This window comes from Aptenodytes patagonicus, chromosome 3 (assembly GCF_965638725.1).
Source record: "Aptenodytes patagonicus chromosome 3, bAptPat1.pri.cur, whole genome shotgun sequence".
Lineage (NCBI taxonomy): Eukaryota > Metazoa > Chordata > Aves > Sphenisciformes > Spheniscidae > Aptenodytes > Aptenodytes patagonicus.
The window spans coordinates 118,173,742-118,313,267 of NC_134951.1; the positions used below are offsets into that span (position 1 = coordinate 118,173,742).

At 45.4% G+C, this 139,526-nt stretch overlaps 8 protein-coding genes across 17 annotated transcripts in view; 3 read left to right on the plus strand and 5 right to left on the minus strand.

Moving 5' to 3' along the window:
* Nucleotides 1-6,573: 6,573 nt before the first annotated feature.
* Nucleotides 6,574-32,371, minus strand: ARHGEF33 (Rho guanine nucleotide exchange factor 33). The gene is made up of 16 exons (XM_076335585.1): nt 32,350-32,371; nt 28,925-28,974; nt 27,857-27,904; nt 22,696-22,860; nt 20,952-21,073; nt 19,894-20,036; nt 18,482-18,541; nt 17,043-17,258; nt 16,280-16,409; nt 14,815-14,947; nt 13,905-13,988; nt 12,953-13,036; nt 11,996-12,144; nt 10,934-11,119; nt 8,464-9,217; nt 6,574-6,711 (listed from the first exon to the last, which is right to left on the minus strand). Exons 1-16 carry the CDS (start codon nt 32,369-32,371, stop codon nt 6,574-6,576), a joined length of 2,484 nt encoding a protein of 827 aa, XP_076191700.1.
* An 8,873-nt stretch (nt 32,372-41,244) lies between these two features.
* On the minus strand, nt 41,245-46,686 carry MORN2 (MORN repeat containing 2). The gene is given in 7 exon segments (XM_076335339.1): nt 41,245-41,305; nt 41,307-41,341; nt 43,601-43,742; nt 44,876-44,942; nt 44,945-44,980; nt 46,408-46,521; nt 46,680-46,686. Coding segments are annotated over 7 exon segments (462 nt in total).
* Nucleotides 46,687-46,761: 75 nt separating this feature from the next.
* DHX57 (DExH-box helicase 57) lies at nt 46,762-67,099 on the plus strand. 2 transcript variants are annotated; one of them, XM_076334889.1, is made up of 24 exons: nt 46,762-46,797; nt 48,289-48,496; nt 49,186-49,338; nt 49,621-49,791; nt 50,541-51,352; nt 52,740-52,933; nt 53,073-53,194; nt 53,490-53,685; nt 54,432-54,556; nt 55,721-55,854; nt 56,540-56,594; nt 57,364-57,566; nt 58,600-58,716; nt 59,060-59,156; nt 60,477-60,650; nt 60,922-61,122; nt 61,952-62,228; nt 63,390-63,485; nt 63,585-63,668; nt 63,802-63,939; nt 64,765-64,839; nt 65,295-65,429; nt 66,458-66,658; nt 66,778-67,099. In XM_076334889.1, exons 2-24 carry the CDS (start codon nt 48,294-48,296, stop codon nt 66,919-66,921), a joined length of 4,107 nt encoding a protein of 1,368 aa, XP_076191004.1. In that variant the 5' UTR covers nt 46,762-46,797; nt 48,289-48,293; the 3' UTR covers nt 66,922-67,099. The 2 variants fall into 2 exon arrangements, with proteins under 2 accessions (XP_076191004.1, XP_076191005.1); XM_076334890.1 differs by having other exon boundaries at nt 46,790-46,811.
* Nucleotides 67,100-70,652: 3,553 nt separating this feature from the next.
* On the minus strand, nt 70,653-78,226 carry LOC143158671 (serine/arginine-rich splicing factor 7-like). 2 transcript variants are annotated; one of them, XM_076334897.1, is made up of 9 exons: nt 78,128-78,226; nt 77,514-77,694; nt 77,189-77,365; nt 76,194-76,268; nt 75,967-76,068; nt 75,428-75,481; nt 73,023-73,067; nt 72,318-72,353; nt 70,653-71,463 (listed from the first exon to the last, which is right to left on the minus strand). In XM_076334897.1, exons 1-9 carry the CDS (start codon nt 78,147-78,149, stop codon nt 71,439-71,441), a joined length of 717 nt encoding a protein of 238 aa, XP_076191012.1. In that variant the 5' UTR covers nt 78,150-78,226; the 3' UTR covers nt 70,653-71,438. The 2 variants fall into 2 exon arrangements, with proteins under 2 accessions (XP_076191012.1, XP_076191013.1); XM_076334898.1 differs by lacking the exon at nt 73,023-73,067.
* Nucleotides 78,227-79,015: 789 nt separating this feature from the next.
* On the minus strand, nt 79,016-85,059 carry GEMIN6 (gem nuclear organelle associated protein 6). 5 transcript variants are annotated; one of them, XM_076334901.1, is made up of 4 exons: nt 82,400-82,688; nt 81,940-82,085; nt 80,060-80,292; nt 79,016-79,485 (listed from the first exon to the last, which is right to left on the minus strand). In XM_076334901.1, exons 1-4 carry the CDS (start codon nt 82,493-82,495, stop codon nt 79,472-79,474), a joined length of 489 nt encoding a protein of 162 aa, XP_076191016.1. In that variant the 5' UTR covers nt 82,496-82,688; the 3' UTR covers nt 79,016-79,471. The 5 variants fall into 5 exon arrangements, with proteins under 5 accessions (XP_076191016.1, XP_076191017.1, XP_076191015.1 ...); XM_076334902.1 differs by lacking the exon at nt 82,400-82,688 and adding an exon at nt 84,933-85,059 and having other exon boundaries at nt 79,016-80,292; XM_076334900.1 differs by lacking the exon at nt 82,400-82,688 and adding an exon at nt 84,481-84,528 and having other exon boundaries at nt 79,016-80,292.
* Nucleotides 84,763-93,775, plus strand: SRSF7 (serine and arginine rich splicing factor 7). Of its 2 annotated transcripts, none has more exons than XM_076334894.1 (9): nt 84,763-84,853; nt 85,186-85,369; nt 85,517-85,693; nt 86,577-86,651; nt 86,741-86,842; nt 87,213-87,266; nt 90,016-90,060; nt 90,660-90,695; nt 91,842-93,775. In XM_076334894.1, exons 1-9 carry the CDS (start codon nt 84,826-84,828, stop codon nt 91,894-91,896), a joined length of 756 nt encoding a protein of 251 aa, XP_076191009.1. In that variant the 5' UTR covers nt 84,763-84,825; the 3' UTR covers nt 91,897-93,775. The 2 variants fall into 2 exon arrangements, with proteins under 2 accessions (XP_076191009.1, XP_076191011.1); XM_076334896.1 differs by having other exon boundaries at nt 85,189-85,369.
* GALM (galactose mutarotase) lies at nt 91,697-106,286 on the minus strand. Of its 3 annotated transcripts, XM_076334891.1 has the most exons (8): nt 105,996-106,286; nt 105,362-105,516; nt 102,288-102,494; nt 100,789-100,870; nt 97,232-97,373; nt 96,964-97,138; nt 96,385-96,496; nt 91,697-91,879 (listed from the first exon to the last, which is right to left on the minus strand). In XM_076334891.1, the coding sequence occupies exons 1-7, from the start codon at nt 106,189-106,191 to the stop codon at nt 96,419-96,421; spliced, it is 1,035 nt and encodes a 344-aa protein (XP_076191006.1). In that variant the 5' UTR covers nt 106,192-106,286; the 3' UTR covers nt 91,697-91,879; nt 96,385-96,418. The 3 variants fall into 3 exon arrangements, with proteins under 3 accessions (XP_076191006.1, XP_076191007.1, XP_076191008.1); XM_076334892.1 differs by lacking the exon at nt 96,385-96,496; XM_076334893.1 differs by lacking the exons at nt 91,697-91,879; nt 96,385-96,496 and having other exon boundaries at nt 96,970-97,138; nt 100,789-100,830.
* A 16,368-nt stretch (nt 106,287-122,654) lies between these two features.
* HNRNPLL (heterogeneous nuclear ribonucleoprotein L like) overlaps nt 122,655-139,526 on the plus strand; it is a 22,570-nt gene continuing 5,698 nt past the window's right edge. Inside the window, exons 1-4 of the mRNA XM_076334906.1 lie at nt 122,655-122,938; nt 131,512-131,630; nt 132,906-133,143; nt 137,525-137,610. Of these exons, the coding sequence (XP_076191021.1) occupies nt 122,738-122,938; nt 131,512-131,630; nt 132,906-133,143; nt 137,525-137,610 (644 nt within the window). The 5' untranslated portion in view covers nt 122,655-122,737. The remainder of the gene's footprint in view (nt 122,939-131,511; nt 131,631-132,905; nt 133,144-137,524; nt 137,611-139,526) is intronic.

A 139,526-nucleotide genomic window follows, 5' to 3' on the forward strand; every position in this document is an offset into this window, starting at 1 on the left:
ATAGGAGAAGGGGTAATGGTTCTAAACGGAAAGAGGGTAGATTTAGACTAGATATAAGGAAGAAATTTTTTACGCTGAGGGTGGTGAAACACTGGCACAGGTTGCCCAGAGAGGTGGTGGATGCCCCATCCCTGGAAACATTCAAGGTCAGGCTGGACGGGGCTCTGAGCAACCTGATCTAGTTGAAGATGTCCCTGCCCACGTCAGGGGGGTTGGACTAGATGACCTTTAGAGGTCCCTTCCAACCCAAACTATTCTATGATTATGACTTTGCAAGTGCTGTGCATTTGCTTCTGTTCAGCATGCTGTATGGAAAGTCGCTATCGTGCTGCCTGGTGACCCCAAGGTACATGCTGTTATCATGGCATTTAGCAGCCCAGGCAAAGTTTTTCTATAATGGTCTGCTAACAGAGAACATTAGTCTGCTTCAGGATCGATACCGTGGAAGCATTTGAGTGCTCCATCCTCAAGAAGCCATCTCCCGTGTGGGCTAAACTGTTTCTCTAATATGCCTCTCTCTTAAATCAGGGAGGGAGAGGTCTGTCTCAGTAAGAGTATGTTTATGCTAATGCACTGGATTTAGACCCTTCAAGATTTAGATTGACATCATGGGATGCTCAGTTATTTTTCTTTTGTGTGTATCTTAAATTAGACTTTCTGTTGAATCGGGTCTGATTCAAGCTTGGTGATGTCACTGGAGGTACCACTATTGAAGGCAGTAGATTATATATTTGCTGGAGCAAATTTGCATTGCAGCAGGCTGTGTGGCGATGCCAGTGCATTATAATAAGCATCAGTTCCCTTCTTTGTGGCTGTTGTCTCAACCTAGTGTGGCATTTTACAGAGGCAGCCTCTACTACTGGTATTTCTAGCATTGCTGCAATTTAAGCTCAACTAGAAAGAGCCCCTGATTCATGAATGTTTGTCTTACAAATTATATGAAAGTTAAACAAAATGTTTCTTAATGCTTCGCTGCTGTGAGCAGTGCAGTTAGCTGCAGTATGTAAAAGTCCCTCCTTGACTTTCTCCTTGCTGCCTTTTCCAGCCAGCAAGGAGGGACTTGTTCAAAAAGACTGTTTTAAGATGATATTAAAAAGGTTGTAAACTTTTATGGGTTGTCCCCCCCACCTCAAAATACCCTTTTTTATTTGTTGAATTGTCATTTCAAAACCTAGGTGATGCATGGGCTGAAGCCTTTTTAGCTCTTATTTGTTAAGGAGAGAAACCTGTGGCCCAATATAGTTGTAAAAACAAAAGTGCTTTTAACTTACTTCGTAAATTCCATGCCTTATTTTCCATTACAATAAACACCCTTAAGTGCATTTTTCTGTCAACTGTGAGCAAATTTCCCTTTTGCCTTCAGTGGAAAATAGTGCATTAAGTAGCCAACTGCTGCAGCATTATAAGGCAAACAAAGTAAAGAGTAAGTCACTTATTTTTTTACTTTCTAGCCAGCAAATGTGAAATCCTGTACTGGGTGGCTGAAAAGTTGAAAGGGGAAAATAAAATGAAAAAACGTATGCCAGATGCATGACAATTTTAGTAGCTGCCAAATGTGCCTTTTATCAAAGAACATCTGTAATATTTTTAAAAAGAAGGGTAGATGAAGGTAGACGATCAGGGATGCATGTTGCTGGAATTGCTTTGGACAAATTTGTTTGAATCTACTTCGGAATAAGCCTTTTTTGTTTGTGAAAAGAACAAATTTTAGGTTCCAGTAAGTTTATTCCAGTACGTGTGTACATTTGCCTTTGATGGCACGGTTACTTGCCAAAATGAGTAAATGTTAAAAGCTATGTCAGTCCAGTTGTAAAAAGAAAAAAAAAAAAAAAAAACAGAGAAAGAGAAGTGGTAAACTTTAGCTGGCACATCTGATGACCTGTGTACGTAACTGTCTGTAGGTGATCTTTGTATGCTGTGTCTGCAGTGGTGTTCAGATTGCATTTAAATGAAAATTTAATAGTGGCTGTTACCTTTTGGCATTAAAAGATATGTTCTAAAAATAAATTTTAAAAAAGCCTTACGTATCCCAGAAGTGTACACTTTTGAATATGTAAGATACACTGAAAGTCCTTGTAGTCTGAGACTGGCTTCCTTAAACTTAAATACTGTGTGCTTTACATTAAGGACAATCATGAGTCTGCTACACATGTAGATTTTGCTCAGGATAGTAAAATACTAAAAGATGCAGTAGCTTGTGAGCAGAGGAACCATATGGAGTAGAAGACAAGTAAGCAAGGTGTACATACAGTAGGGGACACAAAATAGCATCTTTTAACTGTGTTGTTCTCTGCCACAGGATTATTCATTGTAGGTGTTACTGCAGCTCTGCAGCTTTCTGCTATAACTTACTTGCAGTCTATAGGTAAAATTCCTTGTCTCTTGAATTTTACTGTATGAATTTTTTAGGTAGGTAACTTCATATAAGAGCCTACATCTCCTCTCCTTGTTGAATCAGATCACAGTAAATAAAGGGACATTATGTTTAATATCTTGTATCTGGCAGTACGCAAAACACCTGCTTTCAAAGAACAGAGTGAATAAATGAAAACCACTTGCAAATAGAAACTGCTTAATATCCATGGTAGCCTCCTCCGTCTAATCCACCCCACAAAATCCAACAGTGGCCAAAGACAGTACTACGCATGCCCCAGCTCCTCTCTTGTTTAGGCGTGAGCAAGGGGCCTTAACAACTTTGTGTGGAGTTTGGAAAAAGCAACTGGATTCCTTGGAACCTGTTGAATTGTTTTTTGCCCTTACCGAGGAATATTTGTACTTGTACGTGTACATGACTTGTACTGAGGTGAAAATACTCTTAAGATTGTAGAGGAAGCCAGGATACATTGCAACTCTGGGGAAAAAAAAGTAGGAGAAAGTGCCTAAGTTATATAAACTTAGAAATAGCCTCAGTTATGCTGGCTTAGAGGAATGAGGTGGTGAGAGGATACATTTGACCAGCCCTGAAAGTCAAAGTTACCCATAATCTGAGGAGAGTCTAGGGTGGCTGACTTAAGCAGGGAGTGTAGCCATGGAGAGGTGATCTAGAAGAGTCACAGCCACGATGAGAGCATGTCCTGTTCGGGGGTGTCTCAGTCGCTGGCAGTTCCCCAGCAGCTAGCTGATAGGCATGTTCTGCATCCATATGATTGAAAAGGATTTGAGGAGGAAACACCCCAGTACATTTGCACCGGAGTAAAACTGCATTTGGGCTGTTGATTCATAACTCTGCTGGCATACTCTAATCTCTGAGACCACTGTCCTCAAGTGACACAACACTGCACGGAGCTACAGAGCAGTAGGAAGAATGCGACACACTTGCAGGTGCCACGTGGCATGGGGAGGTGTGAGCACCGCGGGCTGGGTTGTCCCTGTTTGTGGTGTCATTGTTTTGGACCTGCTGAGAATGTGGCAAAGGTAAGATAGTGTTGATAGTCAGAACTGGAATTAAATTTTTTAAAAAACCTGGTATGTGACATACATTTGTGATATACAGGAAGATATTAAGATCTCTTACAGAGTTGGATAGTTGAAATTAGTGGTGTGTGTGTCAGTGGAGGAGGCTTATGGGATTTTTTTGTGAAAGTTCATGTGTCTAACAGAAGCAGCAGAAGGAGTAAATGAGGTGGAGGAAGGAGCTGAAGAAATGTCACAGTGAGCTGCACCAACAGCAGGATCTTGACCAGAAGCCTATAGAGTGAGTCGGCTGAGTGCTGGGTAAGAGTCTTGGAACGAGGTGTATGGAAACAGTCTTCTCGCGTGACTGTGTGTGCAGGGGAACAGGTTTTTGTAAGTAATGTTGCCTCAGAAAGGGACCTGAGAAACATATGTTTCTTCTTTTAATGGATGCAACGTTATGGCTGATTCAGTGCAAAAGACAACAGCGTTATTTAAAAGCAACATTTATTTGGCACAGGAAGAAAAATAATCCAGAGCACACACGTACACTGAAGGTGAAGTTGGATCGGATCCTGCAAGAGGTTTTGTGTTTCTGTGTGGTGCTGAGCATCATTCATTCATTTAATTTACATTTGCAGATTCTGAGCAGGTACAAGGACATCTCAAATGGTAAGTATAGGCCTGGGAGTAAGAACTCATACAGGATCAGAAAGAAATAACCATCAATTCTGACCATGCCTTAAATCACTAAAACAGAAGCTAAAATCCACATGCATTTTACAAGCAAGGGTCTGCCATTTTGGAAGGATTTCCTCACCCAGGAGATGTTAGCAGGTAGGTTTTCCCCTTTGTCCTGTTTCTGTCCTGGCATCTGCCTGGCAAGTGTGAGGAGCAAGTTTGTTCTATGAAGGATAGAAGTGTCGCTATATATGAGACCAAAGACACAAGCATCAGAGCCCTTGACAGCATCAGTGCATTACAGTGGAAACTTGTCCATATTGATATAACTCTGGTTCCATGGACAAACAAATAGGTCTGTCTATGGCTGATTCATTTGCAGAACAAACAGGCTTTGCTGATGCTTCAGTTACAAGTATCTGGCTCTTCTTACATATTTCTGTTCTGGCCCTGCACTGTCTGACTGAAAGCTGCGAAGTCCTAGGGAAGTGTCTTTGTGATGCAGTGGCTGGTCAGCATGGAGTGGTCCTGACTGGGAAGGGCCAGGGAATTTGTAATTTAATGAGGATGTGAGGGAGAGGGAAAGGGATGGAAGGTTTTTTTGACATTGAAAACCTTAAATTAAAAAAAAAACTTCCCAGAATAGTTTCTAAAAGCTGGGGGGTGGGGGGGTGGAAGGATGATACTTTTTTCCTCTTTGTAAGGAGGAGAAGTAGATTTTTGGGAACTATTTTGGGTCCAGTAAGATCTGTGGGGCAGGCGTCAGCTAAAACATTTTAATCTCTGGGGTTTTGCTTGGTCACTTTCTTGAAATATTGGGAAAACTTTGAGATAAAGGATGGATTTTGTCTGTCTTAGGTGGATAACCCTTTTCACACACATCTCTTTGCCTCCACCAGAGGAGGAAAAGCAGATTGTAGATGCAGGTCAGTCGACACTATGGGAGAGCTATAGGCCCTGTGTCTGCAGTGGGTGTTAGCCACTGCAGCCAAGGACACTTGCTCTGGGCCCTCCCTGTACCGTTGCCGCTGCCAGGAGAGCCATGCAGCATGGTGGGTGCTCTTCTCTTGGCACCAGGTTCAGTCACCCTTGCGCTGGTGTTGGAGTCCCAAGCCCCTAATCTTACAGCCTTGCATATTTCCCCTGAGATGTTGCTGTTGGCCCCATGGAGACAGTTCACAACCTCTTCAGGTGAAGCTGTTCTTTATGACAGACCAGTATCCCAACCCTGCCAAAATAAGGTGATAAAACCACATTTCCTCTTGAAACTGCCCTCAGCATGCCCCAACTTCAGCTAACACCACAGCCCTATACCAACGGTGCTCTTGCTGCTGGGGTGTGACATGGATATCGCACCAGAGGGCTGTGTTTCTTTCCATACTTTATTTTTAACAAAAGCTATGGTCTTCTGCAGAGAGCAGCGTTACTGAGGGTTTGTCATGTCGAGATGCGAGGAGGGTGGCATGTGTGGGGCCTTGTTGTGGGAGGAAGAGTATCTTTGCACAAGAAGGAGGGCTTGTGACTTTGAACATGGGGCACCATTGACTTTCCTGCCCTAGTGCCTCAATTTTAGCAGGGTGCTGCACATGGTGGGGCTCGTAAGGTGGTGTCAGGCCAAAGAGAGAGTTAGCAAAGAGTATTTCAGGTGTATTACAGACCAGGAGCCAGGACACTGGTTGACTGTGTCAGTGTCTGCATTGATCCACGGTGGGGATAAGGTGGAGAAGAGTCTTTGTCTCTTGTGGCAGGCCCTGGGCTCAGCCTGCATCACCTGCCTGGAGAGACAGGCAATTCCAACAGCAGGAGCAGAGATTCATACAGTAGGAGGCAATTCAAGAAACAGCAGGCCGCATAAAAGGTAAAGGAGGGTTTTGGGGAGTGATGGAAATCCAAAAGAAAGGATGCTGCTGGTTAAGCAGTACAAAGCCCAGGTGCTTCAGCTGATACTTATTAGACCTTCTCAAACCAGCAGGGTAATGTGAGCTGGCCTCCTGGAAGACATCTTTGATGGTGGTTTTTCTTCGGAAAGTAGAGGAAAGAGGGGAATTTCAGACTTCTGGCCAGGATGCCAAAGCTGCAAAGGTAACCCCTCTGTTGTGGGTGAGCCCAAATTAGACCTGGCTTGAATTTGGAAGAGCAAAGATGTATGGCAAATCAAGCAGCGTTGGGGGATGAGGAGGAGGAGAAGATAGTGGGATTCAGTCAAAGCTTTCCAAAACTCCGAGGAAAGTTAAGTCAGGCAGGGGTGAAAGCTAGCAAGTTCATGTGCTTATTGGACCTGCTGGCTGAGCTCCACTTCAACCCATAGCCTGGCCCTGCCCTGTGCTAGGAAGAGCAGGATGCGTTTGTAAGGCAGTTGTGACAGTCTCCTCTCCCCCACCCCTCCACCTACTGTGTTAGTCAGGGGGGGATCTTGGGGCCTTGCTGTCTGTCTCCACCCTCAGGGACCTGGGGAAGCACTGTCGCGCTTAGGCTGTGGCCTGCCTTTCTTGGGGCTGCTTATTTCTTTTTGAAGAGCTTGCGGAAGGAGCTCCGGAAACCCCCCTTGGGCTCGTGCCGTGGGTTGTGGTCGCTGAAGGATGTTTGCTCATTGTCATCCTTCTGGCAGAACCTGGTGTTGTCTTCTGCATGGAGCTCCTAAAAGGGAAAAGACAATTTAACCAGCATTTGCAACCTCACATCCTTGTCACCTTCTTTCTCTGTCTCTGTGCTAGGAGGGACCTGGTGGGTGAGGAGGTGCTGGCAAGGCTGGGAGACAACAGGTCACTTGGGCCTTGGCAGCACTGGTACCTCTGCAGAGAGCTTGTTGCTGGCTCTGAGGCTGAGGCAGTGGCAGAGGAGTGGAAGGATAAGCATTGTTAAGAGGGAACTGGAGCCTTCCTTGCTAAGCTTTTTCTTTAGGGGGAGCTTACTAGCCCCTTTTGCCAACGAGGGAGCAAGCCAGCATGGGGAGTTGAAGGAACTTCCCACCCTCTCCTGGCTCATGAGCTCTGTTTACCCTAGGGCAGGGAGGCTTCAGGTTTCTTGAGCTGATACGGTGTGAAAGACTCTTCTGTTGGCTCTGCTGCTGCCTGGTTTTATATCTGTGGGGCAGAAGGCTTCATTAGCACACACACCTTCTGGTAAATGTGCCACTAAATGATCTCTCCCCCTTTCAAGAGAGTGTCCAGAGCCTTGCTGAGAGGAACTCTGCAAGTCCCTTTTCTCCAGTTCTGCTCACCACTGCCATGGTGATCTCCTTTGTTCTGTGGGGAGAACATGTCCTGCAGTTCTGGACTAACTCCACATCTGCACCCTGCTGTGGACCATAGCTCTGTGCAGGTGAGTGCCAAAGAGCTCACAGGCTCCTGTTTTTGGGGGGACTGTGTCCCCATGGCTCTTCTCCCTCTGCCTCATCTCCCCTGCTTAGCTTAGTCCACCACCTCCTTCACTCACTAGGCTTTTTTCTCTTTTCTTTCGAGGTTTCCTTGCTGCCTTTTCAGTCAGGCTGTTGGAACCTTCCTCCCATCATCATCTGCATCTACAGCCTCATCTGCATCTTGCCTCATTTTAACAGGAGGTTGTTTCTCCAGGCAGCACTGAGAGAACTAGCTAAGCACCTCACAGCACCCTCGGTCTCTTCCCCAGGAAGTGTGAAGGGCATCTTCCCCTCTGACTGTGACAGCTCAAAGCTGACTCTGAACAGGCACTGCAGACTACAGAAACATTGTTCCTGCAAGACCTCATGTCCCTGAAGGGCTAGAGTGCTGCCTGCCATGCCAGTGGTTGTCTGAGGGGCACAGTTGCTGGGCTCTGTCTGTTTTCACACAGACTTTAGCATGGGTCTGTGATCTGTGAAACAAACACAGGTGAAACAAAACCCATGGACCAGATCCTTGCTGGTGTAAATGGGCTGAGTTTGGCCGAGTCATGCTGGTTTACACCAGCTGAGGATCTGAAACTAAACCCATTGGTTTTCTTAACCCAGCACTCCTCACAGCAGGTGGAAAAGCACCTTTTTAACTGGGTGCCACCCTATAGCACTAATTTAAAACAGCTTTGCACATACTTAGTGACCCTGATCAGATAAAACATTTACTTGTGGGGGAAGCTCAGTGACAGCTAGAGACATGGGAGAGAGGCTAGCTTGTCTCAAGGGTGTTCTAGCTGTTACTCAGCCAGCTGTGTGCCTCAAGCCCATGCTTGTCCCTGGGGAAGATGTGTGTGAAAAGGAACTGTCTTGTTCCTCCCTTGGGCATGTACATGCAGAAAAGGACTTTGAATGTGTGGACTTGGAAGCTATTTTGGCATGTTCTGCCCTAACTGTATCTTGATCTTTCTCCTGCTGCTGCCGCTGCTTCTGCACCACCATGTGCCTTTTTTTTTCTCCTCCTATTTAAGCCTCCTTACTTCCAAAAAGCTCTGTTTTTCACCCGCTCCTCTCTGTGGGGGGAAGTAGCTCCTTTGGGAGCTTCGAGATGAGGCCGAGATCATGTGAGGCTGGACATTCCTCTCCTGCTTCTGCTGCAGCCGGCTCCCACTGCTGCTCCGTGTGCTGTAGAGTCTGGTGCTTACGCCCTCAGCGCTCCTCGGCAGCTCCTTCAGAGACCTGCTCAGCTGCTTGCCTTTGCTGTGGAACATCTCACGCTTGTAAGTACTGCTGCTTACAGGAGTGCAGCTCTTAGGCAATGGCTGTAAGGCATGATCTGTCCTCTCTGGTTCTGATGTGAAGTTAACAGGCCTAAGGAAGCAAATGTCTAAGCTGGACTCGGAAGAGGCCGGGGAGCAATTCTCAAAGAGAGCAAGGTTTTGGAAGGCATCATCTTCATAGGGGCCTGGCAGGGTGAAAACCTCCCCAGGGTAGTCAAACTCTTCGTAGCTTGGTGCAAAGTTCCTCGCATCCTGCAGCAGCTCCACAGAGGTCCTGATGGCTCTCTCAGTGTTTCCCACCGCATCAGCTGGTGGTGCTTCATACTCCATTTCAGGGATGGATTGTAAGGGGGCTGTCAGAGCCTTGAGTTCCTGCTCTGTGAGCTGAGAGGATGCAAGGATGTTCTCTGGCCTCTCATGTTTTCTACTTTCCATTTCCCAGTCAGGGGGCTTTACAGCCTGGATGTTCTCCATCACAGTTGGCTGGGGTTTCTTCATCTGGGGCATCAAATGCCTTAAAAATAAGAAACAAAACAAAAAAAAACAGAAGGAAGTGGAATACTAAAGGATGACAGAGAGACAGCATGACAAGCCCCCCTCCCCCCTCACTCCCCCAGCCCCATTCTCTTGCTTTTAAGGCCAAAAAGTATTTTCATATCTTGGAGAACAGTAACAGAGCTGCCACTAATAGAAATTGGCTGGCTGGGTTAGCAGGAGCAAACTTGCAGGGGTAGAACTGCTTATCCAGTAGCTTTGGCTGACTTTTGTACTCTACATCATGAAATGAATAAACACTGAGATGAGAAGCCATCTGCTCCATCTCTCTCCTGTTCATCTGCATTTTGGATTTTTATTTCCTTTCTCTTTCTGTAATGTAGGGGCTGTGTCTTACTTTCCTGTGGTCTGATTGTCTTCTCAGGTGGACAAGGTTCCTCTCTTGGGTAGGGTGACTCTGTCCCCAGAAGTGTGTCAGGAGTACTTGGAGGGCTCCTACCCTCCATATGTTCCAGGTAAGTCAGCAGAGAGTACTGCATTGGATGAGGTATTAGGTGCAGGGTGTGCACCTCCACGGCCCTTAACAAACGCTACTTAGGATAAGTCCCACTGCCATCTTCTGGGGACATAACAAATGGAGTGGGGAGCAGAAACCTTGTGATATGCAGAGCTCTGCATTAGGGTAAGATAACCCCATGCATCAGACCAGGATGGGAGATTTCAGTTGAGCAGCAGCCCTGGTATGAACTTGGGGTTATAGCCAATGCCAGGGTAAAGATGAGTTGACAGCATGCTCTCACGGCAGACAAGGCAAACCCTGACCTGAGCTGTATTAGGAGCTGCTTGGCCAGACGAGCCTGGGGAGTTATTTTTCACCCCTTCTGTTCAGTGCTGATGAGGCCCCACCTGGACCCATGTTGGGTCCTCAGTTCAGGATGAATGTGAGGAAACTGGGGAGGTGCCAGCTGAGGCTACAAAGATGGGGGCCTGGAGCATCGTGTCTGTGAGGGGAGGGAGATTGGCTTGGGTAGTCTGGTGAGAAGGAGGCGAGGGATTGATCTAATGACATTACCACTTGAGGGGGACTCAGAATGATGAAGCCAAACTCTTCTTGTTAGTGTCAAATGATGTAAGGAAGCACAACAGCCACAAATTGCTGACATAAGAAAAAAAGCAAGTCTAGCATGCTTCTCTGATCATCATCTCAGTTGGCACCTATCAGTAGGCTAGAAATGGCCAAAGATTGCCAGGTGCTACCAGTAGCCCTGTCTGTCTTGAATTAGTCTTGTGTCTTTTTGAACCCATTTGTACTTGCATCTTGTGATAGTGAGTCCCATCATTCAATGATGTGCTATGTGGAAAAGTACTTTTTTTTGCTAGTCTGAGACCTTGATCGTGTTTCCTAGCTCTTGTAACATTGACAGTGAATAATGCAGAGTGTTACTATGCACACCGCTGCCAGGCCTACACAAATACATGTCCTCCCTGGTACACTGTTAAGACAGCTAGCAAGGGCATTGACAGCCTTGGGTAGAGCTCTGAAATGACTCCTGCTTGTAAGCCACGTGGTAATGGATAGCAGGAAGGAGCCAGCCCTTCATGTCTCTATGCATACACAGGGAGTAGTCTTGGAAATAACAGTCTGTAACTGCCTAGTGTCACTGGCATAGTTTGGGTGAGGAGAAAGTTTTCAGCCTACTTTCAGCCTAGCCTTCTACTAGGACAATAGGCTTACGGGGTTGTCGTGCCAGAGGAAGGTGCTGGTGGGAATGACTGTATTGTCTCTTCAGAGTGGATCCCGCTGTCCCGGACAGATGTCGCACTGGGTGTTGGAGAAACCTCTTGGCTCGTACACTGGGAGGTGAGACCTTTGTACAGCTTCACCAGGGATGACCTGAGGGAGGAGAAATCCATCGTCGTGCTAAGAAATAAGGCAGGGAATGAGCACGAGCATGTAGAATCACAGAAAACGGGGCTGGGAGGGACCTTAATATTCCCGTTCACCTCTTCCCACCCCAAGGAAGGACCTGTTCCACCTAGTGTGTCCCAGTCAGCAGGGCACCCTGCTTTCTGTCCTGTTCTTAATGCCTTTCCTGATAGCAGTCCCTCCTCAGCAATCTGCTCCAGCCCTTTACCACCCTCCATATTTGGAAGCTTCCCTTGAAGTTTGATCTTGTCCTACTTCCCCAGTGAATCATCACAAGGAGCAAAGGCAACCACATTTTGATTTTAGTAAAAAGTCTTGATTTCAAGGAACTCTTCTGAACCACAACTTGAGAATCTACGTTCAGGGTCATTTCTATCACAGTTCATCTCAAACAGTTATGGGAGGCTTTTGTTTCTTCCACTCCACTCCCCCAGTAAAATAAGATAACACTATTCTTTCTCAGTCTTAGTCTATGAGGGCTTCAGGCAACAGTCTTGGTGTTCACCAGGGCCCCGAGCTGCCAAAGCAGCTAAGTCCCCATGTATTCTTCCACTGGGGAGTGACTTTGCCATCAGCTTAAGGAATCAAATGTTCCCATGAAACACGTGGCTGCTATGTTTAGAAGGATTAAACTGATTTTCCTTTCAGTCTCAGAGTTAGACAGAAGGGCCCACTCCAAATCTGACCTCAGTTTGGAGGATGGGTGCCAATAGTGGGCCTTCTCCAGCATTCATATGCAAAGGGCTTGGTTTTATTTCAACAGAGCAATGTGCCTGTTGATCCTGCCTGGACCTAAACCCCCTGTTTCCAGGCTTCCCCCACACCTCCCTTTCCCTGGTGATAGAGAGAATGAGCTGATGTTGTGCTTACTTCTTCAGCTTTTTCCTCTTCTGTATAAGCAGGTCTTCATTGCATTGGAAGAGGAGGCTATAGTGTGAGATGAAAACCCGGAGGCGCTGCACACACACCAGCAGCAGGTAATAGTCAGGATGCTCTTGCTCCGTGAACTTCAGGACATTCTGGGGCACAGAGGAGAGCAGGCTGTTTGGAAGGTGTCCTAACCCTTTCTGGGGAGAAGTTGCTATTGGGACCATGGATTAGTGCTCTGGAGTGCCCATGGCACTGCCCAGTGGGAGCACGGTGGGAGCTCTTCTAGGCAGCACCAGTTTCTGAGGGACTTGGATGGGGCCTGCCTCTTATTACTCCAGTGCAAATACACAAGTAACCACTGTAAATGTAATCGTGGGATGTGTGGGTGAGGCACTGGTTGAGTTTAGCATTGGATAAATAAACCGATCTCTTGTTTTTATAGGGCTTGCTTTCTATGTCATTTGCCTTGTCTGAAATGTTTTAGTACAATTCAGATAACCCTCCTGTGAACCAGAACACATCAGCAAGCTCTGTGTAGGAAATGTTGTTGGGCCCTCGGAGCCTCTAGCCATCTCAGTCTCTTAGCTAACAGGCATGTGGACCACTCAGCAAAGAGGCCAGCTCTGTTACAGAAGTTAGGTTGGAGCTCACAGTAGATGTACCCCATCTCTGGCCTTCTGTTTTCCCAGAGCAGCAGGCAGCAGAGCTTTCAGCTTCCCAGGGGACAAAAGTTGGTTCTGTCAGGCCAAATGGAGAAACTGGCAAATAGAAGCAAGCTTCAGGTGAAAATGAGAATTAAGCCATTCTCAGCTGGCTTTCCCTTTCAAAGGTTTTTTTTCAGAGAGCCCACTGGGTTAGCCAAAAGTCCTGTACCTGTACAGGCCTGAATACCAGCTCTGAATTAGAAGTCACATGTTGTGATAAGAGTTCAAGACAGTTTCCATCCTGGAGCCCTACCTGTAGATGAATAAGGTATTCGGGGATTCGCTGGACTATATGGAAGAACAGAATGTAGAGATCAGACTTGATTTCTTCTTCTACCTGAAATAGAGAAAGCAGCTTCAGAGTCTCTCCCACCCATAAAACATGTCTGCTTCCAAATGGTTCTGGGGTTTAATGAGTAGTTGTGCTGTAAGTAGTTATAACAGTTCACAGGAGCACGCCAGTCAAGTGGCAGTTGTGCGTGACAATACACCGGTCTTCATGTTGCTTCTGGAAAGGGATATTTGCAACTCCTTCCACCAGCAAGACTAGTTCTAAGGATGAAATTCCTTAGGTTGGGGATTATCTATGAGGGACACTCAGCCTAATTAAGTAGGGGTGTATGTTTTAAAGTGCACTAGTTAAGTTTCATTGAAACCCCAGGTAGATGCTGTTGTTCAGAATGAATTGAACAAAATGAGATTGACTTCTAAATTAAGATGTCTTGGAAACGAGCTAGTGTGGTTTAGTTATTGCACTTTAAAACTACCTTTATATTTAACTTTCCTAGTTTAAACCAAAAATCAAGGCTGTGAGACCAAATACCTGAAGCTGAACAGTAGAGACTGTTTTGTCTCTAAAGCTCTTATAGCCTCATTCTTGGTCTCCCTGTTTGGATGAGTCCTCCATTTTCCGTTTGCCTGGGACAGGTCTGGATAGCATTTGCATAGGCAAGCTTTCTGGGACGTTTGATCTGAGACATTATTTCATGTCACAGCAGAAATATAGCTTTGGTTACACACAGTGATGAACACGTTAAAGCTGCCTTTTGTAGGTGCATGTCAGCCATGGCAACGTTCAGGAAACTGGCATTTGGTAACAGAACAAGTCGACTGGCAGAAGAGTCCTGTTGTGGGCAGGCATAACAGGAAGACATCCAGGCTTGCATGTTGCCATTATGTGTCTATGAAGCAGGCAGGAAGTTTACCTCCTTTAGGATCACCACATGGATCAGAGAGATGCATTCTGGCAGGTCCCTCAGGTAAGCAACGTAGTAGTCCAGAAAATTATTCTTACAAAAGGAAAAAAGAAAAGAACAAAGAAACTTAAGAGAGATTTTTGGTCATAGAGCCAGCCAGAACGAGAAACTGTTGATTCCCCACCATCACTTGTGGGAGCTCATCAGTGCAGCAGAGCTGCTGACTGCGTGAAGCTTTCAGAGCTTGGGACTTCTCAGGAAAGGCTGTTCAATAAAATGTGTTCAGCTGATGAGCACAGTGTATAAAGCTTTATAGCAGATGGGGAGGGGTAGAGAGGCTGGGGAGGAAGCAGCTTTTCTTATTTAAGACTCTTAAAATTCATAAAGCATCAGATGAGTTTTTACACATCCTTCCAGGAGAGGTCCCACGGCTCACCAGGGGTTGGGCAGACCTTCACCCTGAGAAGGAGGTGCTGTTTTACCTGGGGCTACAAACCATATAGGATAAGGGGCCTGCCCACCCACTTGTCCTAACTCTGAGCAAAGTGTATTGGGGAAGGGGAGCATAAGAAACACACCCTTTTCACACCCTCACTGTGGATACAGACATCCAAGCTGTCGAGGCTCGTGTGGCTCCTGCAACCAAGTCTAGGTCTCGTGCATTTATTATAGGGCTATGCTATGTGGCTGCATGTCCCCAGGTGGGTCTGGCATGTGGGCTCCCTGACCAGCCAAGTACTACAACAAAGGGGCTACCATGCACTGGGACTCTGCTCAAAGGAGGCTGGCTGAAAGGCCTTACCCTAGCCACAGCTTCACAGCACAGCTCCTCTACTGCAAGGTATCTTGGCCCACCTGTGGGCCATCAGCACAACATCATGAATCATAGCAGAAGAGTCCAGAGAGGCCTGTAACATACCTCATCGTTTGTTAACTTCAGGAAGATGTCTCCTAGGATCCCTTGTCGTGGCCAGCTCAGGACTCGCTCCTGTAGAGCGTGAAGTAAATCGACGTGCTGCTGGACCAGGTACCGCAAAGAGTTGGGGAAGAAACTGAAGGGAGATGATACCAGACTGGTTACACAGAGCAGAAGCTCAGCCCTAAGCATGTACTGCTGAAATGTGCATTCATGGGTTGTCAGCACAGGCTTGCTTTAAACATAGGTGGTATTAACTGCTTTTATTGGAGTTCTAGCTGCATCAGGAGGCCCTGTTTTGGCTGCTATGTACGTGCAGGTACCCTCTCCAGTAGGCTGCTATTACAGTGTTTTGAAGGTTTCTTAGGCTGACTCTCCAGTGCATTGTGTAGCTGACCAGAATTTGCAGAACTAAAAAGCCCAAGGCGATGCTGCTGTGGCTAATGAAGCAGGACCATGGTCCTGAGCCATCCCATAGAGTGCTTGGAGGAGAGGTCCCCAGCTTTGTATGTTGTCTCATTTGTCAGGCCCTTTAACAAGCCTTTGATGCAGAGCTGGTCAAAATGTGCTACTGCTTTTCTGTCATTTCATGCTGATTTAATCTAGAATCAGAATGAAGATGTGAAATATCAAAACATTTTGCCAGATGGAAAGGTCCCAGGGAAAAAGGGTAAAAAAAAAAAGAAAGACTCACTTTGGACTATCATGCTTCAGTTTGAACTGTGTGTGTCATGTAACTACTTAAGCGAGTCCACCTCAACCCATGTACCACATGTCCCACAGTGGACTTCTGTCAAATGAATCCTTGGATGTGCGACTTGTAGGGACAGTGGAAAGAGCCAAAAAAGAGAGAGCTAGCAAGGACTGGGCTCCCCAAATGTGTTTAGGGGCTGGGAACTCCCAGGCCAAAGCTGAGTGAATAGGGAGAGCTGTAGGATCTATCCCATCCTGGGAACTAAGACAGCTGCCACAGGGGATGGCCTTTGCAAAGAGCTGGGTTTAACTGTTAGGCTGGGTCAGTCCCACTGGTCTTGTATCTGTGTAAATATGTGTATGTATATATTGATACCTGATGGATGGCAGCCACTAGCCAGGGGCTTATGCCCACAGCAGCTTCTAGAGCTGGAGCTGTTGACTGGGAGAAGCAGGCAGTGAATGCACAAAGCTTTGTTCCCAGCCAGGCAGGAGGCATGCGAAACAAGAATAGGAGTCTGGTGGGACTCAGAAGGAGACTGAAATGAAGTAGTAGTGAAATGGTTTGGGATGCAAGGTGGACAAGATGCAAGGACAGGCAGGGAAGTCTATAATCACTGCAAAAACCTTCCGGTGCCTCCAATTTTCAACTAGAAATAAGCCCTAAATGTTCAAAGATCTCTGTGTGGATGAAAGAAAAATGGGAGAAGATGATGCAGAAAGAATATTGACTGAAGAAAACTCCCCAAAAGAGAGAGCACACTAAATCAAATACCTTCTCTCTTTGGTGCTCCTTTTCACATCTGGCCCTTGCAACGTGGCCTTGATCTTCAGGATTAGGGAAAGGTTGATGACATATTTCCTTTCTGACTCCAGCAGCTCCAAAGCGATGTTCTGCCTTTTGGCTTCCAGAAGATAATGGTTAAGTTTAAAAATAAGGAAATGCTGACCTCAAGGACAGTCTCATGTTAGACTGGTGATCTGACATTAAATCATGAAAGGAGAAACTGTTGAAAAGTGACACCAATGTCTTGTCTTTGTGTGTCTACTTTCCCCAAAATATAAAATTCTAGCCTGATGCTACAGCATGGCCCAGACATGACTGGAGCCACAGTTTGCTAAGAAAGCTCCAAAGCAAATGTGCTTTCCCCTAGGAATACCATTTTTTTCTAAGAATAACAAAACAAGTAATCAAAGGCAAAACAACTCATACCAGGGATTCACATCCAGTTTCCTGCAGAATGAGAAGTTGTATTTTTCACTCGCTTAAGCAACTACACTGTCACAATCCCATCAGTACTCTGAACCTGCCAGGTCTTGGAAAGGACAATGGGTGTCCTGGGTGCAGAGTGATTCTGTCAGTGGCACAGACCAGCAAATACAAAGGCCAGAAGTCTGAGGCCCTGAGACATTCCCCCCTAGCAGGAGAAAACTGACTTGTGTGTCTCCCTCTGTAGAGGCTGATTACCTACCAGCTCACACCAGATGTGAGTGCGGCTTTGAGCCTCTCTAGCCAGAGTTTTCCACTCTGTCCTTACCAGCCAAAGAGGGTTCGCATATAATGTTGTCTGCTGAGCTGTATCTGCTTTGGCCCATGTCTTTCCCTCTCTCCGGCTGCTCTTTGGAAATGTATTCATCTCCCCAGTCCTTGGTGTCCTTGGGTGGCTTCCACACTGTTGACGGCAGATGCACTTTCGACTGCCCCTCTGTTGTCAAGGAAGGCTTGAGGCTGTCGTCTGTCTCTATGGTTGCTCCTGCAATGACAAACAGCTATATGGATCTTAACATTTCAGTTGACAGGTTATGCTACAGCAGGCAGTTAACCTGCATTATCATCCATTTAAAGTACTGGAAGGAGAGTTTGAAGCATTTTTTGTGCTTCACAAGTTCTGTAGCCTTGTAGCATTAATTTACAAACACAAGTGCAGAACAGTAAAGTTTGGCAGAACAAGGTTTGCACTCTTCCAGCATTTATTTTTGGGCCAAATAAGGTCCAAAATTAGACACATGTTAGAAAAGAAAAAACATTCCAAGTGTGGTTGCACTTCAGGGTTTTGGGACACTTCAGGACTTGATAATATGACACTTACTGGCAGGTATTGTAGAAACAGAAAGTAGTATTATAATTTGGATTTAAATGCCATGCTCAATGGATGTAAACTGTCATGGCTCTTAAAATTTTTGTTAGTGTGATGTGATTATACAGCAGCAGCAGGACTGATAGTCTGAGGCTATTAAATCACAGAGAAGGTAGGGAAGGGTGCAGGTGCATTAGAGCCATTGGCTGGAATTGCTTTAATGCAGATACTTTGAATTTGGGTTGCAATGGACCATTTTTTTGTAGCTTTTGTTCTCTCTTTTTTTTCATGTGCATTCAAGCAAAAAAGCCATCCAGAACAGTGAGTGCTTCTATAGAGTGAACAGTGCAAACACTTACTGGTTGTTCTCGTGTCCTTTTGCTGGCCGGGATCCCTGGTGTCCCCTTACTATACCCTTCTCTTACTTCTGACCAATTTTTATTTTTGCCAGAAAAACTCCTCTGTTACTATTCAGACATGTCTACAAGGAATCTGGAAGCTGGTGGGCGAATAAACAGCTCACCAGTTCTACTGGTGTGTAGTCACTGCAAAGACCATCTCTTCCCAAGTGGCAAAATGGCACTCTCATTATTCTTTGCCATATCAGTAAGCCTCAATTCTTGCTTTCTGCAAAGGCACTTAGAACCTGCAAAAGCAGCAGCAGAAAGGCTTTCCTCACCAAATATCAATCCTTTGCATTGTCTGTCAAGTATTTGGCACTTCAGGGATGCAGGTTTGTCCTCATATCTCAACTGCGAGTATGAAAATGGAGGTACACAGCAAAGTGAAAGTCATTCATGTGAAATGCATTCCCTGAAAGCATTTCTTCAGTGCAGTAAAGCAAGCACTCTAATTGAATCATTGTCCTACTGTTTTTTGACAGTTCAGTATTTTCCTACCTGGACCTGCTATGACTTTCACACTTCCTTCTCCCATTGGCATGATCCTGGTGTCAGACACTGTTGAAGAACAAAGGGAAACTTTACAAGAGAAGAAAGCTGTAGAGCAGGCTTCCTCCTGCCAAGCCCAGTCAGTATGGTTAGATTCTCCAGTCTTTCACATTTTTGCTATGTAAACACCCCTGTTAGATCCTCCACTAAGGAGGATCTTTACTGTTGTGGCCCTTGTTGTGGTCTTTGTTTCAGTAGCACCTGCTGGCAGGATAATGTGGGGGTCCCTGTTGTGCTTGGTGCTGTATGACTGCAGAGGAACCTGAGCAGCCTTGCCTTGCCCTGGCTCAGTAGGTGCATGTTGGGTAGAGGGCACCCAGCAGGCAGAGCAAGGAGGATGGAGGCCTAACAGAGAGACACGGCTGCCATTTTGGGTGGAAAGGAGCTTATTAAAGAGTGGAGAGGTGAGACGACTGGAAAGAAAGGGGCAGTGGGAGAAGTGGGTGAGAGAGGTGGATGTGCAAGAGGGATGTGAGGGAGAGGGCTAACGTACCACCTCAGAGTAGGGCAGACAGGGCCCATGACTGGCCAGATTCTGTGCAGAACAGAGTAGAAAACAGCACGTGGTTTTCATCCAATCTCTGCCTTTGTTGACGTTTTAAATGTATGTTTTTAGTGTCTTCCTATCTGAACAGCAAGAGAGTGATAGACCAGTTTAGACCCCAAAGTTAATTGTAGAAAAAAAGGCTTTCGTCCATCACCTTTTCTTTGACTCCAACCTTCACAAGTGTTTGGCAGTCAACAGTGTTTTCCTGGTCAAGGTGTAACCCTAACACCATGGATTAGCAGCTTCTGCAGCTAACAAGGGGCAGTGATTCTCCTAGCAGTGTGTATATGCAAGGAGCAGTGACATCAGTAGCCTAGCGTGTATATGTACCAGCTCCCATGTCCCCTTGTCAAATCAACCACTGGTATGGCCCCTTAATGACACCAGGTGTTCTCTGTCAGCCCAGTCCCTGTGATCCTCCTTTCTGTGCCCTGCTCCCTTACACAGAAACAAATCCACAGCTTGTAGTATTTTTATCAGGGGCTCCTACTTGGCTCTGTGTCTGTGCCACTAGCATTACAGGGAAGAAGATCCAGCCTGCTTCCCTTTCTTTGGAGGAGGCAAGCAATGGCTTTTAGGACAATGTTCACAGAGCAGCATCTCCTGAATCCAGGCCAGCACCAAGGTTGCTATCCTGAGACACTGTGCCGAGGTGCGTGCATAGACCCAGAAGCAGTGCTGCCAAGAGGAGCACTCCTGTTCTCTTTTTGTGGTGCTGGCACCTGAGGAAAACTTGGTGTCTTCTTACCCTAGTGACCTTTTTCTGGATTTTTTTCCTGAGGAAGGCACTGCATTTACCTACTCTATTTCCTACCTTTTTCATAAGTCACGTTGTGTAAAAGGCTTGTAAAATCTTCATTGATCAGCACAGGTTCTGGGAGGTTAATGGATCGAAATGGGCTGCCCTGGAGAGGTGTAGGCACTGTCTGTGACCCATGATCATCCTTCTGTGCTCTTCTGTACAAATACAAAGAATGAGACAGTTGGAAAGTATGAATGCTACAGGTGAAGCTCCTACACTACAGTTGTGGCAGACACCAGTGTAAGTACAAGCACAGAGTCAGAAGTAGGACAACTCCAGCAGAGACCAGGAAAGGAGTTGGCTTTGATGGAGTTGGCTTTGATGCAGTTCATGAACAGTGTTCTGGAAGTAACTTCCACTGGCTATAGGAGAAGGTTATTTCAGATCTGTTCTTTTGTAGAGCATATTTCATCTAATTAAATGGCTTAATTAGCTAAGGGGCTAACCTAGGTTTGCAAAGTGTTTGCATCAAGGCAGCTGTACACCCATCATCAAAACTCTGTTTCAGAAGGAGGCTAATCAGGGCCAAGGTGGGTGAGCTGTCTACTTCATCACAGCAATAGTATGGCCCAGCAGTGTGCAAACATGCTTCTGCATGACCCTGCTGAGAGAAGAAAAGGTTGGTGACAGGAAAGCAGAGCATGACTGCACCATCAGGAGCCTGCTGAGTCCTGCACACTTGGAAGGGGAAACTGCAGTGCTATTGTCTGGATGGGGGTGGCTTAGCAATAGCTTGTAATGGTGAAGGCTCCTGACTTTCAACAGTATTCCTGCCCCAACGTGTCTCTAGCAGGTCTGTGTGTTTCACCAGGCCCTGGTTTCCCTGCAAGCTGCTGGGGCTATTTTGCTGTTGGAATCCCAGTGAGGTGTTGGTGTTTTTCTGCTGTGTTTGCTCTGTGGAGTATATGTCTGAAAGCCTGGGGTGAACTGAAGGCTAGAGCTTCCAGTAATAATCAGAGTTGATACAAGTCCAGCCAGGAAAAGATTAAGAAATTAAGCTATAAGAAAATGAACAAAATGGGCACCACTGCTAATTAGCACTTCCCGAGCCCTGGAGTTCGGGCCCTTACTTAGCTTTCACTTTCCGTGATTCCCGCCGCTTCTCTTGCTGCAGCTGCTCAATTTTCTGTTGCATTTCCTCCTGCTTGGCACTGATTTCTTCAATCATTGACTTTGCATCGCTGAGCTCCTCCTGAGAAACAGGCAAAAGCAGAGCATTCCCAGGGTGCCCATCAGCCTTACATAGCACAGCTTTGAATGCTGGCTGGTGTGCACTAGAGATGCACAGGGTGCTGCAGAGAGTGGCTCTGTGATTAGACACTCTTTCTTTGCAAGTCTAGTGTTTGTAATACATGCCATGCATAGCATGGCAATCCTTAATTCAACTACAGGCAACTCACCCAAGCCAGTGTGATGTCACATGGTTAAGGCACTGGTGGGAGATGGAGACATAGGGCTTCATCCACCACCAGTTGAAAGCACTGGGAGGACTCCTGCCTTTAATGGCATTTGAAGGTGGGTCTGAGGAAGCATGTTTCCCTCTGCAGTTCTCCAGCATGTATATTCACATGTTGCACTTGGTTCAAATCCCAGTGTGGTCACTCACATGTAGAAGCTTTTGCCAGTCAGGCCTTGGAGCTGCCTTTTTAGCTTGGTTACCTAAGGAAATGAGGCGCTCTATAACCTCCCTGTCAGCACGTCCTCCCTCAGGCAGTTTCAACCAAGTCTTGCTTGGATGTAGAGCTCTCTGATGCATGAAGTTCCTGCAGGTTTCATCAATGTGAGCAGCAGGATGGAGGAGAGAGACTCAAGAGTTTCTTGTAAATTGAAGGAGAGGGATTTTCCCCAAGCAAGGAGGTGGTTTCACTGGGAGCTCAATGTTTGGACAGTCAACACAGGCATGAGGCAGAGGGAGAGCAGCCTTTGCCCCTCCTGTTGCTTGCATAATTCCTTGTATCTGGATTTTAAAACCCCTTTTTCCCCACAACAATGTCCTAGATAATCCTGCCTCTGGTTGCTCTGAGACCTCTGCCATGTGCCCTTACACTTCTTGTTGTCTCCCTTACTCCACAGGGCTCCTTTTGCCCGGTGCCATCCATCTCTCCCTGCCAGGGTCAGTAACGGGCTTTTCCAGTAAGCAGCCCTCTTTAACTTCACAAGGTATTATTGACTCAGCAAAACCCCATGGGGAAAATTTACCATAAAAACAATAAAACAGTTCCTCTGCCTGCCTCCTCACAGGCAGTCATCCAGTTTCTGCATGGAGACGCTGGCTGGTTTAAAGTGTACATCAAGCCTTCTTGCTAGGCTCTCTCTCCAGTCCTTTGTCTTTATCCTCTTGGGCCAGATCAAACCAGGCAGCACTTCCTCCCAGCCGTGTGGGAATGCAACTTCAAAAGGCTTTAGGGTTTTGTGTTAATTCCCTGCTCCCCAGTGGCTTTGGTTCCTGCAGGAAATGCAGGAGACCTGACCCAGGGAGAGGTATGGCACAGTGGCCCAGCGGCAGCCTGTGAACAGGCCATATGCCTGTTGCATGTGCAGCCCAGCGCAAGGTTTGCTTGTGCCCAGGGTAGCTCGCAGTGCTGCCTCGTGGCCCATTGAGAAGGCTAAACAGGCCAGGGCATGGGTTACGTTTGGGTTGGAGTAGTCGGGGGAGACACGACGCCAAAGGAAGTGCACCAGATACATCTGAAACAATTGCCAGCTCATTTTCTTTGCAAGCAGGAAGGATTGATGGAGGCAGGGGAATGCTGCCCCATGCCACCTGAGCTAATGTGGCAGGTATGCGGCCCCCCCCACAGGTCACACTCCTACCTTGAACGTGTTGAGGGAATTCTTCATCTCAGCCACTTTCTCTTCCATGGCACAGCGGCAGCTCTTGACCTTCTCCTCCAGAGCGTACTCGCCATGCTGGATTCGCGACAGTTCCTGCATCGCTTCTGTGAAACCCGCCTTCAACTCAGAGGCTAATGCCTGCAACTAGAGGAACCACAAACACGGTGGGTTCAGTCCCTCCTCCCAGATGCAGGTGGCTGTGTCCCCGAGGGTCACCCATGGTTCAGAATGGCATGAAGGCTGGGTGTAACCCATCCTGTAAGGTGCTGTCCTCTTTCTCCTCCTCCTGTCATGGCTGGGAGACAGGAGAGATTTGGCACCTGCTGCAGCCTCAGTACAGGGTAGGAGGTGTTTGTCTTGGGCAGTCAATGTGCCCCTTTTTAGACTTAAGAGTTTTTCAGGCTCCTTGGCAGTTTGCAGCCTGTCAGTCTGTAGACGGAGAGAACAGCCTGAAACATGCCAAGAAGGTTTGCAATAACAGCAGCCAGATTATCAATCCCCAGAGCAGCTGAGCAATCAATAACATGTCTGTTTTTGAGCAAGTCGTCCTCCTCCCCTACATGCTCATGGGGCTGGTGCTCTCCCCAGACAGGTCTAACACCTCCTCACTTTCCAAGGGCTGTGGAGAAGCTCTGTCCTTGGTCAGCGGGCCCTTTCCAGGGAAGGAGGCAGCTCTTTAACTTGTGATGGGGAGGGAGCGGGAGGTTTTCCGCTGGCATACAGCGACACTATGCCCACTCTCCCTGTTTTCTCTCCCTAGAGGCCCTAGTGCTGCTGGAAGAGCTCACAACCTAAGCTGGAGGCAGCCGGTTGATAGCCGGGTGAAGCAGGAGACAGACTGGGGCGAGCCAGGCTGGCATAGCAAGCAGACAAGGCAGGTGTGGAGGTGGGCAGTGAGGGGGGAGGTAGGTGGCTTGCAGAGGGCTAAGCGGGGACACCCTCTTCGGGGGCAGCTCAGGTAGGCGACCCTGAACTCTGCCCCCACTGCTGTGAGCAAGGCGCTCGTTCTGCCTGCACAAAGCCCACAGCGAGGTCGCGGCCCAAGGCGCTTCGGTACCAGTGGTTTTTACCTTTACAACAGAAATTCGGCCTAACATCTGGTTATAAACTGAGTCCAAAACTGGAGCACTGATGGTAAGAGGACAGCCACCCCGGGGAACTCAGGCGCTTGAGTCCTGTAAATGGAGCAGAGATGGCTTCCGATACCTTGGGGCAATGGCATGCACCATCCTCCTCTGATCAAGACTGGCAGTGTCTTTACAGAGGACGTCTGCCTGACATCCCCACTCCTACCCCGGTGCTTATCCCACAGTCCCCAGTCTGGTCTGGCTGGACACATGTTCCCAGAGATGCCTGGGTAGGAGGAGCAGGACTGACAGGAGCTGGGACAGGGCAGAGGGGAGCAGGAGGCTGAGGACATCTTCCCTCCTCAGGCAGTCAACCCTGACTCCCCAAGCCAGCTGGAGCTCCAGACCCCTTGGTTCAACCCCTTCACCCACCCTTCCTGGCCACAGTGGACACCTTCCTGTGACACTCCTGTGTCACAGTAATTGTAACCCAGTGACCTGTGAGTGTAGCCTGAAGGGTTAGAGGGGCTGCTTCGGGCCATGGCTGCTCAGGGAGGCAATGACCATACTGCTTCTGATATCTCAGCCTAGGGGGGCATGAGCCAGATGGTTTTGGCATCATCAGACATCCTAATATACATGCCTGGAGAAGTAGGGGGATATAAAGTACTGCAACTGTGCAAAATGTTAATATTCCTATCCCTGCTCACAGGTGCTTGCCACACTTCCACACTGAGCTGACATTGCCAAGGCAGAGTCTCCCTGCTAGCCTGCATCAGGGCTAGGCATCGCACGCTTTCCTCCAAGTTAAAAGGGGTGATTCATCAGATCCGTCCCTTCCAACTGAAATATGCTGTTCTATTCTATCCTATGCTAGCCTATGCTATCTATTTTTGAGATCTGCTCCAGGATGGAGATATCACAGCCTCAAGTCTTGCTAGCAGTGGAGCAGTCTGGAAGCTGGCCCTGGAGACAACAATGTCTGGGGAGAATAAGCCCAAAATGAAATGTTTCTGCCCACAAGCCTGGCCATATTCTCCTCAGATGCTTCCAGAATGGGGGTAAACTAGACAGATCCTTTGTGAAGGGTACAGGGATGGGAGCCATTGCTGATCTGGCAGTTTCAGAATCAAAAACTGCTAGGCGTCAGCAAAAAGGGACCACTGCAGAGACTTTGGTGTCCACGTGCACCAAAATGCTCTGTGAAAGCAGAGTTCAGGCAGCCAAAAGAAAGATTTGGACTAGAGGCTGGACTAAAATATCCTCTACATCTGAGAGCAGACAGTCACTTGTTATTTTGGGGTTCACTGTTGGCCAGTCTCTGCTTTTGCAGCCACAGTGCTAGCTTGGTTTCTTTGTGTATCCTTCCCAGTGCTTCAGACCCCAGCCAGGGTCTGTCCTTCCCGGTTCATCCTTCCTCGGCCCCATGCAGCTTGCAGTGGCTATTTCAGACACTGAAATGCATCTACACTCGCCATTTCCCTTTGTTGCCGCTTGATGGATGAAGGCAGCCAGCAACATCAATCAGCCACATCTGCAAGGGCTTATATGGCTGGATATGAAGTGCTGAAACCCTGAGAACTCCCTCCTCTGCTGCCCTCAGTGCTCAGAGCATAGAAAGGAAACATAAACAGCCTTGTGGCATATTGGATGCATGTTTGATCCAAAATTGAGTGCAGTGGTACAGGAGCAATACATTATCTTTGAACTCCTGCCGAGCGCAGTGTAGTGCTTGAGCTGTGGATTTTAGTTTGAGCTCAATTCTAATGACAAGCTGTAGAAACCATCCTTTAAATCCCATGGCTGTTACAACAAATGGAAGCCATTGAAGCATCAGCTCATGCTTATGTCTTGCCCAAGTGATTATGCCTACAGGACCGGAGAAACATTTCACAGGTTTGTGAACCCCTGGAAAGTCAAGCCAATTCAGTGTTCCTAAAGTTTCTAAAGTGCAACACATACCAAAAAAGACAGATTTTTATGCTACCATGGAAACTTGGCAACAGTTTAACTGTATTGTGTTGCCCTGGCTCACCTATTCATGGGAATAAATACACACCTTAACACTTAAGTTGTGGAAGTTAACAACTTAAGTTGAACTACCTAATGCCTAGAGGATAAATTAATCTGAATGGTCACAGGGAGTCCTTAGAACCTGTCCAAGAACTGTTTAAAAAAAGCATTTAGGCATCTAAATAATTTAGTACAAGATACACATTTCAGCCCCAACCTGCTTTTGGAGTGTGACCCTCAAACCTGACAAAGCAATGCAGTGAGGGATCCAGCACCATGCATCTGTAGCAGATTATGTCTTTCTTGGGGGCCATGACTCCCATTTTACCTGGTGCCCTGATGATTTTCAGCTCTTTGTGAAAAAACCATGCAAGTAAAATCTCTAGCAAGACCAAGTAACTGCACTGTGCTCTGTGGGTAGCTGCCTTTGGGGAAATGAAGGATTCTCCTCTCCTCTTTGCATGACTCTGATTAATGGGACACTGAGAAGCAGTCACTTGTGACTCTCACTTGTCTTCCAGCCCAACGAGAATATGAACTCTCTGGCAAAGTCCACCTGGAGAGGGGAGCAAGCGTTTCCTAACATGGAAGGGGGGAACTGTGACCACATGGAGGAAGTAATGGTGGCTAGAGGGGAGGAGAAGGGTGAGATCGGAAGACATACAAGGAGCATTTCTCAGCCTGGTTTTGACTTTACTTTGCAAGAGTGGAGCTATTTTATTTATATATATATATATATATATTTATATATATATAAAAAAAACAGCTGTGAAATCTCCTTTGCTGAGCCTCTACTCTTGTCTCACCTGCTGTACTGTCTCCAAAGGGTGGACAGGACTGATGCTGCTTCCAGGACCAGAGGCAGCAAAACTGCAGAGCCTTCCCATCCTCCCTTGGTGGGTGCCAGCAATTTGAGCCATTTGCAAAAGATAGTGACCATCCCTGCAGCCTAAAGCTTTGTTCAGACTTTGAGGCAGCCCAGGGAAGACGGTCATGGCCAGAAGATGGGGATGGCTTATGGAAGGAAGGGCTGGGATGGAAAGCAGAGGACAGAGCCTTGGTGAGCTGTGTTTACTGCCCTGGCTGCCACTGAGAAGATGAGAGGGAGCCCTTGCTTCCATGAGTAGCTGTGTCCCCACATATCTCCCCCAGTACTAGCCAAGCTGTCCAGGGCTCTGTGTCTCCAAAGGGATGGCTATTTGGATCTGCCGCCCTTGGCAGCTGCCTAGGGTTCTTACACTAGAACAGGGCCTGCTCTCAGGGACCTTGAGCTGAAGCCTGTCAAAACCAGTAGAAAACAGGCTCATGGTGAAGAAATACTGCACAGGAATAATTCTGCTGTTATATCCTAGAAAAAGAGCAAAACCTTCTCTGGCCGTGAAGAAGTACTGTCTGTTACTCCCCCCAGCTTATCTACTGTCTATCACTTTGCACATCTTCTTACGTGGCTCATCTGAAGAAGTAAACAAACATTGTGTCACCCAAAAGAGGGCTGCCTGGGGACACTGCCTGAAACTAATCTGGCACAAAGTCCAGCATTTACCACAAAGCCTGGATCTGATTTTTCTGAGCTGCTTTTACTAGGGAACAACTAATTTCTAGCACAGCTACTACTACGTTTAAGGGCAGCACTTCTACAGCCAATCATTAGGAAGGCTTGCAATGCCTCATAGCGGGAAAGTGGCAGAGCTGTGCTGATTTACAGTGGTAGAGAACCTGGCCCTAGGAGTATATCCAGTATTTATATTCCTAGGCAAGGATGGTAGGAATAAAGGCAGAGCAGCAGGGTAAGGACATAAGAGAAGGATGGAGATACTTAAAGGGGGCTACAAGCGCTTATCAGCTCTTGTTTCACATCCGTGCAGTCTTTTTTGGTAACTGCAGTGTCTGTAGGGCTCTCACTGAAGCAGAAGGGGACAGCCAGCTGGTAACTTTCATTTAAAGGATTCATTAGGGTATCCACATCTCAGCTGGGTTTTTCTGGAAAGCAACATGTGTGTGTGGTGTTCCCAGCACACCGTCCCAACAGTGTGCTAGCTTTCCATGCATGCTGGATCCACTGTGCTGAGCCCTTCAGCAACATAGTCACAGCTCCTGCTTGAAGCTGTCTGGATTGGAAAAGAGGATGAGACAAGAGAAGCGCTGACTAGTTAATGGAAAGCAGTATCTTCTCTACTTGCCATGGTGCACTTACATGCAATTACGGGCTTGCAGTGGTGACAAGGGAGGTCTCAAATAGTCAGGGTTTCCAGTTCAGGGATATGTTTCTCTTTCAGAGTACAGTTCCATATTGAACCAGACCAAAATTTAAAGTGCTCAAAACTCTGTTGTGTTTCCTGCAGGCTGGAAATGCATAGGAAACATCACTGTGGAAACACCAAAACTGCATCTTACAGGAAGGATGCTCACTGGGCTGTGGTACAGACAATCTTGTTGCATCTGTGGTGGCTAATTGCAGCAAGACCGTCAACTCGAAAAGCAGCTGCAGAGCTCTGGAAGTCCTGATCACCTTGAGCCAACATGGGCTCAAAGACAGGGTTTCCAAGCTCCTGGCTGGGGAGCCAGACAGAGACATGCAGTAAGACTCAATGCTCTGGCCGGCCTGGCTGCTCTGGATTATCAGGCAAGAAGAGCACTCCACGGTCCAAGGAGCTGTGAGGCTGCCAGGATAACCCAGAGCCCCCCAGGAGATTTGGCTCCCTGCTGGGGAAGACACACCCCACCCCACCCCACCCATATCAATCAATACATTCTTGCTCCTGGGACAGTTCATTGGGTTTGGTGAAAGCTCATCAGAGCTCAGCCATGAAATCTCCCTCCCGCCCAGTGAACTGACATTCTCTAATTGATGCTAATGATGCCAGCTAGTTAATTAGCTGAGCTCACAAATCATCTGTCTAAACACAACTGGTTGTGAGCAGAGAAATTTTACTGAAGTGTCTTTTAAGATGAGGCCCAAGATGTGCTATGTATGACATTTATTCATGCAGTGTGCACATTTTAGTTACCATGTTCCTTTTAAGTGCCTACATTTTTCCTTCCACTTAATTTAGCTTTTTAACTACTGTTTATCTGTTAGTAACTCTTTAAACTCTTGGAGTTATTTAGGGCATTTTGCTCATCTTTACCTGGGAAATCTGTGTTGCAGGGGTACTCACAGGCACGCTTTCAGTCTCCCCTGTGGGAATAAAGAACTTCAGTCAATTAAAATGACTTATTATGGTTGCTATAAATAACTGGAACAGAGGGTTTGAAGTCCCTCTTGAGGTACAAATCAGTTTTAAAGGACTCAAGTCTCACTTTAGGAGATGTTAACACCATATCATTTGTAAAATAAACTGCAATTATAAAACAGGAATGGCTCACCTAAATCAGACGTTAAATTCACCTCATTTGCTGTCCTGTGTCTGTCCAAAGCTGATCCATGCGAAGAGGTGAGAAACCTTGTATGTGCAATCAGGACTAAATTGCTCCCTGTGAAGTTCAGTTCTGTGTACCAGCCTTAAGTAACAGGGTTTTTTTCTCCTAAAGCATTACTGATCCATCTCTCTCCTGAAATTGTAAATTTTATCCTCTACTATATTTGTACATTTTTATTATCTCCACAAAAGGCTGATCTGATCTGTATATTTTAAGCCCTAAGTTATATTTTTGTCACAGTGCATTCCAAGCAGTAATCATGACTTTTGTAACACCCAAAAAATACATCTTTTCATCAGTTTCATCATTCCTAGGTTTTTGTGGCATTGTGATCCCACCTGATCTTGTACAATGGAGCTTGACTTACCATTTCTGGAACAGACTTAGCTCATGGAGGAGCTTATATCTATTTTGCAGAAGTGTTTTGGACACTCCAGAGACATCATCTCTAGGTATTAATGGGTTCTTGATTGAAAGCAAAAAGTCTGTATTTATTATTTCCTCTTCTAACATTGTCTCTTCTGTGCAGAAACCTTCAGTTATCCAACAGAAATTATCACTGTTTGTGCCACCATTGCACTTTGAGGGAATTGCAGTCCAATGGCCATCAGTTCCCATGTTATTCCCTGCATCAGGCTCCCTGGCTGGCCTTCACTCCCAGAAAAAAACATGCCACCTAGTTCATCGTCTGGATCGCCTCCCCTTGGCAATGTCACTTCATGAGGTGGGTTTTCTCTTGCCTCTAAGAATTTGCTTCACCTATCTCTGCTGTCACAGACATGACCGGTGACACCATGCTCAATTCTAGGGGCAGCCAAGCTCCCTTTTTCCATGCTGGCTGCAGATGCTCAGTGCCTTACCCACCTGGGCCTTTAAGACCACAGCAATTCAGTCCTGCAGGGGCTTGAAAATGGTGCAGAGTGGACTCTATACAGGCAGCAAGTGCATGAAGTGGAAAGCTGAAGCCTGGAAGTCAGAGCTTTACAAGGCACAGCTATGTTCTGATTTCTTTACCCCTGAGGGGGAATATGGGTTACCACCAAGGGCACCTATGAATTGGCCCTGTTCTGGTCTCTAGGATTTGTCCTGATTCAGAGGAATGTAAGCAAATTCCCCAGCGACTCGCAGAACTGAGAGGCAGAGGAGGAGAGGCCGTGTGCCCCTCTCTGCCCATGTGCCGCTTTCTTCCCGTGCTGGCTGGTCTCGCAGCTGTGGGGTTGAGTAGCAGGGTCAGACACTAACCCTCCGGGGAATATCCTCCAAGGTTCCTCCTGGGAAAACAAGGGGCAGCAGGCTGACTGGGAGAAGTAACCATGACCCCAAACTGCCAGCTGTTTGGGGTCAAAACTCGTCAGCCAGCCCGCACCAAGTCCCAGGTTTCATCTTTTAAATGACAGTTTGTTTTCATTTTCAGCTTTGGCCCTTGTGGATCTTTTTTTCAGATTTTCTCTGCAACCCCATGATCTAGAAACCGACTTTTGGCCTGAAGTGAACGATGAAGCTTTCTCATGATGCCTGGAGTTGAGGCTTGAGAAGGCAGCCAGTGTGTACTGCGGTCCTCCTGAATCAAGAAAACTGAGGTACATGTCTGTTCTGATGTAAATGTTACTGCTGTACTCTTACTGTGGGATGGTAATGACTGACCCAAAAAGAGCAAGAGGACATGTTTCTTAATTAATACCACCATGCAAACCAGATGCTGGGAGGACAGGAAGATGCCATTTTTGTAAAGTGGTGGACAATATTGAATGTTGAGCTTTGTGAGGGGCTAGAGGTGTCAGGTAGAAGCGCAGCACAGCAAGGAAGAGCTGTGGTCTCTCCTTACATTTTCTTTGGGTGTTTTTCAATCTGATATATAACATAGAGGGCTCGACCCAAGCCCTGCAGAAGTCTCTAAGGATCTTTCATTTGGGTTTGGATACGGATCAGTCTGTAATGTCCTTGGACACACTCAAAGTGAGGAACTGCTCCTGAGCAAGACCAGAAGAGGGGAGAGGATCCCTGCTGCTGTAACTTTTACCTCCCACCTTTGCCATGAGCATGAGCAGAAGCACTTTCTGCATGTACCCAGTCAAAACCCAGATCATTTCTATAAAATCACTGCTAAGAGCTGGAGCAGAGGAGGCTCCTCATAGTTGCACTGTGGGAAGCAAGGGGCTTTGTGGTTATCTCCCAATTTCTGCAGTGAACATCTGCAGCCCGTGGGGGCATACCAATTAATTGGAAAAAAATCCCTGAGTTAATTTCATTTTCAGCCTGCTGTAGTGCAGGGGCCTAGGTACACAGACCTAATTTAGTCAAATTAGAATAATAATAACAGAGAAATTAACTCTTCCGTTACCTATGCCATGAATGAATGTTGGCACCACCAAGCATCTTTTAAGAGGGAAAGAGATGGTCCACGCTCTCTCCTGAGCTGACAGTTATGGGCACTCCTAAAGCTGCTCCCCCTGCTCCTCATAGTTTGAAGAGTTCCTCAGCATATGGACACAGTCACCTCTGAGGTGGCAAGGCTGCAAGGGGTTTGGCGTGGAAAGCAACCACCAGCCCCACATTCTTCTGCAAGAAGAACGTCTAAAGCCGATAACCACTAAAACCTTTGCAGACTTTATAGAAGTGCTGCTGACTGTAGCAGGACTGGTTGCATGCAAGCAGTGTGGCCTGGATATGTCTTCGTGCTTGCAAGATTGGGACTGATGCAGAAGTCTGGGTTGCGGCACTGACATGAACAAGAACCCCTTGCAACAAAGCATGTGGGGGAGAGAAGCAGATCCTCATCACAGTGCCCTCGTGTAAGACATAGCTTTTGACAGTTAGAAGTCTCTGTACATCCCAAAGCAGAGGTGGGTCCGAGGCAAGAGAGGGGAATGACTTCCCACGTTGGACATTATATATGCCACAGGATTATTTTCCAGAGGGGAGAGGGAGGTGTTTCTAAAATAAGAGATAAAAACTTCAAACCCCAGATACTTCTATGAAACTAAAAGAAGGGAACATTTGCCCACAGCTGCCATGGCTAAGAAGTGCTCTTGGGGGGCTGGCTGGTGGCTGCCAACAGCCAGGACATATGAGAGCAGGTTTCTTCCTCACTGTCTTTCATACTATCAAGAAGTGAAATAAGAGGATGCTTTACCTTCTTGTTTGTTTGAGTCCATGGCTGCTATAGGGTGTGCGTCCTTGCAGGGACTCCTGTCCTCACTCAGGAGGGTTCTGGCTGGTCACTGGGAACATCCCATGGCTTAGAGCTGCCCACATGTGAGCCCTGCGATGGGTCAGCTGGTCTGAACCCTGAGTGCAGAAAGATGCAGAAAGGTTTTATTGAGCAGAGATGCTCAAAGTTCAGAAAACAGAGGGAGGAGGAGGGATTTGATGGGGAATGAGGCATCCTAAAGGTTTGTTTGCGTTCACAGTGCCTCCACAAGCAGAGTGGACACCGGTACAAACACTTCCCTCCCAGCCCAAGGCCATTTGTGCTTACGTGGACGGGTGATTAAAACTATGTAATCCCACAGAGACTATTTGCTCAGCAAGATGCTTCTTGTATGAACACAGAAGGAAAATGAGATGTATTTTGAATGGCACATGAACATCTTGCACAGGTGCTCTGCATCAAAGAACCAGCTTTTTGCTATGCAACTAATCACCCAAAATGTCCTCCAGACTTGTGTTTGGGCCACAGAGATAGTGCCTTCCCAATGCTGCTGCACAATCCAGCCAGCACTTTTAGAGGCACTTGTACTGCCGCGCCTGCTTTCTCTGTCAGTTGTCTCCCTGACTTTTGGAGGCACAGGAGTGCTGCAAGGCACCTCGAAGTGTAGAGCTGCAGCCTCTGGAAACCAGGGTCAACAGAGCATGATGCTGTGCCCAAGTCACTCCCTTGGTAAAGCATCTCATTGGTCTGTTAATGGGGTTAGGACCTTGGGAACAGTCTTAAGATAATGCCTGATTAATGACGCAGGCAGAGCCCCAGAAAAATGGATTGCACCAGCTCACACTTCTGTTATCAGCTTGGGCATTGCCCCACATCCATGCTTCCTCTCCCCAGGGTTTAATTCAAGTCTGCTTTTGTCCAGCCTTACTAGGAAACCAGATGTGATTTATGAGTCTAGAATAACCTCCTATCTCCATTGCTGTTTGACATAGATATGCCCAGGGCTGATGTGAGTTATCATTAGCTTTGCTGATGGGATTGGAGGGGCCAGTGTAATTACGGCATAGAGCTCTGCTGACACAGCTCTGCCAGGAGGGCTGTGGTGGTTCGGAGAAGCCTGGGGTGATGTTTTCAGGGAAGTAGGCACAGAGAAAGGAACATAGCATTAAATAGATGGGAGAGTTGCAAAAGATGCAAGAGCCCTGGGTGGCTTTAGGAAATCCCTGCAGAAGCAGTTACTTCTGGTGCAGTCAGCAGTGTAGCTTGGGGGCCACGCACTTTCGACCTGACAGCTTTCCAGTGCAGAACTCCTGAGGGAGGAGGGTGGTGGCACCATCGGGGCCTCCGAGATGGGGGCGATACTAAGAATTTGTGAGCTGTGGCGAGGGATTCCTCTTGTGGTCAGGCTGGGAGTGGCACAGCCATCAGCATACCCAGCCGGCCTCTTGCTGGGGGTATGATATGGACTGAAAGGCTTCCAGCAGTGCTGGAGGGACTTGGGGTTTAGCATCTTCTTGAGATTGAGGATTAATGAAAGGATAAACTTCTTATTTGTAAGAGAGCTGCTTATGAGATCTCCTCCTAAGAAGATCCACTGTCTTCTCAGGACAGAGGATGCTTTGGTGACGCATGTGGAAAACCTGAGCAAAGGTGGAGGGACTTTGGATGCGGGCTTTGTACAAACAGGCTGGGAAAGCTTCTAGGTGGACGCCTGGTTACAGTGAGATAAATGTCATAGTTTATTAAATCTGTTTTCTATCAGCTGATAGTGTAAAAGTTATTTTTTTGTTCTGAAGACTCTTAGGCTTATGGCAGAGTTTAGATGGGCAGGGAACCTCTGCAGTTATCTGCTTCAAAGTAGGGCTAGATCAGATTGCTCAGGGCCACATCTAGTCAAGGTCTGAGTATCTCCCAGGCTGGAGACTTCTCAACCTTTCTGGGCCCGTCCCAGGGCTGCACTGCTCCCATGGGGAAGAATTTTTCTCCTTACGGCCAGTCAGGGTTTCCCTTGTTGCAGCTTGTGCCCATGGCAATTTATCCTTTCATTGTGTCTGTGAGAAGATCCTGACTGTCTGGTCTATAACCCCCGTTAGGTAGTTGCAGATGGCTGTAGGACCCCCCCCAGCCTTCCCTTCCCCAAGCTGAACAAACCCATCTCCCTCAGCCTCTCCTCCTATGCTGTGTGCTCCAGCCCTCTTTAGCAGAAAAAAAAAAGATTCCTTTTTCTGATAGGTATTCCAAAGAATTACAAGAATGTTATTTGCTTCTGAAACATAAATATGCAGTTGTTTTTAAAGTAGCTAAACCTCCCCTCTAGTAGTTTTGAGGAGAAGGTACTTAAGTTTGGGTCTCTGAGCAAAACAGACTTTTAACTTCAACTTCAGTAGCAGCTTGATTAGTAGCAAAGCTGTTAAAATTTGCTCCTAGTTTAGACTAGTCGGTGCCATAGTAAATTCCCGAGGCTTTTGTTATTGGGCCATTGAACTGGGACTAGCTCATTTAACACTAAGAACTGGTTTCAAAATTCAGAATTGTTTTTGCAATGTTGAGGGAAAAGGAACAAATACGAAAGGCAAAACAGCTATGAAAGAAACGTAAACCTCCTCTGTGATAAACATTTTCACTCAAAACAATGAAAACAGCTTTTTGCTGGAAATTAATTAATTTTTTTCTTTTTAACAAAAACACGTACATATTTTTACCCATTCTGCTTTTATATTAATGTTTTATCATGCCAGTTATAACAATATAACAGTATATCATTAACTATTAATAATAATAATAATTAACAAACATCAATTAGTATGGAATTAGTTATATTAATATACTATTAAATACACTAACTGCATAGCCTGTCTTAAAGATTTTATAATTTTACTATCCACTTGCTGAATTATTCTGGGGATCCCTAAATCTCCAGTGACAATGTGACATTCATACCTCTGGCCTTCACAAGGGAGGGTGACCACACCCAGCCGGTACGAAGAACATTTTTTGTGGGAGCACGCAAAAATGAGAATCTCTAACCCAAGCTGCTGCACAGTTTTAAATGGGGGAGTCAGAGGACTGTAATGCATGAGGAAACAATGTATAAACAGGTTGCAATGGCAGGCATCCAAGGTGAGCAAAAGCCAGAATTGAAGCATAATTCAGTTCCGCTAAGTGCTCTCTACTTCCACTCTTAGACCAGCTCCTCCCAGGCATCTGAGATCTCAGAATGCTTGTGTCTCTGTCTAGGTCCCACTTCGGCAGGTCCCCCTGCCCAGCACATCACCGGGGCTGTCATCAGTCTCACAGATGGTGATTCAGAGTGAAGGATGCAACACGAAGAGCATCTGTGGCTACCCTCCACTAACACATGGAAACCTGCAGTTGTCATGGGGGGCAACACACCTAAGAGGAGAAGCTCACAGGCGGGCATTTCCCCCTCTGCTATGCTACAGGTGATGACATGAAACATCTTGGGTCCAGTACAAAGGAAGAGGTTTGTCTGATACGGAGAAAAATAACTTACATGAGGATTTAATGAGAGAGAGGTAATGTTGTAGAAGAAGGACTCCTATGAGGGTGTGTCATTGCCCCGTTAACTTATCTTCTATTCTCATGCACTTTCAACTCAGGGCGACGTAGGGCTGTAAGGGAGCCCTTTGGTATAGTATCTTATCTCAGGCTGTAAAAATGCTGTGGGTTCCTGGTATCAGAAGTAATTTTTCCTTATAGAGGGAACTCAAAACAATACCTGTACAGCCTGGAGATTTAACTGAGGAGCTTCCACATCACACTCATGCAGACAAGGACAATGTTTGAGCACAGTCTCTGTCCTCTGCAGAGCTCAGGAGTGAGGCTTTGAAACTGGGACACTGGGGATGCCACCATCCCCTCCTGCTCCAGGCACCACCAGGAGCTCTGCTATATGACCGCACTGCAAAGTAGGTTGACCTTGGTTAAGTGGGTCCGGAAAATCTTCCCTGTTTTACCAGAGTAACTTGTCTTTTGTGTGTCCTTTAGCTGCAGCCTGCAATTTCCTGAATCACCCCTTGGTTCTTTGTTACATTAAATAATTGTGTTACATTGGCTACTTTCCAGCATTTAGGGCTCACTGCTGGACTCCGTGAATATATAACATTGCCTGCCTGTCCCTGGTTCTTCTGAACTGCCAAATATACAGAGCAAAACTAGTCAGTCCTTCCTCATCACTAAAACAAACAAAACATGCACCTCACCATGGTTTGGAGCAAATGCTTGTCCTCTGTCCCCCCTGACTGCTGGGTGGGGAAGCTGTTAACACTGTCCTCACCAGGGACAAGGGTTTCAGTCAGCCTGAGTTGGCTGAACAGTGTCTGGCTTGTTCCTAAAGGGTGCAAAAGGTGGTTGGAAAATAGGACTGACATTTGGCCCTAAGACCCTGGATGTGAGCTGCTTGGTCAAATCCTGCCTCTGCTGGCAGCGAACAAGTCATAAGCTCACAGCAGAGTCTAGGTGAGTAGGAACGCTTGTATGTCTCTAGTCCAACTTCCTGCTCAAATCAAGGCTGACTCCAAACTAGATCAGGTTCCTCAGGGCTGTGTCCAGCTCAAGTCTGAATATTTCCCACACTGGAGCCTTTGCAGCCTCTCTGGGCCCTCCAGTACCCTGGGGAAGAATATTTTTCCTTATGTCCAGTCAGGGATTCCCATTGCTGCAGCTTGTGCCCATTGCCTTTCACTGTGCACCTCTGGGAAGAATCTGGACTCTGTCTGCTTTATAGCCCCCTTGAGGCAGTTAAAAGCTGCAAGAGGATCCCCCCCTTCACCCTTTTTTCTCAGTACTGAGCAAGCCCCACACCCTTAACCCCTTCCCATATGCACATACGTGAATGCATGTGCACATTAGCAGCGAGAGCAAGCCCTCCATGAGGCTGCTTTCCTAAGCCACTGTCAGGCCTCCACCCACAGCAAATCCAAGGTTTGTCTGATATGCCAGCCCACTACAGGGTAGTTTCCTCATCAACAAGGAGATGTTATTGTTCCTCTGCAAACTCCCCACTGGACAGGCTCAACACCCAGTCACATGAAGCCATCAGCAGACTGTCTTGGCCTGCAACCCAAGCCCATGGCCCCCCTGCTTTAGGGACAAGAAATGGCAAAGACATGCTTGTTTCTTCAGAGCTAAACATTAAAAGTCATTTACCCTCCTGCAGCTCTCATCAAGCCATAACGACGTTTCCGGAGCAAAGCCCAGAGAATAGTTTCAGGGCCAAAGGAAGTATTTTCCCCTTTTGTCTCTATCTTCCCTCCAACAGCCAAATCTGCCAAGCCCAAGAACCAAAGCTGAGTGCCACCTCTGCCATGATGACGGCCACTGGTGTCCAGCAAAGAATACTGCCCCGGTGCCTTGCACGAGCAGCTGGCGCTGCAGCCCCTCCCCCCAGAGCAGAGTGGGCAGCGTGTGAAAGTTAACAGAGCCTGAGCCAGCACCCACTTCCTACGAGATCCCCAAGGGAGAAGGTGTGGATGGACAGGGAGGTCCCAGTGGGTTGCCACCTTTAGCTATGCTCCAGGCACAAGGTCGAAGATCAGAGCGAGGTGCCACTGAGGCAGCACAGGGGTGGGATTCCCGCACGAAGCTGTGCAGGAGGGAGGGGAGGCAGGTCCCGCAGCCTGCACTGCATTTTTGTGACCATGCTCACCCTTCCAGTGCTCCCCCACATGGAACGGCACAACCATGCAGAGGATCACTTGTTAAGACCGACCGAATACTCTGAGCATCAGCATGCAAACAGTAAAGCATTTACAGCCTAGCCTTGATGGACAGCAGTTACTATTTGTTCGGCTTTCTGTCCCATTCTGCTTCTGAAATCATGACATGGTAACAGTGCAGGGGAATCCATATGCACTTTTTCTGCTTCAGTTGTTAAACATCCACAGTTTTCCTAAATAAATGCTTGGGATCTTCTGGTGACTGTCTCAATCCCGCTGGCTGAGATTGCTGGCTGTTTTAAAATATCCTACTTGGAGAACAACCCCCAGTCCTCTAAAGAGAGCAAAAAATCAGTGATTTACTCTCGCGCTTTGTCTCCAGCTAACTCTAACGCAGTTGTCATTCAAATACTTCAATTCAGCATGATACCTCAATTTAGGTCTTAAATGGTAAGAGCAAAAAAGGTCTTTTTAACCTGGTATTTTAGAGACCTTACTATAAATGCAGCCTCACAAGATTCTCCAGCACACTAAGAAGCTAGATCTCCATACACAGTCTTAGAGGAAATCAGCTAGAAATAACTGCGGGCACTGAAGATGCAAAATACTTTAAATACCATTTTATGTGCTGCACATGCAACATTAAATAGCTACGGCTCTAGCTTTTCCCAATAATATGAAAAATGGAATTATTAATCCCACTCTTCATCCCATGCCAAGTACATTTTAAACTTACCCCAGGCTAGTTGAAGGTCCTTCAGCACTGGCGGTTGCCAGAGTTGGGAATTAGCACTGTGCAAGAAAGGAGAGAGAGAGGAGAGCAATGGTGGCTTGACGTTTCCCAGGATGGGACTGTCACATGCTAATCACTGATTTGAAACGCAAGCATAACAAATGCCTTCTAATTATGTAATCTTTGGGTCACATCCTTGCATCCCCATGCAAAAACCAGGACTGTGCGCTTGGAAGAAGACGATACTGACTTTTTCCCTTTTTAATTAGAATTGCACGCTGCTGTGAAGGGAGGGTGAGAAGCCTTGTGAAGTGATGGGCAGAGGGGGCCGTGTGGTGAGAGCCAGGTGCTGATGTGGTCTCTGCTACCTTGCCGAGCTCAGAGGCTCTTAAGTACCTCCTGTGGCACCCAAGTGAGGCAGCATGCAGCTGGGGACAGGGAGACGGGACCAGCTCCTCCCCGCCTTCTCTGACACCCTCAGCCTCCTACTGTGCATGGTCTCACTAGGGATGCCAGGGCCAAGAGGGCTCCCCTTCTTTCATTCAGGGGCCAAGAGCAAGGTTGCCAAAGTAGCCGGGGCAGGGGAGCAGCAACCACCAGTACTTGCGTATTTTCTGTTGCTTTTGTTAGATCATGAAAAATTTCCTTTGAGTAAAAATAAATAAGGGCTTGGAGGGAGGTGGGAGAGCGGGAGACAGCAGCCCTCCATGCCTGCTCTATTTCTTCACTAAGGTCCTGCAGGGCTTTTTGCTCCGAAGGGCATCAAGAAAGCTTGGGGAGAATGCAGGTAACCCAAGGCCAGGGGTGTTAGGAAAAGGTTTGAGCCAGTCCAGTGAGTTACTCCGAAGCATGAGAGCAGGGAGACATAAAGGAGGAGGAACAGTAACAAAAGGCAGACTAATTTCTCCCTGAAAGACAAAGAGCTGCTTCAAAGATACCGTTCAGGCAGAAAACCTGAAATGTAAAACCGCACAGCCTAATTCAGTATAATTGCTGTGCAGCACAGATAAATGTGGTGATGTGGAGTCCTAGCAAAGGAGCTGAAAGGACAGGCTCATAGGTTAACAGAAGCTCTGTGGAAGATGCTGCTACCTTTGAAGTCAGGGACTAGGAACAGATGACACTGTATTTCTTTTTTGGAGTTGGCTATTTCAGGAGCAAAACACAACAAAATTGAACAAAATAAAATGATAATTCTGAAGGAGTTTGCTGGAAAGTGCATTTTTGGTGGGTCAAAGATATCTGTGAGTTCCACAAACAGCTCAAGCTAGGAAAGATTTTTTTTTTTTTTTTAATAAATAAAAAGAAAAACATTTAGCTTCACGAATCTATGAACAAAACATTTCAAATAAATAGAGATTTTCCTACAGGCAGCTTTAAGAAAAAAGGCTGAAAGGCATTATATTGCCAAATGATCCATGAGCTGCTTTTGTTTCAGATGGCCCAGTATGTTTCAGTCTGCCGATAATGTGCTGTTTTTTCATTTTGCTAACAAATCACAGGGCCCAAGATTTTTCCAAATCCTGGCAAAATGAGATGAGTATTTGAAGGCACATCTGGAGGAACAGCATTTGTACATTTTGTCTGCAAATGGAGGCAAGGACAGGTATTTACTAAAACTCCATTAAATATCTGGCAAGCAAAGACTCGACACACATTTTTTCCTGACAGCACTGGTATGTTGTGGTTTGGGTTTTTTTTAACTAGAAAGCAGTTTTTCTGCTTTGTAAAGCAAAGTATTTAGATTCATAGTGCAGAGACCTTTGATGACCAAACACAAACAAAAATAGAAATAGATTTTTCATTGCATTAGACTTTCTGATGGGACAGTGGCAATGATCAGTCTCCCCTGCGTGCTCTCCCATCTACTTCCCTTTCCAGAGAAAAGCAGCTTTAGTGCGCGGCAGAGGTCTGTCCTTGAGCAGCCTGGTACCAGAGCCTGGGGCTTATGGGCTTGACCTGTGAGGAGTTAACTACTATGTTACAGCTGCACTTGCTCTCTGCCCTGACCCCACTATGCAACACCTGGCTTAGGGTAAACGTGATCGGATGAGCACTGCGTTTGCAAAAGGTTCTGTGGGTGGTGAGGTTTGTTTTCTAGTGAAAGTTACTAAAGTTGGGTGTAAATAGGCTTCCTTTGTTGATGACAGGTTTTTTGGAAACTCAGGGAGAAAGACATTCCTAGGGCAAGTTAAAATAAAAAAAAGAATTCTAGCCATCAACTGCTTCACTTATAAATTCACCCTATCCAACTTCATTTCTTTAAGGTTTTCACTTAGGAGACTTCAGCTGATCAGTCTGAAAAGAAAAATAACAATTTTATTTACTATAGACACGCATCCTCAGGGGTTATTTTTAATAAATACATGAAGAAATCAATGCCTGTTGAAAACTGGTCACAGCTGTGGAGCCCAGAATGCAGTCAGAGAGCTGTCTTTAACCCGTGCTACTGTCTGTGCCAAATAGCTACATTTTCAACTTCTGCTTTAGTCCCACTGCTGCCGAGCCATGAAATGTGCCACTCCACTCCGTTTTCATCTATAAAGTCGCCTTCACCTTCCATCTTGTAATGACATAAATCCAGCCTGTTGAGAATGCAATCAGTACGTGGCAGCACGGTGATGTGTGCACTACCCAGATAAGCAAATTGCCAGGAATCACAACCTTCCCAGTGTAGTGTAAGTACCTGCCTTAACTTTCTCCCACATTGTAGCCTGTAAAAGTTTTGACCTACAAAGCACGCAGGTTAGACAGCCAAGGAGCATACTCCTTTCTTTGCAAAACTGTATTCGTACTAATGTCATCCCAGCATGTAGCCCCTACAGGAAAAACTTCATAGTCCCAGTCATGATTTGAAGTTACCAGGGATTAAATCCTATGAAGTTTATCCTGACTTTCATTAGGGGCATCTTAAAGATGTCTAAGTGTATGCAGCCAGTTACTGTGTGATCTTCTTGCTGTAAAAATCCATCCTCTCTTACCCTTTCCCCATCCTGCTACGTGCTGTTACGACAAAGTGCAAGGATTTACAGCCTCCTGCGGGAAAAAAAAAAGTAACTGTCACATGAATTCAGTCCTCGTAAACCACATACTTCTGCTGATCTTTGAAAGCTGTGATCAAGCTCATCATTATAGCTGAAAACTGCTATAAAGAAGAAATGTCTATGCATCAGCATCCCTTGCAAATAAGGGGAGAATAACTTTTAAAATCAATTACTGGAGATTTGTTTCCCTTAAAAAATGAAGCCGCCTAGCAGTCACAGCAAGTTTCTATGGTGCTGCCTATTTATGGTCTCTCATGAAAGCTGCAGTGATCTGGTGAACTGACACCTGTCTCGTGTGAGTAGGTGGAAACTAGCAATCCTGAAACTTGGCAAAAATAGCCTGCATTGGGCTGTCAGGGAGTGGCACGTATTAACAGTCACAAATCAGTGTCAAAAAGGAGAAGTCTTAATTCCCTGATGAAAACAGCAGCAGCCGGCAAAGATTGGACATCTGCTGTCAAGGGTGTATCTACATCAGCATTTTATTTAGTTGAAATCACAAGTTCAAATCAGAACCAGCTGGTTTTCTCTACAGATCAGCTACTAGTGACAAGCACTGTGCTGGCCCCTTTGCGATGGGCTGTATTTTCAGAAGAGAGTAGAGGCATCACCCTAAGATTTTTGAGAGAAAATGGCTGTAGAGCTACATTTGTCATCTACTGCTGAATGCCCTCACTGAAGTGATGAGTACTCACAGGTTTAGACTTCATGCAGAATTCACATCTGTCATTTAATATGACAGCAAAAGACAGAAGATCTGTAGCAGATTTTAACATGCCACTGTAATAGAGGCATAACTTAACTCAATCTGTTCTAAAGCATTGAAATAAATGTCTTTAATTTTTCCCCAAACATTTGAGTTCATTATATAGGTTCCCATTTTGTATCCAGGTACATTCTGTAACACATATTTTACTTGGTGTCTGATCATTTAAAAATAGAATTGGTCATCATTCTAGTACTATTGTGGCTATTATTTTTGGTCAGCAGGGCAAGACAGAGGTTTTTTTTTCCTGATGAAAGACCATGTATTAACAAACATACATTTTAGATTTATTTCAGATACTGGACGGGGGAGGGAAAAATTAAACCTAAATCAAACCTAGCAAATTTGACAGAGAAGTCATTTAAGGAGAATAAACGTGAATGTTCTCATGTCATTTTTTATGGTTAATTTTCTCATTAAATCTGCTTTGTGGATTTTGAAGTGGGTATCAGCTTCTTGTTTTAGGAAAAGATGGTATCTTAGAAATTCAAAACACACACCCTTATTCAAAAGAAATGAACTTAGCTGATGTTTATATGAGTGGCACTAAAATATTTTATTCCGAGTGATGAAACTAAACCTCGACATTTCCCATCTCTCTGAAATTTGTACTTTACCTCAAAAAATAAGTAAACACAAACTTTGCAAACTATCAGCGCAAATCGGTGCTGTATTTCTGCATGCATCTGTAGGCAGACAGCTTGAAACAACAGCTCTGAAAGGGGTCTGAACTGTTCTGTTTCTCTGAACTCTGCCTGAGCCCAGAGACCTGGTAACAAAAAGTGGACGGGTGGAATAACCATCTTGAAAACCTCTGACTGGGAATGAATCACAGACTTTTGACTGATCTTATGAAAAGGATACAACTGGGATCAGCAATCTCAGATACCCAGTGCAAGTTTCACTGGTAGCAAAAGAAACCTACTCCCATGCTGGGTGAATTTTATTTGGACTTTAGAACTTATGAAATCAAAACTAACAGAAAAGACTACACGGCTCTTCCACTTCAAACATACTTGTTTTCATTGAATGGTCCAATGTACTTTGCTCCATTTGGAAATGTGTAGGTTCCAGCCCCATGAAACATGCTGTCTTTGAACTTGCCTTCATAAACTGGCCCAGAAGGATGTTCTAGCCTTCCAGTACCATTCAGTACGATTCATCTGCATTTAATGAGAGATGAAGGATAAAGAAAATGGTTAATGTTTATGCTTACAGTATTATTTCCTTTCATTACAATATCCTTTTAGATTGCTGCCTTTTAGTCTGCTATCATATTCAGATATGATAATGGAGAGGAAAGTGACTATTCTTTCAGATTTAGACAGGTTCCTGCTTCTACAAGGATTTCAGGTAAGAGCTTACAAGTGTTTGGCCAGCCACAGTGTCCAATAAACCCCTCCTCTGCTGGTAGTCTCACAGGATCTTAACAATCTATGCAACACAGAACTGCTGTCCCCAGCCCTGCAAATAACTCATCTACCCTGACAGCCTGAGGGGTTAATTAAATTTTCCGGAATTTCTTTCTGTGGATCAAGGCAGAGCAAGTCTTTCATTTGTTCAGCCTAGGCCACTAAGCCATGCCTGGGGATTTAAATCTGTGCTGTAAAGCACTTCTGTACCATAATCTTAATTCTTATCATTGCACCAATATTTTTGTAAGAGACTGAAAAAAGGCCAGACTAGATCTAATAAAGCCACAAGATGCTGTTTCCTAATTGCAGACCCTTCTTTGTCTCGTTCCAAGGGCTGTCTCCTCTTGTCCAGCATCAACAAAATAAGCCATTTTCCTATACTTACTAATTCATTCCTGAGGAACTCAGTAACCAAGGGCAGCCAAACAATGGTGTATCTGTCGACGGTCAGAGCTCCCCTCTTTCATTGCAGGATGTGTGTGTGTGGCATATATACACGTGCAGGAGGGCCATGCCTAGCCCACTACGTGTGCACAGCCTGCTCATGCAGGGCTTTCACAGTGGCTGTGCCGTGCTGGGCACCACTGGCGCCACACTGCCCGGGTGTTTCACCAGGGCCTGACTGCCAGCAATGACTGGTGCGTTTGCGGGAGCCTCAGGAGGCAGCAGGACATCTGGAAGACCCCAAGTGTCTCAAGTCTTCAGACTGGGCTGTGACAAGATTCTCAGGTGGAAGAAGAGCCTGCAGCATTTGTCTGATCCTTCTCAGGTTATGACTTTCCTTTCTGTGTCTTTTTAAGGGTGGATATAGTGAGACATGCTCCATTCCAAATCCAGAGAAAGTTTAAAATGAAGGAATACTTAAAATTACCTTGTCATTTTTCCAGCTGCCGACATACGTAGTTCTGTTGGCACCGGTGTGGACTCCATGACCGTTCCCTTGAGCATACCCTCAGGTGTCCTTTTGCACTCCCCCTCTAGAAAACGAGTGGTGGAAGACAGGTATTTTCACTTCAAGACAGAGAGCATCTGAGAGGCAAAAACCTATGAGATCGTGCAATGCATTTCTTCTGTTGCACAGAGCCATTTCTCCCAGAGCTGATTCTCCATCTCCTGTGGACAGACTGCTCACAGAGATGGGCCCTTGGAGCACGCATGCCCTGCTGGAGCAGGCGCCTTTGGGTGCCATGCACAGAGTGCGAGCCAGCAGCAGTCCCGTTACCCATTCTTCCACCACCACTTAGCCCCACTGTGGGGGTGGTGGGGAGCTGGCGTGGAGCAGAGCAGACCCCAGTGGACCATCAGGGCAGTGGCTGTGGCTGTCTGCAGGAGGATCCTGAGGAAACACCCCCATAGCAGCTTCTGTGTGTCTGTGGGGGGTTCATACACAGCCAAAGCAGTGTGTTACTTGGGTAATAGTCCATTTTTGCTGGTAAAATTTTTTCCTTTAAACTCCAACCTGGCACAGGTTGCCCGGAGGGGTTGTGGAGTCTCTGTCCATGGAGATACTCAAGACCCGATGGGATGGGGTCCAGGGCAGCCATCGTGGGTGATTGTCATGGTTTAACCCCAGTCAGCAACCAAGCACCACACAGCCGATCGCTCACACACAGCCACCCCCTAGTGGGACGGGGGAGAGAATCGGAAGAGTAAAAGTGAGAAAACTCATGGGTTGAGATAAGAACAGTTTAATACTTGAAATAATAATAATAATAATAATAATAATAATAATAATAATAATAATAATAATAAAACTATATAATAATAATAATAATAGTAGTAGTAGTAGTAGTAGTAGTAGTAGTAATGGAAAGTAAAACAACGAGAGAGAGCGAGAGAGAGGAACAAAACCGGGGGGGAGGGGAGGGAACAAGTGATCGCTCACTACCCGCCGACTGATGCCCAGCCCATCCCCAAGCAGTGGCCGTGGCCCCCCGGCCAGCTGTCCCCAGTTTATGTACTGAGCATCACATCACATGGTATGGAATGTCCCTTTGGGCAGTTTGGGTCAGCTGTCCTGGCTGTGCCCCCTCCCAGCTCTTGTGTGCCTCCTCGCTGGCAGAGTATGGGAAGCTGAAAAGTCCTTGACTTAGTATAAACACTGCTTAGCGACAACTAAAACATCGGTGTGTTAGCACATTATTCTCATCCTAAATCCAAAACACAGCACTGTACCAGCTACTAGGAAGAAAATTAACTCTGTCCCAGCCGAAACCAGGACAGTGACCCTGTGTGTGCAGGGGACCGGGGATCTCCAGAGGGGCCTCCTCACCTCAGCTGTGCAGCTTTGGGGTCACTTGTCACTTATGGAACCCTCACCCTGAAACTGGTATAGATTTCCTCCGTTTTAATCCCATACACTCAGTTTTGCAAAAGGAATTAGCACCTACCAAGATTTTCTTACTACACTTGTCTTTATTTGGGAATATGAAAGGCACTTTAAAAACCGCAGCATCTGTTGAGAAAGGAACAACCAGTGTCACTGTTACAACTGTTGGCTGAAATTCAAATACATATGTATACACACAAATATATATTCAAATACACAGAAGCTTGAAACCGCACATAATTGTCAGTGCGCTGCTTGAGTGTGCGATTCTTTATAGGGTAGCCCTCAGTCCTGTCCGCGGGGCACCGTGTGAGGGGAGCGGGGCGGCCGGGGGGAGAAAGTGTTACCGTCCATGGTTGCCAGGCGGAAGTGTCCGCGGTTGCTAGGGAGGCCGGCGGCCCGGAAGGGGAAGACGGGCGCTTCCGGGTCAGGGGACGCTGCGCCGGGCCGGTGCGGAGCGGAGAGGTGGGAGCGCAGAGGTGGGAGCGCGGGGGGGAGGAGGCATGGGCGTCCCCCGGGGTGTGGAGGGGGGCGGTGAAGTCCCCGGGAGGCTGTAATGGCGCCGTGGAGAACGGGGGTGGAGAGGAAGGGGGTGCGCGGGGGGGCCGTGAAGGAGGCTGAGGGGAGGTGGGTGGGCGGGCAGGGGATGGGGTCCCGGGAACATGGGCGGGAGGAGGGGACGGGGTCCCTGCGGTGAGGGAGGGGCAAGGCCAGGAGAGGAGGTTTGGGGATCCCCGGGTGTGGGGTGCTGGTGATCGGGCACCCCTAGGAGGTGTGCGAGGCGTGGGGCGCGGGGAGGTGCTGGAGGATTCGGCAGGGAAGCGACCCAGGGGAGCGGAGCTGTTCTGTACCGGGGGCTCCGTGCTGTGTGTTGAGAGGAAGGAGACTGAGACTCCGTGTGACAGCGTCCTCGGGGACGGCTGCAAGTGTCTATGTCCGGCTGCCGTGCTCACCCCCTTAGCCTCCCTCACTTATGCCAGGCTGCTGTGAGCGGGGTCTGTTAAATCCTGTCCAGTCCTGGTGGAGCTCCGGTGGGGAGAACTGCCACAAAAAGGGAACTTTGCTTCTTTCCGAGCCCCAAACTGTTGCCGCTCTACAAGCCCTCCTTTGGGCTGTTACTCGTGCATGGCCGCATCAGTTCTTGTCCTGGCTCTGGAGGTGCTAGTGCAAAGATCCAGGTAATAAGCTCCTGCCAGACTGTCCACAGCTGCTCACCTGTCCCTGCAATAGCTTTCCATTTGCAGGAGCATGGTGCTGGGCCATTCTGTCATTGACAACAACTGCTTAATACTAACGGGGCTTGTTGTGTCAGAGCTGGTGAAGATCCTGCTGTGAGAAGGAGAGGAGGGCTTCTGTTTTCCAAGACAGGTCCCTAATCACTCCCCTGCCCAGGCTCCACAGAGTGCTCAGCCATCTGGGCAGCTCCTTGCAGAAGGGAATGGGTCAGGAGCAGATTAATGTGGAAACAAACTGTATCTTTGGCTTCAGCTCCCCTTCGACCTTTTACGCGCAGCCCTGCAAAGTCCCGAGTTGAAAAGTGGCAGGGCACAGCACAGGCTGCTTTCTGCTGTGACAGTTCCCCTGAAGGTTTGTCCTTCGGGCTCCCATGTCCAACAAAATTCCATCATAGTGGCAGAACTGGAGGTCCTAGGCTAGGCAGCACTGCTGGTAGGCTTATCCTTTTGCCAGAGATCCTGCAGTTTTTGGTTGAACAGCTGTGAGGAATATTACATTTATTTTCTAAAACCGCAGAACTTGTTAAACAGTGTTCTAGAAGAATGTGCTTTGCTTCAGGTGCACACAAATACACCAATGTGCAGATAATTAACTGTGGTTTGAGAGGGTATCTTCTCTTGTCACATGGAAAAACAAATAATGTAATGTGTGCCCAGACATTTGCAATGTGCTAAATCATCTTCATAACTAAGGGCTATTTTTTTTCCCTTCCTCATCAAGAGAACATGAGTTCAGCAGGGAGGAAAAGAGGAAAGCTCAACAAAGGAGGAGGAAGAGGGAGAGGAGGCAGTGGAAGAGGAGGAGGAAGAGGAGGCAGCAGTGGCCATTCAAACAAGTCTCAACTTGGTGGAAATAGGAAATGTTCAACCAAAATTTGGGACGATGGGGATGATTTTTGTCTCTTCGAGGAACCAAGGCTGGAATCCAGGTCTTTCTGTTAATTTAGGGGTGGGGGGGTTGGCATAGAGATGTTTGGGATACTTTGGGGCTGGTTTTTGGACATCTTTGAATATACAGAAGAGTGAAGGGGTGATGAAGTTGTTTCAGTATGAAGCAGTTTTTACATGTCTTTTTTGATTAACATTTTTAACATTTTATAGCTAGGAAAGTTTTGGGTTGTTTTTTTTTTTAAAGAGCAGAACCTCTGATTTTCTTCTTTGATCATAAAGTAATTTCAGAATGTCTTTGATCAGAAAACACTAATAAACACAGGATATTCATTGTTGTGTATTACAAAGCAGAAGCTGGGCCATGGAAAATAAGCAATTTAGAATTAATTTAGTATCCTGACCAATGTATTCTGACCAATCTAGCTTAGAAATAAGTGGTTGTCCTGTAGTCTGAGAACAGCTTTACCTAGCAAAGTGTTTTTTAAATCACTTTGGGTTTGACATAGGATAAAATACATATATGCATGTGTGTGTGCACGCAGATATAGACACACACATCCTGGTCATGTAAGAATGAACGCAACTGAATAATCCTTAGGTGATAGACTCGTCTTGTTTTGGTTTTCCTGTTTTGAATTACAGGGTTAGGTCCTAACACATCTCAATTCAGTCAAGATCATTTGAGCCAGGCAAATAAGTCATTGTTATGTTCTATTTTAATTTTTAGATCAAATGCCCCTGCCAGAAGAGGAGGGCAAACGAAGCAGAGACCTGAAGCGAGAATGCCTCTGCAGACCATACACATGACATCAGAGAATCAGAGAAGAGTGAAAGAACTTCTTCAAGAGCTTCAAGGGCAGGAGCTGGCTCCTGAATCAGAGTTAGTTTAAACAGAGGCACTACTTCTAGCTCCTCTAGATGAGCATGCTTTAACAGGCACACTGTTAGAAATGAAAACAGTATTCTTTTTTCCCTTAACTTTTAATTTGATCTCAAATCCTGTGGTTTTGAGTCTGCTTTGTTCTTCTACAATATTAACTCTGGGAAAGCGGTAGCAGAATCCTCCATTTACATGGAGGATTTAAAACTGCAGAGGCAGAGTTTTGTGTCTACTCAACAGTATAATTTTGTTTCATTTTCATTTGATAACTCTTTTTATCAGAGTAGCTGGTTCTGTTGAAGACGATGATGAACCTGATTACCTTGATGATGAACAGTGCTGGTCAACAGATCAGGAAGTTTCTGACGTAATACCAAGGTCGTCTGCTGAGCCAGCTGAGCACAGAATTGTGGAAAGTGAAGTGTCTTCATTTGCTGTGCACAAACTCTCCAGGTGATGCTTTTCAGTGAATAATATGTATCCTGAAGAGGTAAATCACTAGTCTCGATACTGTAAGCCCTCAGTGCTTGGACTTCCCCTTGACTCTAGGGAAGTTCTATGGGCAGAACTGATGAGTTTGCATCTCCTACAAATTTAATCCTCAACTAGATGAATTTAAAATAATGGTTTTATGAAAATAAATCACTCCAGCCTTTTTTCAGTGAAGTTTTCAGTTCTTTCTCCAAGACAATGAAACAGATATTGGGGAAACTCGGGGAGCATTGCTGTTATATGCATGTTTCTTCTAGGTAGGTAATGTTTCAAAACCTTGTAAGTGTTCTTCATCCATTTTGCTCAGATATGAGCATTTACTAACTATTTTTGCTTTGTTTGAGAGTGTTTTATATGTGAGAGGACTCAGCTTTTTCTGAAGAGTTTAATTTATATAGTTCAACTGGGAAATCTAATCCTGTAACTATTATGTGCTACATTCTGAAGTGTGAGATAGTTGCCACATAAACTAATTTGTCACCTTATAAACAACAGACTAGCATTGACAGACACCAAATTACTGCCTGCCACTGTCATTTAAAATAGCATAAATATTTTGGTGTGGGTTTTTTTCCCCCAATAGTAGTAATAGTATCTCGTGCCATACATGCTTCCTTCCTGTAAGCCTAATCAAACACATCTGTGGTTATTTTGCTTCATACAAGTCTCTGTCACTCACTTTTTGCCATGTTGTCTCTGTTTTGTTGCAGGTATGGTTTTGACAGTGAGTGTTGTAGGAGAGTACTGAGATCCTGCAATGGTAATATTGGAGCATCATTGGAGTATTTGCTATTGCAGTGCTTTACCGAAAGATATGGAGAGAAGATGCAGGTTTCTGCAACAGCTGCTGAAGCCAGTCAAGAAGAATGTTTAGAACAGAGACAAGAAGAGGCTTTTGCCCTCCGGTCAATCTATGGAGAAAAATTTGTAGAAAGAATTCAAAACCGTGTTTGGACTTTTAGTTTGGAATTGGAGTACCTAGAAAACAGGCTCAGCAAATCTAAACAAAAGGGTGGTTGTACTAGGGACACAGCAAAGCAGGCTTCAAAGGAAATATGTAAATTTTATCTCCAAGGAGGCTGCAGGTTTGGTTCAAAATGCAGATTTGGACATGAATTCCCTCCAAACCACCCACTGAAACCAGCCAGGAACTCTGTAGATGATGCTCATCTCAGACCTAACAGTGATGGTCCTGTATATGAACTTGAAGTAAGATTTCCTGAAGAAAACAAGTATCCACTCCAGGCACCTCTTGTGGCATTTTATTCCACCAACGAGAATCTACCTCTTGCTTGTCGTTTACACATTGCTGAATTCCTCTTTGGAAAGGCCTTGATAGCTGCAGAGTCTAATGAACCAGTGGTGTATACCTTAGTGACTTGCTTACAAGATGAATCTGAAATAAGCGAGTTACTTAAAAATACTTACCACAAGTACAGTGTTCCTCCTATGACCCTGCTGGCAACACCTTCGGTAAAGCTGCAGACAGAGAGTACATCTGGTTCAAATCGAATGTCCGAAGGTACACCAAATTTCCCTCTATGGTTTTTGGGCTAAGAACAGTCAAAAAGATTTTTAAAAAAAAAAAGAGAGAAGGCAGAGAGCCCAATTCAGGCACCTGTTCCAAATCTATTTCTGGAGATTAAGGTCATGTGGTGAGCCAGATCCGTAATCTGTGCCTCAGGAAGTCCCTTCCATAGTAAAGCTGCAACAGAGAGATTTTCTGCTAGCAAGAACTGAGTTAAAGGCACACAGAGCTAATGAGTTTGGGCTGGCAGAGTGAACGATGCCTATTCCCCCACAATCAATGAAAAGCCATTGAGAGATGTGGTGTGAGCTCACTAAAATTGACCAGAGAAGCGTGCTTGGAAGGGTACTTAAATTACTTAAAATTACCAACCCCTCCTCAAAATTAATTTTGTAAATGTGGATTTAAGGCTAAGTAAATGTTGCAAGCGGCTCTAGAATGTTGTTCAAGGCATCATCCCTTTTTTTGCATGCAAGTGCAACTAGGTTGATTTCACAGGCGGAGAGTTGGGACTGTGTCACGGCAGGGTGACAGCAACTCCATGGCGTAGATGACCTTCAAGCTCTCAATTCCAAAACTGTTTTATCTAAGACAAACTTTCTTGAAGAAAGTTTTCAAGAACAACTGCATCACGTTTTAGAGCACCTAAATAGTGACAGCCTATTTTTTTGTTACAGTAAAACAAATTATTCCGTTTTTTTAACAGCTCCACAGACAGAGAGCTGTGTTCCAGAAATTGAAATCAGAGATTCCAAATAATCTTCCTTATGTTATACAATCTTCCTTATGTTATAAAATACCTTGTTTAGATAAACGTAGCCTTAAAACTTTCAAGGGCTGGCTTACTGTCTGAGCAAATCCCACTTCAATTGATAGGCAGTACGCACCAAAGTACCTGGTCCAGTTTCAGCCGTGGTTTAAAAGTACTTGGCAGTGGCTTAACACTTAATGTTACAGTGTAATTTTAATTAATTTAAGCTGGTGCTGCCACCACAGTCTTGTGCCCCATAGAAGTGGTCATGTGGTGAATTGGAGAGGTGAGCTGAGACACATGAAAAACATTCGGGAAGGCAAACCAGTTACCAGTCTGGTTCACCATGTGGCCACCCAGACCATGGTGTTGCAGAGCACAGCTGGTGCAGGGGTAGTGACAAGTGGGTTGGAGCTGGAGAAGTTGTGGTTTGTTTGATGGGGTGAGGGGAGGTTTGCTGGTAGTTTGGAACTAAATGCATGTCAAAAACAGTCCTGCAGACCCTAAGCTCCAGTCTAACAAGGTTCTTTATTGAGAATGCTCCTGGAATATGTGTCTCTCTTCTGCAGCACTGATGAGGTCCTGTTCCTTAGTAACAAGAATACCTAACTGTACATTCTCTGTCTCAAGCCTCAACAGTGTCAGAACCTCAGGAAGAAGAGGAGGTGGCAGAAGAGGAGGAGGAAGATGAGCCTGAACAAGTTGTTGTGGAGAATGAGAGTTATGTGAACCTCAAGAAAAAGCTTTCCAAAAAGTATGATGTGCAGGCAAAGTCTCTGTATAACGAAAATGTTAAAATCTGCACGCAATTTCGGCTGAAAAAGGTATAATGTACAGAACAGAATATCTGTTTTCATGCTTACTTTAGAGAAATAAATATTTAAGCCACAGGCTGCTGTTTCAAATGGTTCTGTTCCACCCAGTGGTGTTCTTACTGCCATGCTGTCTGTTTTTGTGTATCAGTCTTCTAGGCGCTTCCAGTCCATGTTGTATGAAAGACAGAAGCTCCCTGCATGGCAAGAGAGGGAAACCATTCTTGATTTGCTGAAGAGCCACCAAGTACTTGTTGTGAGCGGTATGACGGGGTAAGAGTCTGATTGCACATACAGACTTCATCAAAGTATACTTTGATATACAAAGATACTGTGTATCAAAGTATACACAGAAGAATGTGAAATATGTATCCATGTCCTGAAAATGTTAGGGTCGTGGTCCATCTGTGACCAGTGACAGCAGTCCTAGGTGAACTTCATGTGAAGGATGACACTAGTGAAAAAAAGCAAATTTCAAGTGGAATGCAGTCATCTTAATTTACATGGATGGAAGGTGTTGGGTTTGTGAAGGCTTTTTTTTTAAGTAATCCCTGATTTTGTTGTGCAGATGTGGGAAAACCACTCAGATTCCTCAGTTTATTTTGGATGCTTCATTGCAAGGATCTCCAAGCGGAGTTGCAAACATCATCTGCACTCAGCCTCGCAGGATCTCTGCCATTTCTGTGGCTGAACGTGTAGCCAAAGAAAGAACAGAAAGGATTGGACTCACTGTTGGATATCAGATCCGTCTAGAAAGTGTAAAGGTATATATGCTTCGCTTGTTGGTTTTCGTTTAGTTCTATTAAAATGTGCTTAGTGCTTCTCTAGCATACAGAATCTCTGCCCTATATCTGGCATATAGTGAGATAAGCAAGTCTGTATCATCTATATTTTATATTATATTATGAAATATATTCTATATTTTATTTCATCTCAAGTTGCACAGTCCACTTTACAGAATGAGAGTGCAGTACTATGTCTTGTATTGCGGTTTTGCTTTCTGTTGAGACAGGTGAAGGGGTCTGAGAGTATGAGTATGCTTCTGTCCTCTGGAAGGCTACTGATTTCATTTCCGCTTGTCTCCATTTCCATTTGTCTCCCAAGTGGAGCCAGAAATGGGGGTTGAATTCAAACCGCTGTCTCGGAAGTAAATTTTGTCTACGTTGCAGCTGATTGCTTTTTCCAAGAACTATGTTACAAAAGAGATTCACTAAATCTTTCTAGGGACAGAGATCTGAATTGTTTATCACAAAGCAACTTCCACAGGAAAAACAGTTCAGATTTTTTGTTTACCCCTTATAGTTAGCAATGCCCCTTGGTAAGAAGCAGATGGTCTTAAGTTTTAATCAAGAAAGAAAAGCTTTCAGCTCGTCTCCAGCAGGGATTGCTTGTTCCCTTTCTGTCAAACTTGGCACTCAGCTGAAACCGAATGCTTTACAGCAACACATATTCTCTTTGCACTATGTTAAGTTGCACAAAGTCAACTGAATGCTTTGTCTTACCATTCAAGTCCTCAGCTACCAGACTCTTGTACTGCACTACTGGTGTTCTGTTGAGAAGGCTGGAAGGAGATCTGACTTTGCAGGGAATCACACATGTTATTGTTGATGAAGTTCACGAAAGAACAGAAGAAAGGTAAATAATCTCTTATCCCATAAGCAAAATGAAGAAACATAGTCAAAAGGATAAAGGTGACTAAGGTGCAAGTAACTGAAGTCAGACTTGTTGATCCTGTGGCAGTAATGTGGGATGGTGGAAGGAGTCTGGTTTTAGGTTCTTGTCTTTGGGCGGTAGGAAGTTGTGTTGCAGCAGCTTGCAAAGAAAGCACGTCTCTTAAATTTTTATGCCTCCGATCTGCCATCACATTGCAGATGTGTTGAAAAGAGGTTTTGGATGGGGCTGGAGGGTTAAGTAACTTTTTAACCACAGTTGTCTCGTTCTTATTCTTCCCTTGTTTCAGCTTTTACCAAATACCCTAATTCTTCACATGCCCTTTTGGGAATTATTTCTCCTGATGCAGGCTTCAGTAGAGCACCTGCAAGGGACAAGTGCTCATGTTTTCTTCCAGTCTATAGATTTTACGAGTTCTGGAGAGTCTCATCCTACCTGTTCCAGCCTCCTGCAGTTTTACCCCACTTACCTGCTGATGCCAGGCAAAAGATAACGTCTGTCAGTATGTCTGTAAACTAAATGGCAAGGATTCTTTTCTTTGATGTTTTCCTTGTGAAACACTGTAAATCAGTGGGTTTCCAGGAGACTTTGTGACCTGTTATTCTACAGCTCAGATTATATTTTAGCCTTATAAAAGGGATTGTATCTCTCAAGGATTCTTCTTCCTTCTCATCTAAAATCACTTCAAGCCAGTCTTCTAGGCATGCCACAAAAGCTATAAATATGTAGGGAAGAATACAGTAAGCAGGGAAAAGTGAGTAAGTTTGAATAACTCTTCCAGTAAGCAAAAAGGACTCATCTGTTACTTTGAGTTAATTCGTTATCTAATGTTCTTGTGTTGGCATTAATGTAATTAATTTATAAGGTAGGTAGAGCTTTTTATTGCTTAAATGAATTTGCCAAGTAATCCTGACACTCTAATAAGGGACAACCAAAAAGTAAGCAGATTGCCTTCCATTAATTTACTGTGTTATTAGCGTCCAGCCATTCTGAGAAGCTCATGCTTCTGAGGTGGTATTGCTGTGCTATTGAAAACACCAGGAAGGTACACAGAATGGGGAGGAAAAAAAGAGACTCTGAAAGTTAACGCTGAAGAAATTCAAATGTCTTTTTGCTTGTCTTCTTCAGTGACTTCTTGCTGCTGGTTTTGAAGGATATAATGGTTCAGAGGCCAGACCTGCGCATTATACTAATGAGTGCCACCTTGAATGCAGAACTTTTTTCTCAATACTTTCACTCCTGTCCAATTATTAACATACCAGGTGAAAACCATTCATTTTTATTATCTTGTCACATTCATTGTTTTAGGGGGTTGTTTTCAGTATTTCTGCTTGCGAAGTGTTTCTCAATTCAAGTGCAAGGGGCTAATTTGCAAAGTGGCGAGATGAGGATTTATACGAGAACTATGATTCCAAGGGCTTAGAACGAAAGACCAAAGAGATTTAGGAGAGAGAAGACTTGGAAATGGAGCCTTTTTTGTGCTGTCTCTGGACCAGGAGAATTTCCTTCTGCAAAAGACAAAAATGACATGGTGTGCATGACATGGTTCCCTGAGCTAGTGTCACCACAGCTGAAGACTTTTCTCTATCCTTGTGAAAAAGAAGCAGTGAGAGGATCAGGCTGGATGTGTACACATTTAGCCAAATGTGCCTTTTAAATTGCTAAGTTATTACATGGAGCATGACAGAAACACGTAACCTCATGGATATGTTCCCGTAAGTGTATCAGCCCTTCTCTGATTGTGTAAGTGCGTGTTACCAAACCATGCTTGGAAAACATCCACTGTTTATCCTAGACAGAAATTGTGTTGAAGAGTGCAGTATAGACGAGAGCTGTGAAGCCAGTGTATGACATAATAACCTGTGTGAAATAATAACCATCTTATGTCTTTTTCCTCTTTTCTGCATGTTATGTGGCGTGTAGATTTATTCTCATGTTTCCTTTTAGGTCGAACATTTCCTGTGGATCAGTTTTTTCTGGAAGATGTGATTGCAATGACAAGGTATGAAATTGCCAAACATTCTCAGATGTATTTGGCCTTTGAGGTTGCACTATTGACCTTGAGACTGCAGTAGTTCTGTGCATAAATTTAAAAATTAAATCCTCTCAAATCTCCCCCATCACCTTGGAGTCTTGGAGTTCTACTAAAGCACTGACTTTAAACCATACTTCTTATACTGCAGTGGGGTCTAGGATCTCATGCCAAAACAAGTCTTTCTGCATTAGATACCACATAAGTACTCAAGAAAAGGTGAGCTTTGCCGTGAAGAGTTTGTCAGTGCTTGTGCTTTACTTGTTTCAGTGCTGGTTAGACATTGGCAAGCAAAAGAAATTTGAAGGTAGATTTCAGCACTGAAGGCGAAAAATGCAGGATACCAAACAATTCCTTTTTGTAAGCCCTACCTTGCAGCTCAGGTACTAGATTCCTGTTACCATTTGTAGTTACTGGAGAGTCACAGCAGCTCAGATATTCCAGATAGTAAATTGATCAGTTATTGTAAATTACTTGCAGATTATTGCTCTGAGCTGCCCATTTAGCTGTCAAGATCAAGTTTGCAGTCCTAGTCTTTCGCATCACAGCTTTTAAAAGACTAACATCCCAGTATGGAAGGACACCTTGACCTTGATACTGTCTATGGTTTTGCAACCCACATATATAAAGTTCCTCTCAGATTTATAAATAAATACTTTTGATAGCCTATCTCTGTAGCTAATTATTAGGAGACTGTTAGGCTTCTTTCCATGCCACTAAATGTTCTTCTGCTGTTTAGGTATGTTTTAGAGGACAGTAGTCCCTACAGGCGCAAGACAAAGCAAGAAAACAAACAGAATGGAAGACACAAAAGAACTGCTTTTGAAGAAGTAGAGGAGGACCTGAGACGTGCTGGCCTTCTGGAAGGCACTGACACAGTTGTCAGAGATTCAGACCCAGACCAAAAATTAACTCTGAAGCAGCTCCTTACACGATATAAAGGTGAGCTCCTTCTTAAATCTAATAAATTGGCATATAATATTTGGTAGCCAACATGGTATGTTAGCATATAATATTGTATGTTGAATGCATGTATATAATTCAGAGTTTTGTACTTGTGAAGTTAAGCAGGTCACTACTTCTAGGAGAGATCAGAAACCTCCTGCCAGCTTAAAAAAAAAAAAAAAGAGAACCCATTGTTCTCTTAAACTAGAACAAACATCTTGCCTGAAAACAGGCTGAAAACAGCATCTGCAAATGAACAGTTTTCAGCTACTATCTGTTTCCATCCCTTTTCAGACGCCTTGATAATTCCACTTTCTTCTCTGTATCTGTTCTTGCTGAAGCAGCTTTACTTAAAAGCACAGCATGTATCTGCCCACTTCAGCATGATGAGCCTTCCTTGAGAAATTCAGTCACTCTGTGAATGGCTTAATAAGAGAGGCAGACCTTTCCATGAACTTCCCACTCTGTCATCATCAAAATCCTCCTTGTGCTTAGTCCTGGAGAGTTCCTCCCTGCACACCCTTATGGTGAGCTCCACAGTGGTATTGAGTGAGAGCCATTGCTTAAAAGCTTCGCATTGCTGCTAGACAGTTACTGTCTCAGAAGAGTAAGGGAATCTGGGTGTCTTTTTGAGTTGGTGTAAGAAACATTGGAAGGTAGGAGAGAGAGCTTGAGAAGGTAGTCCTGGAGGTATCTGTAAGTGGCTATATGAAGGCTTTCGGCTGCTCTTACCAAATAGTATGTGCACATGTCATTCTGCTAGTAGATGAATCCTTGTCTAGGCTGTGCACAGGGCAGGTGTGAGCCCCAGTAAGGCGTGAGAAAGGAAGGGAGGAGCTGAAACAGAGGAAAGCATAGAAGGGGGAATGCGATGCATTGAGTCACTTACGGAGCTACCTCTGTCTGGTCTAAGCCAGATGCTGTTTAAACCGAGGTGTAGTTGGTTGTGCAGCCACACTGGTTCAATGCATCCAGCAGATGTTTTTTACAAGAGATGGGCTTACTGTGTGTTTTATTTCTTTTTCCCCAGGGGTTAACAAGACCGTGTTGAAAACATTGTCTGTCATGGACTTGGACAAAGTTAATCTGGAATTAATTGAAGCCTTGCTGGAGTGGATAGTTGCTGGCAGACATTCATACCCCCCAGGTAATTTCATTGTCCTTGAGAGATAACCAAAAGTAGATTCATGGAGGCTGTGCGCTTATAGACAGCCCAAAGCTAATATTTTGCAGGCAGAGTTTCTGAAGTTACTGACTATTTTTGAAAAAAATAAAGTTCTAGCTGAGTAACAAAGCCCCTGATATACATGGGATGGGGAAGGTGAGAGAATTGTCTACTTTGGAAAATCTTTGGTGAGGGACTGTTGCAGCCTGTGGGGTTTTTGTACAATAATTGCAAAACAGAGCTGGAGTTTTGACTTGGGCCTTCTGCACATTGATAAAATTTCTGTTGAGTGATTTTTATTTTTTTTTTAAATCTATGTATATAGGTGCTGTGTTGGTATTTTTGCCTGGTCTAGCAGAAATCAAGATGCTTTATGAGCAGCTCCAGTCTAATGCTCTTTTTAATAACAGGCACAGCAAGAGGTAAGGCAGAAAAGCTCCAAAACTATTGGTCTTTACCCATAAATAAAGAGTAGCTTCCTGCACAAAGCCTGCCCTTATCCAGGGATAAGTAAAGGTTATTAAATGTGTGAGACAGCTTGTGATATGAAGGTCTTGACTCCAGTCAGGATAATTCCTTTTCTACTATCTTATTGGCTTGCTCTTTTTGTTTTTTCTCCTCAACTCAGGAAGGTTAGTTGTTGAAGTTCTCAGAGACCCTAGTGATGAGTGTTCTCCATTTTGTGCTCTGCATGATCCAGTGGACTGTTGAAAACTTCACTTCGGCCCTTGTTCTGTTTCAGAATGTTTGCTGAGACACATTCAGTTGTGGTTGCATTTGGCCTTAGATTGTTACATGGAGATGTAATTGGATCTCCTTGACTAAACAGTTTTTACACAGATGTCCATGGCAAGGTTAGCTGGAGTGATTTCTTCCAGTCTGGCATTATAAATGGCAGATTCTACACTTTTCAGAAGAGGCAGAATTTTTGCTCAACTCTGTTCTGAGACCTGTCCCTTCTGTAAACTTCTCCACCTTCCCTTAGAACATGTATCAGAAATAGTGTGGCCAGCGGGACTAGGGAAGCGATTGTCCCTTTGTACTCAGCACTGGTAAGACCGCACCTCAAACACTGTGTTCAGTTTTGGGCCCCTCACTACAAGAAAGACATTGAGGTGCTGGAGCATGTCCAAAGAAGAGCAACAAAGCTGGTGAAGGGTCTAGAGAACAAGTCTTATGAGGAGTGGCTGAGGGAACTGAAGTTGTTTGATCTGGAGAAAAGGAGGCTCAGGGAGACCTTATTGCTCTCTACAACTACCTGAAAGGAGGTTGTAGCAAGGTGGGTGTCAGTCTCTTCTGCTAAGTAACAAGTGATAGAACAAGAGGAAATGGCCTCAAGTTGCGCCAGGGGAGGTTTAGATTGGACATGAGGAAAAATTTCTTCACTGAAAGGGTTATCAAGCACTGGAACAGGCTGCCCAAGGAAGTGGTTGAGTCACCATCCCTGGAGGTAAAGACGTGTAGACATGGTGCTTAGGGACATGGTTTAGTGGTGGACTTGGGAGTTAACACTTGGGTTAACGGTTGGACTCGATGATCTTAAGGGTCTTTTCCAACCTAAATGATTCTATGATTCTGTGTCTTAAAGGTGATATGGCAGAGAGGTTTGCTGGTTTTATATTGCTTTGAATGGCTGTGGGCAGTGTCTAGTACTACTGAGGCAAAAGTGTGTACAGGCAGATTGTTCCCAAGAGGGAAAAGGCTGGAGATGCACTGAGCATGCTGTCATATTGTCCTTCCAGGTGTGTTGTTTATCCGCTTCATTCTTCACTGTCTAGTGAAGAACAGCAGTCTGTGTTCCTCAGGCCTCCTGCAGGAGTTATCAAAATCATCATCTCTACAAACATTGCAGAAACATCTGTCACCATTGATGATGTGGTCTATGTGATTGATTCTGGAAAAATGAAAGAGAAAAGGTACTGGGATTCATTCTTCGGGGCTTTGTGATCTGGGAAGCTGCTCTATGCCTTGAGCTGCATACTTTAGCTTTCCAAAGAGCTGGGAAAAACTTGAAGGAACTTGATCTGCAGAAAGCTGCTGCAAGGTGGAGGAAGCCAGTCTAGACTCAGATCCAACTGCAGGGGTGGGAATTGTGTCCATACAGAAGTTGGCAGCATCTGTCTGCTTGACCTCCAGCCTGTTCACTCTGCACTCGTGAATATAAGCCTGTTTCTTGCTCTCCTGTAGATACGACCCAAGCAAAGGAATGGAAAGTCTGGAAGACACATTTGTGTCCAAGGCCAATGCTCTGCAAAGGAAAGGGCGAGCAGGCCGTGTAGCCTCAGGCGTCTGCTTTCATCTTTTCAGTAGCCATCACTATAGCCATCAGCTTACAAAACAGCAGTTACCAGAAATACAAAGAGTGCCCTTGGAGCAGCTTTGTCTAAGGTGAGCTGTTGTTCCTGTATTGCCTGAAAAAGTCAGCATGCAGAATGTCCTTCCTCCACTGCAGGGAGCACCTGGAATGCCGTTACCGAGGTGTTTAGTTTGCTCAGTGTTTTCTCACATTGTGAAACCAAGAAACTTGTTCTGGAGATCTAAGGCTCTGTTGGTTGGTTGCTTTGATCCTACTATCACATAGCCTCTGCATCCAGAGCCTCCCCTAATCGCACCCTCCACCAATTCTCCCTGTCCTTCTTCACATTCCTTAGCTCTCATCTGATCCTAGGAAAAAGATATGTCTCTCAGATCTCTCATCACTGGAGAAGACAGTTGCATTGCTGTACTCCAGACCCACAGTAGATGTTTGTCTCTTTACGCTGTAAACTCTCCTGCGATGTTTCTGTGCAGCATAGTGCAGTAAAGCCACAACCTGGATCAAGCACCACCATCACGCAAATGCTAAATGAAGAGGCCCTCCTATCCCTGCTGCACACTGTGCACCCCTTTGTACAAAAAGGAAACGGAACAACACAAAATTATTTTTTTACAGTAAAAACTTCATTTTAAACCCTAGTGCGCTAAATAGGAATCTGTTCTTACGGACTCTGTGAGGTTGGATGATGTACACTGCCCCCCACCTATTATTTCACATTGCTTCCTGACTTGAAATACATGTTACAGGCCCTCTTCTAGGGTGCATGTTCTTAGAAGCATATTTTCTGTTGGTTTTTTGTTTTGTTTTTATAAAAGCTTGCTTTTTTGTCCTGTGTATGGAGCTAAGCTGCTTTTTCTTCTATCTTTCTTTTTTATTTTTTATTTTTTTTCCCTCCTTAAGAATTAAGATTCTGGAGATGTTTTCTGCACAGAGTCTTCACTCTGTCTTATCACGACTAATTGAGCCCCCTAGAACTGAGTCTTTGCGAGCATCAAAGCTGCGACTACAAGACTTGGGAGCATTAACTCCAGATGAAAAGCTCACCCCTTTGGGATATCACTTGGCTTCTCTGCCTGTTGATGTCAGGATTGGCAAGCTAATGCTGTTTGGCACCATCTTCCGCTGCCTGGATCCTGCACTAACTATAGCAGCCAGCCTGGCCTTTAAGTCACCTTTTGTAAGTATTCTTAACCGTGTATCCTGCTTTGAAAGCAGTATGTTTTCATGCAGCAGCAAAACACTGTTGTAACTTGCAGCATTTGTATTTTAATTCTCCTTTTTAGCCTACATTGTTTATATGTTAACGCAGTGCTCATTAAAAAAGTCCAGTTATAAGCAGAAGACCAAAACCACACAGCAGCAACAAGGATGTTATTTATATTATGAGTGAACAGTAGAAACAGAGTGGATATTAGTTTTAATTTGAACTAAGAAGTACAGTCAGTCCATTTTGTCCAAATTTGGTGTAAAAATTGAAAATGGATGGTAATATAAGAAGCAGTTAGAAATAATTACGAAACAGTGCTAATGAAGTTGACATGTCTGAGCTTTGAATGCAGAGTTCAGTTTGGATCTCAGTTTGTGTGTTCACTTTCACTTTGGCTTTTTGAATCAGCTGCTGTACTTACAGCTGCTCTTACTGTTGTTAATCTTCTACTGCAATGTACAAACTTGCACGAAAAGTCAAACTTTCTTGAAGTTTTGATTGCTACCATTAGTAGTGCAAATAGTTTGTATTGAAGATAGTTGTGAAAGAATTGGAAATAGATTTTTCTAGTTATTTAATTGCATATTGTTTTCCATATGCTTATTGGGCATCTTCTACAGCATTTTGACTTCAAGTGCTATAAGTTTCTATATGCTGATATAGAGTAACTATATAATTCAGCTTTTTGAACATCCTGAGTTACTAACACCTCCTTTCTTTCTCAGTCCCAAGTGGATTTTAGACTTGCTGTGCTCTTCTCTATAATAGGCATTTTCATTTGAGCTTCAGTTCCATTAACTTGCTAAGATTTGTCACATGGTGTTTTTCATGGATCTCGGCATTCTGCAGCTGCAGAGAGGTCTGCCCAAAATGAAGTATTTTCTGTGAGCTGGTCAATCACAAATTTACTTTTGGATCTCTTGTGGTTAGATAGGACAATGGGCTTAGGTGCTCTGCTGTTGACTAGGCATTTTTGAATGCCTCATATTTTCTGTTATCCATGGAGAAAATTTGCATTCCGACCTGTGAGCTGCTGTGAAAATACCAAAGATTATGTGCCATGCAGCTCTCACAATGGCTTGTCTAAGTTGTGAGGGGAAGAACACGCTTAATCTGTTACTGCCTGTCTAGGTGTCACCATGGGATAAAAGGGAAGAAGCAAACAAAAAGAAGTTGGAGTTTGCAGTAGGAAACAGTGACTACCTGGCTCTTCTCCAGGCCTATAAGGTGAGCTAAAAATCAGTAGCCTCTCTCAGGGGTTTGTGATGTGCTTGAAATTCAAGCTGAAGTATTTTATTAAAGGTTTCCTCCCGTCCTCTCAATTAGGGATGGCGTTTGAGTATTAAAGAGGGCTCTCAGGCAAGCTACAACTACTGCAGGGAGAACTTTCTGTCAGGAAGAGTTCTTCAGGTAAGTCAGCTTTTGTGGCCTTGCACAGGGACTGGTTGAGACACTGGCAAAGTCCTAGTGACAAAAATAAGCAATTGGTGAAGACTCTCCTCACTCTGTGTGGCACCCATCCCAGCCCTTTGTCTGTTTGTAGGAAATTGCCAGTCTGAAACGGCAATTCACAGAACTGCTTTCTGACATCGGGTTTGTGAAGGAGGGATTAAGAGCCAGGGACATTGAGAAGAAGTGGTCCCAAGGAGGTGATGGCGTATTGGATGCCACAGGAGAAGAGGTAATTCACAGCATTTCAGTGCTCCAAAACAATGCTGCAGTTTTTCATTTGACCTGGGTGCCAGGTGGGCTCTAGACTGGCGGGCTTCTTGCCACAGCCCGGCTTTGTAATCTCACACCGGCAACAGTCGCCTCCTACCTGCTCTGTTCTTCCTCCCTGTACATCGTATGTGCTGGTACTAGCCTCGATTGCATGTGGCTTTATGTGCCCAGGAGGAACAGGCCCAGATGTGGAAATGAGCTGAAACCTGCTCCTTTGAGACAGTGAAACACTGCTGACTTGACACGTTAGAAGTCAGCAAGTGGTGGAAAGGCACGGGCCTGACTCATGACCTGGCCTGAGTGTTGGGATTAGTGCCAACCTTATTTTGGGAACAGAATTACATTACAAAGCAGGCAGTGAAATATTTCAGCATTTTGGACAATCTTCAGAAAGTAGTACTTCCAGAGCCAGAGATCTCCTAGGGCTACATGATGAGGTGATAAGGGTTTGGTAGCTGTAGAGTCCCACTGTGCATTGGGACAACTTGTGCTTGCCTTCTCTCGGGGGCAAGACGCTTTGTAGCCAGACAATTGTTAGGGAACAATTAGGTTCAGCACTAACTGCATCAAGACAGTTGGTGGCCAATTTGCTCCATTGATAGTGGGGGGAACACAGCCCAGGTCTACCCTGAGACCTTAGGAGCAGTAACTGGTCCTCCCCTATAAAGCACAGCAGTGCAGCTGTAAAAGTAAACCAGTTTCAGGAATTCAATCATTCCAGAAGCAGGGCTTTACCTTTATAGACTTACCTGTAGAATACCTAATGCATGCATTAATTTCACAGGCAAATTCGAATGCAGAGAACATCAAGCTGATCTCAGCTATGTTGTGTGCTGCGCTGTATCCCAATGTTGTCCAGGTAAAAGAACGCTTTTTCATTTCCTCTTCTCCTGTCTAGCGTATCCACACAGCCTGCTTTCAGTCTGGGCTGATTGTGGCAGCCTTGAGCCTGGCTTAGGTTGCCAAAGCTTGCTGCTTACAGTGTTAGAGCCAGGCAGCTGGGCTCCAGTTTGTATTGCTTGAGAGCGCTGCTGTTCCTACAGGCTGATTTTAGTGTCACACACAAGCCAGCAGCAAATGTTCTTAAGAAGCTACTTTAAATTAAAGCTTTTTAGAAGGTTGAGGTTACAAATAAGAAGTTAGGTTGAGGTTACAATAAGAAGTCAGGGTTAGACAGCACCCGGAGTGTAATTATCTGTCTCTAGTGACTTGACATGTTACTACTTGAGAATTTCTGTTTTTGATAAAATTAAAACATAAGTTAAAGGTTTTCTGGTACAGCAGATTTTTATAACTTTTTATCTTACCATACAGGTGAAAAAGCCAGAGGGCAAATACCAGAAGACCAGTACAGGAGCAGTCAAAATGCAACCAAAAGCAGAAGAGCTGAAGTTTGTTACCAAAAATGATGGTTATGTTCACATTCACCCTTCATCTGTGAATTATCAGGTCAGAATTCTTTTCTTCTGCAAAGCGTGCTCTTTTTTATAAAAGAAATCACCTTTGCTTGAGCAGTTGAGATTACAGTGAGGATCCCTATTGATGTTTAAAAAAAATTCATGATTGAACTGTCCCCTGTTAGAATTGTAAATAATGATGCGTTCCTGAGTTAAGAGTGTCCTCTTGGGCACACAGTTAAACTCCGTCCTCTGGAGTGGAATTAGCAGATGCAGTAACCCCTCAGTTCATGTTTTCTTAAGATGTTTTGGCAAAGCTGCACGCAAAAATGTTGCAGTTGCAGTGCTCCCCTGGCTTCTCCTCAGTATCGACTGAGATTGCATGCACATGCGTAGCACCTTCATACATGTAGATGACTTTTCCCCACCGCCCCTCCCCAGGCTTTGTCTCTTCAGCTGAAATATTATTTATTGGTAAATAATTCAGAGACATACTCTGGCTTGTTTCTTTGTGGGTCCTCAAACTCTGAAGTTAATTTCCCTTCCAGCTTAATAGCTAATACTTAAATAAGAGCTCTTCTCTCTCTGCCATGATGTATGGTAATATTTGTCTCATGAAGTCTCTCTCCATATTTGATGATTCATTGCTTTTCCAGGATATAAATTACTTGCTTTAAAAAAGTGGTTTTTTAATCATTAACCACATATTTGAGTTGTAAAGGCTTTGAACTGTTCATCACTCTTGCTTTGAAAGAGCATAACAAATGCGCACATGAAAATGTCCTTAGCATGAAATGGAGAACTTGGGGCCCTGAGGCAACATTAATGAATTAGCTGATCTCTCACATGCTCACTGCAAAGTGGGAAGGAGCAAGGGATAACTGGCAAAGCTAGTGGCAGCTCTTATGGGACAGAGAGAGTCTGTTAATTATGCAGGTGCATTTTAGGCACATTTGCTGTTCTTTGCAGCCGTAGAAGAGGCAGGGGCGGCCTGTGTGAAGAGGGAGGCAGGCCCGTATTTGCCTGAGCAGGTAGGAAGAGATGTGGTGCTTTAACGAGGATGTTGTGTACGTGTTCCAGACTAGGAACTTTGAGAGCCCCTACCTGGTATATCATGAGAAAATCAAGACCAGCCGCGTGTTCATTCGAGACTGCAGTATGGTGTCAGTGTACCCACTGGTCCTGCTTGGAGGCGGGCAGGTTCACATGCAGCTGCAGAAGGGAGAATTTGTCATTTCTCTTGATGATGGCTGGATACGGTTTGTGGCTGCCTCTCACCAGGTAAGGAAAAGGAGGGATAACCCTGGGAGTGCTGCAGAGCTGTGCTTGTGTTTAGAATGCAGGAGATGATGCGTTTCATGAGCCTTACACTCGCCTCTGTGTTTTACCATGTGTGTTAGGTGGCTGAGCTGGTGAAAGAGCTGCGCTGTGAACTAGACCAGATGCTGCAGGATAAAATCAAGAATCCCAGCATGGATTTATGCATGTGCCCCCGTGGATCTCGGATCATCAGTATGATTGTAAAGCTTGTGACCACGCAGTAATGTGAGAACGGCTTTCTATACAGACTCACTGTTTGCTACTGCCTGAGAACAGACCAAGTAACATCAGTCTCTCTATGTATTTGTTGTCCCAAAACATGGCACTGATCTCTGCAAGACCAAGTTGGCAACTGTACTATTGACAGGTTTTGGGGGGTTCTGGGGTTGGGTGGGGTTTTTTTTTCCCTTTGTTTACAGAGCGCTCACTTGTTGAAAGTAAGGTGGCTTACAGTACACTCTGGAAAATGGCAAATCTCCCAGAAGAATAGAAACCTCCATCTAAGAAAGTGCTTTTTTCATGAGGCTATACACTGGCAATAGTGTCTTCTGGTCACAAAAATGCCTGCTACCTAGCTGCTGCTTGTAATAGTAATGTCTGGAGGCAGCATGTGACATCATAGGCTGCTCCGAAATTGGTTTAAACTCATTTCTGCATTTTGGCCAAGACTTTACTGAGGTAGTCAGTCTTGGCTGACCAGGGATCAATTTGCTTACGGTTCAACCCAACGCCCTTAAAAAGGTGAGCACCTTTTGATTCATGTCAAGGGGTTCTGAAATGGATTTAGAGAGCATCCTCTGGCGAGGAGACTGTACCGGATCAGTTGGAGTAACGTGTTGGATCAGTGCAGGCTGTTCTGGTTACAGTGTAAAACTGCAGGAGAGTGTGGATGTTCCCCCTGAAAGCCAGGCTTTTCCAGCCCCCCCCACGCTATGAAAAAGTAAAACAGATAAGATGGACTGCTGTAGTGCATTAAAAATGGATCCTTGGGTGGATGGTATTGCTCGCTGTTAACCTCCTCTGGTAGGTGGTGGTCCTCCTGCCACCCTGAACAGCTGAAGAAAGTCCCGCTTTTGGGAACTTTTAGCTAAACTCCTGCTCTGGGGAGTGGACTGCTACAGAAGAGTGTGGTGAAATGCCACAGTAATAATGAACTATTACTTCTTCCCTTTGACATTGCTTAATTGCAATGCTGAGCATTGCTACAGCTGAGCTGCTTGATGCACTAGCAATTGCAAATAATAGCAAGTGCCTTAAATAAAAAACTTTGCTGTCAGCCGTAGTAGTAAAACCAGAGTAAACACTGTCTCTATGCCAGCCCTGCCTAGAAATAGCCTTCAGGCTGAGGAACGATGAGCAGACAGAGGCACGTCGTTTGGGGACTAGTTCGATTTTTTCAGAAAACCACGCTTGAATGTTTGTAGAAGCAGTTGCACAGCAACACACCCTTGCATGAGGAAGAAGACAGGAGTACCAAGACCAACATACCAGTGCAGTAGAATGGTCTCTGCAGGTATGTTGAACTGCAGAAGGCTGAACTGTTCCCATAGCTTAATGTTGGTCAATAGTAGCACCATGCCCCTGTAACTGTGCACCTAGATGCTTGGGGTTTTTTTTCCTGAGGTTTAGTGAAGAGCTGTTAAGGCCTAGGGTGGGGCATTACAGCACTGCAGAAGCATACGGAGCGTGTTGTCAGCCATTAGCTCTGTGTGAAGTGGGACTGTGAGGTATGGCGTTGCTTCTGTGTGTGCCTGGCAGCCATGCCAGTAAGGGTAAGCAAATAGTGTTTCTGTTCAGGTTGGCTGTGGAGTGAAATAGGAACAGATTCCATTTTTCACCTTGGACTTCTGTACACTTTCAAAGTGCTATCCTCTTCAATAAATGACTTCTCAACCATCAGGGAGTACTGTGTTTTGGATGGAAACTGGTGCTCAAGGCAGGGTCTGTATGACTCTCCCCCCAAGTACATGCTAAACTCCACCTGAGCTATCATGAAGTGAAGGTGAGGGCAAGGACAGCTGGTGATGTAGCAGGTGATAATTAGCAGCATCCACCCTGCTGGAGGGAAGACTTGTGAAACATCCTAATGCCTTGCTTGCCTTGGTGGCAAGGCAAGGCCTTGGTTCCCTTCCCTCTGGGGAGGGAACAATCTGGGAAGGGAACAAACCATAAATCAATACGTACAATCAAAAGATGACAGTGGATACTGAACTGTCAGCACGCCCCTCATGTCTCACCACCTGGGCTGCAGTGCCAAATTGCTACTTTAGGAGGGTTTCTACATAATAGCGCCCCATCCGCTGCTGAAACAGGCTGACTTGCCAGGAATTGCATATGCACTAACCTGGCTTCATGGCCTGGGCACAGTGGTTTTATTACTTGCTTCCTTCAGCAGGTATGTTCAGCCCCTGAAACCAGCACCAGGGTGCAACAGCTCCATTTCCCCTTAAGAGTAAAGGCATAAAGTCCTACAAAATGACTGAGACAGGATAAGCCAGTCCAAACCCCCGGGTGAAGAGCAGAGGCAGAGCTGGAGCCTAGCTGCTGTGCTCCCCAGTACAGCTGGAACTGCCTTCAAGACAGCACTCTAACAAGAGGACAAGACCCACATCAAATAGTTGACAAGCACCAAATGTAGGTGGCAGTGCTACTATTAATGACCATAGGTCTCCCTGTGAGGTATAAGAGCCACCCCCACCTCCAGCAGCAGCTGAACAGTGGTTCCTTCTCTGACCTCCATGGGAGCTGCCTCCTTCCTACTGCTGACCAAAACTTACCCCTAGTAACCCTGCTTCCAGCCCTCCTCCTCTACCCCTGAGCACATGGATGCAGTCCCAACCTATCCCCTTTCTTGTAATACTCTAATGAGTGGAAAGACTGAAAAAGAAAGGTAGCACTAGAAGAGTTTTAGTCTACAGGTTTATTGTTAAGTCAGATTGCTAGACACTGTTGCACGGGGTAATTTTACCACTGATGCTTTAAACTGCAATGGGGAAGGAAGAAGGGAACCCAGTAAATACTCCCCCCAGCAGTGTTTAGCAATGGCTTTTGGGTCACCCTAGTTTAATGCTGTTGCTTCCAGCTCCCTCTTCTGCAGCTTATAATGGACTATGGTTATAACAAAATATTTGCAGCATCATCAGCAAGGAAGGTCACTTATCCTACTAAGCACCAATGCACTAAAATGTACAAACATGGGGAAGAGAAGAGGAGGGACAGGACACATTCTGTAATACACAGGAAGAGTCTTTGTGAAGTCATGTATAGGGGCTCATTATTCTTTTAATACCTGGACATCGTGTAAGGCAACAATGACCAAAGTTCATCCAAAAACCTGGGGTTTTGCATGCACAAACTGCATGCACAGCTGCAGTGCTCTACTCTAACAGGAATACCAACCCCCTGCTGACAAATTAGAAGCTCCAAGAAAATTATTGTTCCTCACTGGACTGTAAGACACAGCAATATAGGCCAGAACGTACTATAAGGAAGGATTCTAAGTCAAAGTCGTCTGACACTCCGATTTCCTTACTAGTCTGATAATAGCCATTATCAGCTGCAAAGACAAATCAGACTAGCAAATACCTTGCACTAGTTTATCATACTTATATTAAATCCTTCACTAACCTATCTGTGGTGAGATGGGGACCGTCTGCATACAGGCAGCTACAGTCCAGTTTCCCAAAGCAAAACTGATCAGGACAGCAGCGAGTCCCTTGGTTACTTTACCGCCAGAGAAGATGTGACCAGGCAGATCAGGTCAGATAGGTGTAACATGAGCTCTTGATTCCCCAATGTACTCCTACTTAAACATGGCCTGCAGGTTCTGCTTGTGACCTTCAATCTGTAAGAAAAGCCTTAATTTCCTGTATCTAAATATATTTATCTTCTGCACCAGAACTGCCGATTTATCTAAGTATCACAAAGAAGTAGTACTATTTTGACAACCAGGATGTAAAACAAGATTTCTAAAAATATTTACTTCAATAGTTTACATTCCAGAAGTATTCCAAATACCTTCAGGTGAGAAGTTCACTGGTCCTTTAATCAACAGGACAGACAGACCAGCATTCACATGTTCCTTGTTTTTTCCATCTGTTAATGCCCTTTGTAGACATTTTTGTAAGTCAAATCATCAAGCATACAAGCACTTCCAGACAGGTTTTCTACTTCACTGAGCTTTGAAGAGGTACAAATAAAAACACAGGGAACAGATCACCGTAACATTCAAGACCGAACAGTAAGAATGACAGCTGGTACTGGTAACTCTTCACTTTAATCAGTGCTCTGTAGGAATGAAGTCCTACAACAGGCACACACCTGCAGGACAGCCTCTGACTGGCTGCTGCACTACACTCAGTTCACAAGTGCCTGTAACAGCCTGCCTCCTGCTTTTCACCATAGTGGCACATGACCTGGTTCAGCTACCCAAATATTAACGGGGTTATCAAAATATTTCTTAGTTAGAAATGCACAGTTTATTTCAATGCGCCAATAAAAAAAAGCCCAACATTTCCAGATCACAGAACGTTAACACAACAAGAGTTTCGCATTTGTCTACTAATAAGACTTTTAAAAGATCCAGATTCATGCCAATTGTTAGTCAATAGAAACAGCCTTCTAGGACTAAGCCCTTACATTTATAAAGACACCACAAAATCCCTTATAATAATGTAAACAAAATAAATTTTCTTCTTAAACTTTTTGAATTTGAATCCATTCTTTCAGGACTTGCACTCCTTCAAGGGCTTCCTGATGGTGAATGACTGAAAAGGAAAAAAAAAAAAGATTAAGAGCAACTCCTACAACAAAACCAACAGAAACTCTGCATGCTACCCCAGGTTTCCTCTGCTCAGGAACCCTCCCCCCCCAGCCTCATAATGCCCCACTCCACACTGTTTTCATTTACAGTTCATGAATAATGAGAAAAGTGTTATATTTTACACCTTTATAAGCAACAACTGTTTTAAGCTTGAAAAGGGCAGGCAAAGTAAGAGACATCAGCTGTGACAGACAGGTGAGACATTGAGTCTGCTCAGAAAGCACCTTGGAGCCTGCACTCCAGCTGTGCAGAGGAATTCTTACTCTGCCATAACCTACATGTTCCAGTTTAGGGCTAGCCATGAGGCACTATCTCAGACTACATCGATTCCAGCACATACTTCTCTGGTTACATAGGAAAACTTGCTTCTTACTTCACAGTGCATAGCAAAACTTGGCAGCTGTGTGACTAACTGAGTGAGAGCCAGCTGTGAGGAGCCACCAGCAGGAATTTAATTCTACCACCTATTCATCGTTTGCTCCATACCTTACATGACTCACTTCTTCCCCAGATTCTAAATTCCTCAGGAACTTTGGGATAGTTGATCCTCATTTGCCCACATTTTCTGTTGTCCTTTAAAATTTCATTAAAGTACGTTACCTTAGAGTTATTGTCATGAAGTTCTGACTACCAGCGGTAGGAAGTGCCCGTAACAATTCATCTTTTCATAGTTCACAAATAAAGACAAGTAAAAAACTTTAAGCTTTTATCCTTGCACAAGTTAACTTCTATAGCAACCACTCCAGACACTAGTTCTATGTAACTGTATGGCACACTCCAGTTTTAAGGAGTTTTTACCTTCTCTTTGGAGATGGTGATCTGGACTTTGAGCGACTGTTAAAAAAACAAAACAAAACAATCAATGTGGTAATCTTGTATACACTCAGTAACCACTTTTGACCATTTAAAAACAGTAAGAACAGTCTGACGTTAAATACATTAAAAGACACCACCCTTAATGCTGCTGATAGCAAGTATACCCAATTATTTTAAGCAAGAAGCTGCAGTTGAAAAGGAAAACTGCTGAAAGCCAGAGCCCTTGGGAAAAGAGCAACACACAGCTTCAAAGCAGCTATAAAACGATCACAGTAATCCTGCAAAGCAGGAGCAGTGAATCAAGTAGAGGAGAGTCAGGAAGACTGATAACTACAGACAGTTGAGAACAAAGGTAGGGAAAGATATGCCCCAAATCCTGTCAAAAATACTTTTTGTCACAATCATGGGTTAAACAAAAACCTCTACCCACAATCCTTCTGGAAGAATTGCCTACTGTCCCACAAAAATGGCTATAAAAAAATACATAAAGATAATGTATGAAAAATATTTTAAAAATCAGCTACTAAAACAAACAAACAAAACACCACCTCTTCCACGTGCAACTGAAATACTGGTCCAAGCAGATATTTTGAATCATAACAAAAAAAAAAAAAAAAAAAAAAAACACCACAAAAAAACCCCACCACAAACCACAAAACTGAGTGCTACTTGTATTTATACGCTCACCTTTTAGCAGGTAAGCCAGATTTAGATCTACCATGGGACCCAGACCTACAACAGGAGAAAAATAAAGCTCAGCAAAGCAGCCAGTGGCATGCACATACAATGAAAGTTAGCTAAACCAGCAACAGCAAATTCATACTACATAGCATCACAAACCGGAGAGGAAGGCTCTGGTGCCGCAGGCTTTTCTCGTGACATTTCAGGAGAATCCTTTAGCTCTTATTCCAGAGACCCCACTTATCAGAAGACAAGAGTACAAGCACAAGAAGCTCCCCAGCAAAGCTTCAGCTACCACTTTCACAAAACAGAAGACCTTGTACCAGGCTGCCAGACTCTCTCCCCACCTGCAAGTACCCCTTCCGTAAAAGGAAGAATAGTTTCAAGTGTCATCTTAGAAAGTCTTTTAATAGTACATTAAGAGCCTGGAATCAGCCACAGGTAAGCATGTGTGCTCAAGAGCTGATGCATTCTTCAGATCAAGTTCCCAGTTCCACTTTTATTCAAGTATAATATAGCTTTTTCACCAGTTATCCCAATGAAAACAGCGTTTCGGTTTTCTCTTTGATATCTGGCTACTAATGTGTAAACTATTCCCAGTTTGTATTATTAATTAAAATCTACTCAAACAGTGAGACTTTCCTCCCACATTTATCATGTTACTTTACGAACTCAAGTATTTGCTGTTACTTAGAAAAATAGTTGTCCTCCTAGAGTGTCAGAGTTTAGGCATGTGGTATTACTAAACATCAGAAAGCCCAGCGTTCAAGACAATCAGTTGTTTAATAGACTTGGCCAAAAAAGTAACTAACTTTTATCCTATTTCTGCTCAGAACTGTTTTTAAAGGGTAATCAAGATTCACCTTTACCTGGCCTATTAACTTACAGAAATACTATGTGGACACTGTTGGCATAAGTTAAACAGAGTTACGTGCCATTGCCTTGAAACCTTCCTGGTCACTACGCTGAGCCATCCTCTGTCACAGTTCCTAACACTGTAACCAGTAATTTTGTTACTGTGTCACAGTTACACAGGATGTAGTTGCTCACAACTACCCAGAAATTTTATTTTGTAGCATGAGCATGCCTTCCTTTGGTAAGAAATAACAGTAAGGCAGCACACAAGATCATCATCTTACTACAAGAACTGCTGACAAATCCTCCTTCCGAGAGGCACAGCAACAAAGCAGGACTGCAGATCAAAAGCTCTAGAAGCAGCACCGGTTACATACTAGTGTTTTGCTGTATTAGCAGAGGACCAGCACTGGCTGGAGTTTTCACAATGCTTCCTTAACTCCAGCCCTGAACTACCACTTCTCACCACTGCAATTGCAGACCTATGCAAAGTCAGCATTCCTCAGAAATTTCAGTAAGAGTATCAAGTCTTTCATGCAGGAACATGACTGTATCCAGACTCTTCCACAGTAGCAGCATGCAATTTGAGCCTGGCTAGTCATCTCCTGCATTACAGGCCTGTATGAGTAGTAAGTCAGGACAGCTCTAGTAATAATCACCATCATCCCCTTAAAGGCTCAATGTGCAAGTCCTAAATTAACAGGAAGATCCCTAAAAAACATTTATCTTCCCCCGTTCTAATGCAAAACAAAAAGACAACTTCTTCCAACTTATCAGCTCTCATGCCCATCACATTTTTATCCTACACTTTCACCCTTCTTCCAACTATCACAAAGGATAGAGGAAAATAATGCAGGAGCATTTACTCTATACCCATTTTCCTCAACTTCCATTTCAGCATGGAAAACATCCAGATCCACAAAACCAGGGCTGCATGTCAAGAGAAGTCCTTCAAAACACTACCTATGGCATTAGGACTCATTGTCCTCTTCATTCAGCCCTCCAAACCTCTGAAGTCAAGCGTCCTACCTCATGTAATGTAGTTCTTAGCACTACAGCAATTTAATTTGATCTAACTCCCAGAACTGGAACTCACAAAGCTGAAAAACTGTAAGCAAGAGTTCAGACAATAGTGGCAACCCTCTCATTGCTTTTTCCCCCCAGCGTTTGGGATTTACAAAAAAGCATGCCAAGAAAAACCTAAGCAGCACTTCCTGTAGGACACAAGGTCAAGCATTCTCTACATGCATAGGCATTAACTAGTTTTCAAAACTTCTCTCCACAGTCCTTAAATTGCATATATACTTTGTTTATGGCTACATATATGGTAGACTATATATAGTAACCACAGACTAAAACAAACTCATGGTTTTTGCAAGAAATCAACCACTACTTTATTCTGTGAAAAGGCATAAATTAAGTGCGAATATTGCTATGCTGCACAACCTTGTAACTCCTTCCAGCCAAACTCCCCTGGGGAAGGAAAAAAACCCAACCCACCCACCCCCCACCCCCCCCCAAACTATTACTGGTTTGAATTAAAACAAGTATCTTACCTGCTTCGAGGCCATACAACAGACCGGGACCTTGAGCGCGATCTGGACCTAGATCTAGAAAAAAAGCAGTGAAAGCTCAACTACTACTACTACATGATTCATACAGCTGAGAGAGCATTCTTTGACTTTTATGATGCTGACCTCAGAGAATTTTGTTGGAACTACTGGTTTTGCAGAAGTAACTTTTATTATTAGAAAGCTGTAGCACTTTTGGCCAGCACTAGCATCCACATAAGAAATCCCACTACCCTAGTCGACTGAGCATAATTACTCCCTGTATCCTTGAAGCTGAAGCAGGAAACCTTAACCATAGATCAAGGCTGTAACTTTGGTACAGTATAAAAAAAACCTCAGAAACAGCAGTTCCTAAATTATATGCTTAAGTTTTTAACTTCAAAGAAAGCGTTCAGATTAGCTCTCAGGGATATAACACCATGAAGGTACCTTCAAACACATGGACTGCAAAATATAAAGTTAACGTTAACTCCAACAGTTACGTTCCCTTCAACAATGTTGTGGGCTTAATAGAAAACACATACCTTGATCTCCTTAAAGAACCAGACCGAGATCTGCGTGGTGAAAATGATCTATACCTACGAGGAGAGATTGACCTGGACCTGCGGTAAGAAGCTGACCTTGATCTACAAAACAAAGGGAAAAAAACAACAAAAATCACTGCAAGGTACTTTTCACGAGGACTACAAAAAGGGGTGGAGCAGAGAGAGGAGTAAGAACAAGAATGAAAACACAACAGCCAGAACCCTACCTCCTACCGCGACTCCGACTGCGTGACCGAGAATACCTTCTTCCTCGGGACCTTGAACGGGATCTAGACCGGGACCTGGTTTTAGGTTAGAGAAAACAGGTATCAGGAAACAGCTGCAGCAATCAGTGCACGTGAGGCCCTGCTGAAGTCAAAACTGATTTCAGACAACTAAAAAGAAAAGAAAACAAAACAAAACAAAAAGAACAAAAACACACCACTAGCATCTGTCAGTTGGAAAAATCTCTGGGCCTACTTGTCTTGAGCATTTTACTACCTAGAAAAATGTTAAAAGCTGAATTACATTGCAGAATTACATTAGAATAGAAAACACTGTAATGCGTATTTAAAATAAACCTTGCAAGTTTGCAGGTCGACCCTCTTTGGCCCAAGGTCTAGCAGATCTAGACGATCTAGAAGTATCTATAGCCGATCGCTGCATCTAGGTGTTCTCTTCAATCTAACGACGATCAAACTGACAGCCCAATGAGCCAGGGTGAGGCTTGATTGACGCAAGAAGATTTTTCTAGGTGGGAATGTGGTCAATCTGGTGTTCCTCTTTCTAAACCGGAGGGGGGCCCCAATTGAAAGCCAAATTTACTGTTACGGCGATCACCGTCTCAAATTTTCTGCCCTTAAAGAATAAGGTGAAGCTACGTGTAGATGGCTCGAGGGGATCTGGCCTCTTATGCTGATCACCTCAAGGTCTAGGAGGATCTTAAGTGTCGGATTTGCAAGGCGCCTCAGCATGAAATCTTAAGGCTCGTGACATTCTGAATCAAGGCGACTGACTCAAACGAAGAAACCTGAAAGGTTTTGACCAGGTTGATTATTAAGATATTAACATTTTATATGTATTAGCAAAAAAAATTGTGATATACACCTGTTGACTTACAACATTAAGAGTTAAAACTGGTGTAACATTCTGTTCTTTGCTAACAAGAGCTACACAAAAGTGAACTGGTGAAGCAACCCAGCCACTCTGGCCCCACACATACCTGCTCCTCCTTCGGCGACTATAGCGGTGACAATCATAAGCATAGTGGCCTTTCTCACCACACTCATAGCATCTGTCATTAGGGTCAAAGGGGCGCCGTGCAGGAGGCCTGTCGTAACGGGAGCGACGAGGCATCCCTGTTGACACTTCCACTCTAACCCTGGAGCCACATATTATCCTGCAAGAGACACAGTATGTATTAATCATAGGAATACTCTTCTCCCCTGTGCTTGTTACACACAGAACGGATATCGATGATTGGTACAGGCTTAGGAGGTCAGAAACTGCAGCCAGAGCAGTCAAGGAGGTTTTAGGCATGCACGTACTTCCCATCGAGGCCGAGCACAGCATCTTCAGCATCCCTCGGGTCTTCAAACTCCACAAAGGCAAACCCCGGCGGGTTCCTCGCGATCCACACGGTTCTCAGGGGCCCGTAGTAGCTGAAGGCTCTCTCTAGCTCGCCTTTGCCCGCGCCCGTGCCCAGGTTCCCCACGTACACCTTGGTCTCTGCCGGCAGGGACGCCATGTCAGGGCCGGCGCCCGGCCCCGCACAGCGGCCACAGGGCGCAGGCGCGAGGCTGGACACGAGGCCGCGCGCGCGGCGCGACCGCTGCCGCCCCTCCCCCCGCCGCCCGCAGGCGCCGCCATCTTTGACACCGCCTCCATTTTGGTGCGCTCCGACCGGTGCCGCGCTTTCCCTCCCCCCACCCTCATCACGGCCCACTCTTCGCCGGATCCACGGCCACGGCCCCAGCGGCCCCACGGCGGCGGCCTGCCCCCAGCGTCTCCCTCCTCGCCATCTTCTCTCACAGCCGGCCGCCCGAAGCAACGGCCACCTTCTCCCATCCTCAGCGCGGCGCTAACGATGCCGCCGCCTGCCCGCCCCTCAGTGGCGGCCCCCACCCGCTCCACACTGCCCCCGGCTTCCCATCCCCCCTACCGTAACGCCCGTAGCGCGACATCTTCCCTGCTGCAGGCCGAGCCCCGCGCGCGACCCTTATATAGAGGGAGCCGCCGCCGCGACTGCGCGCCGCGCCCCGACCGCCGCACGGGGGGGGCGGGGCTCTGGTCGCTTGGCAACGCGGGGCGGGACAATCCCGCTCCTCGGGCGCGGGCAGGTCTCGCGAGAACGGCGGCGGGCCGTGCGCGCCTGCGCATTGGGTACGCGTCGGAGGAGTGCCGGGGCGTGGTCTGCGGCTCACTTCGCTGGCTCCCGGAAGGGATGCTCCTTTCCCGGGTAGGTTCCACCAGGGGAGCTGGTCACGCCTGCTGTGCAGGCCCCACGTCCGTTGTGGCCATAGCCATATGCTTCCCCTGGGGCTCATGTAGTCAGTGAGGCACAGACAACCCCACGTGACAGCTCCCGCCCACAGCCTGTCTGTGAGGAAGGCACAGCGGTGCAAAGAGGGAGCAGAGGCGATGGGAACCACTTGTTCCGGTCATCACGCCTCACGTAAGACCAGTAACTCAGCCTCTGGCCCTACTGAGACTAGAGGTGAAGGAGCCTACCAGGTTCCTTATTCCCTGGTGAGGAGGTAGGAGGCAGTACCTTCCCTGTAATGAGGCATTCTCAAGCTGTTCTTAAATCTCTTGAGCGGAGTTTGACCTGATGCTAGCTCTCACACTGAATACATCCCAACTACCCTTGGGTACCCTGGAGTTCAGGCACTGGTCGATCCCCCAATCCAGACAAGCAGCTGAAACATTTGTGCGTTGGCATCTACCAACCTTTTCAGGGAGACACACACATGAGCATGTGTGCAGTACAGGATTTTTAAGAAAAATCAGCATGAACTGGATTGATCCAAAGTAAATAAACCACAGCAGGAATCAGGAGGGCCTTTTAATAAGGGTTAGACAGACTTTTCAAATGCATTTGAGCACACTAACTTGTTTTGGTGCTATCTCATAAGAAGACAGAACAAATCAATACACTAAGAGATAAATGAGGGCTCTAAAGTCTCCTGACTGGATTAATAATCTAGGAATAATCACAACGATTCTTGCATTGTGTGTTGCCATAAGATAGACACAAAGCATTAAGAAACACAAACTTACTGAATTGCAAGAAATTATCTTTCCAAGGAGCAAAGGTCTTCCAATCACTGCTGCTCTAAAATAAAAGATATAGATAGGAAATGTTTTTAAACCTATTTGCCTGCTAACTTTCCTTAATAATTTTACAAACTTGGACCTACATTATAATTCATGTTCTAAAACAGGAGAACAGTTGGGGGGGAAGCTTTCTGAACAATTTTTTCATCTCGTTTGGAAAGTCCAAGTGTCACAATTCTCTTTCTGAAAAAAAAAAAAATCTGGTAAGCAGTTCAAATAAACATGCCTACACCACTAGATAATCAATTAAAATTAATTTTAAGGGCAGAGGAAAACTGATAAAAAAATTTATCATATATCATCTTTCACAATACTGTTACAAAAAATACTTATTAAACTGGTATATCAGCTTAATACTGATACAGTAAACTGATATATCAGTGTAATGCATCATCATTATCCAATGGCTTGCTTTTAATAAAAAATAGCGCATGGAAAATGCTTCATGCTTTTAGTTTATACTGCTTGTTTTATCCCTTTCTTAACATACAAAAATCAGACAAAAGTACCTAAACCCAGCATTTTTGTAAATAGTGAATATTGATACCCAGGACAGTTCCTAAAATAGGGCGGGTAGAGCCATTCCTAAAGACAACTGCTTTAAACAGCAGGCATCACTCTTGTTTTTCAAGATAGCCCTGTATCAAGCCTTGAACCCGAGACAGAATAATCTCATTGGAGCTGCTGCACTCTTCTGGGCCGTATGGTGGGTCAATAGTTAACACCCCTGCCACGCATAGTGTTCTTCCTGATTCACCTTGCTCTGTTACGGGGATGTGGTTTGTTTCTAGCCAAGTCTTCAAGTTGTTCTTCCTCTTTTCAAGTTCCTCTGGGCTGTAGGCTTTGCTTTCTTCAGGCGCAAATATGCAAGAAAGCCGTTGCTTCATTTCATCATCCCCTTCTTTCAGTATTTCGACCTCCTGGACAGCATGGCCCAAGACAACTGATATGGACACTTTTTCATTCTCCAGGAATGTTGCAAGGACAATACTGCCAAGGAAAGAAGGATCTATGAGTCACTGCACTTAACTGAAGACTGAGAAACACAGGCCAAGATTCCTGGAGATGAGTGCTCATTAGCATCAGCATAACCCAGGTATTTAGGCAATATCGAGTACCCAGCATTTTTCTTGAAAAGCATGCTGCTATACCCTTAAAATACTGAAAATGTGGGGCTTTGCGGATAACTTCTAGCCTTGATTTTGAAACTACTCTAGATACTATCAAGCAGAACGTTACTTTAAAAAAGCAAAGTGTACATAAAATCAGGGCTGGGAATCTAAATATTTTTGTGCAGCATTCCCAACCTTGCTGAAGAACCTTAAGTCTTCCAACATTCAGAAACAATACCTTCATACAGACAGCACTTTGAATGCTAAGGGCAATGGTGGCAGCTAAGAGCATCAGAACCTTCTGATGACAAATTATTAATATTTAATTTTTGATCATTGCTAAAAGAATATTTTCTTTTAAATGAGTGTTGCTAGTTTCTTAACTGAAAACTATAGCTTGAGTATTACAATGGGAACACACCACAGCAGGTTCAGGCTCATGTTGTGGCAGCCTGGTCTTTTCCCAAAGGCACTTACATCCCAGAAGTCCTAAAATACAGGTAGGAAGGCAGCTTGTTACATTTCTAGGATCTCTTCCCCATATATCAACGAAGAGGGTCAAAAACCATTTTCTTCCTCTTGGGGGAAGAAAAATTCCAGAATTTGATGCCAGCACTTTGCTAATCTACTGTTGCCACCATTAGTGGAAGTAATGACTTTTTGGGAAATGTGCAATGAAATATGCCTTGATTTTAGCCTGGGCCATCTCCAGAATCACTCACAGCTGCACACGCCTTTCCTACCAAAATGATAAGCAACTCCAAGAAAGACTGGAGTAGCTCCAATACTCTAGAGTTGAAACAACAACCAATTCTTCTGAAACACATCAGAAGCTGGATGTTTTCGTTTCTAGCCTCCATCTTGTGCTCATGTGGGACAAGCTCACAACCAAAAAGGTATTAAAAAAGCTCTGGCAGCAAGGAGCCAAATTTCTGCCTATTCCCTGGTGCGTTCTGCCTTTCAAACCTGTTTTCAAGTTACTCACTTGAGATACTAGAGACCTGTGGTACTACCTTCTGTCCAATGCCCTTGCTGATTTTCCCTGCTTCCTCTCCAAAGTAGCCACTACACCCTCATGGGTGTCCAGCTGGAGGGGAAAGCAGAGCATCAATGTGAGAACTCTGGACAGAGGATAAGGATTTCAACACCTAAAGCATTAAAAACATTCCTGCATTCCTGCTCTCTTTGTGAAGCAGGGCCTGGTATACTATCAAAAGTAGTCCTAAACACGTGGATACCATTTAAAGTACTAACCTCAGGTCCACAATAAAGTCAGCATGAATCCAGATATTATCCATTCCCCAAACTTATCAGTCGTTTGAATGAAATTAAAATGGATTTAGGTGAACTGGCCTCACCAACTACCATATTGCCTTCTCTTAGGCCTTGCTAATTAAAAAAACAGGACACAGCCCCAACATGCAGGTTTTGCTCCAAATAAGTTTGCTTCAGTCTTGGGATCTTTTCTCTTCCTGAAAAACTTGTTTTCTCTTAGCTTTACAGAAACAAAAGCTTTGGTACTTACCTGGCAGAAACTGGATCAACTGTTAAGACCCATCCTTCATATTCATGTTTCTCAATTGCAGCAACTTTCACCATTTTGTTCACATATGTTTCCCAGTCTAGAGGGCTTTTCCTCTGCCAGTCATTCATATTTCCTACACCCAGAACCTAGAAAATAGCCAGAACAATTAGCAGAAGCAATGAATCCTTTTGCTTTGCCCTTCACATCAGAACTGTTTGCCTCCAGGTAAAGATCTTCCATTTGTCTTAAGCACAATTTGCTTAACACTCACACAAGTGGTTTGCATATTGCTACAGTTCTGTAATTTCCCACCTACTCGTTTTTAAAGGCACACAGCGAAGCCTCAAAAATCACTGTTCTGCTAACTTAACACTTTCCCACTGCATTAAACATTCCATTTATCGCTCTGCCCTCTTACAAAACCTTCGGGATGCCTGCCCCCTGAGGGCAGAAGTTTTACCGCCTTTGCTCTGTGTACTGGCACATCCCTTGTGTCCAAGCCCTTCCACTGCCGGTGGATAAGCGTCGTCCACCCGGATCCCGGCTCTATCCTCATCCCCTACGGTAGGGCGAGCACCAAGTCCTGTTCCGCTCTTCTCCCCGTACCAGCTGCACTACTGGTAATGAGAGCAAAGCCACCCCCGTCTCAGCTTGGGGCTACGCAAGCATTTGTCTCCATCCGCGAAAGGGGCTAGAGAGAGACGGGGGCAGCGCAGTGCAGGGAGGACAAAGGGCTGGAGGAAGCGCCCTCCTTTGTTCCCTCCAGGCTCCCTGGCGCTGCCGGCCCCCTCAATGCCTGCCTGCTCCCAGCTGAAGCAGCAGGCGGCGGGACGGGCAGCGCAGGCAGCGAGCTGGACCCGGCAGGGAGAGCCGCCCGGCTCCCCCGGCTGCAGCAGCTAGGCTCCACGGGGGCAGGAGAGGGGAGCACCCCGGGTCCCCCCGGCCCTGCACCCGCATCCCCCGCTCACCGACTCGGTGGCCGCCGACCGCTCGGTTCCCGACCCTGCCGAGGGCGCCTGGGAGCTGGCCCCGGCCCGGCCCCCCGTGCTCCTTGGCGGGACTGCCGCTTCCTGCTGCAACTGAACACCTTCCCCCGCGACAGTTTAGGGTTTTTTTAAGCACGAAATTTGAGGCTTCTGAGGCAGGGAAAAGCTCAGATCTGGAGTGTTTTATAAATATGGGTGTGCATATAAATTATGTATGTTTATATATATGAAGCCAGATTGCAAAACAAGGAGGCGGGGCGTGTAGCACTGAAATTCACCTGGTGTTCTGCCTTCTGCCTCACTTAAGTTGGGTTTGCCGATGCTCCTGCTAGTGCTGTGAGATTACTAACTTGAGTACGCAAAATCATCGCTCAAGCCTCTTCAAGCAATCTGTGTGCATAAATAGGTATAGATACATGCTGTGTGTATCTGCTCCGTAATTTTTTTTCTTCTCCCTGGTTTTGAGTTGTCTTTACAAGCTTTCCTGTGCAGCTATGAAGCTGAGAAACTTGATCCCCCCCTCCCTGCCCCAAAAGCTGCTCTATTTTAACACTGCTAATGAAAAGTTTCCTATGGATGAAGCAAACAAGCTGCCATCATTTCAGTAATTTAAGTGAAAGCAAGCATGCGATGATTTTGTGAATGTAACAGAAAAAATATGAAGCGTATAAAATGAGATAGTCTTATTTTGCAGGCTTAAGAAGGTAATTTCCTTTTTTTTTTTTTTGTGAAGTTTCAGTTCAACTTCCACAGTGCGATGGGCATTATTTATGAATGGTTTATGCCACTGTATTCAGCTACTGTTTTCTTTCAGTTATAGTTTGTTTATAAGAAAGCAGGGATTAGCAAATCTAATTGTTCTCACTGTAAGAGCAAGCAACGCAATAGGAAATCTTAGCTTCTGTTTGAAAGAAAAGTGGTGGAAAGAAGGAACGTGGTTTGGTTTTATATACATGTAACACATTTTAGTTGTTAACAGTCTAAATAGCTTCCTAACTGGTCCCCTTCTGGATCACAGACTGGAGGGCGGTTTGTTCTAAGTCCCTTTTGAGCAAAATACTCCAAACACCTTCAGTTTTTAATTCTTGCTAGTCTCAGTCCCTACTGATTTTTTTTTCCTCCATTGTTGCCAGTGTAGTTATTTAATTGTTCTGAACCATGAAGCCCTTAAGTATTTTTTTATCCTGTCATCTAAGCCATATCTTACAGATACAGGTCACTATCATGGGCAGTTACTACAGCTCTCCCACCGTAAATTTAACCTTAATCACAGTCACGAAGCGGTGCAACTCTCCCAACTCAAGTAACTGTACTAGTGGAAGCTCCTGGTGCAGATCAAGTCGTAAATATGCAATTCGGGAGACAGAGGCCGCTTTTCTGGCGAGAACAGCTCTGCTGGTATTGCTGCACCGCTTTCCCAAGCCTACAGCGCCCTTTCGGGAGGATCGGCACAAGCCTAAGGCGCAGCGGCGGCAGGCCCGGTGGAACGGTGCTTCTCAGGCGCTGCTCGCCTCCGATCCGGAGGCAGCTTCCCGCCGCGGTCCCGTTCGCTCACCACGGCGCCCCGCCGCTGCCGGCAGCTTCCCCCCGGTGGCGCAGCGGTTACCGGGCGACCCCCGAGCCTGCGATGGGCGCAGGAGCCCACCCAGAGCCCCCTCCCGCGCCGGCCCTGGCGCTCCTCTCCCTCCGTCACCCTCAGGCGCCATCAGCCGCACCCCGCCGTCGCCGTGGCAACCGGCGCCCCGCTGCCCGCCCTGCCCCCCCCGGCGCGCGCCACTGCCCCGCGCGCATGCGCGCCGCCTCACGCCGCAGCCCCGCGCCGCCTGGGGGAGGAGGGAGAGCGGGGCAGGCGCGGGCAGCGGCGCGTGCGCGCGGAGAGGCGGTTGGCGGAGCCGTTAGGATGTCGCGTTACGGCCGCTATGGAGGCGGTGAGTTCCCGGGGCGTCTCGAGTGGCGGGCGGCTGCGTGGAGGGGAGGGTGAGGGAGGTTTGCGGAAGGGGTGATTACCGCGAGGAGCGGAGCGGCCGTCGGTCGGCGAGGGGGAAGGAAGGCGAGGCGGCCGTTGCTGCCGTTGTCGCCGCCGCCATTTTGCGTCAGCGGCCGTGGGGGAGGGGATGCGCCCACGCGTGCTGCTGCTCGTGGCGAAGGCGGGAGCGGGCCGCGCAAACAAGATGGTGGCGCCCTGGGGGGTGGGGGCGCCGCTTCCGCGCGCCGCGTGAGCCCGCTGTTGCTCCGGCGCTGACACCGGCTTCGCTCCCAGCAGAGACCAAGGTGTACGTGGGGAACCTGGGCACGGGCGCGGGCAAAGGCGAGCTAGAGAGAGCCTTCAGCTACTACGGGCCCCTGAGAACCGTATGGATCGCGAGGAACCCGCCGGGGTTTGCCTTCGTGGAGTTTGAAGACCCGAGGGATGCTGAAGATGCTGTCCGTGGACTTGATGGGAAGTACGTGCGCATTTCACATGTTTGCAGGAGTTACAGCCGGTTTTAAGACCAGAGAGAGAATCGGCGTTTTTCTCTGGTTCTTCTCCTTTTTGTAGTTCTGCCATAAACAGTAACGATTAACTTAGAGCCATCATGGACTTGTTGCAGGGTGATATGTGGCTCCAGGGTTAGAGTGGAAGTGTCAACGGGGATGCCTCGTCGCTCCCGTTACGACAGGCCTCCTGCACGGCGCCCCTTTGACCCTAATGACAGATGCTATGAGTGTGGTGAGAAAGGCCACTATGCTTATGATTGTCACCGCTATAGTCGCCGAAGGAGGAGCAGGTATGTGTGGGGCCAGAGTGGCTGGGTTGCTTCACCAGTTCACTTTTGTGTAGCTCTTGTTAGCAAAGAACAGAATGTTACGCCAGTTTTCTTTAAACCTTAATGCTAGAATAAATGTATAGGTGTATATTACAATTTGTTGCTATTTCTATCAAATGTTAATATCTTAATAATCAACCTGGTCAAAACCTTTCAGGTTTCTTCGTTTGAGTCAGTCGCCTTGATTCAGAATGTCACGAGCCTTAAGATTTCATGCTGAGGCGCCTTGCAAATCCGACACTTAAGATCCTCCTAGACCTTGAGGTGATCAGCATAAGAGGCCAGATCCCCTCGAGCCATCTACACGTAGCTTCACCTTATTCTTTAAGGGCAGAAAATTTGAGACGGTGATCGCCGTAACAGTAAATTTGGCTTTCAATTGGGGCCCCCCTCCGGTTTAGAAAGAGGAACACCAGATTGACCACATTCCCACCTAGAAAAATCTTCTTGCGTCAATCAAGCCTCACCCTGGCTCATTGGGCTGTCAGTTTGATCGTCGTTAGATTGAAGAGAACACCTAGATGCAGCGATCGGCTATAGATACTTCTAGATCGTCTAGATCTGCTAGACCTTGGGCCAAAGAGGGTCGACCTGCAAACTTGCAAGGTTTATTTTAAATACGCATTACAGTGTTTTCTATTCTAATGTAATTCTGCAATGTAATTCAGCTTTTAACATTTTTCTAGGTAGTAAAATGCTCAAGACAAGTAGGCCCAGAGATTTTTCCAACTGACAGATGCTAGTTCTTTAGTTGTCTGAAATCAGTTTTGACTTCAGCAGGGCCTCACGTGCACTGATTGCTGCAGCTGTTTCCTGATACCTGTTTTCTCTAACCTAAAACCAGGTCCCGGTCTAGATCCCGTTCAAGGTCCCGAGGAAGAAGGTATTCTCGGTCACGCAGTCGGAGTCGTGGTAGGAGGTGTGATTAAGTTTGTCTTTTGTTCCTATTTGCTGCTTTTGCTTAGAAAAAGCTACACTTGTACAACTCTTCAATTGACTTCTTTGCAGGTCCAGGTCAGCTTCCTATCGTAGGTCCCGGTCCGTTTCTCCTCGTAGGTCTAGGTCTGTGTCGCCCCGTCGGTCCCGATCGGGTTCCTTGAAGAGATCAAGGTAATTAGTAGTATTTTTTAATATGTGTGCTTTGTTTTTGTTGCGGTTTTTCATTTTATTTAAGAGATTCAAAAAGGTATTGGATAGCAGACTTCGAAAGGTGTTGACCTCTAGAAATCAGACTTCAGTATGCTTTAAAAAGTTTCTGATAATCGTAGTTGAATTTACAGGCATGGTAATATGATTAGTTTTGAGACCTTACACAGCTGCATATCCCATGATGAATTTTGATATCTAAAACATCTAGTGATCATGTAGGTTTTATGTTCAACATGTCGACATTAACCTAAGTAGTGCTGTAATTGTCATCACTTCTGGTTGAGTTGACTTCTTTGATTTTGTTTTAATTTGTCTTAATTTTTTATTTCAGGTCTAGATCAAGATCCAGATCTAGATCCAGATCTGTTACATGGCCTCGAAGCAGGTAAGGTCTCTTCTGTGACTGTGGATACTTAGTAAAAGTTGCTTAAAAGTCTGTTTAGGCTTTCTAACAGCTGTTAGCATTTTCAGAAAAAGCTGTGTTTTCTCTCCACTAACTTAGGAGTCTGTAGTTTTAAAAAGCAGTGCAGAAGATTGTTCTTTCTCTTTTTATTGTTTTACATACCACTGATATCCAGGTCCTGATAGCCATCACAAGTACTGTTTTGATCAGGTTGCATTAACACCTAACATAGCAAACAAATTTAGAATTAATCTGAAAAGTTTTTTTCTTTGTGTAGCACACACAAGATTGGATTCTTCCCATTATTTGTCAGAGAAATCAGGATGCCCTCCTGGTAGTATGTTAAAGCATTAATGCATATAGCCAGGCAAGTCGTGAAGGGCTTGCTAGTTCCATGAGTGTTAACAGCTGTTTCCAGCTCTGTTGAATAACAAAGTGTCAGTCTGCAGGAGCTGAATTAAATTTGAGATAAACATCTGTCAGAATTGTCTTGTACCAAGAAATGTGCCGTAAGAGTGACGATCACCTTTTAAAGGAACACAGGATGTCATTCGTTCTCTTAAGCTGTAGTTTAATCCTTACATAGTAAGGGAATGCAGCTTGTGCTTTGTGTAACCTTGTCCAGGCAGTGTGGCTGACATAGGTTGATTGGATGTCCTCGGCGAGCTGTCATAGGAGAACAAGAGTAAACTGAAGTTCTGCTCTGAAGGAGATGGTACTTCTCTTGCCCCAGCCCGTTGCTGGGCCTGCTGTTTGGTTTGATGGCTGCTCTTTGAAATAAATAACATAATAGTCAACCATGAAGAAACGCAAAAAAATTAAGGGAAGTCTTAGCTGAAGGGAGTAAGTGGAAAAGCCTTGTCATGGTTTAACCTCAGCTGGCAACTGAGCACCACACAGCCGCTCGCTCACTCTTCCCCCCCCCCCCCCCCCCCGGTGGGATGGGGGAGAGAATCGGAAGAGTAAAAGCGAGAAAATTTGTGGGTTGAGATAAGAACAGTTTAATAATTGAAATAAAATATAATAATAACAATAATAATAAAAGTATAGACAAAGCAAGTGATGCACAATGCAATTGCTCACCACCCGCCGACCGATGCCCAGCCAGTCCCTGAGCAGCGGCCCCCCCGGCCAGCTTTCCCCAGTTTATGTACTGAGCATGACGTCACATGGTATGGAATGTCCCTTTGGCCCGTTTGGGTCCGCTGTCCTGGCTGTGCCCCCTCCCAGCTTCTTGTGCACCTCCAGCCTTCTCAGTCGGTAGAGCATGGGAAGCTGAAAAGTCCTTGACTGGTGTAAGCACTGCTTAGCAACTACTAAAACATCGGTGTGTTATCAACATTGTTCTCACCCTAAATCCAAAACACAGCACTGTACCAGCTACTAGGAAGAAAACTAACTATCCCAGCTGAAACCAAGACAAGCCTACAGCTGAAGATGGGAGATTCAGTGGTGAAATTTCGGTGGTGGCAGCATTTTCTGAGAGTGGAACAGCAAGCAATGACACGAGTTTTTAGGGAATGGAGAGATGAAGACCAGAAGATGGCTTAGTTAAGAGCAGAAACTCGCACAAAAGAGAAGGGAAATTCCCTGAGGCAGTAGATCAATGCCTTTCACTGATCGGGTACACTTTCTCTACCTGTTGCTAAAATATGTTGAATCTTAATACCAGTTGTTCCAATGTGACTTAATCATGGCTCATCACTGTTCACTGTCAGTGATGAGCAAAAACCAGCTACAGTCAACAGGCTCTCAAAAGAGAAAAACATCTTGATTTTACCACCATTGTTTTCTTTTTATAGTACCAGAATGGTTTTCTGCAGCGTAAAGGATGCTTATAGTGAAATTTCTAGACTATTGTGTGACACCTTTCATGTAAGTAGAGATTAAGTGACTTGAAGCAGACGAAATGGCAGACGTACAAGTACAGAGAACAAAATATTGGTGCTTAACTCTAATGAAGTCACTGTTAAACTTCCACATGAGGCAATTGAAAGATGATTTCTTTACAGAAGAATCGAAGGAATGCATAGCACCCAGTGACAGGCTCTTGATTCATAAGGAAGACAGACTGAATAAGTATTACATGATGTTTGCTGGTTTGACAGTGTCAAAGTGTACATCTGGAAGTTGTTGTGGAAAGCCTTCGATGTGGAAAGTAGAACACTTCCTTTGGGAACCTAAAAATTCCAGTTATTCTTGTAGGCAGTATTAGTGTTCTTACGGTGCAGCAGTCTTATCTCAAAGACTGACATTTTTGACAGTCTTTTCACAAGAGTTAAGTTCAGACAGATTTAAAAAAATATTTTGAGCAAGTGCATAGATGAGATGAAGTGGACTGAGGAGAAGATATTTGTAGGAGCATGCTGCCTTCAGCCAGTTTCAACTATAGTGGTAGATGTCACTCAAGCCTAATAAAACTTCCAAGTTTAGAGCATGGCTTCTTATTAGCTTTGTGAAAATACTGGTCAGGATTTGGGTTGTTCATGTATTTCTGCCACCTGCATAAGCAAACACCAGTCATCAGCCCGGGACTAAAGTACAGAGCAACATGTGCAGCATCCATTTAAAAAGCTTTCTTCTGAAACTTAGCAGGAAAAGCCCTGGAAACTTGCAGGATTCTGTCTATTCAACATGACAGTTCTTATTCATTCAGTGTGAATCTTGCTGTCTCAAATGTGGGAAGATGCACGCTACCAGCTTCCCTGCTGAGCTGTGTTTTTTCTTGTAGGTCTAGGTCTCACGGCAGATCAAAATCTGGCTCGCCGGCTAAGAGGTAAGCATACAGAGATAAAGCCTGCAGTAGTATCTAGAATGCAGTATTAGGTTTGCATTGATTAGCAGAGCCTGGTCCTTTAGAAAAAAATCCCCCAAACATGGGTGCCCAGCTAATCTGTCTGCGATATGACAGAGATTGTAAAATTCCCTCTGCAGCTATTTCGAATATGTTCCCTACCCATCTCTTTGTTTTCATTAACTCTTCGTAGTTTCCAACCTAGTACTGATTTTTTTGTGTCTTTGTGCTCAGTTCTGTTAAATTTTTCTATCTGTCAGATAAAGGGCTTCAGCTTTATTAACGCTGTCAATAAAACAGCAGGAATCTGTGGTGAAGTTTCTTTTCTCAAAGCCTCACCTCAGTACTACCCCTTGTTTTTCTGTTTTCTCTACTGAAGACAGTTGCTTAAAATTAATCTCCACACTAAATGAATTGAGAATCCCTGTCACAGTAAAAGTTGATTTGAAAACTTGGCCGTATTAAAGAGCTTCTGGCTAGATTCCCATAATAATTAAATTGCTGTTTAAGATGCTTATTTTTTTTAATATAAAAGTTCCATTTGACCTGTAAGCTGCATTGATGATCTTCTGTTTTGACAGTCGGTCAAAGTCCCGATCACCATCTCCAAAGAGAAGGTATGTTGATCTCCCTACTAATAACATAGACTCCGTAGAGCTGGTATTTTAGTATCTGCAGTGATCTCTGCTGAGGAGTTTGACTGCTGCTTGTAGGAAAATACTGGAAAGGTATTTTGCCGAGATGTCTTTGACAGAAATGATGTTGTGATTGTGGTTTTATATATGGTAATATATATGTGGTAATAATTCCTCGGGTTACTGGTTACGTAGCAGTGTTACATCTTGCCTTTGTCTGCTCCTACGTTCATTTCAGTTCACGAACAGTTGTATTGCACAGAAACGTTCTACTGGTGAGCTTAAAGCACAGAATAAATGTGGGAATCGGCTTTGAGTCTCATTAAAAGCTACAGTGAGATTGGGGAAGATAGAGTGGAGTAGCCTGGCATAGCAGTCAGGAATGGAAGATTGAGCCTGTTATTTTTACTGCTGTTACTCAGATTATTTTTTTCCCCAATAAGTTGGTAAATAATTATCTGTGTTTGTGTATGCATATATGTGTAGCGACAGAATCAGCAGCATTTTTTCCCTAGTTTGAATTCTTTAATAGTTCATTTTTACAACTTTAGGATTTGTGGAGAGGGGATATATCCTAGTAAGAATACCTGTAGACCTGCCACGATGTGTCCCTTGCCTTGGTGATCTTTCTGCCCTGCAAGTTGTGGTTTTTGTTTGGGGGTTTTTTTTTACATGTTTATGGAACTTCTACACTTGGGTTTGCTTCATTTAAAAACGTGGCTGTATGTAGTCTAAACTCACAATCACAAGGGACTTGAATAAATGCTCATAAATGCTGAGTGATCACCATAAAGCTGCTGTATCAGAACAGTGAAGAAGTATCCTGCCTTCATGAAGGTCGCTATTAGTAGTACCCTTTCAGATGACTTTACAATGATCACATTTAAATGGTATTGTAAAAATAACAGTAGAGAAATGCAAAAATGTGAAAGTAAAAAAAAAAAAAAGTATTATCTCTAACATTAAATCATCAACCCATTAACTTTGTCAATAGTGATTGGTTATTTTATTAAAAAACGGTGCTTAAAGGGTGCCAGAGTAGTCTAGGTATCTTCCTGTTGCTTTTTCCTGTATTTGTGAATCCCAAATGACTACTGAAATGTTAACTGTGGACTCTTTTCCTTTCAGTCGTTCACCATCAGGAAGCCCTCAAAGAAGTGCAAGTCCTGAAAGAATGGATTAAAGTTATGAAGTTAATCTTTTAGGAAGAAGATTATTTTGCTTACATTATTATAAGGGATTTTGTGGTGTCTTTGTAAATGTAAGAATGTAGATAGAAGAGTATATCAACTAAAATTTGGCATGATCTGGGTCTTCTGAGTGAGTCACACCAATAGACTAGCACAGGTCTCTTTTTATTGTATGAATTAACTTCCTGTGATATGAAAATGTGGGACTTTTTTATTGGCACATTGAAATAAAATGTGTATTTTTAACTAAAACTTCTCTGTAGTAACCCTGCTGCTTCTGTTAACATTTGGGTAATTGTAGCTGTGTGCCATGTAACGTGGATGAAAAATGTCTAAAATGGGAATGACTAGTATCAGTGTCTTCTCAAACTAGCCACTTTTCACATTTATTGTTGAATGGTCTTCGCTGAAAGGATCATTTTCTGCTTTGAAATAGAATTTAAAATCCGTCTCTGTCTGCAGATGGCTAAAAATTTGTATATGCCCTTTTTATTCCTTTATGATATTTAGCGGGCGTTCATTTTTCTCCCTGATCTAATTATTCTGCAAAGCTTACTCTCTGGTGCTTGACTAGTTGTGATACCAGATGCCCCAGAATTTAAGGATGAGCTTTTATTCAAAACACTGACATCTTTTAAACGAGAGCATCTGCAGAAACCTCTAAACGTAATAGAAATCATTAATAACTTGACGCTGCTTTCACTTGTTGCATTTTTTAGTTCTTTAGGCTATTAACACAAAGAAAACTTCTTAGAAGTCCCCAGGGCATGTTTTCCTTTTTTGAGGGAAGACGTAAGGTCTTCTGACCTAGTTTCTGAAGGACCTTAGGAAAACGTGCTTGAGAGGCAAGAAAGCTGTTGTTAGTCTTAATGCAGCTCACTCAAACTTTCCTCCTTAAAGTGAAAGATTCTCACAGCTGACCTCAGGAATTCTAACCTGCTGCACAGAAACCGGTTTTAAAGCAGCCCAGATCCTGGAGATGATTTTGTTGAATTAAGCTACTTTCTTACAGCAAATACACACCTGCAGGATCAATTATTTGTGTATAGGTATGTCAAACTCTGTGTTTGTCCTCATTCTGTAGTCAAGAATTGCATGATAAGGCACTTTGATGCAGATCACAGCAAAAGACTGGAAACAATGTTAGACTGTGAACAAACAAACGGGTAGGCGGAGGGGAAAAAAGCAAGTATTTTTTTACTGTGATGGGATATCTAGCAGAAATAAAGGCCAGTTTCAGCAGTAAACAAGCACTGAAATGGAAAGTGAGGCCTATTTGGGCTTACAAAATCTGTCATGGCAGTTTGCTTCCAATGTGTAAACCACAGCAGAGCATCTTAAATGAAAAAAAAACACTACAGTAACTTCAGTCACACCTTGGGTAACCCATGATTTTAAAAAACAGGTTTCTTGCTAACAATGACTTCATGGAGCTTTTTCTGTGTATGAGTGAGCAGTCCACATTCTGAACATACTGTTGTGCTGCAGCCTTGTCTGGCCTTTATGCCTAGTCCTAACTGCTGTGGTGCTTGGTGTCTGCCTGGATGCTCCCGTGGTGCTCAGCGATGGGGATTAGTGTTTCATCTGCCGGGTGCAATGATCAGTATTTTGGCAATATCCATGAAATTCCACCGTTGCCGCAGTGGGAGAGCGGGGAGTGTCACAAATGTTGCCCTGCAGTGATTTAGCAGAAATGCCCAAAGCCTGTGACTTGTGTTTGGAATATTTATTGGTTGTGCATTGCCTGCCTGGTTTATAGTGCATCTGGAGAGAGGCACACGTACACTGCTGCTCTGGAATTTGATCAGCTTTTTTTCTCTTCTGTACTTTTAAGGCAAACCTACTCCACAATAAACCTGCAGACTAACACGACAGCTGTACTGGTACCTGTTTTTCAGTACCCAGAGACACTGTGGAAGATGGAGCGGAGGAGCCTGGGTTTCTGTAGGGGACTGGGGTTCCTCTAAACCCAAGCTCTTCTCAGTGAGAACCTGAGCAAGGAGGCAGGGCTGTGCCGGTGGGGGCAGCCCTGCCTGCAGCTGTGGCCACTACGAAGGACAGCCAGCCTTCTGAGGTGCAGAGAGGGAGCAGTGGCAAATCTGGTGCCCGTGCTTCTGTGCAGCTGTGGTGACCAAAATTGAGGGTGGCTGTGCTGCCTCCCTCAGCTCCAGTTGTCATCCTTGGAGCAGGCTGCGCAGCTCCAGCTCCCACCCGAGTTTGGTAGGGTTTCACAGAAAATTCCACATAGTGTTTGTGAGCTCTTGGAAAAGATGCCGGGACCAGGGTGTGTTTGTGTGACTGCTGCTGCTGTGACCCTGGGCCCTGCACCTCTGGGCAGGGTGTTGTCACGCATGGAGTGAGACCGCACTTCACTCGTAAGAGAGAAGCAACAATACACTTCACTGCTATAAAACAGTGAGTTAAAGTTCAATGGTAAATGCGACAGTGGTTTAACAAGATTTGATGGTGAGGTACACTTAGTTATTTACTGCATAGAGAACAGGGTCAGACAAAACTGTCAGGGAGACCCTCCCATTGAGTTGAGGTTCAGAAAGAACCCCCTTGCTTTCTAAACTCCTTCTCAGAGAGGAGTCTAGGTGCGGCTGGATCCAATCCTAGTCCCAGACTTGGTCAAAGGTTTATGTCTAAAGGATTATATATGCGCAATTAATCCTTTATATCACTTAGTTAAGATCTCAAAGTTTAGCATGCTATTAGTCACTTACCGAGGATCTGTTGCGGCAAGGAATCTCTCAACCTCGAGGAGTAACCTTGAGAGGCAGCCCTACTGACGGGGAGGTCCTGCCATGCAGTCTGCTGCCGTGCAGGAGAGTTCAACGGGCCCTGGGCTGTCCACTATTTATAGAGTAAGATGATTGACTTACAGTCATAATTGCATATCAGCAAGACGTTTGGGTCACTGCTCCAGGTAGCCCTTGGCTACTGTGTTGCTATCCGTCCCTGAAGTCCAGCCTAAGCTGGACTCAGCCATCTCAACCCCCACTGGGGGTCATTGCTTACGCGGGGAGGGGGGGAGTGCACTGCCATAGACTGTGCGCACCCTGCGCAGCCTGGCTGGGGGTGGGGGGCAAGGGGATGTGTACCCGAGGTCCCTACTGCGGTGGGCAAACCCCACTCTCATAGGGGTGATGGTGCTTCCGCCCCTGGTTTGCAACCTAGCATTTCCTGAGCTTGGATCAGCTGGGCTTTATTCTCCAAATGATACCAGCCCTTACACAGTATGAACTGCAGCCACGTAACCTGTGACCACTATGTGCATCCATGCACTCAGGGCATCGCAGGAGAGTAGCGGGGTGCTTGTTTTGGGGGTCAGGGTGGCAGAACTGACCGTGACAGTCTGCCACATTTGCGTGCCCAATGGCCAGGCACTTCCACCGGGGGCAAGATCATTCCCGCAGCTCTGCAGCTGAGCAAACATGCTGGAGTGCTGCAGGCCCTGGCCACAATCTGCCGGTGGGAGCCAGGGCTTGTGCGGCCCCTTCGGCAGCAGCATGGCAGGAGAAGATGGGAGGCAGGCTGCGGTGCCTTGCATGGGGTGCCTGGCCCAAGGGCTGGCTACCCCTGTGTCACAGGGGAGAGGGGTACCAGCTCCCTAGTATGATGGCACTGCCATCCCCCTGGCTTTTGCCAATTTTTTATGAAACCTCAGAAACGCGGAGGTTTTCATCAGACAGGCCCCTGTTACAGGGTTTTGGGGATGATATGTATTTCATGTGGAAACACACCATTAAGATGATGGTTTTCCTCCTGCAGTTGTATATTCAGGACTATAGATGGATGCAACCACTTCACTTCAGCAGTCAAGGCATAGCACGGAAGATGCTCTTGTGCAGCTGTCGCTGCTGGCTTCAAATTAGGAGTTAAGCCAGAGGAGCCAGGGCGGCCAGCTGGGATAATCCCAGCACACCGTTCTCCGCAAAGCTATTCTGCGTGACCACTGCATACTCGTGCCATCGCAATGCTGCTATCTTGGTGGCTCCAGCCGCCCTGTTGCCCGGCACGGGAAGGGCAGGGCACCCTTTGATGAGCTGTGGGGCAGGTCAGTGCCAGGGAGAGAACAGCAGCCAGCCCAGCCCAGAGCACTTTGCTGGAAATAGCTGATGTTGTAATGAACAACCACAACTTTATCAGCCTTCCCACATGCTCCACATGAATATTACCAGGTATTCTCCTGCTGTAGTTTGAGCTGCGACATGCCATCTCCCTAAACAAAGTGTTTTCAGTGCATTTTTACTGCGAAACAAAACCTAATGCCCAGGGTGAGGCTGGACAGAGGGTGAGAGCTTTGCACAGACCAGATAGCGGCAGAGGTGGTGACAGGAGTTAAAGCCAGCAGAAACCATGGGTGAAAACCACAGAGGAGGAAAAAAATTCCCAAATGGGATGCATCACCCAAGGTAGTTTGAAAGCGCTGTTCAGCACCTGGCGGGATTTCTGGCTAACCTGCTAGAGGCACTTACCCCTCTCGGTGGTAGGAGTCAGCATCCCCTTTCCTTAAGCGGCGTTGAACACAAGCCATGTGGTGTGGTTGTATTCCTCTCCTGGCCGGAGTAGGGCGCTGGGGAAGTGGGGCTGGGGAGAGGCAGCAGCACGTCACTGATTGTGAGTGCACACCGTGGGACTAGAAAGGGTCTTGAGGGCACGGCTGCATCCCCTCGGCCTTCCTGGGGCGGTGTCCCATGGCTCCTCCCTGGGCATTTCCAGCAGCCTGTTACTTGCTGGCTGGCTGAGTCCTCCCCCAGTTGAATTCAGGCCTCGTGGGGAGGACGTGGCAAGACCCCGGTGGGGTCTTCTGCTCTAGACCCCATGCCCTTGGGAAGCTGGGCTGCGTGGGGCCAGTCCCTGCTGCGCTGGTTGACCCCTGCCTAATGCCACAGGATGCTGTGACCTGTGCCTGCCTCAGTTCTGGTGTCCACAAAGCATCCCCTCGCCAAATGGACTCTGTTCATATATTTAACGCCCCAGAGACATGGGTGGTGGTGGTATGGTCCCCTGCCACAGGACCCAAGCAGCTCCCAGGGGTGTGGGGGATGGCTCACCTTGTTGACAGCATCAGGCCAGTTCTGGGTTTCCAGGCAGAAAGCCGAGTGCTTAGGGTATGCAACAGCGCCTTTGCCCCTCAAGGAGCCATCCAGGTTGTTCCCAGTGTAAAACTGGATGCCAGGCTGGGTGGTGTGAACTTCCATGGCCCTGCCACTGGGTGGGTGGCGAGCCCTGGGGAGATGCCGGTGGAGGATGTCAAGGGGCTGGCCAAATGGGCACCCCATGACTCCAGGGGTGGGGACCCCTGCCGGGGTCCCAGCCTACCTGGCCACGAGGCGTCGAGCCTGCGCCTGCTGCAGGCAGAAGTTGTGGTCGAAACCATCCAGGTGAAACTTCTGCAAGTGCTTCCCCAGCTCCACGGGCTGCCGGAGATCGAAGCTGGTGCCCTGCACGGCGGCCACCTCCCCTGGGCAAGGAGAACAGCAGTGTCAGCCGCTCACTCACATGCCAGCAAGCACCCGTGGCACTGGCCCCTGTGCAGGGTTGAGATCCCTTGCTTTGGTGAGCTGAGGGTTTTAAGCCATTTGTGATCCTTGTCTCATTGTGGTGCCCTGCTTTGAGCAAGCTTGCCTTGTGGCCACTGTGACTTGGGCTGAGACATCACCACCTTGACCCCCAGCAGAGCCAGCAGCCCCCAGGGACACTGCTGTGCTTAGCTGAGACAAAGCAAAGCCAAAGAGCCAGAAAACAAGAGGGGGGGGCTTGTATATGTAACTATACAAGCTAATTAATATAAACACAAAACTTATTAGCTATTAATATTTATATACGCATAAGATTTATATACATATACTATCACTCTCTGAATAAATGAATCCTCCCAGATCTCTGAACAAACATCTGTGAGATGACCATGAAGGTGGCCCACCTGCCAGGATGGTGAATATGGGCTGTATACTGGGACCAGTCACCCTCCTGCCTTAGGGCATTGTTTCAGGAAGAAAAGGTTTAAGACCATAAAACCAGCATTTTCTCTCAAGTCTTTTTTTAAGGCCTGATGTGGGGATGCAGCATCCTGTGATAAAGCTCTTGCAGCGAGAACAACCCTAAGATATACTAAACACAGTGCAAAACACAGCGCAAAACACAGCCATCCCAACCCAAAGGCAAGGGGTTTTGCATGGGGGAGGTGAGAAAGGAAGGGCAGGCGAGGGGTTTTTTTCCCCTAAAGTCACATTTTTCTACCCCTCTCTAAAGGGAGAGGTTTCCAAGGGTCAGCAGGCAGCTGCCAATGTTGGGAATGGTGGCAGGCAGGCACCCCAGCTCCGCTGCTTGCACCATGTGCTGTGCTCTGCTTGCTGCAGTCACACGCCCAGCTCGGCTGCAGCTCTGCACTGGTTCTGCTCTGCAAACCTTGAGAAATATCAGTCTCCACCTGACAAACAGCACATTTCTGTGGCTTCTGATCCTATCTAAAAGGAGCGCATTTACTGAATTCAGCTGTGGGGCGGAAAAACACCTTGAAAAAAAAAGAAACATTTCGATTTACACACTTAGGTAAAATACAGCAGCGATTGCATACAAGGGCTCTGTCTTTAATAGTTGCACAAATCTCATCTTCACCCCAGGGCTAAGACTATACACAGTTTTGTCAGCTTCAAAGGCTACATTTACCCAAAACACCAAGAGGGAACTGCAAAAAGCAGGGGCAGCAAGCCTGCCGCCATTAAAAAGTGAAACAGCTCCATGGTGAAAGCAGTGGGGAGAAGCAGGGCAGTAGGTTTGGTACGGCCTTAAGCTCTTTCCCAGCTTGAGCCCAGGCTTGACACACCAAGCTGAGTAAAAGCCACCTGGACTGGGAGACCCACTCCTCCAGGTGCAAGCCGATGCATGCACACACAGTGGTTTTGGTTCATGAACACAGACGTAACTCTGGTTTTAGCAAACACCTGAGCTAAAAAGCTTTCTTGCTTTCTTTTTTTTTGCTTTTTAAAGCCTCTCTTCCTCTCCCTCCTGAAGTCAGAAGGTGCACTCAGCAAAGCAGCCCCGCAACAGCACCAGGGAAACAAGCCCTGCCATTTCCAGCAGAGCCTACACTTACCAGAAACATCCCCGCAGGCTCATGCAGCCCTCGGGCACACAACCCGCCCCACACCCAGTTTCTCTTCCGTTGATGCTAGCCGCACTCAAGAGCACAGCCTTCCCGGCATTCATGCCCCAGACCAGCTGCTTGGTGCTCCTGTCACTACTCTGTCCCCCAAAGACCTCCTGCATGGCATGGCATCCTCGCCTGCCATGGCTCAGCATCTGCACTCCGATGGCCTCCATTCCTCTAAGCCAGTCAGGCTGGATGAAAAGCCATCATTTAGGAGCAAATCTAGAAGTCCGCTTTTTTGATTATTTTAATCTATTTTACATTTTTCAAAAATTAAGCCAAATGCAGCTTTTTTTTCTTAAATAATGCTTTTCATTCTTAAAAACAATAAAACTTGGTATCAGATTCATTTTGCAATTAGATCAACACTTAACTGCAACTCAGCACAGTCACTTACGCTAAATGAAAAGTGGGTGGGAGGGTTGGAGTCAAGCCACCCAAAGCAAGGTGCCCCCTTGTTAGCAGTGGGACCATTGCCGAGTGCACGTGTTTGGTGCTGCCTTTCCTGCGGGTACGAGGAATGTGTTCCCTGTCCCAGCTTGTTCAGATTATTTAATTTAGCAGCTCAATCATTTATGGGGAGGAACAGAGAGGGGGGGGAGGGGGGGAGAAAACTAGAAAGCCCTCTTTTCTCCTTTTTACCCCCTGAATCAAGACCGGGTGCAAGAGGCTGCCAGCTCACTTCTCCACACTGAGGCTGGAGACAGCAGCAATACCACCTTTGTTTAATTAACCTGCTTAGCATGCAAAACATGCTGTTTTCCGTAACTGGCTTTCCTCTTTTAGCCATGCAGGACATTAAAGACAGGAAAGGAAAGTGTTGGTTTTGCGTCTTCAGCCTCCCAGCCAGTAGCGCCAGGTCTCCCATCCAGATGAGGGAACTGATGGCTCAGCTCTTGCGGGGAAGGATGATGCTGGGCTCCCGAGCACCAGAGATCCCAGCAGGTCTAGAGCTCAGCACTGGGCCTGGGAGCTGCCCCCCAGATCAGGGAGTCTGACCATGTCCTGGTGTGCCATCATGTTTATCGACAGCAGCCCTGTGCCTGGAGCATGCTGCTTGCATCTCCCACATTTTACTGAGGCTTAAGAAACAAATTCTCCTGCTTTCTGTGGACTTTGAGCATGGGCTGATCTTACAGAAATAAGATCTGTGGAAGTAAGACCTTGAAATCACGTGGAAAATCCCAGTAGAGAAGTATGATAAAGCCGAACACTGCTGGAGGAAGCAAAGCAGGCAAACCCCAGGCCAATCCCAGCCCTCAAAGTGCTGAGTGACCCTCTCTGGTGGCCCCACTGGCCCTGGGAACAATGGATTGGCCTGCAGGGAAATGCTGGCCAAACAGGTCTGGAGGGACATGCTTTGGTGCTATGTCATAGGTAGCTTGTCTTCTGATGGGCCCCTTGGACCCACGTTGCAGCCTCGCATCCCACTTGCCTCTGGCCCCATTTCCTGCTGCTCCTGCCTACACCCCCTGGATCCAGGTGGACCCTGGTCCACCCCCTCTCTGGGTCTGGGGCTGGTGATGGACCCTGTTACCAGCACCTGGCTCTGCCCACTCTGCTCAGGTGCTGTGGGACTGTGCCCATGGGTGAGGGTTCTGCTGTGCCTGGGGTCCCCTGGGTCCTGGTGTGTTTCCCCTTGCCAAGCAGTGCTGCTCCCCGATACCCACAAACACTCATCTGTAAAGCCGTCTTCACCACGTGCCGCAGGTGTTGCACTACCCACCAGTAGGGATCTTGGTCTCGTCCACAGGCAGGTAGGAATCTGCTTCAATAGAAATTTCATGGTTGTAGATATCCTGTGAGCCCTGCAGGAGGATGGGAAATACTGGGATTCCTGCTGCGGCCCTTCCACCATTTGGGCAGCCCTAAGCACACCTGGGAAGTGACTGCTCATGGTGGTGCTACAGCTGATCTGGTAGTGCCTGGGGGACCTCCTGGCCATCATTCCACTTTGACCCTGGTACCAGCACAGGCGAAAACCTGCATGGGACCTAGGAGCTGTAAATCCTGCAGGGCTGAGATTATCAGTCTGAACTTGTACCTCACCAAGCACTACCACCCTGCAGATCAACTAGCCAAAACATGCTGGTTGCTGAGCACACAGCGGCGGGCAAAAGGGGAAGGAAGCAAGTGTGGGGAAGTGCAACCCATCCTCCTGGCTCATCTCCTGCAGCGCGGGGGGGTTGCGCTCCTCTTCCTCTCCCACAGCCTCGGGGATGCTGGCAGGGAACCTGCTGGGCTGGAAGGGGAGCAGGATCAAAGCTGAGCCTGCATGTCACTGTCTAATCTGAGCAGCAATTTAATGCCCAAAGGTTTCCCGTTCCTCTCGAAACATGCCTGAGTTGCATGCTGTAGGTGTTGATATTACTGTACTGCTGGGAGGACAAACGGAGGGTAAACTAACAACTCCACAGCCATTATTAGGGCAGTAGCCTGCATAGAGGGGCTGGGATGTCTCTCACTAACACTTTTAAGGGTCTTTGTGTGACTCACCTCCAAGTGTGACTGCACTGTCCCATCCTATTGCTCTGCCCAGCAACATTTTATTTCCCAGATCCTTTTCCTCCAAGCCCAGTTATAAACAGGGTGAGACTAAAATGCAGCTGCAATACAGTGCCCATCTAGTTGGCAGGATCCTGGACTGGTGTATGGGAGCCCTCTGCATTCTGCTACTGCTGCATTGTGCAACCATGGCCACCTCACATCCCCTTTCTAAGATGTTTCTCCTCCCCATTTTGACCTGGGTATTTTGGTGCTGCACTGACTCTGGCTGGCACCACAGGCCCTGATCTCAGCTGCACCATCCACACAAGGGTTCAGTACGTTGTCTCAGAAGCACCAACAGAAGACAGCTAAGAAATGACAGTCCATCACTAGAGCATGCCAGTTCTGCACCTCCTCTGTAATCTTCCTGAGGGACCAGGAGAGACTGAAACTCTCCAGTTACACACAAAAGGAGAGCTAATATTCATGATGGGATGTCTCTGTTCACGACGCACTGGGATAATGCGTCTTCAGTTGAGATCTATGTGATTCAGTCCTCTCCCAGTTCGTAGGCTGCATGCAGCCCATGATGCATAGAGACAACTCCCATTGCTGTGCCCCCAGACCAGCATGTTGGTCCCAGTGATCCCATGGGAAGCCCATGGATCATTCTATGGGTGCCCAGGCTTTCTTCCCCTGCACAGTGTCCCTCCACAGGGTTCATCTCCCCATGCTTACCTGCCCTGCGAGGTTGAAGTACGCATGGTTTGTCAGGTTGATGGGTGTCGTCTTGCTGGTCTGGGCTCGATAGTTGATGGCCAGCTCCCCACCGCTGAGCGTGTAGGTCACCCAGACTTTCAGGTCACCAGGGTAGCCTTCCTCACCGTCGGGGCTGAGCCGGAAGAAACAGACGCCATTTGGGAGGACCTGGGGGCTCCAGAGAACCTGCAAGGAGCATGCCGTTGGTGGGACAGTCATGGGAAACACGGTGCCTTTCCCTCCTGCCCCAGGCTGGGCTGAACCCAGGGACAAAAGGTACTCAAGGAATGATGCACTGAAACAAAGTTTTTTTCAATCATTTTTCCTGCTCTTGCTCCTAGAAGAAAACAAAAAAAAAGCCCAAGTAATCTTTTTCTCCCTATGAAGGACTAAAAAACAATACCCCCTTGTTGAAAAAGGGAAGTGGGAGAAAACACAAGCACCAGCCTGCTCTTGGTCAGCCAGGGCCAGCAGCAGGGAACAAGTTTTCCAACAAGCAGCAAAACAAACGAGGCAGTTTGCTCTGATGGGGTCTGTCCCAGTCTGTGTTACTCCATGTCTAAGAGGGTCTATGCATTTGATTTTTGCCCTGCAGCTGGACTTATTCCCCCTCCCATGGATCTCCTCGTGTGCAACATCGCCTCAACAAGCTGCCGCCCTTCCCTCAGCTAACTCGGGGCTGGCTTCTAGGACAACATAAATACACACTGGGAGCTCCTGCTTAGGGGCTGGGATTGAGTTAAATAGTACCACATGTATTGCCAGATACATCCACACGTCAGTGCTGATCCAGAGAACAGGGACCTCTCCGTTTCTTGCCCCTGCCAGAGACCAGGGCTCTGCTTGGAGCCAAAACTGCTGGTGAGTGAAGCAAACCAGCAAACTGTAAATTTAGCTGCCCAGACAGCCTGTTTGACCCTGGCTGTGGACCTGATGCTAAGCAGATGTCTCAGCCCCTTGCAGGACGTATGTGTGACAAGAGGCGAGGCGGCCAGTCTCTGGAGCTTTGCATCTACCTAAGGAATAGTTACTGTCTAATCAAAGAGGACAGATCTAGGTGCAGGGGCCAGATAACGCTTTTGAGATGACCCCTTTCATGTCCTACGCAGAGATCACAAACTCGGGGCACTTGTCAAAAGCCAACATTTTCACCAAACGCAGGAACTGAGGGTGCCAAATGTGATAACCAGGCTGCAGAGCAGGTCCTCCTGCACCAAATGCAGTTCGACTGAAGCTCCCGCTGCTGTGGGACACTGTGGTTTTATATATGAGTTTCTATTTAAGTTCTTCAAAGAAAAAGCTATTAAAGGCCAGTAAGCATACAGATATCACTATTTTTTAAAGCTGAGGGTTATTTTCTAAAGTCCCCCAGTCCTCCAGCAGCATGGTCAGATATTGCCGCCATGTAAGCATGGCTGCAAGCTTCCTTGTCATCAGACCACGCACTGACTGCAGCACTGAGGTCTGCAAGATCAGGAAAAACCAACAAGATGGCCAAGATAGTGACAGCCAAGAGCCAGCATGTCTTGTTTTTGTTAGGGCTGACCACAGGTCTCTGCACAATGACTGTTACCTGGCTGGAGGGGGTCTTGAGCAGGTGCCCGAGCGTGCCCCATGGGCTGGAGGACACAAAGCCCTGGCTGGGGGTGTCGCTGCCTTGTCCCCACCAAGTTGGCATGCCTTCAGCAAGCAAGGGGAAGAGGCAGCAGACGAGACCACGTCCCCCGTCTGCAGAAGACAGCCTGGAAGCCCCAGGTGCAAAGGAGTGCATGTTTTCAGCTCCAGCTCACAGGGGGTAAGGGCATAGAAAGAAACTTTAAACCAAATTGTCCTCTTTGGAGGTACAACAGCCAAGTCACCCCAGTACTCCCTTTCTTCTAAGGCTGCTGAGGAATGTTTGATTCCGATCTGATGCCAGTTCACACTGCGCTGCCCAGAAGTGAGCTGTTTTCCAGACGCTCTGACTTTTGCCCCATCAGCCTGGATGTCCTTTCACAAAACAAAACATTAACCCAGGAAAGCAGCTGCACCAGCACATTCACATGCGTTCCTCTGGGGAAATGGTAGATCAGCTACTTGCTGGTTACAAACGCATTTTGATACGACAAAGCCCAAGGCTTCAGGAAAGCAGAGACTTCTGAGCCTGCTATGCAATCAGCAGGGTTATCAGCAAGGCTTTCAAGAGAGGAGATGCTCTGCTGCTCTTACCACTTGTAGCGCACGGATGGTATCTGGACTTCAGCAGCAGCTCTTGGGAGAACATAGGAAGGGTTGAGTGCCCTGGGGCCAGGGAAAGGTTATTTTATCTCGGGAGGTCACAGGGAAGGGCTGGAGAGGGGACACAGCGATGCTGGGGCATTTTGCAGGTATGATCTAGTCACCCACTGCTGTGAGTCAGAGCACGAGCCCAGGGTATGTCGTCACTGGGATGAAAGCAGCACCGAAGGGGTTAATGCAATAACCACACTGAACCCCTGCTCTCCCCGTACTTGGGAGTGCTGTCAAAAGCAAGCAGCGATGATACTCAGTTTCTGCAAACCTTCTGACTCTGGGAGGAGATATGGGCAGGTAACAGCCTTGAAACCACATGCGCAAATGAGTCTGCATGGATCACTGTTCCCCAGGAAACTTTCTTTGGGCACTGGGACAACTACAGCACCCACTCTGGGGTGGTGAGGCTGGGTCCTCACCGCTGTGTCCTAACCCAGGCTCTGCGGGAGCAGCACCTCGCTCCAGGACAACCCTGTCAGAACTGGGCTCACGAGGCCTCAGGGCTGCAGTAATGCAGAGGAAGCACAGCAACCCTCTGCATGGCATCCCAGGATGACATAAGTGAGCCTGCTAAGCCACCCAGGCAAAGACAAGCTGACCCAGCACCTCACAGGGTCTCACTGCCCCCCGTTCCTGCACTCACAGCACTTTCTGGGAGCTGATTCAACACAATAACCACCAGAAAATGCTACAGGGTCAGGAGTCAAGTCATCACATCCTCTTGCCACAACCCCACAGGCTGTGTGCCACAGGACAGCGGGACCCGCCAGCCTGATTTTCACCTTGTCAAATCCCCTGGCTCCTCCATGCAGGCTGTTGGGCCCATTGTTGAGGAACAGCTGATACTCCTTCCCGTCCACAGTGAACCTCCCCTTCGCAATCCTGTTGGCCACACGCCCCACAGTGGCGCCGAAGTAGGGGTGCTCCCTCATGTAACCTGGCCGGAAAAAAAGCGCAGTTAAACGGAAGGATTGGGACAGGATGGGTGGTCTCCAGGTGTGCTTACGGACTCAGAGGTGTCTGCTTCCCCCCAGTACTAAATAGGTGACTGCAGTCCTGGTGTTTCACAGGACACACAGCTCACTAGTCATGCACATCTTCGATTAGAACAGCCTGATGGGATCTTGTATTCTTTGCAGATTTGCAGAAAAGGCCTCTGTCACTGCCAGTCAAAGAATGACACAGAGCCGCCCCGTTAGAGGGGCACACTACAACCTGGAGCCACTAGTGTCCCTGTTCCCCATCCACCACTGAGCCCAGGACAGGCAGCAGGAGTTGTATTTACTCAGCCCACGATTTGGAAGGGACCCTTAGAAGCAGATCATGCAGTGTGGCAATAAACCAGAAAACACTGGTTAAATTGCCTGATTTTTTTTTTAATTTTTTTTTTTTTTAAAGAAACAGATTTAGACCCACCTTCCAAAGTGTCAAAGCCTAGGACAACATCTGAAAACTCCCCATCCCTGCCTTTTGTCTCCAGAGCGGCGATTATGCACCCTAAGGACAGGATCTCCACTTTCACGCTGTCTGACTTTAAGACGAACTTTTCCACCACTCCTCCTCCTTCCGCCCGGGGCATCTGCCCGAACACCTCTCTCTTCACTTCTGTCATTGCTTGCCAAAACCTGGCCCCCGGCACTGCCTGCAGGAGCTGCAGCCCTGCCAGGGAAGGAAGGACGCTCAGGAGGAAGCAATGGTGGCTGGGAGCAGAGCAAACACAATTCTAGAGAGCAGTCATAAAAATCACATGATTGCCTTCCAGCGCTGGGAGGAGTTACGTCGTGCATCAGCTACTCCCCTCCACTCCGGCTCGGTGGATGGCATGCCGGCAAGCGGCAGCACAGCCATGGAGGGATGCGGTGGAGCGTGGAGAGGTGCCGAGGGCAGCGGCCTTCTGGGTCTGGTCAGCTAGAGGTGGCGGAGGAGAGAGGGAAGGATGCCGTAAAGAGGGAGCAAGGCTGCATGTGCTCAGGCTTGTGCTGCTGGGGCCAGGCAGTGCTGTTGCCAGCCTGCACGCTCAGGCTTTCGGAGGACAGAGCATCACTGCCACCAGCTCTTCTCCCTTACATTCATTACACTACCACAGCTTTCAGGGCCCTTGCAAAGTATGACATGACAAAATGCTGTTTTCTCCCTTTATGTCCCCCGCTTAGCCCCTCCACAAGAGGCACAAGGCAGGTCTAGCGCCTGCTGACGAAGCTCAGGGCATTTGCTGGCCAGGTGTTATTCTCAAAGTCATGTTCACGTGGCCCTGACACAGACTCCATTAAAAATCATCATCTTTTGAAATACCAACTTCTCCTGTCTGTCTCAGGACTCTGCAGGCAATTTCAGTTTGCGGGAAAACCCCAGCAACATTTAAGTAATGTGCGTGCACATTTTTGACATCTCTTGGCAAGACTCAAGTGCAAGGCGAAAGAACTTCACTACAATTTGATATTGTTACATTTTTATGAGGGCCCATTTTAAGATTTGTTCAAAGAACCAGTAATTCCAAGAACCGCCACCAAAAAACCTCAATCAATCAACCAGTGGCTGCTAAATATTAATTTATAACACAGCAATCACAAGACAAACTATGGATTCCAAGCCGATACAGAAACAAAACCTCCCACCCGGGGCTGAGCAGAGGTGGTTTTGAAACCTGCGCTTCTTTGTTGATGGCCTCCTGTTTGCAGTGTAACACAAACAGCTGTTCCTGTGTTTCCTTCTGCACCTTCAGAACTAGTGCTCTCTATCTGAAAACAACATTGCAAGTAAACATGCTGTTTACTGCTCATCAATACCACCTCCTGTTTGAAACGGGCTGGGGAGCAGCACCAACTTTGTTTGGGGTGAGGAAGGCTCCTGGCAGGTGGAAGAGAGGACAGCTGCATTCATAACCAATTCATGAAGTGTTTTCACATGCAAAGCATTCCCAGAAGCTCACTCCTTAGCACCTTGGCTCCCTCAACACCTCTCTCTTAACATGCTTCTCCAGATATTTCTGCTTCTCAAAGACAGGTTTTCATTAAGGTGTAGTTTTTTAACACGACAGGAGCTGCCATTTTGATTTACTTCTCTGATTCACACCAGAGAAGGTCCAGATCCAACTCTGTCTGATATAATAGTCATGCATGCTCTTTCATTTTCTCACATACCTTCATAGATGCAAGATCACTCAAGCCTCAGTGACATCTAAGACTGTGCGAGTGCAAAAGCAATACCACAGACAAATCTGTCCATGAACCATCCACCCAATTTTCAAGCTGACAGATAAACCAGAAAAGAAACCAGCTTGCACAAGACTGAATCTTGCATGAAACAGAGGAGCGATGTCAGCTTCAGGATTTGAGCAAAGTATTTCAAGAGTCCTGCTTCATTACCTAAAGGATTTCTCATGCACATGCCTTTGCGTGTGTCCTACCTGTCTACCTCTGGCAAATGGGGGATTTTCTTTCTGGTCATTCCTATTTTTAAGAGAGAGTTTGTTTCAGGCCTTACTCACTGTGGCACTGAGTTTTGCTTACAGTGAGGGCTGAATGCAAGCTCCTTGCATTTTTCTCTTCTTTCTTCCCAGAAGAAAACTGCAGTACTGGGCCTGAACATGCCTGACATTGGCAGCAGGGCACTTCCACAGCTGGTGAGCGTTCAGAAAAGCTTGCTGCACATCTCCAAGACTTTGGTTTCACTTCTTTGCCTTGCGGCTCTGCACAAGTAGCTGGACAGTGCACTAGCTCTCTTCTCCGTATCTCCCCTCGCTCTCACCAAAAAGGTACTGCAGCAGCCTTTCGCAACCCAAAACCCAAAATGTTTGTGAGGAACAAGGATTTATCCACTCTACCACAGCCAGTGACCCTGCAGGTATAGCAGAGGCATGGCATGAAGGCAGGTTATGTGCTGCCCAGAAGCCTGGCCCCAGCTCCTCTAAACCAGGCAAAGAGATTTCTGTTTAGTAGCAAAGGTGAACTGGGAAGTCAGCTTGTGAGTGAATGGTCCTGTCTTTCCCCCACCAAAAAGCTAATAAAAAGGCACACTGTGAAAAAGAACAGTTTGGGTTGGGTTTTTGTTTTTGAGAGGGATCCATACTTGTTATGACAAAAATTACAGAGGAGAATTTATTTCCCTGGGATCAGCAACTTGGAAATTCCAGGTCCCTGCGTGGCGGCTACTGTTTTGCAAGGCAGAAGCGAGGCATTGGATTTTACACAAGCTTGTGCTATTTTCTTATGGATACTTTAATTTTGTGCTTTTTTCAGATGTTTTTCTTTAATCCAAAATAAAATTACTTTGCTTAAAAGGCTACAGTCAACCAAAACTCTCTGTTGTGCAGTACCTGCTATCACAAGATCCTTTTTTGATTGGTCCTAAGACACATAAATTACATCACTACACTTCCTTCCTTAATTTTGTCTTTACTTTAAACACAGCTGTGATTTTCAGTTTATTCTGGACCCAGAGCAAGCCTTTAGGACTCAACTGATGAAAAAAAATCTTAAAAGGCAATTCAGGTTTGTGAAGGCATGTATTGTGCTCACTTATGGGATCCAACTCTGTTCTGAGTTACCCAGATCCATAACCCCCATTTTCAGCAGAGCTGCCTTGTGTAACAGAGGAGGAATGTGACGTTAATGCCATTCACCATCCTTGAGATAGGTGACATGTCTGTATCTGCCTTGTGGGGAATCTTTGGACAGAACTCCTGGGCCAGGTTGCTTGGACCAGGTCTCGTTTTGGGGAACCTAAGCTGTTTGTCTCAGCACCATGAAGTGGTGCAGTTTTGCATGCAGAGCCCAGAAACGATCAAGCTGTTATTACACCAGCAGCATTTTGATTTGAAGGTGACCGAGACACTCCAAATGCTGTAATACTTAAGCAATGGCCAATGATTACAGTTTGCTGTTGCCCAAGAAGCTTCCTTATTCACTGATAGCAACAGTAATGTACACAGCACTGCAGCTGGAGATGGAGTCTGTTGGGGCTGGTTGCTACACAGACACAGGAAAGAACGCAGACATCACTTGTTACACCCTCCAGAATTATAAGGCTGTAATTAAATCCCCTTTTTCCAACAAACTTTGTGTAAGCCCCAGGGGACGAGCTGGCACTAAAGCCTCCAGGGAGTTTGCATTGGTACACAGAACAAAAGGGGAGACATTCCCCTCACCTTTTTATTGTCTGTTTATTGAATGTATCTTCAGCTCTGCTGGGTACTTCCCAGCACACAGGCTTAAAATGGAGCCTGCACTGCAAAGATGAAAAAGCAAAAAAAGCTCATCTCTTCAGGGGCAAATATACTGAGCCATTGACTAGGTTATTTTAGGATTATGGCATAGTACAATTGCTTGCTGTTATTCTGGCAGTCATTTATCAGGAACCAGTTATGCACATTTTATAAAGCTCTTCAAAAAACACAGCTACCCGAGAACACTTCACACAGCACGTTTCAGATGTGCCTTTGTGCACAAGTTGTTTGTGTCTCAGTAGCAGCCGAAGAGCCATTCGGATGTGTTGGTTGCTATAGTAATTACTTTCCTTGGGAGCTAAAATAATAGCTTACAGCTCCTGCAGCTCGCTGTTGTGTAGGCTGCCTTGAACCAGAGACACTTCCATTTTGTTTTGGAGGGGGCTGGGAACTATACTCTAATGTATGCTGAGAGACAGACTTTCCTTTCTATGCTTGTGCAGCTAATTTTGAATTTAGCCTTTGTAGAGGATGTGTCACAGGTCTAAAGGTTCAAAAATAAAAGCAGCATATGACATAGTAGGACAGCCTTGCAGCTGAGGTTTCTGATGGGGGTGAAGATTTGGATTTGGTTTCTGTATCTGTTACTGTTTCCCCATAGGAAAGGGACTGATGGTCATGCTGAGACTGATTTTCAGTGCTGAGGGGCCTACAAAGCAACGCGTGGGGGGTTTACAGAGGTTTCAAAAGCACCTAAGCAAGTCAAGCAGGAACATGATAAGCAGGACAGCTCTGTGTCATTCAACATTTTTTTCACTGGTGACGGCACTGGTGAAGTAACTGCTGTGTGGACCTGCAGCTCTGGAGAGGGTAAGGGGTCTCACTGCAGACAAAACAGCCTTTCAGAGCAATCCCACTGCTGGGAGACGCCAGCTCCCCCCTCCATCCGCAGGCACAGAACATTTCTGAGTGACATTTTAAATTGCAGGCTGTGGGACTTCTGCTTGAAAGGGCACAGTGCAGAAGCATTTCCCAGCAGTAGGACAAGCCCTGGGCTCGTGGCTCTGTGTGGTCATGAAGGAGGCACTGAACAGGAAGGTTTATAAGTCGTTTTGAGCTCCTGGCCTGACGAGCCAGGGATTTTTGTACAGCTTGCAGCCAGGTGGGCTGGCACAGTGTGGCACTTCTGGTATCTGCCAAGGAAGCAGAAGAGAGGCAGGGGCAAGTGGCACAAGAAATGATCAGACCAATTACCCTCCTGCTTCAAGAAGCAGCTGCAGGGCCACTGCAGCCGAGATGCATGACTCATAGGGTTTGACCTACATAGGGTCCCAGCACCAGCAACAAATACCAGTTTGGTTTTGCAGAGACCAGCAAAAGGGGAGGAGGATATAAAAAAGGGCTCAGAGAAGGGGGCAGGAGGAGCTAGGATGAAAGGAGAGAGAAAACAAATAGGTGTTTTGCCTCACAGTGCTGTCCTAGAAAATTCACTCTCAGATGTGTACGCGGCTGCATCGGCAACTGGCAGGGAGGTGCCAAAGGCAGATAAAAGAACTGCATCATCTGCTAAAGGCTGCAAACACGAACAGTTCCTGTTTGAGTAACAGCAGCATATAAAGATGCAGGGAGGAAGGGTGTTTGGGGAAACCACAGGACAAAACTGGGCCTTTGGATGTGAAGGGGGTGTTCTTGGCTTGCAGGCAGCAGGTGATAACTTATTTCACACATGTAGATGTACACATCCCCCCCCCCCCCCCCCGTCCAAATCTAGGCATAGCATACACACAGGTTTTGTGCCTACACAGCTTTGCTGCTGAAGTGTAATGCTTTACCAACAGAGTTAAAGCAGCCTAGCAGGGAGTTACATGAGCATCCCCCTTCTCCCCAGGCAATGCTGGGTAAAGCGCCCTTTGGCATGCCTGCATGTTTCTCTATGAGGCTTGTATCTAACGACACTGGTACAACTAAAGCCAGGTGACTTTTTTATGGAGGGATAGCCCTGGAAAGTCAAGGGTGATGCTGACCTTGCAGTGAACGTCAGTCCAGGACTGCTCTGATGACCAAGCCATGGCCCCAGTGCTTGCATGTATGCCCTGGAGCCCCGTGGAGGCAGGGAGAGCCTGTGCACGCAGGGCATAGGATGCTCAGCCTGCCCACCTGTCCCTCCAGCCTGGGGCAGACACATCATGCCCAGCCCGCAGCTGACACCAGGCTGGCTGGAAGTCAAGAGGACATGGTTTTGGTGTTCCCAGGCCCTCTTCCCCTCAGTGTGGATGTAGCCAAGATTACTTGTGTAGTGCCTCTAAGGATAATGCCTAAAGATCACGGAAATCCCAGGTTAAGACAGGATGATAGACTTCTTCAAGGAAACCCCTGAAAAAAATGATACTGGAAATCTGGAAATGCTTCATTGCAAGGACTCACGGCTCTTTATTTCCTTTTTAGATTTTTTTTTTAATAATTAGTGAGCCAAACTTTTAATTCGCAACAGTCCAATTGTGCAGGCTTCAGCTATGAGAACATTCAAAATGTCTGTTCTGTATTAAATTTGTTGTGATGTTTCAATTTTTTTATGTGAGAATTTCCTATGGCCTTTTTATAAAGCTCTTGGGCTAAGTTTTCTGCTATTGTATCAGAAAATTTGGCTGCATTTTTAGTCCTGGATTGTGGTGTACCAAAATCTTAAAATTGTCACTGAAACACTCCAGTAGAAACAATATTTAAGATGCAAAATCCTAAATGCAAGGGGAAAAAAAGTATTTCTCTGGCAAGAAGCTTTAAGAAACAAAAAAGTTAATTGAAAGGCATACGAAGATAAAATTTCACGATCAATTACCTGATTCTATAGATTATCAGCTGTCTTTGAAACATACCACCTGTATTCACTGTGGCCAACACTTGCAGTTTTAGCAGAGTAACAAAATTTGTTTCTTTACCCAAAATGGAGTCAGGTGTGGGAAAATCTTGGCTTTCCTTAAACAGGAAATCTGCAGCCATCATGGGGACTTACAATTGAAAACATGATCCAAGTATGAGATACAGTCTCAAGTTACCACAAGGTGAACAAAATAATTCAGACTGTTTTAACCACAAAAGAATTACTTCTGATTTTTAAGCCATGGTTTGGAGGGAGCAGGACAGGACTAATTCATGACTTTTGATTTCTAGGATGGGCAGTACTGCTCTGAAGAAGGATTAATGAGAGTATTTCTGGACCACTAGATTTTTCTTTGAGTTAATTTGGGAGTAAATTTTGTTATTAATTATTTGATATTTGACATTTGTAATGAGCTGCTAATGACTCAGAACATGCACTTTAGGAAGCCTTGTTATATTAAAAGCAAAAGCTGCAGCTACATTAAAAACTCGGGGGGAGGCTGTAACTCTACTACAGAGAACTAGTTTGTGCTAGATAAGTATTCTTGCTGGCATAATTATGATTTCTTCTCAGCAGCAACTATTCTTCAGCACAGACATCATAAGATGAAGAAAAAAATCTTGAAAGTTTGCTCACACATATCATTAAAATGACTTATCTTACATCAATGGATGGCAGGTAGCCTGTCTAAGCGTGTGGCTCAGCTGGACAATGCATGAATGCTCCTGTGAAGCGGAGTGTGAAAAGATGAAGTGTGTCACCCAAGAAAGTGTATCAAGGACACCCTAAGGACATGCTTCATCAAGTGCAACTTCCTAGCCAAGTCACTGGAGCTCTTAAAGAGTCAGCAACGATGCTCCACAGACCTTATTTGTATAAACAGCATTTCCTCAGGCAGGGAGAGTGTGCCAGCCGAAGGAGTAGTCGTGGAGTAGCTCAGGTGGTGAATTGTATTGCAATTGTGTACGAGAAAGCTGACTGCATACGGATACCTACTATGCATTCACTGAGCCCGATTCCTCCACCCCTACCACAATGTTGTCATCTTTGGCTGCCAGCAGCAGCAGCAGCTGCCATTTAATTGACACAGGTTTAGATGCTGTCAGTTCGGGCAAAGTGAAAGCGAGATTTTTTTTTTTCTTTCTTTTTCCTCCTTGTGAAAGCAATTGAAGCAATGCTTGGGAACTCATCCCTTTTGTTGCAGTCAAAATCCTTGTGCTAGTGCCCTGCTTGGGGTGTCTGGGAACGTGGCAAAAGTTATGCTATAGGGAAATCACAAAGGATTTACATCAAGGCTATTGCAGCTAACTAGGTGAAATGGTACAAAACGTTTTATTTGGCTTTAGCCAGCAGAACATTCTTTGTAAAGGGCAAAAATAAGCGGAGACAACATTTTAATGATAATCAATAAAACTAATCCTCATGTACCACATACAGCACAAGGACATTAGTAAGCAGAACTGCTTTGAGCTTACAAAGTGTTTGTGGTGTACAATGTACATTAAACCACTCTGGGAGCCCAAGCAAAGATATCTATAAGATGCTGGTTTGTGTTCTGGGGAGGTAGCATTTCCAGCCAGCACAAGGGTCAGGAAACCTCTGCACTGCACCCTGTAGACATGTTTGCTTACCAGTCAGTTCAAAATCCATCACCAATTTGCATTCCTGCCACAGCAAGCAAAGTAGTCCAGTGGCGCTGCTCCATCCTGGATGGAAAGAGACAAAGGAGATCAAGATTAGAAATAAAATACAATAACTTGTAGGAAAGCACCTGGCTCTCAGACATTCTCTCATTTAGACACTGAGCCTTATGCTCCAGTTAAGTTTTCACCATCAAAGAGCAAGACCCAAACCACAGAACATCAATTAAATTTCTATTTTAGAAATGTATATCCTTCCTGGTAGCTCTTCTTCACAGGTGCTTACCAAATGGTGATTCTGGGAAACAACCCTTGCTTCACAAATGGATCACTGCTCTTTTTTAGGAACTGTTGCCTAATATAAATCCAGAATTGTGACCCATTCCTCCTTGGGGGATGCAATGCTTAGGAACAAAAAACGCTTCCAAAATCTCTGTCTTTAAAATGGAGCAGCTATTTTAAGAGAGGGAGGACGGTCCTGGTGTCTGGATAACTATGCCCACAGATGGCAGTTCAGGTTGTAAGCGAGAGTCAGAGCTGGCTAAGGGCACGATTTGGGTCCACAGGATGGAAAAGCTGTCTACCTCCTCAGCAGGAGAAGCTGCCCCAGGATTATTTTGTACAAGCAGCCCTGAGAGCATTATATGGTAGTATAGGTAGCCAGGGCCTCTTACCCTGGCAGGCCATGTTGGTCAGCCCTCTTTTCTCCCTGCGCGCTAGGACACCCCAGTGTCCCGCTCACCCCTCACAATTCTGTGTCCACATTTCCTGAGCCAAGCAGGACAAGGAAGCTGCCTGGGTTTCTTTCAGAGCACTTTGCTATACACAGGGCACAGCCGATGTGCATGCAAATGAACTGCGGGTACACTGCGAAGTCCTTGATTTAAGGGGACCGGGGATATGTGTAGCAGCTGCAGAACTGACTTTAGGCATGGACAAAGGTAGTTTTCTAGGACAGCAAGGCAGCCATGGCTCTGCTGGTCATTTCATCTACACCAGAGCCCTGGAGAGATAAGCTAGCCCTGCTGCCAAGAGAGGGTGTGGAATGGCTGCTTTGAGATGCAAACAAAGCACCTCTGTGTGGCACATCTATATGGCACTGGAGTTGTCGATGTCTTCTGGACTTGCCAACAGATCAGCAACCTGCCAGCAAAAGGAAGAAATTTCAGAACTGCAGTTATTTTATGCTACAGCCCAGAAGAAGCAAAACCAGCCCTGGATGGGGATGTGAAAATGCCATTACAGTGTCTTGAAGAACAAATGGTGTCTAGTATTTATGCAGAGAAAGGTGGTCTGAACCAGAGAGAGGAAGTACTGACTAGACAGATATGTTACACTGTCCATCCAAGAAAGAATGCTGGTAACCAAACAAACAATAAAGGTAAAAAACCAAACATCCCCACCCCCTGGGGGGCCTTATACCTGGGTAAGAGCTGTGACACTGGGACTTTTATCTCTGCTGTGGCTGCACTAGTGCAAACAAGTGTAGTGGCTTTGGTCTGCTGGTGTACCTCTGCTGTACTCAGGCCTGAAAAATACCACAGGATGACCCGTCAGGTTGCCTTTTTATCCTTTAAACAGAGGGAAAACACACATGCTGTAGATTACAAAGAAAAGGAATTAAGCATGCAAAGTCAAAAACATACATAATGGAAAATGCCAAGATGGAAGTTGAAAATGCAGGCTGATTTTGTCCCCTCGTGCCTAACTTGTTGTGATAAAGACTCTAATTTTACAGCCATTGATTCATTTGCTCATGGGGCCTCAGCCTCACTTCGTGCCCTGGACAGGCTATGCCCAGGTAGCAAGCAAGTGCTCAGTTTTTGCTTTCCTCCCACTCACACAGGGAGCCCAGGCTGTGCCCAGAGCACGCTCCTCAGCTCTTCCGCTGGTGAAAGAATGACTTGTTTTCTTCCGAGTATTTTTCACTGCCGTAGGGAAGTGCATCACTGCCATGTGAGGTGAGCAGGTGCTATAGTCTGCTGCAGAGGTAGAGGACTGATATGTAGACAGCTTTTGGCCAAATGTATTCTTAATACTTTACAAGGGACCATTTGAAATGCTTAAGGCCTGATTCCCCAGGTAATGCAAATTTATTTCGCACTCAGTTCTGAAAATTAATTCAGGTTGTCAGCTCAGGTGTAAGAAAATGAGGAAAAAACAGTGAGTGACTGTAAGCAACTGGTTTAAGTGACTTGCCTAATATTACAGAGATCTGAGGAGGAAGCAAGCAGCGTCATCGCTTTTAAACTCTGTGTGTGTGTGCACGCACTGACTCTCCATATACAGAAGAGCAGTGGTAATAAACACTTGAAAACTTTGTGTCAGGGCATCCAAAAGAAAACCTGAGATCTGCTTGTGAGATTTTATGGATCGTGTACTTGAACTGACTACAGTTGAGTTGCCCCTGGCTTGGGAGCATTTAAGAATCATGTTTTTCAGTTGCAATCAAAGGAATTAAAATATTTTTTCAGAACTACTGATTAGACAGAGGTAAACTTCTCTAAGTTTACTTAGAGAATTAAACTTGGAGTTACTTGGAGTCTGATGCTTTAAGAAACAATAGATACCACGATATTTGTGATCCTTTTGAAAGTGCTGGTAACAGTGCAAGGCTTGGCGATTCTGCTATGTAAGGCAATGATTTTAAGTCCTTACTGGTCAATGGATCTGACCTCGACCACAGCTGTTTATCAACCCAAGCACACACCAATTTAGGTATTCAAGCCAGTGTCAAACATGCTGAGCGGTCATAGTTTCTCTTGACAATAACTAGTGTATTGCATGCTTAGTACTTCTGTTTTTTGGTTTCAGCAGTCTTGTAATGAGTACCCAAATGTAGGGGTGTATAAACTGCTGGTGGATTGAAAAGAGTAGCAAGTAGCAAGGAGCTGTTATGTGCTGTCCAGTTGAGCATGGATAAATCCAAATCAAAATAATAAAAAATAAGAACTGAGAAAAATTTTCCAGTTCAGTTTGTTCAGGTATGTTGGTGTTTTCACCATCCCTCTGCAGCTGAGGTAGTGGTAACGTCCAGCAGGAGGGTGGTTAGAGCACTAATTTCTTAAGCTGTTGAGACTAAATTCAAAAAAGGAACAAAAAACCTGCACATTCATGCCTCAGCTGTAGATAACAAATATCAGCGTAACCTTCCTTCACATTGCTACATGTCAGACTTCACATTCAACCTGCACGCTACATGCTACATGTAAATTTGTGATTCCACTGACTGTTGGTGGGCTCCTGAGTTTTTGGTAAAAGGGGATGAGTCAAAATGATTGATGTGGGAAAGCCACACTAATCAGCGCTGTTGGAAGGGAGGCCTTAAGCCTTGAACACGCAAACTCCAGCAACGCAAAACTTCCCAAGAGCTGTCACCCTCCCCTCCAAGTCAAGACCCCATCCTTGGTCAGAACAGCTGAGTTTTGGCTGAGCAAGAACTGCAGAATGAAACCCTGCAGCAGCAGAGCCTCCCTCGCCACCAATGTACGTGTACATGAGCCATGGAGGCACCTTTACTAGTAGGGCTCAGGAGGTCATGCTCCTCCCATCCTATCCTGCCAGCATCCCCCTGTGGCATGCCTTCTGCATCATACTGTGGCAGAGAAGCTGTGCAGAGATCTCCATTTATACTGATCTAGCCCTGTGGTGAACTTACTTTTCCTTCAAAAAGGCATTTTCTTGGTTTCAGTCCTTGACTGAGGCTTCCGCAGTTTTGTGCCCTCAGCTGCAACAGCTTGTGTCAGCAGCAGACACAACACGCCAGCGGGGGAGAACCGTGGCTAACAGCCCTCATGTCGATGTGTTGAGAAATGTGCTGACATTTTCCCCACAAGCTGCATGTCTACTTACGATTCTCCTCAAGCTCCAGGAAGGTCCCTGGCATTGGTTTCCATCAAATGTGCATGTGAAAACATGCAATCTGGGGGTGAGACATAATGACATCAGAGAACTGATCACTATAGGAGAACCTTCATGGAAGCAAAAAGTATAAATGGGAAAAAAAAAAAAAGACTAGGCAAGAGCCAGCTTAAGGCTATTAAACAGAAAGGTATGGAAGCAGCTTCTGACTCAGAAGATCCTTAAACTGCAGACGGCTGGAAACTGGAAAGTATACCTGGGAACGCTCCCTCCGTGCATTCCATTTTTTACATGTTGCTATATGCACCCACTGCTGGCAGCTCTCTAGTATAGGATGCTTTGGTACCTTTGGTCCGACCCATTTTTATGTCACCTCTTGTTGACTCAGCCAAAAAGGGTAGATCAGGTCTTAGTGTAATATCACCCCTGACACACTCAACACAGTAATGTGTGGTGGCTAAAGGACTAGTTTCACCTCATCTTTGAAAGTCATATCCAAACCGTTTTTAGGTATCATCTTCTTTTTAACATCCCACTATGAATGTCATTACTGGATCAACTCATGCTAATTATTTTTCCCTTATGGCCAAGTGAACTAGAGCCTTTTCCCATTTTTATTCTACCTGTTACTTGCATACCCATGATATCTAAATACACTGATGTTAGCACTGGAAGTGTAACGTAAGAAAGAATGAAGAAAGAATGCATGGTAAGAAACATTCCTTGCTACAATGAGCTAGTAGCTTAGTGTAATATAAATTACAGTAAAGGATGTAAGAAACACAAGGCAGGAAAGGAAGAGGAGAGAAAATTGTATTGGTAACAACATGTACTTCCAAACTATGTGCATAATTAGGTAGTTTAAATTTCTACCGGGTTTGGGGATTTTTCTTCATGTCATTGTTCTGCTCTTTATGTAATTATGTGGTTGTACTTGACTGCACGGTGGTAAGTAAATAACACTAATTGCTTTTCTTATTGAAGGGTAGTGGACTGAAACCATGACTTCTGTTTATCAGCTCCAGGTAGTAAAAATTGTATGAAAAGAACTATTCCAGGCAGTATTAGCACCTTTCATCTCTCTCTTTTATACAAAAGCAGCAGGTCTGACAAGCAACATAACAGTGAAATCCTTCTGCTGAGTCAGATGCTCAGTTTCAAACTTACATAACTGGGATGTATTTCCATCTTCCCTCCCTCCTTTTGTATGCATGAAGCACAGACAGAAAGAATGACTGCTCCAAGGCTGCTCACAGTAGCTTAGTGCGGAAGCCCCAATGGTGCAACTTAAATATGAAAAATATCTTAACATCTCCACTGTGGAATAATTAAATACCACATTGTCAGCAAAGCAGGGTCTGCTAGCAAGTGACATGGGTGTCCATATGCTGCACAGAAGCATGCTGAAACTTTTCTGTTTCTTGGAACACTGAGTAAATAAGAATTTGGTCAAACAGTAAGTAATTTCCTCATTTTCAGAAAAGTAATTTTAAATACATGGGGGGGAAGAAAATTTAATTATTGCAGAAAATCTAATTATTGCAGCATTTCAATGCCATTTTCTGACTACAACTCTGGTATGTTCTGTGATTTCTCAGGCTGTTATTTTTTGGAACGGTATGGTGTAAATGTCTGCTAAAATCCCAGAGCTCTAGCACATAAAACTAATTTACTAGAAACTTCATCTGGCAAGTAAGCATTTACGTCCATAGCAGAAATATTGGTAGTGTATTTAGAAATAAGTGCCAAGAAAATTAAGTTTAATGTTCACAGATGGCATGTTCCTCATTGACTATTTGAACCTACAACAGATGTATGTACAGCTTCAGCCCTGTGGACTGTACGCTTTCAAAGTTGTAATGAATTTTTGTTAAAAATGAAAAATAGGTACAAGTGTAAGAAATACTGAAAGAAAAACATAAAATAAGAAACAAAGACTAAAGAGAAAACAAGAAGGTGAGAAACACAGCAAGTTAAGTTAAATCAAATGTGTTTGTAGATAAGATGATTAGATGAGCTTCCTGAGAGATGCAGATTCAAATTATGTCAGGCAGAATGGGAAACTGAACCTCCTCCCACTTCTTGGAGGAGTGCCTTTACCACTGGGTTTCAGGATAACAGGAAATGTTTAAAGAGCAAACCATTTGCTTTCTTTTCTAGCTTACAAGTACCATTTCAGGTTGAACAACATGTTTTGTTTGATACAAGTGTGGGGTTTTGGTTTTTTTTCCCCCCTCACCAAAACAAGAAGAAAAGAATAACATTTATTTTGGCTGTCTTCTGAATTACTTCCCTCCCTCTTATTTGGCTGCTCAACTGAAAAAGCAATTACTCGCACAATCCTATACCCATTCTCCATTGACCTACTTTCAGCAGGGTTCCACTCTGCATCCACCTGGTTTTGGCAGCCACAGCAGCAGAAACTAATTCAGCTAGAAGGTCCTATAAGCCACTTATAACATTGAAAGTATTCTTTCTGTGCCTCCATCCATGAGGAAGCCTTCTCCTGGGCAAAATTGGCAAGATACAGATTGGATAGGTGGTCTGCAAGATGGGTAGAAAATTGGCTAACAGGCTGCACTCAGAGGGTGGTGACCAATGTTTTTTACTTAGGCTGGCAGCCTCTCACAAGTGGGGTCCCGCAGGGATTGACACTGGGCCCCCCACTGTTCATCTTCACAAATGATCTGGATGATGGGATTGAAAGCACCTTCACCAAGTTTGCTTATGACACTAAACTGGGTGGTGAGGTGGACACATGAGAAGGGAGAGCTATCATACGGAGAGACCTGCACAGAGTGGGCTAGGAAGAACAGTATAAAGTCTAACAAAGACAAGTACGATGTCTTGCAGGTGGAGTGACATAAACAAAGAGCCCAGTACAGGCTGGGACCTGTGTGGCTGGGGAGCAGCCTTGCTGAAAGGGACCAGGGGCCCTGGTGGACAAGCTGAACATGAATCAGCAGTGCGCTGCTGCAGCAACAAAGGCAAATCAGATCTTGGGCTGCATCTGCAGGGGTGTTACTAGCAGGGATAGAGACGTGATCATCCCACTCTATTCAGTGCTTGTCAGACCACACCTGGAGTACTGTGTCCAGTTCTGGTCCCCACATTTCAAGAGAAACATGGACAGACTGGAGAGGGTCCAAAGGAGGGCCATGAAGATGATCAAAGGGCAGGGCAACCTGCCCTATGAGGAAAGACTGAAGGAGTTAGGTCTTATCTCCCTAGAGGAAGAAGGCTCGGGGGGACCCTCATCACAGTATTCCAGTACTTAAAGAGTGGCTACAAAGAGGATGGAGGCTCTCTCTTCACAAGGAGCCACAATGAAGACAAGGGGCAACATGAATTTTTTTACAGTGAGAACAACCAATCATTGAACCCAGGGACATGGTAGAGTCCCCATCGTGGGAGGCTTTCAAGATGCAGCTGGACAGGTGCTACATAATCTCATCTAGGCTCTCTCCCACAAAAGGTTGGGCCAGATGATCTTTCCAGCTCCCTTCCAGCCTGGGCTGTTTGATGGCTCTATGATTCTATGTAGACAGGCATAGGCTCCAAGAACCACCTTCAGCAACATCTCCCTGAAGAAGGAACCCTGAGCAGACTCACCGACTTGTTTGCATTGCCAGCAAACAGACTTGTATGCAATGCAGTGCAGTTATGAGCACACATTGGCACTCTTAGAACCGGTAGTGCCAGTAACAGAGCCCTGGGGGGGACACAGACAACTGTCCAGGCAGCTCTCCATGCTCATCGAGCTTGTAAGGAGCATGTTTAGTGCGGTATTGTTTCTCACCCGATGAACACTGGTCCCCATCGTCCCACGTGAACAAGCACACGAACTTCCTCTTCATGGGCCAGGGGCTAAGGGCTAGGTGTGGAGCTAACGGCTCTGGGTGAGGAAGTACCTCGGGAGCGGTCTCACGTCTCCCTGAGGGCTCTGTGACCTTGGCAACTCACGGCTGCAGCGCGGCGCGCCGGGGCGCTCAGTGCTGGGAGACGGGACACACCGCCCGCGCCGCTGGCCCGGCCGCTCCTCGCGGCCCGCGCCTCGGCGCTCCCCCGCCACCTTTATCAGCCGGCGGCGCCGGGAAGGAGACAAAGGCGGTGGGGGCTGCGAGGGGAGGCGGTCAGCGAGGAAAAGGCTCCCAGGTCGGGGGCGCTGGGCCGGGCCCTCAGGGGCCCTTGGCGCGGCCTCCCGCGGGCGCGCGCCCCCACCGGCCGTTGCACCGCCCGGCCGCCTCGAGCCGCGTGTGCCCGCCGCCTCCCCTTCCCGATCCCTCCGACATCAAACAGCTAGGGAGGGGAGGGAGGGGGCGGTGCCGAGGCAGCGTCGCGGCGCGGTGACGGGCGCACTCGCCGGCCAGTCGCCGCGCCGGCGGCGCCCGATGGGCATGCCTGCTGGCCCGTCGCTTCGGCGTCTTCGCCCCCTCACCGACTAGGAGCCAATCGTGGCGTCGGTGGCCGGCGGGGAGGCGTAACCCGCTCCCGGCGCGGGGAGGGGTGTGTGCGGAGGGACAGCGCGCAGAGCATCTTTCGGGTTCGCCGCCGCCAGGCTCTGTCCCCGCTCCCTTGTCGCCTCCCCCCGCCGGTAGCCGGGCCTCTTGCGGCCATGTCGTCGCCGTCTTCTGGAGAGCGGTACGAGGAGGAGGAGGAGGAGGAGGAGGAGGACGGAGCCTACGAGAGCCAGGCCAAGCGGCTGAAGCCCAGCGCCGCTGCCGAGGAAGGCGAGATCGAGTACAGCGGCGCGGAGGACAGCGAGAGCCGGCGGGACAAGCCCCCCCCGCCGCGCGGAGGGGGCTTCTCGGGCGGGGTGAGGGACGCGGGGACCGCCGGGGTGGGGGCGCCTTCCGTCAGGATGCCGGCGGGGGGAGGGGGCCTGCGAGCCGCCCACCCCACCCCACCCCACCCCACCCCCTCCCGCGGGGCGAGGCTCGTGACACTCGCCCTCCTCTGTTTACCGGGCGAAAGGCGGAGGGGAGGCTCTCTCCGCTCCCCCGCGGAGTGACGGGAGGCGGGCGGGAGGTGGGCTTCCCGCGGGGGTGGGAGCCCCGGCCACGCGGCCTTCCCGCGGCTGGAGCCCGCTGGCCCTCTCCCCGGGGCATGGAAGCGCTTCCGGTGGGGGTGCGCTTCTCGCCCCCCCCCCCCGTCCCCCCCCCCCCCCCCCCGGTGTTCGGGAGGCGGGAAAGGCGGGGAGGGAACGAGGCTGGGTCCTGTCCTTCTCTCCCTTCTCCCCGCGGCAGGCGTGCTCAGGGTGCGCGGCTAATTGTTTCTCACTGTAGTTGCCTGGAGAAGGGGACTGAGCTTGCGGTCTGCTAGATATACGTGATTTGGATTTTGCAGTTCTGAGATTGTCTCTGTTCCGTGGGCAGTTTGTTGCCTTTTGGGATATTGCCATTGCAAGTTTTGTGCTTGCCCTGTTGCTGAGAGTAACTATAGAAACGTAGAACGGGGGAAGAAAGCGAGGCAGAGGGTTTCTTTCATCCTTCTGTTTTACCTTTGTGTCTGGCAGCATACGGTGATAAGGCTGATCATATATGATTGCCTCCTTTTTAAATTGACTTGTATTTCTACTTTCTCCCTCCCCCATGAACAATGCTAATAACCACGCTGGTTCACTAAATTTTTTGCTGTGTACCTTTTATTCTTCATGAATTTGTATCTAAATATCAAAATAGTCCTTGACCCATAAATTTGGGCTAACAATACTTTTGTGTCTACTGTTTGATTTCTTAGCTAACTAATTGTCCAGCTGATTGTAACCATTTTTCTTCCTGATGGCTCTTTCTGTTTCTTACTTGAAAAAGCAAAATGAAGAAAACATTGATTTAATGGCAGACCTTGAAATTTAGAATACCTCTGTTTCATGATTTGTTAAAATGAACTTGCTTAGCACTGAGATAGGTTAACAAGAGAGCATTTGCTGTTATTGTCGCTCCGTCAGTTAAACCTCTTGATGGAGAGGGTACCTGCTAAATTAGTACAAAATAATGTACTAATAAATATACTAATGCAAATAAATGGCAACAAAGATACATCTCTGGAGAGAACTATTTTAATTCTATAGTTTCTTGTGACAGAGTATCGTCTCTGTCACAGTCAAGGCTTAGCAATGTGCTCTGTCTTAAAGGCCAGTTCTGAATGAAATCCATATGCTTGCTTAAGTTATCTTGAAATTTTGTCATGTAGGAGAGCTGTACGTCACACAGTGTTTCAAGTAGGAATGAGGTACTGCTCTTGCCTTTCCTCTTTTCTGCAGTATTTTATGAAATTAGCTAGTTCTTACTTTTTTCTTTTTTTCCTTCATTCTGGGTGCTGGCTCTGATTGTCTTCATGTTGACCTCAGTATCTCAGTTTATCCCAGTTAATGTGCCCTGCCCTTTTAGGTAATGAGAGCACGGAATATGTCTGTAACTTTACATTTTGGATTTCAAGAATGGCACGTGCTGAGTCTCATCAGTAAAGAAACTGAAACAAATGTGTAGCAAGTCAAGAACATAAGGATTTTTAGGCAGCTGCTTGTGTCAGTTGCAGTGTGCCTCAAGGAGGTGCGTGGTCACTGACTGATGATTTATTGGCAAAGCTGTATTCACAGGTCCACTATTGGAGAGGCAGAAGTTGTCTTGGTAATAGAACTCAAACTAATTTCTTAAGAATAAGCTATAACATCAAGTGGATATGTGAAAAATGAACGACTGAATGCTTTTGTTAGTAATTTTATGTGGGGCTTTTAATAGCAAAATACCAGCATCCTTTCATTAGAGTTGGTTAACATGAATTTTGGATTTTCTCTAATAGATTAAAAAAATGTGCAGGAAACTTACTTATTCTGTGACATATCTTATTCATTTATTTCCAGGGAAATGTTCTTAGCTTATGAAAGTTGTATGTAGTTCAGGGCAAAGACATAGAAGGTGAAGGTAGGCTGAGAGGAGGGAAGAAGTGTAAGTATCCTGGGTTGCTCAGAAGAGAGCAGAAAAAGAATATGTGAAGATGAAGTAGGAGGAACTATAGGGAATGGGGAATTAGAAGGAGAAATGGGAAAATGGATGACTGGGGTAAAAAGAGTGGTGGGAGTCTGGTAGCCTCACTTTTTTGGGTGGTTTGTTTTTTTTTTTTGTTTGTTTGTTTGTTTTCCCTAACATGCATCCTAGAATATTGGTGAACTGTACACTCATAAGGATTATATGTTTTCTTTGTATAAAAGCTGTTTTGTGGTAGGACTGGGCTAGCAGGTTGGTGGGGTCTCCCTGCTGGGCTATATTTATTATTGTTGCATTTTCCCGTTCCTCTGGGATTGTTTCATTGGGTTGAATAAGCCCTTCATGCCTCTAAGTTTTGTTTTTTTTTTTCAAATGGGTGCCTAGAAGTCTGTATGTGAGATCTGGATGGGGAAAACCAAAGTTTATGTTGCTCTTCTTTTTCCTCTGTTTCCCACTCGTGTGGACACTCCTCATAGCCCAGAGGCGTACCCTCTTCCTCATGGCTCATCTCAAGACTGAGGAGCATGGAGAGCCAAGAACAGACCAGAATGTTGACCAGGAGAGGAGTAGGAAGTGGTCTTGCAGAAGTAATTCTGTGGGGGAGAGTATGATTTGGAAGAATGACTTTTACAGAGGCAATGTTGAGTGGTGGTGAAGCCTTGGCAGAGGCTCTTGGCAGAGAATCGCGGTGTAGCAGAGGGTCAGAACACTGGGAGAATGTGGGTTAAGAGCTGCTTTTGAGGGTGTTTGTAGGACCTTTTAGCTCCATCCCCTCTCCTTCCCTTACATTTCAGTTTCATTGATTAATGTTGTATTTATACAACCTGTATTTTCTGTAGCATCCACCTGTCTCACTGTCTCTGGCATACCTATTCTTAAATATTTCTATGAAGTAAGGAAGATCTATTATCCCCGTTCTTACAGGTGGGGAAGTGAGATACGGTGTATAAATACACAAACATAACTACAAGCTACCGCAAGGTAAGATAGGGATGTGAACTTGCAGCTTCTCAGCTACTCTGCTGTAACTTCCTATGTACAGTGTTCTTGCTTTGTGGTAAATGGAAAGCAGCTCACTTAGCAACTCAGTTGCTTCATGTCTATCACAGGCGGTTGCGGTAACTGTAGCTAGATGGCAATGAGTTCAGATCCTGACCTAGTTTGCAGCGACTTGATCATACATCCATTTCTTAAATGAAGTACATCCTAGAAATCGGTTATGGAGTGTAAATCATCCTCCCTCTTCTGTCCTTCATCAAAAAAAGTAACTGTTACCTTCAGGCTAGTTCTTCTTCCAGCACCTCGGGTTGAATCTCCTGATGATGCCTTGTGTTGTGTGCGGTTTTGGGGTGGTGTTTGGTTGGTTTTTTTAAATGGATATTCAGATTGTGCTGAGCAGAGAGGAAAATAGAACAGAATAGAGTGTTTCAGTTAGAAGAGACCTACAACAATCATCTGGTCCAACTGCCTGACCACTTCAGGGCAGATTCAGAATTAGCAGAAGGGGGCAGAGTGCAGGTATTCCGTGCTGTAGTAGTTGTAACCATTGAAAGGACGCAGTGGTAGAGAGTGCTAGGAAGAGGTATGCATTAAACAAGAGAAACAATACCCCAAACTCCACATCCAAAACAAAACTAAATTGCCAGGTAGTCTTCCAGAATATGGGGTGTGATTAACCTTAACCCCCTTCTCCTGCCTAGCCTTCCCCAGCCCCCAAAACCAACCAACCACCACCAACAAAAAATCCAGGATATACGTAACTGGTATATTCTTCTACTGCCATGGAACCTTAACTCTGTCTTGTTTGCTTGGTTCTTCTGAGACACAGTCTTACTTCACTGTTTACTGGAAATACTGTTGTCACTGCAAAGCTACAGGAATTCCAGGTGGCATGGAGAGAGGTGTCTCCTGTACCTCTGTAGGGAAGAGACAGAACTGCTCAAGTCAGGCAGGTGTGATCAGCAGGGATGATGTATGACAGGGCAAACAGCTTTCAGTAATGCCATCATCATGTAATACAACTAGCAGTTGAAGAGTGTGCACAAAATGCTGCATATCTGCTTATGAAAGCCTTTCCTCATCAGACCATCCCCAGTGGGCAGAGCTGAGATTATTGGGGAATGTGGTGTGTACCTTCACCTTGTGGTAATTTTAGTTACCCTTGACATCCTGCAAGGCAGTGGGATGCAGATCAGTCCATTGTTAGGCATTAATGAAGTTTTGGGCACTTACATACCTAATAAGCAATCTTTTGGGGCTTTCCACCCCCAGTTCTGTCATATTTATGAAAGCAATTTTGGAGCATTTAAGAGGGATGCAGCGAGAGGAAAAAGTTGAGAGTGAATAAGATCATCTGAATGGTGAGAAATAAAATAACAGTATATTTAGGTACCTGGGGGAGAGAATATGAAGGAGGAGTGCCATCCTTTTGCAGTGAGGAGAAAAAGAGAGATGGAGAAGGTAAGCAGAGAAACAGTAAAGGAGCCAGATGGTCCAAAAAAGGTAGTACAAACTAATAGAACTAAGGTGAATATACTGACTGGAAAGTGTCTGGAGGAAGGATAAAGGACACATTTATGTGCAAACAGTTGGTGAAAAAATCTGTAATCTGGAATTGGTGAGCAAAAGAGACATCATCCTAGAGCCCGTGATGACTTTCTTCTTTTTTCCAAATGGCAAATCATAATTTGTTAGCAAGAAACCAGTGATATATTTAAAATGTTGTCTACAACTACGTAGGTCACCAAAGAATGGATGTTAAAATGCTACAGCCGTCCTTTGAAGCTGCTTCTGTTGCAGTCTTATGTATGTGAAGTAACTTGTTTGTGCTTCATCTGCTTGGTTATGTCAGCACTTCCCTTCATGCCTCAGCTCTCTACAGAAGCTCGGTTTCAATGTTAAGCATTTTTATGTTCCTAGCCTTTTTCTTGAGGGAAACCTTTTCTGTCCTTGTTACTGGTCTTGAGCACTTAGAAAGGAAGTCTCTTTCTGTTACCTATTTAATAATTGCATTTTCTGTCCAGCTAATGATTCTTCGAGAAATTGTTATTGAGCTTTCAAAAACCCTTAAGCCATATATATTAATGGGTACAGCAGAAACGTTAGCTAATCTGTTCTCCTGGCTTTAGTGGAGTGCAAGTGTCGTGTTGGAGTTTTGCATGGGGCTTTTGTGCCATCGTGGGAGTTGGAGTTACTGAAAGACTCCTTTGTAAGCAGAGAAAACTGGTGGTGGTTAATCTGTATGTGAGCAGATGCTTTGATGTAACCTTTGTCTGTGTGCCAACTGTAGCACGTGTAGTTTTCAAGATACAGTGACTGTGAGATCTTCATCAAAATCCTGTATTTTTCATCTCTGGGAAGAAATTGGATGAGTTGTATACGTTCTGACCTTAGCTGTGGAGATGCTTTACACTTACAGACACGTTTGATTTTTCATGTGGTCTAGTGGTTTTATTTCTCCTTCTTTTAGCGGAAATCAAGGATCATTCTAGATTTGCTTGATACTGCAGCTTGGTAGCTGCAAAACTTGTTTGATGATAATACGTATGTCTGCCCTTCATGAAGAATTTTTTGCACTCAAACATATGCCTGTGGCACATGTTCATGTCTTTCACCAATATGCTCTGTGAATGTTAGTTTGCGGCTTCCTGGCTCAGGACTGACTTATGCTCGGTTCTTGTGCTGCTGTTTGCTGCTGGTTAGAAACTATTTTGAGTAAAGCAGAGGCCCTCCGATTTGGCCATTTATAACCTCAGTGGTTTTATCTGTATAAATTAGTTTCTGAAATGCTATGCAGATAAGTCCTTAATGTCATGGCAAGTGACTGAGATTTCACTGTTTTGTGGGGTTTTTTTTTTTTAATTTTTTCTTTATTCCATGCTTCTTGAGCTTCTGCGAAAGCTACTACAATTAACAGCGGCGTTATGACTTTCGATTCTTGCTAAATCTCCTACTGTACAACACACTACTAAAGGATGCTTTCTATATGGAGAGAAGGAAATTTGGCTTGGAAAGCCAAGTGTTGCTTTAACTACAAAAGAAAGCAAAATTTGTATTTGTTGATGGTTCTGAGAATAATTCCAGTTGCAGAAGTGCGGACACCTGTATATGTGTGTATAACTCATGTATAATGGATTTCAAGATGCAAGTATAAAAGTTTTAATTTTTTAGAGAGTTTGTACTATTAGAAAGATTTGTATCTTCAGTAGGCAAGCTTAAATGGGCTGCTAATAAATAAAAATTCAAAGGGATATACATGACAAAGAAACATGAACTGAAACTATAACAGAAGATTGAACTGGGAAGGGGAGGGAGAGAGAAATACCGTTCTGTTATGATCCACTCTCTGAAAAGCTTGACTTGATGTATGGGGGTGCTAATTAAGTAAGGTAGCTCTTTGTAGTCAGTCTTTTGCTTCAGTGAGAAAATCATTGCTTATATTTGCCATCTGATTAGACAGAAATATTTTTAGGTGAGATTTCTTGAATGCATTAAAGAAAAGAAAACAAAAGAAAATGCATACCCCTAGCATTAACTGGGATCTTAATATGGTAACAAGTATGCAGGGCAATGAATAATTGATTTAATAACTTCTGATTGTTCTGCAGACTGTAAATAAAGTAAAGGTGTCTGCTATCTTAACAGCTTAGAGTACTAGACTTTGCAGGAGAAACTGGTAATTATTGTTAGTTTTCTTTTGAAGGTTTCCTTAGGTGCTTCTTTCAGCTTTGAAAAGTGTGTATGTGGGTAAAGAACATATAAGCTGACAATAAAAACCTCTGTGTATTTCTGTTCCTTCTGCAATTGCCTAAGTATTTGCAGTTCAAAGTATTAACTTTTTGTGACTACTTTTATCACTGCTACTGCTGTAGACCTCAGCTGATTAATTCAGGATGTATGGTATCTTATGCAAATATCTCTAGTGATGTTTTCCCACAAGTGTCACAGCTCTTATTCAATGTGTTGCCACTTAAAATGTTTTCATACTGGAAATGAATAAAATGTAAGCTAAGCTTAAAAAATTAGACAGCAGATTGTTCTGACGTCTGATGAAGTCTGAAGTGCTGACTTTTGGTTCAAATGGAATGGTCAAATCCTCGATTTAAAGAAAAAATACATAATTGTTTTGGAAGAGCTGTGTATGGAACACAGGAATTATCTACAAATTGAGTCTTGTGTGTTTATCTGGAATGTGGGTTTTCCTTGAATCTGTAGTTCAAACAGATAGGGAAGAGAGGAATGTCTGTAGCAGAAGTAGCAATCATTGTGGTTACTTAATTACTAGAGCTGAATGCTCCTTTGTGCTGCAAATGAGAATCTCTCTAGTTCAAGAAGATGCTATAGTACTTCTTACGAAAAAGTGAAAAATCAACAAGAATTGATCTGTTAGATCATACACATTGATATAGTTGCTAAATTTGAATACATCAACTTTACACTGCTGTTACACCTATGAAATTTGGGTGCTGGTAACTACAGTATATTTTAGGGTGCCCTTTATTATCTCTAATCTTTCTTTGATTATCTCATTATTGGCTTACATCGTTTCATTCTTTTTTTTTTTTACCCCCATGTCTTAGAATATATAAGGTAAATTTCAGCCCTGCTTCAGGCTTTGCATGGAAAGATGAGCTGATTCCAACCCAAATTCTTCAGTCACACAGAACTGAGACTGTCTGAAGTCATAGCAGTAGCTCTGAAAAATGTTCATAGTGGGAATTCTGTGTCCTAATGTATGACGGCTCAATCTGTTAATGGTAGTCAACCTTGGGGTGAAAAGAGAGAGCATGCCCATATGTACACAAATTGTGAATTTCTAAAAACATGTATGAAGAGTGTTAAGAATCAGAAGGGAGGTTGACTTTATTTCAAGTGTAGTATGGAGCTGGCATTTTCTTGCATTGTGGGGCACAGCTCTGTGTACATTAGAAAAATAATCAATTTTCATTCAGTTTACTGGTGGCCCTTGTTTTTTCTTGCTTTTTCATCCCCCTACCCTGTCTCAAAGAAATATTGGTATAAACAAACAGGAAGAGCATCAGAAATATTTTAGCTATTGTGCATGTCCAAGTATTTATTTTTTTAATGCTTTTAACTAATAGGGTGGAAGATGTCCTGCAATTCAACAAAGTGTTAAATAGGCTTTTTTTAATATTAGAAAAATTTTGCCTGTGCAAACACATTTAATTAAATCTGCAAAGCATTTTATTTTAAGTAGATTTCAGCAACTGAACTTGGCAATCTGTTTCAAAAGAAAAGTTAAATTATTTAAAATATGCTTGGATTGTACATTTAGATGGCTGCTTCTGGACCCCGTGTAGTGTCTGCCAAATATTTAATTTTAGTTAATGATAACAGTATTCCTTGTTTTGTGTTGAATTTTAAAATGTCATTTCGTTACTAGGATGCCGGGGGAAGTCATCACAAAGTCTCTGTTTCTCCTGTCGTCCATGTCCGAGGGCTGTGCGAATCAGTTGTGGAAGCAGATCTTGTGGAAGCTCTTGAAAAGTTTGGAACCATATGGTATGTCAAGCAGTATAAAGTCATGTCTCTGGACAAGTTGGGAGCCTTATTTAAGAGTCTCTTGGACCTCTTTAAATACATTATGATAGCCATTTGAAACCCAGAACTTAGTTAATAGTAAAGTATAAAGATTTTCTAGCTGTGCAAAGATTCTGTGTTTCTGTACCTGGCGAGTCTGGTCAAGCAGAGTTGCACTGTCTGCATGCCCTAGTGTCTGCTGTCAGACTTCAGTAGCACAGCTAGTCCTGGCCTTAATATGAGCTGTAGCTAAACTGAATTGCAGAACAGCGTGAGGGTGGTTGTCTTGATATGAGTGAATATACAAAAAATAAGGATGGGCCACAGAGCAGATGATGCTTTTTCCTATGGTTTTGTATGGGAGGAGTGCTTGTGGTATGGTAGGAGCTTCAGAATGAGATGGTTATTCAGAGAAAGCCCCTACAAAGGTCATAGAGCCTGAAGATTCCTCATCTGTGAACAAGATAGTAAAGGTGAATGGGTAGAGCCAGTTTACTCTGAGTTTTGAGTGCTTCTTTTTGGAAACATGCATTTCTTTTCAAGTAAATGCATGTATTGAAGTCAAATAGGGTTTTGTAAATAGTACAATAGTATTTTTCACTGCCTTAATATTCAAATAATTGCATTATACTTGTACCAGTATCTTAAAATAAATAAAATGAAGTGAGCACAAGCTTGTTAAGGAATACAAATAGATACATTTTAGCCTGAGAGTTTTGCTTTTCAGAAACTTAATCAGCTGACAAAGCTTCTTGTTTGTCCATGTCTGAATTTGGTTAACTAGAATACTTCTGTTTATTTCCTCTAAGGTAGTTTTGTGTCAAAAATAGTATTTCAAATTTCTTAGCAACAGCAAAGATGTTTAATGTATCAACTTTGAATGTGTTTCATAATTTGCATTTACTTTGATCCTTTACCTCATAAATGGCTTTAGCAAGTTTTTTTAAATATTAATTGTAGTTTTAGTAAGTTAGTAAATGATCAACTGTTGTATTGGTTGAACATTTTTATGCATTAAAATTTTTCAGGAAAACTGCTTATTACTTATTTATCTTGTAGCTGAATTTCTTGTTTTGTGCAAATGCTTTAGAAATGCGTTGACCAGGTTTGGGAAGCGCGAGTAGGGAGACATACCTTCCTTTTATGTCCTTGTTAGGAATTGTTTAGAAAAACCGTATCATATATGACAGTTACGGGACTTTGGAGTTGTTTTGAGTAAGCATATAGGAGAACTTACTGTAATGTTTCTCTCACCAGCTATGTCATGATGATGCCATTTAAGCGCCAGGCTCTGGTGGAGTTTGAAAATGTAGAAAGTGCGAAGAAATGCGTAACGTTTGCAGCAGATGAACCTGTATATATTGCTGGACAGCAAGCCTTTTTCAACTACTCAACAAGTAAGAGGATTACCCGGCCAGGGAATACTGATGACCCATCTGGTGGAAATAAAGTTCTCCTGTTGTCAATTCAGAATCCTCTCTACCCAATTACAGTGGTATGTTTCTTCTTTTTTTTTCTTTTTTTTTTTTTTATAAAATAATAAAAGGCAGGGAGCAGCAATCTCTGTTACAATATTTCCATTGTGTACAAATAGTTAAAATTGTACACTGTTAATTTGAGCCAGGAATTAAATTCACCTACCAAAGCTTTATACCATCTTCACATATGTAACATGCATGTTCTGGAAAAAAGGGTTTTCGAGATGATTCAGTCTCATTGTACAGATATTTTGCAATACATTTGAAGACTTCAGTGGTCAGGATTTTGAAATGTTTAAGTAGCTACGTGCTTCTGAAATATTTTCAAATGTGTTGCCACAATGTCAGGAATGTCATTTAGCTTTTAGGCTCTGAGTGGTGTATGTTTAAATAGCAAGTAAATTTTCCAGCAGGAGGGGTTATTTTATTGCAGTCCTTCATTTTTAGGTATTTCCGTGGTGGAAAGTTGAAACCTTCATCTGTTGATGAACAACATGGAATCTTCCTCACTTTTATTTGGGCTGATACATTTGACTTTTCAGTATTTCAAGTCATACCATATACACAGTTGCATCCTAATTTATTGCCATCTATTTATGGCACATGTGCATGTTTTTTTAATGATACAGATATTTTTTGCTAGCATTTAAGAATGCATGTTTTGTCATGCATTGAATGCTTATATTTTTCATAGAGATTTTATAGTACGCGTTGAATTGCACAGAAATATTTCAGGAAAAATTTAAAAAGTAAGCAAACTTGTAATACTGTGATACAAGTGTAGTTACTTGCTCTTAGGGAAATACATAGATATAGATAGCATGGATCAATCAAAGTGTTTGGGTTGTGTGGAGCCATGTAACTTAATGCAAGTATTAAGTTTTGTTTAATGTGCTGTATAATATGTTAGCAAATTGATTGAAACTTAGTATTCCTGAAATTACTTCAAGCAGTCAGTTCCATATCATACTTTTTGCTTCACTGTATTGTGATTATCGATAGGTTTTTGCCTGTTGATTCATTAGTGGATGATGAATTTTCTTTCTCCTGTCAGTTTTCTTTATAGAAAAGCATGGCAAGGTATGAGTTGCTTTTTCATCAGTGTTTAAAAATATATCTGCTTTGAGCTGTGTGAACGAATCCACTAAGTTAAAGTATTCTTTGCATGTGACTATAATACAAATTTTGGAAACTATGTTTCATTCATGCATTTTAAATTTGGCTTGCATAAGCAGCTGAGTTGAACGTGGATTCTTGAGGAAATGGGTAGCAGAGAAGCATTGTCCTGGGCTGGGAGAGTTTCATGGGAATTCTGAGGATGAAGCCTTTAGCACAGTAGCTCCTTTTTGAAAACAAATGACAGCCTCCCCCGCCCCCCCACAACCTCTTCCTTCCCGCTGCCCCCAACTGTTTGTCTAGAGTATACCAATGAGCACTAGAAGCAGACAGATTTCCAAAATTACTTGCAAGCATCAGAGCTCATTGAAGATAGTGTAGACTAGTAGAGTCATAGAACTGGGAAGACCAATTGTACCCATAACAGCTAGGAATGTGACAAGAAAATACAAAAATTTTGCACTTGGCCAACAGGTTAAAGAAACAGTTAACTTAAGAATGCCTCAGGCAAAGTCTGCAGTATTAGAAAACAACAACAACAAAAAACAAACCCCAAAAAAACACAAAGCCCAACACCACCTCTTCCTCTTCAACACTCTTCTCTCCTTAAATTTGAACTACAGTTAGATGAAATACGTGAAGAATTGCAACCAGTTTTAAGTGGCAAGTCTGAATAACTGCAATAAACTGTTCCATAGTTCTTAAGAGCTTTTCTTTCAAAAAAAGATACAGTTTTTGCAGAGAAATTGGTCTGCTCAGGGGCATCTTGTGGAAGAAGCTAAATTGTTCTAAAATTTTGCTGCATCTTATTTCCTCCATTACAATTGTGACCTGCTTCTTTCCTAGCAGAATTTTTTTAGAGGGATGTGGCAGTGAATGGCAAGAAGGGCAAGTTAACTGTATTTAATTCTTAATTGCTTTCCACCCCTTTGTGATGGGGGGTTGGTGTTTAGAAAAAGTTTTGCCTAAGGTGTCATATATAGGTCTTTGAAGTTCTGTTTCCCAGTTTCCTTATCTGTGGGCAGAATGTTGTCAGGGATTTGTCTGTAAGAACAGACAAATATGTCTGTTCAAACAGACATTCTCAAAGTGAACCATGCTGCTGCAGTTGTTACTGTCTGTTCAGCTATACCTCTGCTGTTGCCTCTTAGTTCTCTACCTTCTAAACCTTCTATACATGCACGAGGAAGGTGTGGTATGCCTTGGCAATTGAAATGTTTTAAACTTAATTATCAATTTCTTCTGAGATTAGGTTGCTGCACCTCCTTTTTTATTATATTCTAGTATGTATATAATGCTAGTGGGATATTTTAAATAAAAAATTAACACGTTACTGTATCTTGTGAATAACTTGATTTGGTAATCTAAAGTAGCTGAATTAAAAAAAAAAATCAAGCTGTGTGTGTGCCTGCTGGCTAACGACACTGATGGCATTTTGAGTGAGCTTACATTTTGAAAGACAACTTTTTTTTTTTAATTAAGTGGCTGTGAAGAAATCTTTTGAGAGAGGAATTGTGAAAGAAAGTCATATGCCTGAAAACTAATGTCATCTGGAGCTGGAAAGTTTTCAGGACTCTTTTCTCCCAAACAAGAAGAGATGGAGGGCAGCTGTTTGTGCTATTGAATGTGCATAGAAAATATACCTATAAATGATCTCATAAATCTTAGTTTTTAGGGGTTCAGGCTGCTTGAATCCTTTCTAAAAATGTCTGTCCATCTTCTGAAAATCTTAAAGTTGACAATCTCCTCTGCTTGCTTCAGTTAGCTATGCAAAACACTCACTGGAGTGTCTGGAGCAAAGCCCCTGAGCATGGACAATGTTTTTGGTTTGTTGTGGCTGTTTGGTGTGGGGTTTTTTTTGGTGTTTTTTTTTTTTTTTGTGGTAATATGCCCATATATTAAAGCTTATGGTACTTTGTATAAGCCAGGAGTTAACACCACTGCAGCTGTAGCCAGCAATAAGACATCCTCTTTTTCTAGTTTCTTGGGGGGGGGGGGGGGGGGGGTATGTGGGGGTGTGTTTGTTTTGTTTTTAGGAAATCCAGCATGCTCCCTACCCCTTTGCCTCCCAATTGCTCCGCTATTCTGCAGAACATAATAATAAATAATATATCTACTTCCTTTCCTCCTTCTCCCTCTTGTCCCCAAAATAAACCTGAGGATGTAAACTAAGATCTTGAAATGAGCATTTTGGAAGTATTTGGTTTAGATATAAAGAAAGGAAGGGAAAAATAGGTTGTGGGAGTGTTTCACCAAGATGTCAGTGCCTTTGCCTGCTAGGTTTAGTTATGAAACTGGCTGTCTAGTAAAGCTTATGTTCAAACAGCTGAAAGCACATGATCTAACAGGTGAATTGTTTCAAGAAATCACAGTTCCTGTTTGTTCAGGTTCTCAAGCCTGAGTTTTGGGAATTCTGAGTATAGGTGTATAATCAGTCTAAAATAAACATATTTTTCTTGGTCAGATTCATGCTGGGGACTAGTTTCTGGTACCATGTCTGAATTGTTATGTGTAATTGACTGTTGTTTGAGATACTCCTAGCACCACATCATAAGCCTGGCCTGATGTGCAGTAAGGCGAGCTTTTCTCCTTAGTATTTGGTTGCCCTGCAGCACTGAAGATGGTCTTGAATTTTATTGGTTCCTTGTAATACAGACAAATGCTGGTGAAAGCAGAGTGTTAACAATGAGTTTGCATGAATCCAGTGTTTCCTGTCAGAAGTTTTCTCTGCCTTAAGTGGAGAAGCACAGCAACCACCATTCAGGTGAATACGATTGAAATTCTGCTTTTGATAAGCTACCTAAGCTTACATAATGGACTACCCCCAGTTACTCTTCTGAAAATGAACATGAACAATTAAAAAAACCCTCAGCTGCTAGATTCTTATGAAATGAAATGTGCTATAACAGCAGTGTCACTTTGTCTTTCTTTGGTTTGGTAAAACTACTGCAGTGCATGCTTAAAAGGGAGCACAGCTTGAGACATGGATGCAATTACTGGGTTTTAACACAGTTGAAGATACTTGTTTGCAAAAACTAATGTTTGCATGAGTACTTCTAATAAGTTTTTTCCTGTTTTTCAGATTTGACTGCTTGTACTATATTAATCCATAAAAATGCTAACCATGAATGTATAAATTGTATAGGGAAAATTATAAATGAAAAGTTAACAAGCCTTTTCTTTGCTCTTTGGCATTTAAATGCCAATGCAAAAAAATGTTCTGTGGACCTAAAGTGTTTGAAATTTCACATCTGACTAAAATATTTTTTTCTTCTTCCTTAGGATGTCTTGTACACTGTGTGCAACCCTGTTGGAAAAGTTCAGCGCATTGTTATATTCAAGAGAAATGGAATACAAGCTATGGTTGAATATCCTTTTTTGACTGTGATTTTTTTTTTCTGTAGGTTCTTGACTGCAGATGGGATTTAACATGAGAATGTCAGAAAAATGCTGTGTAATTTTGAGACAAAATTATTTTTTAATTTCTACGTAAGACATGGTAATTTCTAATTTCTATATGTCTATAAGACGAAATAGCACTTACACATTTCATCTTTATAGGAAAATGACGGCAACAGTGGTCTTGATAACCATGTTTATAGGTGTGCCCCGGTGGATGACCTCCAGCAGCAGGTGGCTGAGCTGCAGGAGGCGGTGAGAAGGCTGCGTAACATCAGGGAGGCAGAGAAGGAGCTAGATAGCTGGTTCCAAGCGCAGTCTGCAGCGGACCCGCAGCCCATGGCCAAACAGCCAAAAACTCCCCCACCGGCACATGCAGAAGGGAGCGGGGGGGGCCAATAATGCAGAAGAATGGACAGTTGCAAAGGCAAGGACCAGCAGGAGGAAGAGACTTCCCCCGAAGCCTGAGGTGCCCTTGCAGAACCGCTTCACTGCTCTGCAGGCCAAAGAGGAAAGTCCTGTCACACCAGGAGAAGTGCTGGAGCTGAGTAATGCAGCCCGATCTGCCCCCGTATAACAACCAGCACCACTAAGAAAAGGCGACGGGTGATAGTAGTAGGCGACTCTCTTCTGAGAGGTACGGAGGCGCCCATTTGCACTCTCTAGAGAGGTGTGCTGCTTACCGGGGGCTTGCATCAGGGATGTCACCGAGAGGCTGCCAAGCCTCGTACAGTCCACTGACTATTATCCGCTGCTGCTGCTTCACGTGGGCGCCAGGGACACAGCCAGGAGCAGTCTGAGGACTATCAAGAAGGACTACAGAGCCCTGGGAGCGGCGGTAAGGGACTCAGGAGCGCAGGTAGTTTTTTCATCAATCCTGCCAGTCAAAGGGAGGGGGTTTGAAAGGGCCAGTCAAATCTGGCGAATCAACAAATGGTTACGGGACTGGTGCCACAGCCAGGGGTTTGGCTGCTTAGACCATGGGACTCGCTTTGAGGAACATGGTCTACAGGGTCCATCAGTCAGAGAAGGGGAAGAGCATCTTCGGTCATAGGCTTGCCAAGCTGGTGAAGAGGGCTTTAAACTAGAGATGCCAGGGGAGGGGAACCTCAATCCATCCCACTCCTACCAGTTTGATGCCAGGGCCAGCAATAGATGCCCAGAGCCTGGAGAAGGAGCACAGGTCAGCAGGAGAGCGCCTGAAGAGCAGCACAAAGGAACTCCAGCCAGTAAGACAGCTTCACTGGGGGCCCAACTTAAATGCCTCTATGCAAACGCATGTAGCATGGGGAATAAACGAGGAGTTAGAGATGTGTGCACGCCTGCAGGGCTACGACCTTATTGGCATCACGGAGACGTGGTGGGATGGCTCCTGTGATTGGAGTGTTGGGATGGAGGGATACAGGCTGTTTAGGAAGGACAGGCAGGGGAGACGAGGAGGGGGTGTCGCCCTCCATGTCAATGACCAGCTGGAGTGCATGGAGCTCTGCCTGGGCATGGATGAGGAGCTGACAGGTCAGAATTAAAGGGAAGGCAGTGACAGGTAACATTACGGTGCGGGTCTGCTACAGGCCATCTGACCAGGAAGACCCAGCAGATGAGGCCCTCTATAGACAGATAGGAGCAGCCTCATGCTCACAAGCCCTGGTCCTCATGGGGGACTTCAACCACCCCGACATCTGTTGGAGGGACAACACGGCAGGCCATAAGCAATCCGGGAGGTTCCTGGAATGCGTCGATGATAACTTCCTTCTCCAAGTGATAGAGGAGCCAACGAGGAGAGGTGCTATGCTGGACCTTGTTCTCACCAACAAGGAGGGGCTGGTGGGGAATGTGAAGCTCAAGGGCAGCCTGGGCTGCAGCGACCATGAAATGGTGGAGTTCA

Coding starts and splice junctions, on each gene's coding strand:
- LOC143158671 (XM_076334897.1), bottom strand. CDS start 78,149: ATGTCGCGCTACGGGCGTTACG. Junction 77,366..77,513: donor GTGCTCGGCCTCGATGGGAA/GTACGTGCATGC, acceptor TGTCTCTTGCAG/GATAATATGTGGCTCCAGGG. Junction 75,482..75,966: donor GGTTCTTTAAGGAGATCAAG/GTATGTGTTTTC, acceptor CTTTTTTTCTAG/ATCTAGGTCCAGATCGCGCT.
- GEMIN6 (XM_076334899.1), bottom strand. CDS start 82,495: ATGAGGATAGAGCCGGGATCCGGGTGGACGACGCTTATCCACCGGCAG. Junction 82,086..82,399: donor CAGTACACAGAGCAAAGGCG/GTAAAACTTCTG, acceptor GCTATTTTCTAG/GTTCTGGGTGTAGGAAATAT. Junction 80,293..81,939: donor GTTGATCCAGTTTCTGCCAG/GTAAGTACCAAA, acceptor TTTCCTTGGCAG/TATTGTCCTTGCAACATTCC.
- GALM (XM_076334891.1), bottom strand. CDS start 106,191: ATGACAGAAGTGAAGAGAGAGGTGTTCGGGCAGATGCCCCGGGCGGAA. Junction 97,374..100,788: donor CGAGACCAAGATCCCTACTG/GTGGGTAGTGCA, acceptor CTCCTTGCCCAG/GGGAGGTGGCCGCCGTGCAG. Junction 96,497..96,963: donor GGCCTGATGCTGTCAACAAG/GTGAGCCATCCC, acceptor GCCTCTCCCCAG/CCCCACTTCCCCAGCGCCCT.
- SRSF7 (XM_076334894.1), top strand. CDS start 84,826: ATGTCGCGTTACGGCCGCTATGGAGGCG. Junction 85,694..86,576: donor AGTCGCCGAAGGAGGAGCAG/GTATGTGTGGGG, acceptor ACCTAAAACCAG/GTCCCGGTCTAGATCCCGTT. Junction 90,696..91,841: donor TCACCATCTCCAAAGAGAAG/GTATGTTGATCT, acceptor TTTTCCTTTCAG/TCGTTCACCATCAGGAAGCC.
- ARHGEF33 (XM_076335585.1), bottom strand. CDS start 32,371: ATGGACTCAAACAAACAAGAAG. Junction 17,259..18,481: donor GAAAGTCATAGCAGGTCCAG/GTAGGAAAATAC, acceptor TTGTCATTGCAG/GAGCAACCATAGAGACAGAC. Junction 9,218..10,933: donor TCCTCTGGCACGACAACCCC/GTAAGCCTATTG, acceptor CTTATTTTTAAG/GCATTTGATGCCCCAGATGA.
- DHX57 (XM_076334889.1), top strand. CDS start 48,294: ATGAGTTCAGCAGGGAGGAAAAGAGGAAAGCTCAACAAAGGAGGAGGA. Junction 61,123..61,951: donor TTGGAGCAGCTTTGTCTAAG/GTGAGCTGTTGT, acceptor TCCCTCCTTAAG/AATTAAGATTCTGGAGATGT. Junction 66,659..66,777: donor TTGTGGCTGCCTCTCACCAG/GTAAGGAAAAGG, acceptor CATGTGTGTTAG/GTGGCTGAGCTGGTGAAAGA.